The sequence below is a fragment of the Quercus robur genome, chromosome 11, assembly GCF_932294415.1.
Source record: "Quercus robur chromosome 11, dhQueRobu3.1, whole genome shotgun sequence".
In the NCBI taxonomy this organism is placed as follows: domain Eukaryota; kingdom Viridiplantae; phylum Streptophyta; class Magnoliopsida; order Fagales; family Fagaceae; genus Quercus; species Quercus robur.
The window spans coordinates 30,788,093-30,909,988 of NC_065544.1; the positions used below are offsets into that span (position 1 = coordinate 30,788,093).

The window sequence follows — 121,896 nt, forward strand, 5'->3', positions numbered from 1 at the left end:
TTTGAAGTCCATAAACATTGCGCATTATTTTTAATGATTAATAGTAAAAGAGAGTAGAGGAATAATGTAACTACTATTGAATTTGTAATTTCCTTTTAGAGCTTCTTGAACATGTATTCTTTTATATATGTTTTATACCTTATCCCCTTTGCTTCACTCATCTGTTTAAGTGAACGATTAACCACTTTTTCCAATTTGTTCCAGACCCAGCATAATTTTTGTCTTCTTATATTAAGTAAGAGAGGAAGACAAAGAATAATTCCCAGAGTTTTATTTGGAAACGGATCTCTAAAATTATTTTTGTAAATGATTGTGGATTGATTTGAATAAAAGTTTTCGAAATTTTTGTCCACGGTGAGATGTAGACGTTCTGCCGTATTGGCATGAATATGATTTTTTTTTTTTTTTTTGATGACCCACAAAGGAGAAAAACAAAAAATACGCCATCGAAGTGTGACAATTGACAAATTCCTACCATAACACGTCTTTCATGAGAACCCGAAATACATGGCTTTGAGTTTCCTAAATGAATTTAGCCTCCAATGACAAAGACAACTTTTTTATCGCTAATTGGGATGATAAACCATGAGAGGTGGATATTACTTTACAGGAACTCACCACATTAACATGAATTTTATTTTCGTTAAGAATTTTGTGTTGGTGTGGTGTGTGTTTCAAACACTTTTATTCTTATTTATTTTCTAGCCGTTGAAAATTTATGAGAAAAATAGCCGTTGGGCAATTATGAGAAAAATAGCCGTTAGACAATAATTGATAATATAGCCGTTGGGCTTTTAAGGGTTATTAGTAACCAATAACTATAGACTATTATCTTCATAAGTACCTTATATAATACTCATTATAACACACTTTCTAAATGGTCTTTTTTACTACTCTATATTTTAGAAATACACAAGTCTACTATCTTTCTCTCCCACATATTTTTTCTACAAGAATATTTGTTCTAAGGAAAGACAATAGAGGGTTGTTCTTAAACCTTTTGTGAGTGGAAGTGCTTACAACACAAAGGTTGACGCTATAGTCTAATTCTGGGGGGTTGTTTGGTCAAGAGAACCAATCGTATCAAATTTTACTTTTGGGTAGCATGAATCAACCTTTAAGGACAACGCTTTCATAGCGTGATTCTATAGCATTGTGAGATTGTTCTAAACTCCTTTTTATTTTATGTTCTTGCTAATTATTTGGGACATTATTTTTTGTATCAAAACTTGTTTATTCACTAAAATATTTCCAACATTTTGTAACTCAAAAGATACCTCATAGTATTTAAATAGTTATAGTTTAAAATACTCTCTTCCATTTTAACTATTGAATCAAAAAAAGAAAAAAAATTAATTTCTATAAGGTTGAATTTATTCAACCATGTGTTGGCTTTATTTGGTGTCAAATTTGTTTGTAATTCAGCAATTAGAAACCTGTATTTAGGTGGGAATTATGTAAGGGTTGTGTGTAAGAGAGTGTGAAGATTTGATCAAGTGCGTGCAATCAAAGAGCATTTTTGCGACTGGAACTCGCGATTGACTCGCGAGTGGTGACTCGCCAAAAGTGTCACACGTGTGAAGCATGCAAGAAGTTGAAGGGTTATGACAGCTGGATCACTATAGGACAAAAAGTACAGTCTGGCCTTTCTGTTAGTTGACGATTGGAACTCGTGACTCATCCCAGTCGCAAGTCACTTGCCAAAGCCCCCTGTTTTGCAAAAAATTGACTTTTCACATTCCTTCTCATACCCTACTATAAATAATCTTATACCCACGAAATGTAGAGAGTTTCTAGAGAGAATTTTGAGAGAGAAATCCCAGAGAACAACAAGATTAATTCATCTACAATCTTATACATTTGACTCTTTAAATTCCTCTACTCTCACCCTCTCCATTGACATACCCTTGAGAGGAGCTTTAGCCAAATCCTTAACTCACCATATTCATACCAGTGAGAAGGTTATTTGGTGCTTGGAAAGTAGTTTAGAGAGGACCAATTCTTTTGGTTGATGCAATGTGCTTATTACGGAATCCAGTAAGCTAGAGAAAACAAGGTTAGACCAAACCCTATTGGAGCAAGAAGCTTGAAGGGCTTATGTGCATCGAGTAGACTAGGCTTAGAGGGTTTATTGCTATTCATGTATCCCAATTGATTTTCTAGTAGGCCATTTTACTGCTTGGAGGGAGGCGGAGAGGTTTTTTGCCGAGTTCTTCAGTTTCCTCTTAGATAACACGTGCCGATGTTATCTTGTGTTTGCATCTCTTTAACACTTACTCTTTACTTTTAATTATTGCTGTGTTATGATTACATTATGGCTTAGAGTAGTTTGGTTGTTTGGGTATAGCTTGTACTTATCATTCTGCACATATATTGTTTGAATATAAGCTTGTGTTGGTAATTTTGAAATTGAGGGGTCTAATCATTCACTAGTGTTTTACACACCAAGTGAACTTTCATTTTCAACCACTCACAATTTACCACTTTAACAAGTGATTGAAAATTGTATTCTTAGACTTATTCTTCAATCACAATACTTGATAAAAATAATAACAATTATGGAAAAAGTTTGTGTACCGAAACATATAAGTTTTAGAAAAGAATTTCAATACATTTTTTCAAAAAGAGCTTTTGAGTTTTATTACTTTCCCCCTATTGCCCCTTCTAAATTATTCAATATTCTAAAAGCAATGCTTCATTCGCTCACCTAAATGGTAAATCCATTATAAACGTAATTAGTAAGATAAACTACTAGATATATAGGAAGGAGCATTTCTCTTAGAGATGGCAATTTTGAGCCCCCCCTCCCGCTTCCCCCCGCGCGGGTTTTCCCCGCCCCGCAAAGGTGGTGCGGCGAGGATGGGGCAAGATTTTAGCCTTGCACCAGGGGGCGGGGCGGGGATGGGTTTAGACTTTTTAAACCCGTCCCGTCCTACATTAAATTTTTCATATCCTAAAACCCTACTATTTAAACAAATATATTAATATTAGCTTATTTTATCCTACCTAATGTGGTTTTCTGCCTTTATTTTGTTATGTATTATAATATGAGTTTTTTTTTTTTTTTTTGGTAATTGTCTTATTAAACACTTGGATATGTTATTCAATATTTTCTAAAAAATTGATTTGATTGAATATGATAGATTTAGTTGTAATTTTAGGTATATTTTTATTAGTGAAATAGGTTTCATTAAAAAAATATACTTGTAGGACAAATTAACAAAAAGTAGAATTTTACGGGGTGGGGCGGGGCTTTGCAGGGCCCCAAGGGACGGGGATGGGGTGAGAAATTTTTCCCCGTCATGTGAGGTGGGGCAGGGATGGGGCAAGACAAAACTATTTGGGGCGGGGATGAAGACCCCATCCCTTGGCCTCGCCCTGCTCCATTGTCATCCCTTATTTTCTCTTTACTCTTCCTTTCTCCGCTCTTTCATACCCTTCACAAAAAGATTCAACCCTTTCAATTATTAGTTTGTCCCTACTCATTTTTCTAATCCTTAATGCATGCCCATCAAGGGTCAGGGTTCAAGTCTTTAGAAGAGTGTTTCATATACATATACATTTAGATTATGTTAGAGTATAATTTTTATCTGGTATAAAAAAAAATTTATTGGATTGATAGGAAATATCTAGAGTTTGAAACTATAAGAAAGCCAAGAGATGGAAGAGAAAAAAAGACAGTGATAGCTTTAAGGTTTTAGTGCCCCTACATTAAGTAGGTTCTTTCAATTATTATTTTGTATAAAATTTGTAAAAATTTGGGATAATTGGATTTGCTTTTCTTTGATAAGATAGTAAGATACACTCTTTTTTACTAAGATAATAATATATATTTTTTAAGTGTCGAAAAAAAGTCAAGAGAGCATCTGGTTAACACTATAGACAACTAAGGTAATGGCCTCAAGCCCCCAAATATTGAAAAAAGGCCCCCTCTTTTAAACAATAAAATATATTATATTTATCTCTCTCACATGATGTAAAACCCCTCTCACTTAGAAAAAATAATTTAAGGTTCCCCTATTGACCAATAAAATGCATTGTCTATTAAAATTAGTAGGTGAAAAAACAAAATTAAGGCTTAGTTTCCCAAAACAAATAAAGTGGATAAACATTTTCTACTTTATCTTAATTTTTTTTTTCTTGAGTACTTTTCCTCTTTTCCTGTTAGTATGATACATCAAATATTCATCATCATGTTAGTGTAGCCCTCCACGTGACATTTAATTTTATACTTTTCCTTTGTGTACCTTTTTCTTTTTTGTAATTTAACTTAATATTGTGCTTAATGCTATTGTTTGTTTGATATTAGTTTATTTAGTATTTTATTGAAAGTGTGCTAAAATATACTTGTACTTTGAAAAAGTTAAAAAAAAAAAATGAAATCTTAAAAAACGTGCATAAAAACTAAAAGATAAAAGCTAAAAAAACTAAACTGCAAGCAAATGAACACTTGTATAGTAAACAAAATCAATTTTAAAAAATAAAATAAATGTTTTAACAGTACGGTAGGCACACCCTTTTTATTTTGCTAAGCATCTCCTTTGACTTGTAGTTGATAAATTCTTATTTGTACAGTTTCGTTTTTTTATTTTATTTTATTTTATTTTTATTTTATAAATTAGGTTCTATTGCTATATATATACTTTAAAATTTATTTTATTCTAGTTGAATTAAAATTTTCTATTGTAGATCATGTTTCAATTATTCTTAAATATTTTCTAATATAAATGTTTACTAGAAAAAAAAAATCTATTTGGATATGAAAAACTTAAAATTAAAAAAAAAAAAAAAGAGAGAAAAAATTAAAAAGTACTTGAATCTCAAAAAATAACTTTGGATAAATTTTTACTAGTAATAAACAAAGTACAACTGAAAATCTTTCAAAATTAATATTGACAAAATCTTATTTGAGTGGATTAGTCACGTTATCAATTAAAAATAAAATGTTAGCAGAATTTGAATAATTTTTTTAAATAATTTTGCATATCAAAAGGCATGGAAAATATATTTTAAATGAAAAAAAAAAATTGACACCAAAAGTTAAATAATATGATTTAATTAAATTTAATTATAAAAAAAAGGTCATATTAAAATTGTCGGCTTGGGCTCCCAAGAAAATTGATTTGACCCAGTATCCATGGTTCAAGTACAGTGAAGTAATTTTGGAGTAAGGGGGCAGTTTTGACCTAAAAGGATAAGGGTAAGGGTGCACACGGTGTGGCGGTAGAATTTTGGGTCATATATATCACTACACCTCATCTTAATAGCTTGTTTGGATGGAGGGGGAGTAGAGGATAATAGAGTAGATGGAGGAGAGTAGGCTAAATTACCTTGTTTGGATATTTTTTAAGGGATTTGGAGGGGTTTGGAAGGATTCTAATTACTTCTAACCCCTCTTTTTTAATTCTCCCAAATTGGAGAGATTTGGAGGGAGAGTAGAGTATAGAAATACTTGACCAAATGAATTATTAAATTTACCCTAACCATATTAACAAAATTACAAACTATGAAAAGGCTAAATATTTCTCTCCCCCTTACTTAATTTTAATAACATCCAAAGAAGGTGGAGGATAATCATTCCTTTTTACTCTCCTCTCCACTACTCTCTTTCCCCCTACTCCCCTCTACTCTCCTCTCGCTCTAAACTTCCAAACATAGCATAATTGATTTGTCATCTTATCAGTCTAGTGTGGTTTTAGATTGTGCAATACATTGTGGTTTGGTCGGTTTCAATGATTTCTATATTGATAAAGAGGAAGAGTTTGTCATTTGCTTATGTTTTCTAGTGTATATAAATTGTCCTGAATAAAGTTTGGCTACAAATAGTTGTATCTAATAATTACAACTCTACTCAATATTTTTTTTATTGGATGTAAATTTTAACAAATCTATCATATTGAATTGCATTTTCTTTTTATATCCCCAATACTTACAAAATTTCAAGATGATCAAAGGCCGATAGCTATGTCATCAATGAAATGTTTAAATTTTAAGTTTTTGTAGTCTAAAAATTATGCACAAAAAATAAGTTTATGGACTTAATAGTAAATAAAATTTGATTGACACAAAATTTGACAAGTGTGTCAAAAACATAAAGAACATACAATCTAACAGTTATATTTTCAAAATATATAATCATGTTAATTTTTTTAGAGGAAGTTGTTACCATTAGTTACAACCAAGTTTGCAACCAAACTTTATCCTTATTTATATATAGCAATATGTGTAGGTAATTGCAAATTAGAAATTTTTTTTTTTTTTAATTAGTGAAATCCAATGCTTCATATTACATATATTAAATATATAAAAAGCTTACAGTACATCAACAGGTGTGGTGTGGTGTAGTCTTTTGCGGTTTTAAGAAAATACCACACCGGCACCTATGGATGTGTTTTTTGGACCTCCACCACGATAAATGGTGCGGTAACTATATTTATCAGTGGCGACTCCAGGAATTTTGTCCAGGGTGTTCCTATTCCACTTTGAAAAAATTTCGGGTAATTTCAGTCTGTTTTGGGACGTTTTGGTAAATATCAACCGAAATTCAAGATTTGGCCCGCATGAAGTTTATGCTTTAAAAAAAAAATGTTCTTAAAACCAAAACAAATTTGCATTCTGTACACCGAAAAATCTCAAAAGGAAAAAAAAAAAGAAAAGAAAAGAAAAGAAATGAACAAAGGTACCTATAGAATAAACTATAAGTTCATTTGAAATATTAATAAAATTATTAATTATTGTTGTTTAGTTGTTTTATAAATTTGTTTTTCTTTTATAAACTATAATTTGTTGTATTGTTGTTTCATTAATTATTAAATTATTAATTGATGTTTAGCCTAACATAATTTAATTCTTTTGTCTTTTATAATGTATTAGTTAATTAAATTATTAATTATTGATGTTTAGTTGCTTCGTTAAATTTTTTTACTAACTACTAACAGTCTAGCACACACCCCACTGTGCATTAGCACACACTAACACACACCTCATGTGTACACACATCCTTGCCTCTCCGATACTGTACCGGAGGTCGTTTTGGTTTAGTTAGAGAAACAAAATATTTTGATATCAATTAATATCGGTGTACTATTTTGAAATTACCACTAAATATATATATTTTCTTAAAAATTTTATATATTCTCTTAAAAATATATAAAATAATTTTAAAGTCTGACATAATAATTCCTTTAAATGTAGTAATAATTATGGTTGCAGTATAAATTTTTTTTTAGAAGAGTTGTAGTTTAATAATATTATCAAGTACATGTACTTACAACCTTTTTATTTCAAAAAAAAAAAAAAGTAAATGTACTTACTAAATGCAATAATGAAAAGACAAGAGAAATAAAAATTAATGTGCAAAAATTAAAGCTAGGCACGTGGGTGGTTGGAGATAAGGCTGAAAATTTTGAAAGCTGTTGACTCATTCAATGACTTCAGTATTCACGTGGGAAGTGGGACTCTATTGTACGGTGAGGGGATATGAAAATATGGTATATTATAATTAATATATAAGAAAAAAGCAGCTTACTGACTTGTTTGTCTTTTTTTTCTTTTTTCGTAAAGACTTTTTTGTCTTAAACTTTCGATATCATTATAATATTCTAATTAATTTTAGCGTTTGTTTAATGGCCTATAAACGTAAACGAAGAAGAAAGACAGAGCCCAACCAATTTTTGGCTTGTGGTGTGGTGTGTTTACTTAGGGAGATAGCCAAAGTCAAGCATGGCAACACCTCTGACACCAAACCCAGCTTACAAATGCATGACCAAGTTGTTCTCACATATACTTCTTATAGTGCTTTTCCTCACCATTGTTGAGTCCCAATCAATCATTGAGTCCTTACCAGGCTACTCTGGCAGTCTTCCTTTCAAACTTGAAACTGGGTAGGTGTTAAGACTTAAAAGAGTTTGTACTTCTCTTTCATATTTACTGCAAATTGGTCATGTGGTATCATGGAATATGTGACAGTGAAAGTCATGGATTTTGTAACCAACCAGGTACATAGGCGTGGGAGACTTAGATGATGTGCAGCTTTTCTATTACTTCATTGAGTCTGAGAGAAGTCCAAAAGATGATCCACTCGTGCTTTGGCTCACTGGAGGTCCGGGTTGTTCAGCTTTTTCTGGCCTAGTATTTGAAATAGGTACGTATGAATTATTCTGATTCTTAATTATTTTGTTTTATTTTTGGTCACCAAGTAACAAAAATAACTGAGGTATATAAAAGAAAAAGAAGAAAGCCTTAGCATTTCTAGTTGATTAATATTGCCAGATTAGCTTTTAAACGCTATCTGAAACTTTACAAATTTAACTTAGTTTTTTGCATGGTTTTAAAAACCAGTATAGTGAAAGAATCGAAAAAGAAACTGATTACCGGTTTTTTGGTCAAACCGAGATCCAATCGATGGTCGAATCGGTGATGTCATAAATAATTTAATTAATAAATTTTTAAATTATATAAATAAATAATAATTTTTTATAATAAAACTAATTAATAATTTATGAATACACTTGTAAACTAAAATGCTTTGTAAACTATAATGCTCTATAATTCATTAACTACTAATAATTGAAAGAATAATTGAATATAAAAGTTACCCGTAGAGTAGTGGACTGAATCTAATAATATATATATATATATATATTACTTGAATGTTTATAAAATTTAATTTTTGGTGAAAGTCTATATAATATATTATGCATCTTTATAAATGATAACAGTAACTAGTTAATTTAGATTCAACTAAAAAAAAAAAAAAAAGTAACTAATTAGTTTATACCTAAGTCTTTTTTTGAGCAAAGTTTATACCTAACTCAATGAACTTATAAGATATATATATATTATAAATAAATAAACTTGTGGATTTAGAAACCCAAAACTCAAAAAGCCAGCCTTTTGCCGTTGGAACTATAAAAAAAAGTCAGCCACTGTCAGTCATTTTTATGTTTCCCACGTCTTCCAATATTTTATTAAAAGAATTTTTTTTTTCTATATCACGTCTTCCTGGTTCCTATTACCCACTTCAGGTTTAAGTTTAACTCTTCATTTTTCAGATCTCTAAAGTCTAAATACACTCTCTCTATTCAAGCTTTCAAGTTTCACGCTTTCAGCCTCTTCCTCTCTATTCAAGCTTTCAAGTTTCAACATCTTCCTCTCTGTGTTCATGCCTTCAACCCCAGTTTGCAAATGTCAATGAATCAATGGTGCCACCCACCTACCAACGCTGTCCCAGTTAGGCTGAGAACCTAGCAACGCCATCCCAGTGTTAGGCTCTCGTCAGTGGCGTAAAGACAGAGTTGCCAATAACCGGTTCAACCACACCGGTTCCGGTTTTACGGTTCAACCGTCCGATTTTCAATACATTCCGATTTTTTGTTATTTTTCGGTTTTTAATCATAATCGGGCCGGATTAATAACCGATTCTCGATTGAACCGATCGGTTCGATCCCATTTTTAAAACCATGATTGTTTGCAAGGCGCATTACCGTTGTCACACATAGTGTCTATGGTGACCCGTGCCTTTAGTAAAAGGTACATTTTAAAAATGAATAAAAAAATTTAAATTTGTTTGTCCTCTATTCCATTTTGGGATGTCCCAAAATATTATCTTATTTCTAAAAATAAAAGTTATTAATTTACTAATGTTCTTATTATACTCTTATTTTATTAATAATTTAATATTTTAATAAATTTATTTAAGGGTAGTTTTGAAAATTTATACATTTTTAAAATGTAGACAAGATAATAAATGATGTTCCCTTAAAAAATTTGACTTTTCAATCGGGATAAACAAAGTGGGAAGGAGGGAGCAATCATTTTCTACTCCATTAATTTGTGGAAATTTTTCGCTATCGCCAATGCCACAGTTTCAATATTTCTTAAACAATAAGATAATATTATTGACTAAAAAAAAAAAAAAAAACCGCCAACCATTCCTAACCTAACCAGAGACTAGAAGTATTGTTGTTGATGATAACATCTTAGAAAACTTTTGCAAAATTTCAACATCTTAATGCCATCGTCATGTGAAGATGAAAGCTTGAGTGAGGTCAACATCAATTCGGGCTGGCTAAGAAAATAACGTATTGGAAGTAAGATCCTTTATAGTTCATAGATAAACTTCACTGATCTCTCGTTTATTAGGGGGAAAAAAATTCACTGATGCGATTTTTAAACGAGTATATTGTATTTTTTGGTATTATCAATAATTTTTAAATATATATGAAACCAGTGTTAATCAATGTTTATTTAAACGTTAAAAACGTGTCAAAAGCCAATCTAATTAATTTCCAATGAATATGTAGGATTTTAAGAAATTCATTAATGTATATTTAATTGCCAATATATCACAAGTTTCATTTGATGTCATTAATGACATCACAAGTTTCAACTGATAGCCAAATAGAACCAGACACCGACACCCTCCACTATATTCACCAAGCAAAAAAAAAAAAAAAAAAAAAAGATAAAAAAAGATAAAAAAAACTAAATGACAAATCAAATGAACTTATTTTTACAATAGATTAAACATTACAAATTTAAAGATGTACTTAATTAGAGTTTTACCATTTAAAATTTTAAACGATCAATGTGACACTATGTAAATTGTTAAATTCAGGAAATAAAATTTTAATCGTGAAATGAACTTTTTCCATTTTATGAATTTCACATATAGTTTACCTCGGGAATTTTGGAGAATTTTGACCCATAATTTGGAACTAGCTTGTTACCCTATGAACATGCATAAGATACCTTTACAAATAAGTATAACTAAATGCATTTTAAAATTTTACCAAGTTTATATATAATGTTTGTATATTTGTATTAAAAATAAGTTAAATTGCAATTCATTAAATTCTCAATTTTAGTTTGTCCAAACACTATAATAATAATAATAATAATAATAATAATCATTGATGGTGATTTATTTTAAGGTTTATTAATTTTGATTTTATGAATTTCACACTAAATAACTTGTTCAACACAAAAAATTAAGAAAATTACATGAAATACATGACATAAAATTAGACTCCAATTGGAGATCTAATGAATTTTCTCTTAGCTTTGACTTTATATATATATAGAGAGAGAGAGAGAGAGAGAGATGATTGGTCTTCTTATGATTTTCATATCATTATCAAAGCTAGCTTGTCCCAACCGAGTCTAAAAATTCAATCCATGGGAAACCAACCCAAATTTTTGGATTTATAGGTTTTGTTATATTGATGAGTTGGATGCACACCCTTAGACCTCCCAGTATCATTAAGCCAGGAGATGATTGTAAGTTCTTCATACACTCTCTCATTAATCAAAGATTTGATTGGTTCCATACTTTCTTGTAGGTCCACTGTCATTTGATTTTGACAATTCCAGCAGGGATTCACCCACATTTAAATTGAACCCATTCTCATGGACAAAGGTCTGAGATTTTGGCTTCCTTGTTTTCTATATTTTCAAGGCTAATTATGTGGTTGATATATGCTTTGAAAATTGATGACGATTCTCTTCTAGGTTGCGAACATAATATTTGTTGATGCACCCGTCGGCACTGGATTCTCATATGCGAGAAGTTGGGAAGGATACAGCATCACTGATACCATATCAGCAGCACAAACCTATTCTTTTCTCAGGAAGGTGAGTTTAACATTTGTTCACTTTGTTGTATGAGAGAACAAGCTCAGATTAGATATAGGGGAAAATATTTTGTTTCGGAAAAGAAAAAGAGCACTCACTGACTCAAGGGAAAATTATTTGGCAGAATACATAATATTATTAATTGTTTAATATATTTTGGTTGACTTTTGTATTTGTTTAGGTGGAACAATGTGAGTAATATTTTCAGAGAAACTCTTTATGATAATTCTTTATCATCAAATTAATATATCAATCGAGTTTTGGTGTAGATAGGGATTAAACGCTAAATTTTTTATTCAATGATTAGAGATTTTATCAGTTGAGCAAACTAAAACCAACTGTGTGAGTAATATTTTAAATATGCTAGAATGATTGGTAAGAGAGTCTTTGAATACAAGCATCAATCATACTCAAAAATAAAATAAAATAAAATAAAATACAAGCATCAATAATTCTATGACAGTAACTTAGTCATATTTTTTTAATACAACTGTCACGTCATAGTTGGCAAAAGTTATAGCATTTGGATTAGTTCATGCAATTTTTTTTTCCTCAAACACTTTTCAAAAATATCATCATATTATTTATTATACATTCAATTTTATTTAAATATTCATTTTATATTATTATTTTTTATTATCTTCATAGAGAGAGAATTTGATGAGGCAAAAGGTAAGAAAAAAAAAAATTATCATAATAATATACAAAGTTACAGTAACCTATTTATATGACTATTGTAACTTTGTAAATTTATATATTTTTAACTTGATTGATGTGAGTGATTTTGGAACTTAAATATATAAAATTGAGACATTTTTCTATTTTGCATTCTCTAGTGCAAATGCTCTTATAGTCCTAAAAAACAAAAATCACCCATAAAATTTGGGCTAATGTCATGAACAACCCAGTTTGGGTTTCGGTTTCTATTATGCATAATTAGAGTCTATGCATTAGTATTGCCAATTTTTTAAAACAAAATCCTAGTTTAAGAAGCTATTTTTTTCTATTTTGCTTACTCTGAAGTGGAACTCACATCAAACTATTAAATTATCAATATATATATGTATATAATAAAATCACATCTAATTCATCATTTCTTATTTTATTTTATTAAAATATTTTCTTCTTGATTTTTAAATTTCTTTTGGAGTCTCTCTCTTTCTCTCCGCCCTTCACCACACTTGGCATAGCCACCTCACAGTTTCTAATAAGTTCACCTTTCCCTTTGCCTTTGCGGCCATCCACCCACCACACCAGTGACATCATAGACGTGAATTTTTGGTCTGACACAACCATAGTTGTTGTAGGAGGGGAGGACGCCGATCATGACCGTGCTCGAGATTTTGGTTTGACCCAATAATACTACTGGAATGAATTTGTTTTCGTTATAATTGGATGAAAATTTGGACTTTTTGGTTATTCGGTGATTTGTGGATGTAGATTGGAGTGTTGTTTTCTCGTTGTTCTACTTCTGAGTATATATATAAATGAGCTTTGGAGAGAGAGAGAGAGAGAGGCAACAACAGAGGAGAGGAGTTTGGGTTCTTGTACAGAGGAGCCAAAAAGAAAAGATTACCTTTCCTAACCTATAAATGTTAGTCATTTTTAAATAGGCATACATAACTAGACATTTTTGTTGTTGTGTTGTTACTCGTAAATCTATGTCATTTTATTAGGGTAAGAGTTTTATAACTTGATTGACACATATTCATGCACACAATATTTTGAGGTTTAGGTAAGGAAAATTTCGCTTTAGGTTAAAAAATAAAAATAAAAATCATTTTATTGGGTTTGCTAGGCATATTTTAGTTGGACTAAATTATTGGGTTTAAGGTATCTTTAATACTCAACCTTGTGTAGTAATTCTGGACTTAATTCAAGGAATTTAAACATGCAAATGCTAATGCCAAAATTTGTTTAATCTTTTGGGTTGTGACACAGTGGCTTTTGGCTCATCCAGCATTCCACAAAAATCAACTCTACGTTGCTGGTGATTCTTATTCAGGCATACTTGTCCCAATTATTGTTCAGAAAATATCCGATGGTAACTTCTGTGAATGAAGATTCTTATCATTATTAATATCAGTATAATGATTGTTATATAAATTATATTTTTCACCTTATACTAATATCATCAATTTTAACGTCTCTCCTAAACTTTAAATTCGAGTATTTAATCCTCTAAGTTGGAAATTTGGAATTCAATTTACACATAATATGTGATTTGTAATAATTTATTGAAAAAATGGTTTAAATAATTGACGAAAACCCATTTTTGAACAAGAGATGAAATATTTAATCTCAACCAAACAATGAAACAATCAAATCCGACCCAACTCAACCTATGTGGGTTTGATTAACTTGGTTTCTACATTTGTGATGGTTTAAAACTATCTCAACCCGATGAGGTCAAGTCAAGTTGAAAAAATTGTCCAACCTAACTCAATCTAATCTTTGCACACCTCTACTTATTACATTATCATATGAAATATAATCAACCCATGTGGGTTGTTGTTGTTATTTATAATCAAGTAGTATGCAACTATCCCCTAAAAAAAAAAAAAAAAAGTAGACAGTAGTAGTATGCAACTATGCATGTGGAAGTTAAGATTAAATTTGATGGATATTTGTGAGACTTTGTAGTGAGACATCGCAATGTGATGATAAATATCAAATGTTGTGGTAAAAGGCTGTTTGATCGACAACTCAACAGGCCCTAAATCGAAACCTGGGCTTATACTTTTTCTTCGCTACAACAACCAAAACCGATCCAACTCGGAAAGGTCAATTTGGTTTCCTGTGCACGAGGATTAATTGTGTGCTGAATTTGTATTTTCCATTAAGTTCAAACCAATCCCTATTTCGCATATGTCACTACCAAAATTTGATGGCACAAATAAAGTTTAATAAGGACGTTGCAAATGACAAAATAATTTAAGGTGGAAAATTTTCCAATGTAATTGTAGTCACTAGTCATATAATTCCATATATATGATAAATTGAAAGGTTATGTGTATTACTTATATATTACTACGTTTGAAGTATGTATTTCCTCTTTTTCACTTATGAAGCATGGTTTTTCTATAGGTAACGAAGCTGGAGTTAAGCCAGCTATGAATCTCCAAGTAAGTACTTACATAAAATATTAATTGAGAAAATTTAAATTTATTTAAGATAATTCATGTTTATTAATGCCTCGTAGTTTTTGAGTTTTGTTGAAGTGAATTTTCATTGAATTTGGATACAGGGATATGTGCTTGGTAACCCAACCACAACCCCACATGATGACTACAACTACAGAATCCCCTTTGCTTACATGAAGGCACTTATATCACAGAAACAATATGAGGTGTTTTTGCTAGCTTATATATACTCTACTATGAAATTCAATTGAGCTCTCAATGAAAATGGGTTAACCGAATCAAATTCCTTGGTGTTTGTGTGTCTTTTTTTCTCTTAATATCAAGTCAATCAAAACGAATTGCAAGGGCGAGTATATAAATGTTGATCCAAACAATACACTATGCGTAAATGATCTTCACACAGTGACGGATGTGAGTGAGCTCTCAACCACTTCTAACTTCTAAGGCTTTATAATATAAGTTCTCTTTACCAATTTTCATACGAATTGAGAGTGATTTATCATTTGAATTTTCAGTGCACCCAAAAAATATATTCGGGACAAATATTGGAACCTACATGTAGTTTGACATCCCCAAAACCAGTGGGATCAAAGTTGGATGCAAGCCTTCTCGGAGAGGATGCTATTCATCTCCTTTCTCTTACTCAAGTTCCTGAACTATGGTGCCGGGTAAATATATGTTTGTGTGTGGGGATCATAATTGTAAGCATGTACAATTTTGGCTAATTTTTAGCAGCTTTCTGTTTTTGTAGAGTTATAACTATATATTCTCTTACATTTGGGCTAATAATGAAACTGTTCAAAGAGCTCTTCACATTAGGGAGGTATGACAATTCTACGAACAATAATAATAGGTATTAAGATTATGAATATTTTTACCAAAAATTTCAAGCATGACAACCAGGGGACCATAAGGGAGTGGATAAGGTGCAATGCAAGTTTATCTTACACAGATGATGTCTTTTCTACTCTTGAATACCATCGAAACCTCATCAAGAAAGGGTATCGTATTTTGATTTACAGGTAATTTCCTTATTTTATAACCTAATTTACATAAATGGAGACAGTTTATTTCATAGATAAGATTTTATTCTCTCTATCTAACAATGAACATACTGTTATTTAAAGGATTTAACATTGAATATATCTTTAGATTTATAATATCTAATCTAATAATGAAATGTATGCATTTCAAATGAAAAAGATTTTAATACTCATCGGTTCATGGAAAGAAACTTCACTAAAAAGTCATTTCCATTAACTACAAGAGGTAACACAATCAATTGGGAATCACATCTAATGAAATTAATTTGAATATCTCATACTTACCATTTTCATTCCTTTGAAATAAGACACTTCACTGATTTTTGTTTCTTTTGTTTGAACACAGCGGTGATCATGACATGGTTATCCCACACATTTCTACTTATGCATGGATAGAGTCTCTAAATTTGACAATTGCCACTGATTGGGGACCATGGTTTGTTGATGGACAAATTGCAGGGTTGGTTTCCACTTGAACCTTTTATAATCTCAGCCACCTACTTTTTTCCAAAGCCATAAGTTGAAGTAAATCAAGTTGTTTTCAATCCTGAACTTCATTATTATCTCATATCCATTATAATTTGTAGGTACACGATGGAATCTTATTATAAAAAAAGTCGGTTGACATATGCAACTGTAAAGGCAAGAATGATATTCCAATCAATATATACTTTTTCTCTAATGAAGTACCCAAGTAATTACAAATTACAAAAGCTAACTCCATTATATGCCTTGCTTTTGTGTAGGGAGCGGGCCACACTGCTCCAGAGTACAAGCCTAAGGAATGTTTTGCCATGGTTAATAGGTGGTTTGCTTACTATCCTCTCTAGTCAATAGTGTTCTTGCCCATTTATGTAAGAGAGATCGAGCACTTGTTCAATAAAATCGTTTTAGTATTATTGGTGTAATCAATAAAAGAGCAATGAAACTCGACAGCTTTAACATCTTTCATTTATGTTTCTTTTATAGATTTTCTTTCTCTTATTCTTGAAATGTAAATTTTGGTAATATCCTGCTATAGATTTAGTAAGAGTTACACTTTTAAGATGTTTGTGCTCTATTTGTTTCAACGTTAAAATTTTCTAAAAAATGAGTAATTTTTTAAAAAGTCAATTAATTTCTTTTTGTTATTACAAAATCTAGCGCAAACTACTGGCCTGAATATTTAGGCTATGTTTGGATACCGTTTATTTTGTTTGAATTGAAAAATTATTACTGAAAGTACTGTAGATAAATGTAAAAATTAGTTGAAATAGTACAGTAGGGCTCATGAATAGTGCCAAAAAGTGCAATGAGACCCATGAATAATAGCAAAAATAAACTGAATAGTAAAATAATTTTAATTTTTAGGATGTGTTTGGATACTGCTTATTTTGCTAAAAACTGAAAACTAAAAATACTGTAACAAAATAATTTTTAAATGTGTTAATAGTGCAGTGAGACCCATTTTTAATGAAAATTTTGTTGAAAAAAGTGGTTTGTGAGTCCCGTGAACAGTGGACTAGACCTACTAGAAAAGCAGAGTAGTTGTTGAAAGTTAAAATGCGCTTCTCAAAAAAAAAAAAAAAAAAAAAAACGCAAATGCTAGAGCAAATCATCTCTATCTAAAGTATCCAAATAAGTACTTAATCCTAACCCAATCCGCACACTTAGATCACCTCCTCATATGGCTCAAAAGAAAATATTAAGATATTTCAAAACAAAACACAGCACATTTGGTATTTTATTAATAATGAAGAAAAAACATCTATCAAGAATAAAATATTTATTTTTGTAGCTAAAGTAAGTGAGAGAGAGAAAGTTCTAGCCATCTGTCATAAACTCATAATAACGTTGCTATTAAAAAAATAAAAGTATTAGATCGAACAAAAACTGAGCGTGTTCCAAGCAGCAAGATATAGAAAACCATGTATAAGCCCAAGATTTGGAAAAAAAAAAAATTAAAACCCAATATGTATATCTGGGCTTTGGGTTCAAGAAATAGAATTTGGGCCCCCCTCTCTCCTATATCTTGGGCCCCCCCTCTCTTTAGTCTTGGCCCTTAACCAAAATCTAACACAAATAGCATCACAAATAAAACCGAAAAACCACGTGTAAGCCCAAACAAACCCACAAAATTTAATAAAAACTTTACAAAAAATTTATATTGTGCTGGTGGTGGGGTAACAGTGGGTGAGCGATGGAGTCAGTGAGTAGACCATGTGCTTGAATAATTTATATATTGTATTAATTCTAACTATTTCTAATTAATACAGTATTCCAACTATTTTTGAGATGGAAACAAAGACGTAATAAATTAAATATGTCACACGTTGCTAACTTATAATGCTATAACTAATAAATCTATAAATTGGGATCTATTCAATTTATAATTAAAATGTTATGCATATCATCTACATTCTGTATTTGTCTTTAATGACAACAATTAGTCCTTTTGTGAGATAATTCTTATTTGATTTATATCGTTGTATTTGTTAATGGATGATTGCATTGTAATGTATTAAAAAATAATGCTTTTGTTATGTATATTTGTTCATAGTTTGTTAATACTAAATGATTTTTTTTTTTTTTTAAATTGCTTATACTCCGGCCCTCTGAACTTGAAATCCTAGTTCTGTCTCTGGTAGTGATATGATATGTAAGCTAAGTATGTAAGATAAGTAATGCTATGGATATATACAGTAATTTTCAAAATATTGTTCACAACAACTTAATTGGTGGATTTTTATTAGTTCTTTTTTGGTTTATCATTAACAATAATTTATTATTTATTATCAATAAACTTGACACCTCAATAATTATGAAATGATTTATGAAATTTGCTTTGCATTATTAACATAAAACAATTTTTTCCTCCAACTCCACTTGCCTAATCAAATACTTTTCAACTCTTGTATAGACTTTTACTTTTTTTTTTTTTTTTTTTTTTTTTTTTTTTTTTTTTTTTAATTCGAACCATGTGCACCATGCAATGGTAAAAGGAAAAAGTTAAGAGCATCCGCATCAATGGATGCAAAAAATTTGTAAATTTGCACATCTAAAACTTACTTTTTTTATTTTACACTCCTGAAAGCTCGAATTTGTGTGAAAACACAAGAGCTGTTTAGGCCCCCAAATTAAAATTACGACTCGATTGATTTTACTTTAACATAAACTAAGTGCTAAATAAAGTAAATGCGAGTGAATAAACAATATAACTACTCTAAGTCATATTTATCAAAATATAGTACTAAAATGAAAGCTAAAAGAGTAGAGAAGAAGAATGCAAACACAAGATAACACGCCGATGTGTTATTGAAGAGGAAACCAAAGAACGCGGTGAAAAATCTCTCTGCCGCCCTCCAAGTGATAAATCGATCCATTAGAGAATGAAGTTGGAGTACACGATTAACAAAAGGCCCTTCAAGCCTAGTCTACCCAATGTATTTAAGCCCTCCAAGCTCCTGCTACCAACTGACTTAACAAAGCCTTGTCCTCTCTAGCTCTCTAGATCCCACAATACGCCCGATTGCATCCACCAAGCCTCACCGGCTTCTTTTGGCAAATTCCCAAAACTTCTGAAGTTCCAAAACACGCTCTACACTCTAAATAGGTGTGGGTTGTGTTTGGGTACAAATGATCTCCTCTCAAGGTATATCAATGGGAGAGGGAAGGAGAAGAGGCTAGAATGATTTATCACTAAGGATGAGTAGCTCTCTCTCTCTCTAAATGATGGGTGTGTGTGTTGTAGAAAACTTATCTAAGGTTTTTCTCTTTGAATGACCTCCTTATAATTTGAGTAATGAGGGTATATTTATAATTTGAGTAATGAGGTGTTTCGCGAGTACCTCACAGGAAGGCCTTACCTGCAAGACACTCGCGAAATTGATAGCCTGGCACGACTCTTCAGCTTTCAGTCATGTGCTTCTCACGTGGCTATTTTGCGGGTTAGCTTCTTGCAAACTTCTCGCAAAATCCACTTGATCTTCAATTAAGCTTGAGTCTTCACCAACTTAATATTAAACCCAATACAATAAAATCCCACAAAAATACAAGAAAACAAATTTATGCAATTACAACACTTTTTGTCATGGAATAAAACCAACACAAAACATAGTTGTAAATCACAACTTTACAATCTCCCCCTTTGGTTATCCTGTGACAAAACACCCTATAATAGACTCTAGACTTAAACATGGGTTTGGAAACAATGACAAAACTCACTCACACCTAAATCTAGAAGTTGTGATGAACTTGGAATATATATACTTGTAACTTGAAACACTTGCACAAAACGCATTAGACCCTCAAGGTAAATCAAGTAATAAAATGATAAGTATAATGTAACAAGTAAAATACAATCAAGTAAAATACAATCAAGTAAACATGATGTGAAGTATATGAGCAACTTGATCAAACACATAACAGTCATATGGAAATGACCTCAATGATCATATAGCAAAGCATATGATCATCCGAACATGCAACCAATAAAGCACAATGGCATAAGGATATATGCATGTCGAATACATAAACACGATGCGATGAGAGCAACAAAGCATAAATACTAAACATAACTCAAGGCACCATAAAACAACAAGAAAACAAGCATAAAGTAAAACAAGGTTTTCTCATAAAAATTGTCTTCTCCCTCTTGGTATATGCATCTCCTCTATGACTTTCTCCCCCTAGGAATGTGTATGAGGTAGAATTTCTCCCCTTAAGTGACGAAACACACAGGTATACTCTCCGATATACTCTCCTCCTTTTTGTCACGAATAGACAAATGAAGCAAGAGGAAGGAAGGAAAGAAAAGAAGATATGAACAAGGGTAAAAAATGATGCATGAGTGGTGCAAGATGAATGAGAAAATGAAACTCAAACGAAAGACAAAAACACCCCAAAAAAATGCTACAAAGCATAAAGTAAACATGACATGCTAAGGATGATGGAATAAAGTATAGACACAAGAACATGTTATAAGTACTAAAATGTCTAAAAAGATTTAACTAACATGAGTGAGTGCAAAACATGTCAAGTGTTAGAGTGTGTGCAGTAAGGATGCATCTAGTGTGCATGTGAGATGCATGCGTGATGCATGATCAATGCTTGACCAAACACACTTGGGTCAAAGTCTGTAACATACACAACCAATGATCAGAACATGATAAACATACATAATCATAGTAATCCAAAGTTTGGTACTCATCGGAGTCCAAAACAACAACAAAATGCCATTTGAGCATTTTATCAAACACTTAGAATGCATATACTACACATGTATGTTAAACAATGCATGAACATATGAAAATTTTGCCTAAATACATGTTATTATTGCCACAAGAGGCCAACATCCAGAACAAATCATCATTAAAAACAAAGCACAATCAAAATGATTGACAAAAAATAAGTTTTCCAACTCCCCATTTGAGAAAATTCCAACTATGAACATAAAACCCCCCAAAAACATAATCTAAGGATCAAAATCAATGAAAAGAGTTAAAAATTACCTTAGAGATGTTTATGAAATGTAAAACACTTGAAATTAGTTGGGTTTTGATGTTGAAGCATTAAAATAGAGGTTTGAGAGAAGTTTAAAATAAATGTCCCACGAAATACCTTTAAAAAAGCTAATATGGTAATTTTCGCAGAAAGCAGGGAATTTTCGCAGGTAAGTCTTACTCGCGAAATAGTTGTGAAACTCTCTATCCAAAGTTAAAAAACTTGAGAATTGGACCATTTAACTCCCAGTGGAGCTTACTCATAAAATGAGTCACGAATAACACCCAGAACACATGTTTTTCACACAAAAATAACTTGAAAAACTTTGAAAAACATGAGTGATACAAATCACTTCCATAAGCAAACAAAAAGAACTAAAATCTTTTTTGGTTTGATCCACATATGGTTGAGCACACACACATCACAATTGAACATGTACAAACACACAAATGAAATAGGCATTCATTGAACATTAAACTCGTGTATCGTGTGTGTGTATCAGATGTAGAATAGTCCTTAGTCTAGAGTGAAGCTTCAATGATCAATTCAATCAAGTCATACACAACTAGTACTAAGTCAAGTGGTCTATTTCAATTATAGAAACTAGTTGCTAACCTGTGCGATGCACGTGATAGTTTTTAAAAAACATATATATTTACTTTGCTTAAAGAAATAATCACTTGAAACAAATAAGACTTCACCTCTACTTACTATGGCTCAAAACATTCTATGTAAGCATAATTTTATTTGAAATGTAATCAAACATTAAAGGAAACTAAACAATTGTATATCAATATTGCAAAATATCTAGATGAACAAAAAATAAAGGCGAAAAACACATTTTGGTCCCTACATTTTGACCCGATTCCCGTTTTAGTCCCTAAGTTTTTTTTTTACCGCTTTTAGTCCCTCTCTAGAAAAATGGTTCCATTTTGGTCCCTACCGTTACTTCATAAACGGATATTGTTGATGTGGCAAACGACATTGGTAGTCAATAATAAAATAATGTCTACAGTGCCACTGTTAGTTACTCCCGCCCTTACTAGTCACTTGACACTCACGTGATGGTCCCTAACCAAACAAAACCCCAAATCAGTCAGATGAGATCTAACGGCGAACTTGCTGAAAATCCCTAATCTCTTACCTTACCTTACCCGTTGCTCATCACAAGACCGATCAAAGAACCCACAAATCGGCAAGCACAAAAATCCCACAAATCGGCAAGCTTCAGTGTGTTTGTGCTGAGCAGATTGCGAAGGTTGTATTTCTCTCCAACTCTCTCTCTCTCTTTGGTTATGTTATGAATGCCATTTTAAGTGCTGGGTAATCATTCTGGGTTTGAATCTCAGTTGTTGGGTTTTGAGAATTTGGGAATTTTGAGATGTTGTGTTTTGTTATTGCTCTGGAATTTCAATCTATCTCTGTTTCTCTCTTGTTGTGTCTCACTTTCACTCTCTCTCTTCCTCTCTCCCTTTATAGCTTTTGTAGTGGACATAATATTGACCGTGATAGTGGAATATTGTTTGGCTGTTGTGTGTTGCTTTTGTTATTTGCGTCTCCCTTTATAGCTTTTGTTTTACTTTTGTTTATTAGGGACCACATTATTGACTGTATTTTTGTTGGCAATTGCATTGTTTGTCTGTATTATGTGTCACTATTGTTTATCAGGGACCACTATATTGACCTTTGATAAACCATGGAATCTTTGTGTTGGTATTTGCACTGATTGTCTGTATTGTGTCTTGCTTTTTAAGAAGTGGTTGGGTCCATGTGATCCCTTTGTCGGTATTATATGCTTTTTTATTTGTTTATTAGCCTAACAAAGTATTATTAATATCTGTTTTCATTTTCATTCTGTTTTCTTCCCGTGACTTGCATTCAGGATGAATGAGCTTTTTACTCTGCATGTCCACCATGGTGGGCATTTCATGTGGAACCCTCAAGCGTATGTGGGAGGGACAGTTGATATAGTGGATAACTGTGACCCAGATAGGTGGTCAAAAGTAGAGATTGAGAGTATATGTAGGGATTTTGGCTACTCTGAAGTAGATAAGCTATGGTATAAAATGCCTGATGTGGACCCAGAGCGGTCAAATTTCCATCAGGTGGTTGATGATGATGATGCTATGTTCATGACTGACTTGGTGAAGGGATATGAGGAGATTCATGTCTTTGTGGAGCATCCAGTGCATGAACCAGTTGAGTTACCAATGGAGGATTTTGATCCCTTAGCTGTTGGAGTACCTGGTAGTGAAGTAGAAGGTGTAGGTGTAGAGGTTTTTGCTAGTGACAGAGTGCTTCAAAATGATAATGAAGAGTACAGACCTGATTTTTCACAATTTGGAGGCCATGATGATGCTGAATTTGTTAATGTTGACCATGGTGAGCGACATAAGGTAGATGATGAGGAAGTTTGTGCTAGGAGGGCTGGCAAAGCACCAGTTGTTGATGACCAAGTTGAGGAGAGTAGTGAGGGCAGTGAGGGCAGTAAGGGTAGTGAGGATGAGAGGAGTGACTTAGAAGAAGAGCCAAAGCCAGAACCAGAAGTGCAACCAATGAATATTGGTGAAGATAGTCCTGATAGTTGGGACAATCAAGCTGAAAATGCTAAGGTTGAAGCAGGACAAATGGGTGGTGGTGTGATGAATTCTGACTATAAGAGTGAGGAGTTGCTTAGCCTTGATGAATCATCATCAAGCAGTGAGGGTGGTGATGATTCAAGTGATGATGACATTCCTGTTGCTGAGGTTGACAATTCTATTAGGAGCAGCAAATATCCAATCTTTAGGCCAATAGCCAAAGCTGAGAACCTTAGGTTTGAAAAGGATATGTTGTTCATCTTAGCTAAACAATTTAAAGATGCTATAACTGATTATGCAGTCCATGGTGGGTGGGGTATAAAATTTGTGAAAAATGACTTGGTGAGAGTGAGAGCCCGATGCCAGCCAGGGTGCAATTTTGTTGTCTACCTTGCAAAGGTGCCAAGGGAGAAGAGTTTTAGATTGAAAACACTGAACATGGAACACACATGTAGCAGAAGCTATAGAAATCTAAGGTGCACAGCATCATACATTGGGAAGAAGTTAGTGAAGAGGGTTAGGAGACAGCCTGGCATAAGGCTTAAGGATATTCAGGAGGCTGTGCATGAGAAGTATGTGGTTGACATAAGTGCAGGCAAGGCAAGTAGGGCTAGAGAGAGAGCTCAAGATGCTGTTGATGGGACCCACACTGCACAGTTCAACCAACTATGGGAGTACTGTGATGAGTTGAGAAGGTGCAGTCTTGGGAGCACAATATTGATGAAGGTGCATACTTATGAGGATGGTGATTTGGCAGCTGAGCATGGATTGGCAACCGGGCTGCCATATTTTGAAAGAATCTACATCTGCCTTGAAGGTTGCAAGAAGGGCTTCTTGGCAGGGTGCAGGCCAATCATTGGTCTAGATGCATGCCATCTGAAGACCAAGACAGGTGGTCAGCTGATGTGTGCTGTTGGCAGAGATCCCAATGATGAATACTTCCCATTCGCATATGCAGTAGTAGAGGCTGAACAAAGGACAGTTGGACCTGGTTTCTTAATTTATTGCTTGCTGACATAGGAGATGACAAGCAATGGGTGTTCATATCTGACCAGCAGAAGGTATGATGGTAGCTTTATTGCTTGTTGAATTATTTGTAGTTAATGGTAGCTTCATTGCTTGCTGAATTAAATGATTGTGCTTTGCAGGGGTTGGTGAACACCTTTGTTGACAATTGGCCACAATACGAGCACAGGATCTGCTGCAGACATTTATACCAAAATTTGAGGAAAAATCATCCTGGTGTCATTATTAGAAACCTTTTTTGGAAAGCAGCCAAGGCTACTTATCGGCAAGCATTTGAGAGGGCAATGAATGAGCTAAAGGAGGTGGATGAAGATGCATTCAAATGGCTACAATCTTAGTCAACAACTATCTGGGCTAGGCACATGTTCAAAAGTGATGGGCAGAGTGACACGGTCTTGAACAACATGTGTGAAAGCTTCAACAGCACGATAGTTAAGTTCAGGAGCAAACCTATAATCACCATGGTATGCATAATTCTCCATTTCATATGCATTATGATCCATAGACCTATGTAATTCATGAATGATTAATTCTCCCTTTCTCTTTATGTGCTTGCAGCTTGAGTGTATTAGGCTATATCTGATAACTAGATTTCAAACAAACAAAGAAATGATTACGAAGGTGGAATCTGAGTTGTGTCCTAAGATAAGGAAGAGGCTGTATAAGGAGAAGTTGGCATGCAGCAAGTGGATAGCATGTTTGGCTGGTCGTATGAAGTTTGAAGTGAAGAATGGGCTTGAGAGTTTCATTGTGGACTTGGAAGAGAAGAAATGCAGCTGTAGGAAGTGAGACATAGTTGGCACACCATGTTACCATGCCATTTCTTGCATATTTTTCAATAGAGAAGATGCTGAAAAGTATGTCAATGCTTGCTACAAAAGGATTACCTACATTGATTGCTATGAACCCATTATAGAGCCCATCAATGGCCAGAATATGTGGGGTCCTAGTGGTCTGCCACCTGTGCAACCCCCTATCAAGAGGAGACCTCTTGGCAGGCCTAAGAAGAAGAGGGCACTGGAGCCTGATGAACCTATAAGTCACAGAAAAAAAAGAGGCCTAGGCATCTCAAAACAATGCAAGTTATGTGGGAAATTAGGACACAACAAGAGGAGCTGCAAGGGAGAAGTAGGAGGGAACTCCTCCTTGCCTGGGAGTGCATCCCAAGCCAGTAGGACCACTAGAAGGGTAAGTATACACTTTGACTTAGATATCCTCATTGTTTTGTTTTTCAGTTGGCAAACTATTAATTGTTATTGTGCTTATGCTTGCAGGCAGCCAAGGATGCTCAGCTAATAGTACACAGGGCACAACCAAGCTCTAATGATGATGTGACCACAAGTGCACCTCCACCCCCCACTGATAACCAGTCCAATTGAAGACCAAAAAAACAGAGGAAGAGAAGTGCAGTCACTACTGAAACCTTGAATGCAACTGGGAATGCAGCAAGATATATGGCAGGAATGAGATCTGCTAAAAGATAGCAAACTGAAGCAGGACCTTTTTTTGTTGTTGTGCTATGTGTTGAAGCACTCTTCATATATTTATGTAATTGCTAGAACAATTGGCATATGTTTATGGGCTGACCAAACACTCTTCATATATTTATGTAACTGCTAGAACAATTGGCATATGTTTATGGGCTGACCAAATCCTTTTTTGTATGAATGTGCTTTGTCCCATATTTTGTAATTATTGTGGTACACCAAAAACTACCATTGGTGTTAAATATTTTGTAATTATTCTCCCATTGTTATGATGATTCAGCTTCCATTATTCAGATTTGCTTTGCTGGTTTTTAGCTTTGGTTTTTAAAATGCTTAAACTCAAATTTGCTGATTTTCAGCTTTGCTGGGCAGTTTGGTGATTATGCAGATTTGGTGAGCATTGGAGTTTAATGTGCTGGGAGTAGCCACTTTAATGTGTAATGATGTATGATGTATGAATAAATGTATAATGATGTATGAATAAAGAGCTGCTGGTTTGGTAAGTTATGCAGAAACTATGCAGGTTTGGTAAATTATGCAGGCTGCTGGTGATGCATGCAGGTTTGGTAAATTTTGCAGCCAGCTCCTTTAATACATAAAGAGCTGCCTCTTTTATTTTGCAACCAGTTGCTCTCTAAATTGCAGTATCAAATTGCTTTGTCAAATTGCTGTTTCCATTCAGAATTGCAGTGTCAAATTGCTGTGTCAAATTGCTGTTTCCATTCAAAATTGCAGTGTCAAATTGACAGTTGATGCACAGTTAATATCACAAACTGCTTTGGCACAAACACTTAACAATAATGTAATAAATTGGTACATAAATCATAGATTAATTAAAAAGACCATATTCCATTGCTAAAGTTTTGGATTGCAAAGAGAATTACACCAAAAAATCAGGCCTTTTCCCACTACCAACACATTCCAACACAAATTATGGCCTTTTTCCACTAATACATACACCAAAATTCAGGTCTTTTGCCACTAATACATACAACAAAATTCAGGCCTTTTTCCACTAACACCTACCCACCTAATGATCCATTCCCCCCCACCTATTTAGCCAACCAGAAGAAGTATCAAACAAAGTAGCATCCCACTTATCACCAGAGACAGCCCCAGGTAAATGAGCAGCCTCTTCTCTCTCTTCCTGTAGCTTACAATGGCAGCTTCAAGGGTCAAAATCCATTGCCTCTGCTCCGGAATCAGCACCTTCCCACGCTCGCAAATTTCATCATCAAGCCACTGAAAAAATTTACACTTGCGTCCAACCTGACACCCAAGGACCAGATAAATGATGTTAAATGAACAACCAAAATCATGAAAAACAGTAACAAATAGTATTAGCAAATACTACCTTACCAGAAACTAAAATAGTATTAGCACAATGTTCTTGTATTAGCACAATTTATATTGTCAGCAACAAGCTGAGTTTTTTTTTTTTTTTTTTTTTTTTCCTTAAATTTTTTAAAATTTTTATTTATTTAAGAAAAGAAATTCTGGGTTAGACTTAGACTAAAGGGGATTGCAAGATTGAAGCAAGATTGAAACAAAAATGAACCTGAAGTGCTTCCAAAGTTAAAAACCCAGAAATTTAAAAACATTACAAAGAGAGATACTACCTTTCCCAGTAATTTGGACAACCGTAGAACCTTCTTCCAGGGTTGTCAGATGTCCACGAAACGACCACAACGGGTCTCTCCAAGCAGAAGCATCGGGCTGGGCCCCTTTTCCTCAAGCTTCCACTCGATGACATCGAGCTTGAATCCATGGAAAGCAGTTGATTTGAAGATGGTTTTCGGCTGTGTGGTGAGCAAGGAGCAATTGATTTGAAGGTGTTTTTGAGTTCGTGACTGGTGAGGGACTTCAATCTGTGTGGTGACTGATGAGCGAGGAGCTGAGGAAATTTGGGGGTTAGGGATTTCTATTTGGGTGATTTGGGGTTTTGCTTGGTTAGGGACCGTCACGTGAGTGGCAAGTGACTAGTAAGGGCGGGAGTAACTAACAGTGGTACTGTAGACATTATTTTATTATTGACTACCAATGCCATTTGCCACATCAGCAATATCCGTTTATGAAGTAACGGTAGGGACCAAAATGGAACTGTTTTTCTGGAGAGGGACTAAAAGCGGTAAAAAAAAAACTTAGGGACTAAAATGGGAATCGGGTCAAAATGTAGGGACCAAAATGTGTTTTTCGCCAAAAAATATAATATATGAATGCTTAGGCAAATATTCCATTTAATATTTTTTGTTTATTCATCTTTTGACTTATTTAAAAAATATATTCCATATACTTTGTAATCTAGAAGAGTAGATGATATTCATATTCTAAATAAACACAATATAAAGGAAGAAACTCATAACAAACTTTAGGGATAATAATTTTAATGATTTAACTATTTTTAGAGATAATTTTATAATTAAATTCGTGCAAATAAGTTCTAAACACTCCCTCTCTCGCAAATTTAAAAACTACTATTCAAGCATAAGTAAATAAAGATACAACAACTACCAAAATAGCTTTCACAGAAATATTTCAAAATTCCCAAAGTCTTTATACACAAAGGCAAAACAAATCTCTAGTGTACGACTCCTAATCTCCACTTGAAAATATTATCTGCAAAATAAGAGAATTCATGCCTAAAAAATAATTAATTTAGAAGGAAATAAAAGGAATCAATATATATTTTCACCTGTTAATGGAGGCTTGCAATTAGTATGTACTTCCCTCCCTTTACCACCCGTCTGAAACAATGGGAAAAATACTTTACAATCCATGAATTGCATATACTCGGGAGATAAAGCAATTATGAAAGATACCATTTATTTATAATAATAAAAAAAAAAGAATAATCATAATGAATCGAAAAGCAATTAAAATGGATGGCTTAGGGATGATGATCCAATATGTTTTGACAATATTGAACATCAATGCAAGAACCTATACATGACTTTCATTAAACATTACATTTATCATGAATTCTATCCAACACATGCTAGAAACTTTTAATTCTAACACTTTTCACAACTAAAGAAAATCAAATATGACTACAAACGATGTGAATTTTTTTTTTTTTAAACTTTATTAGCAAAATATATTAAAAAAAAAAAAAAAAACATAGACCAAATACAATAGAAACTGATAAGGAACTTCATTAGCACAACTTTCCAATCAAAGCATAGAAGTGTATGAAAATAAAGAAAATGCTAAATGTACTACTAATTTTGCAACAAAAGGATTAGAAAACTTACTTCAATGAAAAATTGAAGGAGTGACATTTCATAACTTTGTACAAATAAGTCATTCTATCTACTACAATGACAACTTCAAATTCTAAAGCATCATTAAAGATATTGGATTTGTGAATGTAGTATTATAAAAAATATGAATGATTCCAACTCATAGGCAACTAAACAGGCCTAATAGATGCGTCTAATGAGGGAAACATAAGAAAAATCCTTTGTCAGCTCGAATTTTATTTGCCTTAGTCAAATGAGTCTCAATGTTGTTCTAGACAGAGAGACTTTCAAAGGATGTTACAAACCCAGAGAAATTGCATGTTGGAGATGGTGAATTTAAAAAAAAAACAATGTAATGGTTAGTAAAGCCTATCCAACTACTGGTTAAATAGAGACAAATAGAAATGCATATCATTAGTTAATATAGAGACATAATACATAAGCTAAGACATAGGCAGCAAGAACATTAAAAAATCTTATCAGATTAATATGAAATTGAAGTATTCTAAACATAATATACAAAGTTTGAGAAAGTGATTTGGCAATTTTTCTGTTATATGAATCTTAAAACTTTCTTTTGTGTTAAAGCCAAAAACAGTTCTAATTATAAGATATCACATTAAGGAATCATGAAGGAAAAGAAAAGACCAAGTGTCAAATTTGAAGATAAATATTATAAAAATAAAAAATAAAAACAAAAAACAAAGAGTCAGCAGTGAAGTTGGATAGAGACAATTAAACATCTTACACTTATAAAGTGATCAAGCAGAGGAGGCATCCAATTCATATTCATTTGCAGGCCCAAAATGTCCTAACTTAAATGAAGCAAGGTGAAGGTGATTGTTGCTACCATTTTGAAATAAAAAAAGGTAATAATTTCAGTTGCTCAAGTCTTTGCAAACAATTGAATGTTATTGTTCATGAGAGAGGGCCGTAGATCATACTAATTTTATGAAGATTTTAAAAGGGGAAGATGAAAGAAAAAAAAATCAGAAAAATTCAAAGAAAAGACAAAAGAAAAGAACCAATTTATCTTAACTAGATACATATTCAACCACAATTCTTCCAACATATAATCTAAACACATAAATATAGAGAATCAGGACATGTTGGAAGTAGTTTAACATAGAAACAACTTCGAAATACAAAATAATTTCAACTTAAAAGACATAATGCTATGATGTTACCTGTTTCACTTTGTCATAATTGGCTGGGTTGACAGCATTTACTATATCATTTTGTGTTACATTAGGGCCAAAGCTAGTCCAATAATTTTCTTAATAGATTTGTGAAGGACATAATAGCTTACACTCATTACTCTTGTATTTGAATTCAATCAGTTGTTTAACTCAAAGCTTTGTTCATCTGGGTAAAAAGTGACTTAGAGTAATTAATAATATGTACAATTCCTCTACAACATAGCTAATTTGTCTTTAACTTGCACATGCTTAAATATCTAAAGCATTTAAAGAATGTAGATGTTGGTGGTACTGAACTCATAACTTCCAAGGATTTGTTCACAAACGATGGACATATTATACCTAAGCACTTGTTATCTCTAACTAATGCATAAATCATTATTTTGTAATTCTCATGCCTATAGTGGTTTTTTTTTAATTTTTTTATTATTTTATTTTTAAAAGAGAACCATCTATAGCTCACAATATCGATGGAATAAGAATAACAAATTCTAAAAAGATATAAATTATGCAGTAAACAAAGAAGGCACCGAATTACCAATCAAAGTGAGAATTGGCTTTACAATGCCCCAATTTATACTATCTTCCCTTTGCCCTTCTCTTCGTCATTTATTGGCCAACAGTCTCTTCTTTTTTTCTATATCAATTAACACATGTCAGAACAAAGAAAAAACAACAAAATCAAACTTTATGTGATATCCCAGAACATTAATAGTGAAACTAAAACAAATCCAAATATTTTATTAATAGTGAAACCAAAACAAATCCAAACATTTAATTAAATTGTAAATGTTAGGATTGGTGTCCTTAAATCCTATTGTATCATGCTATGTATGATATTATGTGTGACATTATGTATGACATGATATATGACTTAATATTGTAATTAATAAATTTGTTTTATTATTATCTGAAATAATGGTAACATGAATATTTGGACATTATCATATAGTCCATGAGATGCATAGTATGTGATTTATGTGAAAAGTCACAGAAGATATAAATTATAAGTTCTTTGTAAACTCAGAATTTAGTTCGTAGTTGGTGATGAAATTGGGCGTTTCATCTGCGAAGACTATAACGTATCAACTAAGATGATTTGTCTTGATCATGGAAGTGGTGACTTCTAGTTGATATGTTGATATGTTTTAAAAGTTAAAACATATTGAACTGGACCGCTGTAATATTTATTATTCTTGTAAAGACTGTCAATTGAATAATAAATCTCACGACTTATATTTGCATGAACTCTTAATCCTGAGAGAATAATGGACTTGATCATGAAGTGTAGGTTGCTTTGATATATCAGGAGTGAGATCTAAAGTAACGGTCAAAACCTCATTATATTGGGCAGCTACATTTAGTGTTGATGGAACATATATTCTCAAGATGGAATTCATAGTCTCTTAATGGAGATATAAAATATTCCCTTGAGATAAGTTTAATGGGTTTAGTTATTCAGAGAGTTAGGCCTAACCACTTTAGTAAGAAATTACTAAAGTATATATTTATGAAATTGGATTTCATAAATATATGGTGAATAACTTAAAAGGATTAAACCGGGTACTCAAGGATTAAGATGTAGTAATTTACAAAGTGATAGTCTACATTAATGACTTTGTATTACTACGAATATTTTATGAAGGGGTTGCATGTACAATAAAGTCTTGGGATATAATTTATAGATAAGGCCTAGAGTGCAACTATATTTATATAGTGGTATTAAATATAGTTAATGGTAACTTTGGACTTGTCAAGAGTTGACAGAAAAGCCCAAGGCCCATTGGAGCTAGTGTCTTATTGGTCCCTTTTGATCCCACTCCAAGCCACACACTTAAGCCCAATTGGAAAGGCCCAAAAGGTCAGCCCAATTAGATAATTGGTTAGGTACAAAGGGAAAAACGTACAGAATTTTGGGTATGAAAAACATCATTGTAAAATTGTGTAGATGAGTGTATGTCACTCTCAAATTCATCCTTTGTAACCAATTGAGAGTCTACACTTCTCGGGCGTTAGTGGAATTGGAGTGAAGATTAAAAGTATTCCCAAGTGCTTCGATCTTAGTTTTTGAAATTCACCGCTTCAAGGTATGCTCTCTTATACTTGAATTCTTAAATTTACATAGTGCATGTTATAGATTGAGAATGAAGTAGATCCGTTTAACTTTTCGCTACGTATATGCATATTTCCAACAATAAAAAGGGGAAACTCAATATAGATCAAACCAAAAAAAGAATCAAACAAAACCCATAAAAAAAAAAAAAATCCATCTAAGGTTCTCATAAAAGACCTTAAAACACAACAATTTTTTTCTAACATACTCAAAATATGTCTTTACCTGCACATCACAGGGTCCAATTGTACCCTTATGGCCTACAGAATCTTCATGAGGAATGCCTCCCTAAAATCCAAAAAACCCAATTTTAATTTCTTTACAATTAAACCTAATAATAATCAAGTAATTGAATAGCTTTGTGACAAAGTGTATTTGTAACATGTATGTGATAGTCTCAAAAATTGTAAAACAAAATTCATATAAGAAAATATTGAAATGATCAAATACAATGAGTCAAGAATAATGAATGCACATAATATCAAAATCAACAATGAGTGTAGAACCTCTATGTGGATGATCTAGAAATCCACCAAGAGGAATCACTGCAATCCATATCAATCAAAGAAAATTGAAACTTGAAAAAGATCAGAATGAAAATTTTCATACATTAAAAATAGTCAAACGTCAGAAGAATCCAAATTCTTCAAGTCAATCCTAAAAATCTAATACTTAGATGATAAAAACTCAAGAAAAGAAAATAACCATGAATCAAAATTGACACAAACTAGACTTTAAGGAGTGAAAGGAGTGAGACCTCACTAAAACACCAACCAAACTTAAGGAGTGAGAGAACTATGGTTGGAGAGGGAATTGAGGGCGACCTTGGAGGTAGAATGGTCGATATGTTCAGTGGAATGAGAAATTTCAAAGTGAATGAAAGCCCATCCTTCAAGACTTGTAGTGTCCAATCTTCTAAATCTGGGTTGCTTCAATAGATTTTCTTTTGAAATAGAGCAATGTGAGTATTATCGACAACTATAATAAAACACGTTGTAGACAATCCATTAAATGATGAAAACAAAATCAAACAGTGATATAGATGTGTATATTACAAATTAACAATTGAAATTGAATATAACTCCAACTATCGAACGAATTTGGTTTATCAAATAGAGTAATAAATAAACTTTAATACAATCAATCACCCCACTAAAAATATGGTGTAGTACTCTTTATTGGTTTAAACAGATCATTGGTTTTTTTTTTTTGGTGTGGTATTCAAAAAAAAAAAAAAAATTAAAATGAGACACACGTGTTCAGCAATCTTGAACAACCATACCAACCAACCCCAAACGTTTAAAACATAAATAAAATTGCCACAAAATGCAAAATAGCAACAGCCCCAACATAACATTCCATAGTCTAGCATATAAAAACCAAAAGATTATATTACCCATTAAAATTGTTTACTGTTTCTTAATGTACAAAACTAACTTACGCTTACAATGCCCATATAATAAATTATAGAAAGGGAAAACCAATGTAAGATAAATACAACAAAAAACACCGTACATCAAACCAAAACAAACCCATAATCAAAACCAAATTAAAGAATCCCAAGAAAATAAAAATCCAACAAAAATTGCATAAAAAAAATTCAATTCCAGAATTTTAATGATTCTTCTTTGCCATAATTGATAACAAAGGAAGAAGATGCAAAAACTCTGCAAAAAACAAAAAATCAATTAAGAGGAAAGAGAAAGATGAAAAGAAGCACACCACAAAGCAGCGATTGGGTTTTCTGAAGGACGGATCATTCAGCTGGATCGGACTAATGGATGGGCTAGGAGGTGATCATGGAGGCCTTTTTCGCCTTCAACGACGGCAATGTCAACAACCCCAGTTTAGTTTAAGCCCACTTCTTTATTGTTGTTAGATTCATGGTGCAGCAAGAAAGTATTTAACTAAATCCAACAAAGGCGATTGTATTGTCCAAACATTCAGATTTTAAACCATCCATGTTAGAAATAAGGGTTGTTTCCATTTGAAAGGTAATTAACAGTTCAATGTTTTTGTTTTTTCTCTTAACAACGATTCAACAAAACATAGATCTGTACAAAGCATAAATTAATTCAAATTTTAGGGGTGGACCAAAAAAAGCACAAACATAACAAAAAACTGCCAAACAAAATACAACAATCGAACAAACAAAACTCAAGGAATTGTAAAAAAAGATTGAAAATTAAGGAAAAAGGTAGCCTTTTCAAAACCCTATAAATAGTAATTGAATAGAAAACAAAAAAAAAAAAAAAAGGAAAAAAATCCCTACCTTCTGAATTATTTTCTAAATCGCTTCTGAATCGCCTATTGTTGCAGAGGACAAACAAAGTTTCTCAGTTTTCACTGTTGCAGAAGATGAATAGAATTCTTTTTTTTTTCGCTTCCTTTTGGGTTTCCTTTTTTCGTATGCTTGTTGGTCTGGAACATGGTTTTTGATCTGTGTGTCTATGGAGTTGCAGTGAAGAAGTGGAAGTTAGAGTGAGTCTGAAATTTCAATAAGGAAATATGGTGTTTGCATTTTAGGGTTTGTGTTTTTTTATTTTTATTTTAATTTAATTTTATTTATTTTGTGGATAAGGGGCTTGGTGTTTTTATAGAAATAGGGTTTGCCTTTTTTTTTTATTTTTTTTTTTATTTTTGTGTGTTTGTGTGGGTAAGCAGCTTGGTTTTTATTTTTTTATTTTTTTTTATAGAAATACCTTTGATGAAAGTGACTCTTTCAAACACACTGTACGGTATTTTAAAGAATAAATTGTAGACGTGCCTATTTTTTAAGTGGAATTTTTTCCTAACATGGTAGCACCTCCTTAATTGCTAGAAAGATTTCTGCTTTTATATATAGTATTAGATTAGATGAACATATATGATCTCCCACAAGAAAATGATTACATAATTTTGAAGCATTTCTTTTGGCTTCAATTAACTCATAATTTTTGATCGTTTATGAACAATACATCTCATTTTGAGATCGATGCCTGAAATTTTTGATATTTCATTTTTGAGAATAAGCCTTTGGCTTTTTGGGCATCATACCTTTCAATATTAGTCACTTTCCCTTTTTTTCTAGTCAAATACTAGTGTGTGCAATGGCTTTTATAGCTCATTATCTCTTTTCGAGATTTGACATTTGTTGAGCTATATAAAGCAAAAACATAAAGGAGTGGGAAGATATATAGGCACAAGTCTATGCAAGTATCAAAACCATCAAGACTCTTAACTAATTATTCATGACAAACTTGAAGATCGATTTACAATAGTCACACATAGATGTCAAGATTTTTCCCACAAAGATAGATGTATATACATAACAAGCTAAGCTCATAAATGCACTACACCATTAGTACGCCAAACTCACATGTGATATACACAACACAAGAGATCAAACACTTATAGAGATTTTTCAAGTTTTATGGGTTTTTGAATTTTTCAACACACTCAAAAATAGAACATGTAAAGTAAGATCAACAAAAACAACAAGTACAAAACAAACTTGAAAAAAAACATGCCAAAATGTGAAACATAAGCAAACAACCAATCAAATTCACATCATGTGGGAAGTATTGATGCATGGACATGGTTTAATGCTTATGCATGTGTACCATTCTTCACCAACATGGCACATGCGTTTGGGGTGATATCCCTAGAGGATTGGGTACTAGAGCTGTGATTCTCAAACCTTTGGCTGAAGCTTGCCAAACAGGAAGTGATGGTATCTATTATCTTTATCACATCACCAAAGCCGGGATAAGATTCTCGCCCTTTTGATTGCTTGGCGTTCCAATTCCCCTTTCCTTGTTCTTTTAGCCTTTGAGAATCCACTTTTTTTAATGCTTGAAGTTTATAACAGTTTGGTCTTGTGTGTCCCCAAACTCCACAGTGGTGGCAGAAGTGTTGAACTTGGGGACCTCTTTGAGACTTTGTGAGAGACTTCCCTTTAGCCTTGGGTTTGGCCACAAATGGATTTTGAGGTTTTGTTAAAACCTTTTTAGCAGTTCCATTTGACTTCTTCTCCACTTTTACATTCTCAACACTTGGAGTTGCTACCATTGGTCCCTTAGCTTTAACAAATTTCATCTCCTTGAACACATTGGCACTTGAACTACTCTCTCCAAAATATCCTCATCCACTTTTGTCAGAAAAAAGCTTTCGATATGCAAGCACTTCGTCAAGTTTCTTGGAGGCAACATGCTCCACTTTGGCATTAGCTTGAATCACTTCAAGCTCAAGAAACTTGATCTTGGAGTAGGCCTCGGTTAGTTCTCCATTTAGTGCCTTAACTTCACACTTTGTTTCCTTGTACCTTACAAGTATGCTCTTGTAGTCTTGTTCAACTTTCTTTATTTTTCTGATGGCTGCCTTAGCCACTCTAGCATACTCTCCGGTTTTCTCAAGAAGAGAATTATAAGATTCTTGCAATTCCTTGGTTCCTTCATCTATCAGATTCTTCCCCAATTGACATAGACTCTACTTCGGTGTGCTCACCAATTTCTTCCACTAGAAGGCTCAAATCTTCTGATGAGTCCACAGGTGCAATGGCCATAAATGCGAAGTAATTTCCTTCTCCGTCACAACTTTCTTCCGAGTCAGAGTTTGAACCATCTGAGTCATTGAGGGTAGTTGCAAAGACTTTACCCTTTGCCTTCAAATAGGTGGGGCATTCTTTCTTCACATGCCCATGCCCTTTGCACTTAAAGCATGTGACCATTTTAGACGGTGAGGAATCTCTTGAATCCTTCTTCTTGAAGCCTTTCTTGTCCTTCTTGAACTTTGAGAATTTTCCCTTCTCAAAAGACTTTCCATCTCTCTTGAACTTTAGGAACTTACGGAAGTTCTTGGCAAGGTACGCCACATCCTTTTCAACCTCATCCTCATCTGAGGAGTCTTGAGCTTCCAATCTCTCATTGACTATTTTGAGAGCAAGAGATTTGCTCTTCCTTTGAGATGGTAAAGATAGTTCATAGGTTTAAAGGGAACCGATGAGTTCTTGAATTTTAATCTCATAAAGGTCTTTGCTCTCTTTGATGGTAGTGACCTTTGCATGAAAACTCTTCGACAACGATCATAGAATCTTCCTCACAATCTTGGAGTCATTTGTCTTTTCCTCCAAGTTGAATTTCCCAATTACCACTTCATTTTGCTTCTCATAAAATGAGTCAAATGACTCATCTTTACTCATCTTCAGCTCCTTGAAGCGTGTGGTAAGCATTTACAACTTGGTGTCCTTCACCTTTTTGGTGCCTTCATAGGTAGTCTCCAAGATTTGCTATGCCTCATTGGAAATTGTAACATGAGAGATCCTGTGAAATTCGTCAAGAGAAATACCACAGAAAATAGCATTTAAAGCCTTGCTATTAGTATTAGTTGCCGCAAGAGTTGCCTTATCCCATATGGATTTGGCGGCCTCCGATCTAGTCCATCCAATCTCAATAGCATCCCAAATACTATCATCAATAGAACATAGAAATGTCCTTATACGGACTTTCCAAAAAGCATAATTTCTCCTATCAAAGTATGGAGGAGCATTAAGCGATTGAGATCGATCCATCTCAAAAAAGGTCTAGGATCACACTTAGGTAATAAAACCACAGCAAGTGTACCCGCTTTGATACCAATTGAAAGCTCAAATTTGTGTGAAAATACAAGAGCTGTTTAGACCCTCAAATTAAAATTTCGGCTCGCTTGATTTTACTCTAACTTAAACTAAGTGCGGAATAAAGTAAATGTGAGCGAACAAACAATATAACTACTTTAAGCCATATTCATCAAAACACAGCAGTAAAATGAAAACTAAAAGAGTAAGAAAGAAGAATGCAAACACAAGATAACACGCCGATGTGTTATCGAAGAGGAAACCAAAGAACTCGGTGAAAAACCTCTCTGCCACCCTCCAAGCGGTAAATCGATCCACTAGAAAATGACATTGAAGTACACGAATAACAAGACCCTCCAAGCCTAGTCTACCCAATGTACTTGAGCCCTCCAAGCTCTTGCTACCAACTAACTTAACGAAGCCTTGTCTTTTCTAACTCTCCAGATCCCGCAATATGCTTGATTGCATCCGCCAAGCCTTACCGGCTTCTTTTGGCAAATCCCCAAAACTTCCCAAGCTCCAAAACACTCTCTGAACTTTGAATAGGTGTGGATTGTGTTTGGGTACAAATCCCCTCTCAAGGTATGACAATGGGAGAGGGAAGGAGAAAAGGCTAGAATGATTTATCACTAAGGATGCGTAGCTCTCTCTCTAAAAGATGGGTGTGTGTGTTGTAGAAAACCTATCTAGGGTTTTTCTCTCTAAATGACCTCCTTACAATTTGTGGGTAATGAGGGTATATTTATAGTATAGGTGAAGGGTAAGAAAGTCACACTTAAAAATCCTCCAGGCAGAATGTTTCGCAAGTACCTTGTGGGAAGGCCTTACTTGCAAGACACTCGTGAAACTAACAACTTGGCACAACTCTTCAGCTTCCAGTCATGTGCTTCTCACGTGGCTACTTCGTGGGTTAGCTTCTCGCGAAATCCACTTGATATTCAATTAAACTTTGAGCCTTTAAATAAAATATTCTAAACCCAGCCACCATCAACCTGATCAATACCTAGCCACCATCAACCCGATCAATACCCACGGATCAATACCCATCAAAACCCACTCATCAAAATCATCAACTGTGTCACCATCGAGTCTAACTCGTCTTCCTTGTATCAAGTTAAGGGAGAACCTCAAGCTTCTGCCTTTGCTGTTACTATTGCTTCCACCAGACCCACACATCATGTCCTTGAGAGCTTCAACAAGGCATTGTTTCTGGGTCTCGTGCGTTGTGGTTTGCTTGTTGATCTCAATGAGCCTTCTCCTTTATGGTTTGCTTGGTGATCTCAACAAGCCTCCTCATTATTATAATTATTATTTTTTCTTACTTTTAGTTTTGTTATTCTAGAAAGTTCTAAGCTTTTACAATGATCACCGTAGGTGGGATATCGGTGATCGGTGGACTGAGGGTGAGGCTGGACTGATCGGTGGAACGAGGGAGAGATAAAACGGGAGAGAGGTGAGAGTGAGAAGTTGAGAGAGTGAGGTGAAGGAGAGAGAGAAAAATGTAAAATATTAAATACACAAGGTATAGTAGCCATGCATATATGCACGGTTACTGTAGCACTTGTGCATAAATGCACAATTTTACACCCACTGATGTAGGTGTTTTTTAGGTCAAAATATGTAAAATGTGGTGTTTTTTCTATTATGCAAAACTTTGCATCCACTGATGTGGATGCTCTAAGAAAGTAAAATGATAAAAAAGTTAAAAGTTTGATCCAAGCAGTGAGATTAATACTAAGTTTTTTAACTTTCAATCTTAGCCATTAAAAAAAGTGCAATTCTCTTTCTTCGGACAAATACAATGGTGACTAAAAAAATATGAGAATTGTAATATTCACAACATTTTTAACAAATTCTAGACAATAGATTGTTAATTACTGTTACTAGTAGGCAATAAAGTAATTTTTGTAGATAGGTTCACATTAAAACTAGGAATAACCTGTAACCTATGATTCAACGTGAAATAGTAGTAAAAATGCTGTTTATGTAAAACTAATAAAAAAATATACCTAAAATTAATAAACAAACCGTGGACTAAGAGCATTCACAATGAGAAATGATATTCTATTCTATTTTATCATTTCAAAAAGTTACTTTATCAATTATACCATACCATTTTTACAATATTCCCAATATCCCAACTTTTATTTTACCATACTACACATTAAAATAATATAAATTATATAATAAAAAAATAATATAAAATTATCTCCCTCATTCCTTTATCCATAATTTTCTATCACTTTTCCTCACTACCTCTCTCTCTCTCTCTCTCTCTGCCACACCGCCACCAACAACAAGCACCACCACACCAAAACCCATTATTTAACCACCAAGAACCCAGCAAAGATTTTTCTCAAAAGTCAAAAAAAAAAAAAAAAAACAAAACGGTAAGTGAGTGTTTGGATCCAACTTATTTACACGTTTGCGTTTTACATCACGTTTCGTTCTTTTTTTTTTTTTCTCAAGTCACAACTTTTGACTATTCACGGGTCCTACAAACTTCACTTTTCAGCCACTTTTTCATTAAAAATGGGTCCCACGACATTATTTACACATTTAAAAATTATTTTGCTATAGTGTTTTTAGATTTAGTTTTTAGCAAAAATAAGTTGTATCCAAACGGATCTTAAATCTATCAAATCACCCAAAAATAATCACTGCCACTGCCTTCAATCCAAACATAAACACTACTTAGTGGGTTCGGCCATGGGTGGCTCTGGTGATTGTGTTCATGTGCATGGGTTTTGGGTTTGAAGAAAATAAGTTTGAAGAGAAGATATGAGAGAGAGGAAGCTGATCCACTAAGCAAACCCAGCCATGGCACCGAGCAGACCTAGCCACAGCACCAAGCGAAAAAACCCAACCACCACCACACAAACCCCACACGACACCGACTAGCAACCACCACCATAATCACAATACCCACCAGCATGCCACCACCATTCCAACCACCAAAACCCATTAAAAAAACCACCAAACCCACTACCAACAACCACAAAAGTTTCTCCAAAAAAAAAAAAAAAAACAAAAAAAAAACTAAAAACAAAAAACAAAACAACCACAAAAAAGCAACCACCACAAGAATCACCAAGAGAAACCCACACCGACAACCTTAGATGAAACCCATGCCGATAACCACCAAGAGAAACCCACCGTAAGAACCACAAAAAAACCACCACCAATCTCATTGACAACCATGCCACCACGTCGATCTAAAAACCCATCACTCCAATCTCGCTGACAACCACGCCACCACACTGATCAATAAACCCATTACCCATGGCAGCAAACCCATCATGCCGATCTCGACAACAACCATGCCACCACACCGACAAGTAAACCCATGCCAGCACATCGATAAATCTTGGACTTTATAGCCAGCAAGATTTACCACGCCATGCCAACAGACATAGAAGAATGGAGAGAAAATAGAAGAGGGAGAAACAGAGAGAAAATAGAGAAGATGAAGAAGAGAGAGGAATGAGTACAAGACAAAGAGAGAAGTGTGTCAATGAGAGCTTCAACTAATTAAAATATTATTATTTTGTTTTGGCATAGTGCTATAGTACCATCATACATTTACGATGGTACTATAGCACTATGCCAAAAAAAATTTACATTTTCCCATATTTAGCCTTCCGGTTGTTGAGACAAATTGGGACTGAATGCTAAATTTTGGTTACATTTGGAATATCCCTGACCCATTGTGAATGCTCTAACAAACGGGGAGAGCAATGATAGGTAAGTGGAGGAGGAGACATCTCAAAATTGACTTTCAAGTGTAACTAATAAAATAAGTTGAACAAGTTGGGTAGAATTCAAAGGCCCTTTTTGACTCATTGGTAGTTCTGATACCATCTACTAGAGAAGAGACCACAACCAGATAGAGTCATAGAGATTGAGCCTAATAACACTACAAATATTCACAAACAAACGATTAAAAGAAACCCAGTTAAGTTAAACATTTCCAGGACCGGAAGTGAAGAAGCATGAGCACAATTACGTGGTTTTTCATAGTTTATTTCTTGGCTTTTGCCAACGCAGTTGCATCACAGTCGTCGATCATCAATAGGCTTCCTGGCTTTTTGGGTGATCTTCCTTTCAAACTTGAAACTGGGTGTGAGCTTTTAGTTTAGTTAATTCTGATCAGTTGTGTGATCACTGTGTAGAGAGGGAAAATTCCCGACCTATCACAAGCTGACACATCACATTACCAAGTCCACAAAATACAGCCAATTACAGAATGCCATGTATTGCTGCTAGGTTTTGCTATCACTATTCAGAAGCCAACAGAAATTTGCCAAGTGTCATGCAAGAGCCAATCACGCATCAGCGCATGTGTAAGCGATGACTCAAGCAGCCTTGCACGTGTAAGCGATGACTCAAGCAGCCTCGCACGTGTAAGCGATGACTCAAGCAACCTCGCACGTGTAAGCGATGACTTAAGCGGACCAATCAAGCTGTGACATGTGTCACTAATCAAGCTCCGCCACATGTCGCTCACCCACCCCAAAACTCCTATAAATAGAAGCCTTCCTGAGACATTTAGGAGGACCAGAATTCAGAAGTAAATAAGCTCTGCGAAGATCAAGCCTCAAAGCCTTCAAGAACTTCGAGAACTTCAACCCCAAAATCGAAGAACATTCGAAGCAGAATCATCCAGATCATCTGCCTAGATCCTAAAGTTCACGGGAATCAAGCCAGAAGTGTTCGAAAACATCAACAAATCACAAATCAGTGAAGCTCAACGGATTCAAGCCTCTAAAGCTCCGAAGAACTTCCACCACAAACCTTCGAAGACGAAGAACGCACGAAGAACACGAAGAACGCGAAGAACAAAGGATTTCTAAACAAGCTCATAGCCAGAGATTCATTGTAATTCTGTTTCAGTAATCTTCGATCCATCTCTCAACCAAATTGAAGGATATTTTGTGTTCAAGTCAAAACCACATTACCACAAATCCAATCAATAAGTCTTGCAAGGAGATCGAATCAGAGGATCACTCTTTTGTAATTTCAGAGAATTGTACCACACAATCATAAATACAAATTCACATTTGTGAAACTATTTTACTTGTTTGATTTATTTCAAACTAGAAATTTAGTCGCTTACAAATTCTGGCACGCCCAGTGGGACCTCTCTGCCTCTCATCTCTTTCTCCTTCAAAAGAAAAGAAATTCGACATCATTTTGCTACTAGCTTCAATGGCCTCTAGCAAGAATGTACGAAAATCAGTGGTTGATGATTCCGGTGCTGATGAGTATGTCGGCCCAATCACTCGCAGTCGGTCCAAAGCTTTTAATCGACTCCAACCTCAACCAACCCAAGAAAGGCAACCTCCTGCTGTCACCTCTCTGGACTTTCTTGCAAATAGGAAAGCTACCACTAAAGATTTATCTGCCTCGAAAGATTTGGAGACCAGTAATGAATCATCCCCAACAAAGACCTTTTCTATCAACTCTTCACCCGTGATGAGAAACTTAAGGAGTGAAGTACCACTGACTCATCCTGTTTCATCATTTTCCCCGTCATCTATAGAGGTCATGCCAGTAATGATGACTAACACCTCTACCATGGAAGAAAAGATGGTTGAAATGGAACAAAGGGTCATCCTTCTCACAAAGGCACTTGAAGAAAAGGACGTCAAAATTGCAACCTTAATGAACAAGTTGGAGGTACAAGATTCGGGTGAATCAAGTGTTGGCCCTGAGCAGCCACCTGGCTTTACCTTCAAAGGAGGAAACGCCAAGGGTGATAAAGGAAAAGGAGGTGAAGGCACTTCTCAACATGGACATTCCACCTCAATGGCCTCAATATCTGTCTAACAACTGCAGGATATGATTACAAATACCATTCGAGCACAATATGGAGGTTCTTCCACAAGTTCTCTCATATATTCCAAACCCTATACAAAGCACATTGATTACATGAGAATGCCAAATGGGTATCAACCTCCCAAGTTCTTGCAATTCGATGGCAAAGGAAACCCTAAACAACACATTGCTCACTTTGTAGAAACTTGTGAGAACGCAGGGACTCAAGGAGGCCTCTTTGTAAAGCAGTTTGTCCGTTCACTAAAGGGGAATGCCTTTGATTGGTATACAGACTTAGAGCCCGAGTCAATCGATAGCTGGGAACAACTTGAAAGGGAGTTTCTCAATCGATTCTACAGCACACGATGCACAGTAAGCATGATGGAGCTTACCAATACTAAACAGTGGAAGGATGAGCCCGTCGTTGATTATATCAATCGGTGGCATTCTTTGAGTCTAGACTGCAAGGATAGACTTACTGAAATATCTGCTATAGAGATGTGCATCCAAGGCATGCATTGGGGACTTCTTTACATTCTTCAAGGAGTAAAGCCCCGAACATTTGAAGAGTTGGCAACTCGTGCACATGACATGGAATTAAGTATTTCCAGCCATGGAAATACGAAACCTCCCGTACCTGAAGAAAGGAAAGAAAGACGGGAAATAAGGAAAAATGATAGGAATACAAAAAGCAATATCAAAGACTCAATGAATGTCAATCCTGCCCCAGTCAAAATTTCAACAAGAAATGTGAAGGCCAATGAAAAGAGGCCCGAAGGAGGTCAACAGCGTGAGACGCGTCGCTCATCACTTAAGGAGTGGGAACAAAAAGTCTATCCTTTCCTAGACGCTGATATGCCTGAAATGCTAGAACAACTGCTCAAGTTGAAATTAATTGAATTGCCAGAATGCAAACGACCGGAAGAGATGAGAAAAGTTGATGACTCGAACTATTGTAAGTATCATCGCATCATAAGTCATCCAATCCAAAAATGCTTTGTTCTTAAAGAACTCATCATGAAGCTAGCCAAGGAAAGGAAAATCGACTTGGATTTTAATGATGTTGCTCAATCAAACCTTGTCACATTTTCTTGTGGGTTACCTAGTTCCATGTCTCCAACTACCAGGCAAGGGGCAAATACCACGCTCATCCATTTTGGTTCTTTGGAACCGGTTCAAGTTCAGCTCTCACAAAAAGCACCTGATTATAATTCAAATGATGATAAAAGGTCAACGATGGATGAAGAAGAAGGCTAGACGATAGTTACGCGCAAGAGATGGAAGAAGAAACGAGCATTCCCTCTTCATTTGATCACCCGAGAGTCCAGAAGAGCACAAAACCAGATTCAGCCTTGGTAAAAAAGAATGAGTGATAAGAGGCAAAGGAGACTGGAAACAAAAGTGTATGAAGATTCAGCACAAACCCGAAAATCTCGAAAGCTCATCACATTGGAAGAATTCTTCCCCAAAAAATTCTTTCAAAATGACTTAGCCGAGGCTGTCCACACAGTTTCTCGTTGCGAAATCCAGGACGAAAAGGAGGACGTTAACCATGGTGATCCAAAAGAGACCTTGTCATCTTTGGAGGAACTCCAATCTCAGGTCGATGAAGTTGAACCCTTGCAATCCTGCACATCACCAAAAGAAATGCTCAACCAAGCTCTTGAGGAGCCAGAGATATACGCCCCTCATACCAATACGCTTCAACAAACACAGGGATGTTACGCATGCTCTCTAGATTTAACTTTCACTAATGAGGATCTATTGTTAGGCTCTAAGCCCCACAATCGCCCACTCTATGTCTCTGGTTATGCTCGTGAACAAAGGATCGAGCGTATCCTTGTTGATGGAGGTTCAGCCGTTAACATACTTCCAAAAATGACCATGAAACGACTGGGTTTTACTATGGAAGAATTATCACACAGTCGTTTGGTCATCCAAGGTTTTAATCAAGGAGGACAATGTGCAATCGGCGTGATCCACCTAGAATTATCCATTGGGGAATTGAAAAGCAACGTCTTGTTCCACATCATTGACGCTAAGACGACCTACAACATGTTGTTAGGACGTCCTTGGATCCATGAAAATGGAATAGTGCCATCAACTTTGCATCAATGCTTCAAGTTCTTTCAAAATGGAATAAAAAAGGTCGATGCCGATTTAAAGCCTTTTGCAGAAACCGAAGCTCATTTTGCTGATGCAAAATTTTATGCAAAAGAAGACATTTCTAGCGAGGTTCTTCCAGTTGAGATCCCGTCTATGAAAAGTAAACAGGATGAAAAGGAGCATGTTAAATTCATCGCCAAAAAGGACATTTCTTCCCCAAAGAAAGGCCCAGAACCCTTCCTCCGATATATACCATTATCACATCGTAAAAATGGACAATCACCATTCGCGGAATGCCTTCAACCTACAAAAGACATGGGGAGACCTGCAAAGCTCACGATGGAGGATGTAGCCATATTGAAAGAAAATCATGTCATGCCTTTAACTTCATCCACAAACCCTTTGCCCTCGAAGCCGTTAAATGGATTCGTGAGGTCTTTGCAAAGTCCGATAGAGCATGGTATTCTACCAAGTGAGCGAACGAAAGAATGGTTCGACCCAAAGGCATATAGGCTGTTAGCCAAAGCAGGCTACGATTTCTCAAAACAAGAAGACTTAGGGAAGCTAATTCCAGAAGCCACCGGAGAAAAGATGCATGGCCTTAGCAAAACACAAAGGAAAATGCGGCTTGAAGGGCATGAAATTCATATCCCAAAGGCCGGATTAGGTTATACTCCCGAATAACCAGCTCAGATATGGATCAAGAAAAGAAGCGATCCTTCGAGTTCCCAATACATAACGGTGGAGGTCGGCGAAAGTTCAAATCAAAGAGAAGACCATTCTTCACCCCATGTCTCAGTGTTTGATCGCATCGAGGCCTCGTCATCATGAATCACAGTGTTCGACAGGTTAAATACAACTTGTTTAACACCAAATCGGGACACTCTTGCTTGTAAATCAGTCTTTGATCGACTGGGGGCAACGAAAAGGCCTATTGATAGTCATTCTCAAAGTTCAATAAACTTTGACGTTCAAGGGGAGAAGAAAGCCAATGATGAGATCCGCAGTAGCATTCCTTCACGCATGAAATGTAACTTTACCTTGGAGATCAACACTGAAGGATCACTCAAAGTCAAAAGACGAACGATTGTACATACAAGTCAGTCACCCGTCCATGATGAGGAAATTGAAGAGGTATCATCCTCGTTTCATATTACAATAGAAGAGGGTACACTGTTAGATGCTGAAGCAACCAATGAAGAGGTCGATGAAGCTCCTCCAGCCTTGGAAGATGGAGGACAAGCTACAGTTGATGAACTTAAAGAGATCAATTTAGGAACTGTTGAAGAACCCCGGCCAACTTTCATCAGTGCGCTTCTTACCCTTGAAGAAGAAGAAGGATACCTCAAGCTCCTAGTAGAGTACAAAGATGTGTTCACTTGGACTTACAAGGAAATGCCTGGGCTCAATCCGAGTATTGCTCTACACCATTTGGCAGTAAAGAAAGGCGTGCGCCCAATCAAACAAGCTCAAAGACGCTTTCGGCCGGAGCTTATCCCTCAAATAGAAACCGAGGTCAATAAGCTCATTGAAGCAGGCTTCATTCGTGAAGTGCAGTACCCGGAATGGATTGCTAACATCGTCCCTGTCAAGAAGAAGAATGGACAAATCCGAGTGTGCGTTGACTTCCGTGATTTGAACAATGCATGTCCCAAAGATGATTTTCCATTACCCATCACTGAGGTCATGGTTGATGCCACTACCGGTCATGAAGCTTTATCTTTCATGGATGGATCTTTGGGTTACAACCAAATTCGAATGAATCCTAAGGATGAGCAGCTTACAGCTTTTCGTACCCCTAAGGGAATTTACTGTTACAAAGTGATGCCTTTTGGACTAAAGAATGCTGGTGCTACTTATCAACGGGCCATGCAGAAGATCTTTAATAATGTACTTCATAAATACGTGGAGTGTTATGTCGATGATTTGGTGGTTAAAACAAAAAGGAGGGAAGACCATCTGGCAGATCTACGATCCGTGTTCACCCGCTTGAGAAAGTATCAGCTTAAGATGAACCCCTGCAAATGCGCTTTTGGTGTAACATCTGGAAAATTTCTTGGTTTCATTATGAGGCACCGCAGTATTGAAATTGACCAGTCCAAAATTGAAGCAATCCAGAAAATGCCAGAGCCCAAGAATCTGCGAGAACTTAGAGGCTTGCAGGGAAAACTGGCCTACATACGACGATTTATCTCGAATTTGGCTGGTCGATGTCAACCTTTCAATAGATTGATGAAGAAGGATGTGCACTTTGAATGGGATGAGGCTTGCAGCAATGCTTTTGCACGCATCAAAAGATACTTACTTAATCCTCCAGTTTTAGGTGCTCCTATCCCAGGAAAGCCTTTGGTGCTGTATATTGCGGCCCAAGAAAAGTCTCTAGGTGCTCTTATGGCGCAGGAAAATAAAGAGGGGAAAGAAAGAGCCCTTTATTATCTAAGTCGAACTCTCAATGGGGCTGAATTAAATTATTCTCCTATCGAAAAGATGTGCCTCGCTCTTTTCTTTGCCATAGACAAATTGGAGCACTACATGCAAGCATATACAGTCCGTTTGATAGCAAAGGCGGATCCGATCAAATATGTCCTCTCCAGGCCAGTGGTTTCGGGTCGTATAGCTCGATGGGCAGTCTTGCTACAACAATATGACCTTGCATACATTCCACAAAAAGCTGTCAAAGGACAAGCATTGGCAGATTTCTTAGCTGATCACCCAGTTCCATCTGATTGGGAGTTCTCCGATGATTTCCCGGATGAAGATGTGTTTTACATTGAAGAAATGCCACCATGGATTATGCTTTTCGATGGGGTTGCACGTCGAGAAGGAGCAGGGGCAGGTGTAGTGTTTGTTTCTCCACAAAGACAAATACTTCTGTACTCGTTCTTATTAAGCAAACTTTGCTCTAACAATGTAGCTGAATATCAAGCATTGATTATTGGTCTACAAATGGCCATTGAGATGGGCATAGCTCAGCTTGAGATCTTTGGGGATTCCAAATTAATTATCAACCAAACCTTGGAGCAATATGACGTCAAGAAAGAAGACCTCATCCCCTATTGCAAATATGCGAAGAAATTACTAGCAAACTTTGAGGCCACCACATTGGAGCATATACCAAGGAAGGAGAATAGACAGGCCGATGCTTTAGCTAATTTGGCTACTGCCTTAGCATTATCCCAAGAAGAGACAACCAAAGTCGCTATTTCCCAAAGGTGGGTGGTACCTCTCGTGGTTGAAGAAGAAGAAGAAGAGCAAGCCAACATCATTTTTGTATGCCTTGTCGAAAAAGAAGATTGGCGACAAGTGATCATTGAATACCTTCAACATGGAAGACTCCTGGATGATAAACGCCACAGGACTGAAATTCGGCGGAGGGCTGCTCGATTCATTTACTATAAAGACACTCTCTTCCGCCGTTCATTTGATGGATTGTTTCTCCGTTGCTTAGGAGAGGAGGAGGCTAAACAAGCCTTAGAGGAGGCTCATTCTGGCATATGCGGCGCACATCAATCAGGTCCTAAGTTACACTATAGGATCAAACGAATGGGTTACTATTGGCCTACGATGGTACAAGATTCTATGGAGTGCGCTAAGAAGTGCGAAGCTTGTCAATATCACGCGAACTTCATCCATCAGCCGCCAGAACCTCTACACCCAACTGTAGCCTCTTGGCCTTTTGATGCATGGGGTCTTGATGCAATAGGGCCATTACCAAAGTCATCTGGTGGCCACTTGTACATCTTGGCCGCAACTGACTACTTCTCAAAATGGGTGGAAGCTGTACCCCTTAGGGAAGTGAAGAAAGAAACGGTGGTCAATTTCATTCGAACTCACTTGATCTATCGGTATGGTGTCCCTCGATATATCATCACTGATAATGGCAAACCATTCTACAATAGGCTGATGACAGAGCTATGCGAGAAGTTTGAATTTAAACAATACAACTCCTCCATGTACAATGCCCCGGCAAATGGACTAGCTGAAGCGTTTAACAAAACACTTGGCAGTTTGTTGAAAAAAGTGGTATCCAAGACAAAGCGAGACTGGCATGAAAGAATCGGAGAAGCATTATGGGCATATCGAACAACATTTCGAACGCCTACTTAAGCAACGCCATATTCTCTTGTCTACGGAGTGGAAGCCGTCCTTCTTTTAGAATGCCAAATCCCATCATTACAGATTGCCATTCAAGAAGGATTGACTGGAGAAGAAAATGCCAAGCTCAGGTTGCAAGAATTAAAGGCACTTGATGAAAAAAGGCTTGAGGCCCAACAACGCCTTGAATGCTATCAAGCTCGTCTTTCAAGCGCATTCAATAAAAGGGTCAAACCACGATCATTCCAAGTTGGTGACTTAGTCCTCGCCGTTCGAAGACCTATCATCACAACTCATTGTACAGGCAATAAGTTCACTTCAAAATGGGATGGACCTTATGTTGTGCAAGAAGTCTACACCAATGGAGCTTACAAGTTGATTGATAATGATGGTGTAAGGATCGGCCCCATCAATGAGAAGTTCCTCAAACGCTTCTATGCTTGAAAATCAAGAATTGCTCCTCGGTAAGAGCTTAAACTACCCACTGTAGCGCTGCAAGAGTACATGATGTCTTCCCATTACCCTTCAAAGCGTACCAATAAGGAGAAATTAATCTCACTCCATGTCAACAATTGCGAGTGTGGCGTAGCGGTTGGACGCCCGTGTCACCCTTGAGGCCATCTCGGGTTCGATCAGTGGTGATACCCACTATTACACACTGCGCCCCCCTTTTTGCAAAAAAAAAAAAAAAAAAAAAAAAAAAAAAAAATCTTTTGAACTACGTGATAACTTGATCCCTCTTCGGGGTACGTAGGCAACTTAGTATCTTTTGCTAAGTTCAGTCACGCACTAAAAAAAAATTAATTATTGAAAAAAAAAAAAAAACAAAAACAAAAATCTTTTGAACTACGTGATGACTTGATCCCTTTCTAGGGTACGTAGGCAACTTAGTATCTTTTGCTGAGTTCAGTCATGCACTAAAAAAGAAATGAAGGAACAGATAATAAAGTCTCCTTTATTGATTGACGAAAGGAAAATAGTACAAGAGGAAAGCATGATGACATGTATGAAGGGAATTAAAACGAAAGAAATTATGACATCCATTTCAAATCTTTCAAGCTAGAACGATTATCTTCCAGAAGGACTCGTATCTTCTCTAAAGCCTCCATATCCTGGTCTTCAAGAACGGGGGCAGATTTGACTTCTTCAAGTTGTTCTTCTAAGTCTTCCACAACATTGTCTTGTTCAACTTGATGAGTCTCAATTTGAGAAAGCGATTGCTCTAGTTGGATGAGCTCGGTTTTCAGGTCAACCATCCTCAATCTAACAGCGTCAAGTTCGGTCTTCAAAGATGCTTTCTTCTGCGATGCTTCAGAAAGGAGGAATTCAACTTTATTCTGGCGTTGAGTTAAGATAACAGGACTTGGTCGTTTATTCAGAAATTCCTTCATCTTCAAATAGTCTGCGATACCCTCACAATATTTGTCAACATTCTCACGCAAGTGTTGAGGGTCCACTCCAAAACTTTCAACCCCACTATAAATTTCATGTATTTCAGCTTGTGGGAGGATGGTGTCTACAGAAAGATTTGAAAGCCTATTTAGAAGAACATCTCCTAGCATAGAAGCCCCTTTCCTACGCACGGAAGAAATATGCGCCTTGGCTTGAAACACAGAGACTTCCGGAGGTTTAGTCGGTTGCAGGGACGGGAAAGGTGCCCTTTCTGTCTCAATTGGAAATTTGGACGACGTACCAACATCAGCAAACTTACACCTCTTGAGATCTGAACTCTTCGCAGATGGCTTTGAAATAGAAGACTCACTGTTTGCAAGAAGATGCGCATGATTAATAGAATTCTCTGCATCAACACCCTCCATTGGACTCTTCGAATGTCTCCAATTGGAGCCTAGGTCATTACACACCTCCTCTTCAGAAATTTTACTGGCGTCCCTAACTAGTACAACAAATGGACCTTTGGTGCCTTGACTGCAAGTGACTTCATTATGTTGAGATGAGTCCTTTGAATGATTACCATCTTCAAGATGACGTCGTGCAAACTTTGACAAAGGCTGTGGAATGTATGGGTCTTGTAGTTCCCTCTTCCCCTTCTGAGGTTTGTTAGATGTTACTAACTTAACAGGGAAGGAGGCAATGTCAGCAAGAAGATCTGTTCCTTTGGTAAAATCATTTCCACAAACCCTTTCCCACCATTGTCTGTAGCTATGTCTGACTCAACTTCCAAAGTCGGTGGCAAAAGCTGAAATGAGTATCTTAGAATCTGTGTTGCATCGAGTGAAAGATTGGTAGAATTGGCATAGGTCTTTTAAAGAACCTGTATGAATTTCTTCCTTCAAATCACCTGGAATGTCTTGGTGAAATCCAAAACGCCGACTAAATCTGTGAGGACTATATGGCTCTACAATGTGTTGATCTTCACATCGAAGTGACAAGTACCCCGAGCGAAGGCTCATAAAGTAGTCAAACTTCTGAATGGATAAATGATCATTGTCAATAAAAGTCTGGTCGTAATTTTTCTTGAAAGCAGTTCGGTGCCAAAGAAAGTTGGTGGCGTTTTGTATGTGCTTGCGTGCAGAGAATTCATTGAACGGAGAGGCATAGCCCACACCAGAATATTTAGTCATCAAAGCATCAGATGGTTTATCATGGGTAAGGCGATTGCTTCGGAAGAAATGACCTACCCAGGCATAAACGTAGTGGATGGCAAAACTAGCTCCAGACTTGCTCGGGGTAGGAGAGGAAGAAATAGTGTTAAGTCCACGATAAATGCTAGCCAATACTAGGGAAGCAAGGCCGAATGAACGACCATTAGCTATGGAACTAGCAATCTTGAAAGTGCCTGGACGGATACTATTCTGATCCTTGATAGGAAAGACAAATATGCACAGCCAACAGGAAAGAAGCGCCGATAAGTAGGTCTCCTCCTTTAAATCACCTTCAACTTGAAGATCCGCAAAGACCCCGTGTTCTTTATCAAGCCATGGTCCATGCTCCTTTATCTCACCTGAGGGATTCTGACTACACTTGGGAATGGTTGTCCGTCTCCCTGGTTTTCTAGGAGCTGGGTACTTGCTATTTCCTCTATACCAAAAAGTAATCCAGTCGCGAACACTTACTTTCCCTTGTCTCTTCAACCGGTTTTGAAGATGATGATACGCTAGGAATAGGTAGCGACAGCTGTACGACAGATAAGGTCGTCCCTGGTCATTGATTCCATCCAGCTCTTGCGCATTGGGTACTACTTCGTCATAAAATGCACCGGTGCAAGGAAGTCCACCGAGAACGAAGAGATCCCATGGGGTGATGGAAATTTCCCCAACTGAGGTATGAAGGGTATTGGTTGACGAACTCCAACACTCACAAAATGCTTTCATAAGATTCTCATCATAATCATATGTGAACAAAGAAGCAAAGACAGCATTGTAGAGGTGGGTTACATCAAGGAGGCGTTTACACCGACTGAGCACATCTTCTAGCCAATCCCAATAAAGGGAGAAGTAGGAAAACCCTCCATTCACGCTAAAGGAAAAATCCCAATCCGCACGTTTTGCAATTATTTCTCGTCCTAAAGTGTTATACGGCTTTGATCTAGCAACATTTTTGTGATGTGAAGCAAGAAGGATAGTTGTTTCCAAGTTAGAGCCGCCATCAGAAGGAACGATATGTGACCATTTCAGCAAATTGAGAGGATAAGAGTTACGGCCCCATTTTTCTGAAAATCTTCCAATTATGGGTGGACGAACAATCAAAGTCGTAGCCTTCGCATCCTTGCCATCTTTTTTCTTGTAAATAAACAAAGCTGATTCTTCGCCAATCTTCGAATCTTTAAAAAACAGCGTCATGATAGCTGTGTAAAAAAAAAAAAAAATTATTATTATCAAATAATAGAAAATGAATAAATAAATAAATAAATAAAAAGGAGGGTGTGCATGGTTTCTCCATACAGAGTATTATGTATTCTGTTTTTAGAGATTATGTTTGTACAAAGTGCATGCCTGAGTGGCTTTATATAGGGAACCATGGAACCACTCCCTGCCTGGATTGTCAAGCATTGTCAGAACGGCCACCGCCAATGTAGACCAAAGTGCCAACAAGTCCAGCAATCCTTGCAGTCTCCCATTCCAGGCCAGTGAAGGGAAGCTTCCTGTTTTACTGTGTCACCAACTCCTTGAAACACAGAGACACTCAGTGCTTGCTCTGGAACCATGGAACCACTCCCTGCCTGGATTGTCAAGCGTTGTCAGAACGGCCACCGCCCATGTAGACCAAGGTGACAGCAAAACCAACAATGGCTGCGGACTTAGTTCTGGATTTCTAAAGTTTCTGACACAATTTCACAAAGAAATCAACCCACAAAAGTCTTCTAAGGACTTTGGTGTACAAAACCCAGAAAAATCTTCAGCAACGGAGCCGCCACGCACCGCCACGAGCAGCCACAAACTCCTAAACGACCCGCGGCTCTCACACTCGAATCTGTGCAAATCCAGACATCGTTTCAGGAAACTAAGCGTACCACTTGATCCAGCGTGCCCCGATATGTAAAACCCAAAAATTTCAAGCCCAGAAACGGCCGCATCCGCCTCCACGAACCGCCACAATCTCTTAAAGGAACCGCGACCTAAGCCTTCAGATTTGTGCAAACCTGCTCAGAGATTTACAAAACTGACCATACAGGGGTCTTATACGGCCTTCGACCAACAAAACCCAAAAATTTTAGGTCCAAAAGCCCAAGCACGCGCCGCGAAAAGATTCGGCGGCGCGGCCTTCAAATCCCATGCGCCGATCAAGGTCCGCCAGAAGTCGCACATGCCACACGAGTCCTATGACGTCATGGATGACATCATCCTCCACACGTGCCACACGCGTCCAGAGCAGTGACGTCATCCGTGACGTCACCACCCACTACGGTCTGACCCGGTTTGACCCGGATCCGAACCGCCAAAAAAAAAAAAAAAAGGGGAGAGAGAAAATGCTTGGACCAAGCAGACTTTTGACCTTGACCAGAAACTCAAAATTTTCAAAACGGACTTGTCCCACTCAATTTTCGAGTACATTCCGATTTTGGGACCCGTTTCTTCATTCGAAGTTCAGAAATTGTGCAAACGTCCAATTTTCAAAAAAGTTGACTTTTGTGCAAATGTTGACCAAAAAGTCAAAATTTTCAAAACGGACCTGTCCCACTCAATTTTTCGAGTACATTCCGATTTTGGGACCCGTTTCTTCATTCGAAGCTCAGAAATTGTGCAAACGTCCAATTTCCAAAAAAGGTTGACTTTTGTGCAAATGTTGACCAAATGTCAAAATTTTTGAAATGGACCTATCTTGCTCAATTTTTCGAATACATTCCGATTTTGGAGTCCGTTCTGTCATTTGAGACTTGAAAATTGCAAAAATGACTCAATTCCAAGTGTTCTAAACTTAGGTCCTCAAGAACAAAATTTGAGATTCATTCATTTAATTGGGATCCCCGCAGGGTTATTCTCCAGATTTCATCAAGGCTTGCCTTTCAAAGTTCAAATGAACTCTCACAAGCGTGTCTTAAAATTACACTAGGTCATTGGTTCAATCTGCTATTCCCGTTCGGTGCCTACCAGTCTCCAACTTACCATTCCCGTTCGGTGCCTACCATTCCCACCTACCGTTCCCACCTACTATTTCCACCTACCGTTCCCACCTACCATTCCCACCTACCATTCTCACCAAAAATTCTCAACTACCATTCTTAACCACCTACCTACCATTCTTCATCTCTCTACTATAAATAGGAAGGCCGGGTTCATCAAAAACTCATCCAAAAAAAAAAAAAAAAGAAAGAGAAAAAAAAAATACACTGAATCATGAAATAAAGAATTGCTTCTTTCAGATTTTCAAGTCCTCCTTTTGACAGCCATTTCTCACTATGACCACATCATTCTCAACACCTAGCAACTGATTTTGCTTCATAATCGGTTTGAGATCAACCCTCCCATGGTTCGATCGAAACCCTACTTACAACATCATTGTAGTTTTGAGATCCAAACAAACTTTGTTTCTCCACTTAACAACCACCTTTGTCCATAAAATTACTCGTAACAAGGTCTGCATTGCGGTTCCATGTTTCCTTGGACTTGGTTGGCAAGGAAATCCAAGTCCGGCAGACACACCTGTTCCTAACCTTAGGGCTCCTGTAGTCTCTTTCCAATTGCTTGGTCTTCCAGCAGAAGCAGTGGTTCGGAACAAACAACAACTTGGCTGGTTTCTAAGACCAGAATCACAAGTTGGTTCCATCTTTCATTTTTCTGTGCTTTTCCAACAAGTGGCAGTAGATGAAGATGGTAAAAAGTGTTGGGGTATCCTACAAATTGTTTTCCATCCAACACTTAAAACAACCTCCAAGGCGCCAGCTCATCAGAATTCAGCCTTTGGTGCCGGTAAATGGTCACCAAAGCCTTATTCCATGTTCCCACTACTATGGGACCCAAAGGTCATCGTTGCTGGTACCTCAAAACTCACTTTCTGGAATTACTCCAACTTAAAATCAGCTTGAAGGATTTCAGAAGATACTCTTCTGAAATTACTTCAACTTAACGTCCGTCAGCATGGTCCCATTACACAGGCGCATTCGATTACTTGCTGCCGGACCCCATGCAACACACAGTCAGTCCCATATTCAAAGTTGTACTTCCCATAAACATCTACACCAGAAGATCCCAGCATACAGGGCCAGCACCATGGTGGTGTATGCTTTGCTCATTTGCTTTGCTTCATCTCCATCTTCTTCGTTGCCACTACCAGCATACCCAGAATACATAAGCTTCTGGAATTACTTCAACTTAACTTGAGTGATACAATTATGCAGGCACATTCAACCACTTTCCCACCTGTCCTTGTTGTAATCCAAAGCGTGATCTTCTGAAATAACTTCACCAGAAGTTCTTAAGAACACGAGGTTAGTTCCATGACCTTGCATGCTGTATCCAGCCACCATTCTCTCATCTTCCCCATCTTCAACATCTTGTGATCGCCGCCAACGATCCAAAATACTCTTTTGAAAGTACTTCAACTTAATCTTATCCTTCTGAAAGCTCCACCACCTTCAACAGCTCCACTACCTTCAACTACTTCACTTAAAGAGTCAAGTACCAAAAATCCATTTTTTTTTCGAAACTCATTCCCACACCACACTCCGAGACCGTATGTGTGAACGAGTCTCGAGGGGGCATTTGTAGAGAGGGAAAATTCCCGACCTATCACAAGCTGACACATCACATTACCAAGTCCACAAAATACAGCCAATTACAGAACGCCATGTATTGCTGCTAGGTTTTGCTATCACTATTCAGAAGCCAACAGAAATTTGCCAAGTGTCATGCAAGAGCCAATCACGCATCAGCGCATGTGTAAGCGATGACTCAAGCAGCCTCGCACGTGTAAGCGATGACTCAAGCAGCCTCGCATGTGTAAGCGATGACTCAAGCAACCTCGCACGTGTAAGCGATGACTTAAGCGGACCAATCAAGCTGTGACATGTGTCACCAATCAAGCTCCGCCACGTGTCGCTCACCCACCCCAAAACTCCTATAAATAGAAGCCTTCCTGAGACATTTAGGAGGACCAGAATTCAGAAGTAAAGAAGCTCTGCGAAGATCAAGCCTCAAAGCCTTCAAGAACTTCGAGAACTTCAACCCCAAAATCGAAGAACATTCAAAGCAGAATCATCCAGATCATCTGCCTAGATCCTAAAGTTCATGGGAATCAAGCCAGAAGTGTCCGAAAACATCAACAAATCACAAATCAGTGAAGCTCAACGGATTCAAGCCTCTAAAGCTCCGAAGAACTTCCACCACAAACCTTCAAAGACGAAGAACGCACGAAGAACACGAAGAACGCGAAGAACAAAGGATTTCTAAACAAGCTCATAGCCAGAGATTCATTGTAATTCTGTTTCAGTAATCTTCGATCCATCCCTCAACCAAATTGAAGGATATTTTGTGTTCAAGTCAAAACCACATTACCACAAATCCAATCAATAAGTCTTGCAAGGAGATCGAATCAGAGGATCACTCTTTTGTAATTTCAGAGAATTGTACCACACAATCATAAATACAAATTCGCATTTGTGAAACTATTTTACTTGTTTGATTTATTTCGAACTAGAAATTTAGTCGCTTACACACTGATCACAGTTTCATTCAATCTTATTATTAATTAAGAACCACTAACTTGTTAAGGGTTTTTTGTATTTTATTTATTTTTAGGTACGTTGGGGTAGGCTAATCTGATGAGGTGCAACTATTCTACTATTTCATTGAGTCTGAGAGAAGTCCAAAAGATGACCCTCTTGTGCTTTGGCTCACTGGAGGTCCTGGTTGTTCCGCATTTTCTGGCCTTGCATATGAAATGGGTATGTGCTTGAAAAGAATAATACTGCAGCTACTAACTATTTTACAATATTTTTATAAAATGTTAATGTGGTTAATCACTTATTAGTTTTCATCTAGACCTATCATTAATATCATTTTTTTCATTTACCAATAATCACTCACTACATTAACAGTTTATAAAATTTTTTATAAAATAATTTGTATCTCTAAAGCAAAACAAAGGAAATTTTGCATTATCTCTGACTTTTATATTCCTTTCTGTAAGGAGAAACTAATAATGTCAGTCAGTCTGTCACCGCCATTAATTTCCTTTTTTTTTTTTTAAGAAACAAATCCACGTGAACACAAAAAGAGAGAACGATGTTTTAATATAAAGGCACAATTCCATTGACTAAAATTCATTATAGTTCTTTAACTTTATTTTGGTTCAATTGAGTTCTTAAGTTTCAAATCAATTCAAGTCTTTCAACCATTTCAAAAAAAAAAAAAAAATGTCATTAAGTATACAATTAATTGATTAACTAATGGAAAAAGATTTAAATATATATATATATATATATATTCTCATATTAGAAATATAAAAATATTTTTTATTGATTTTAAAGATTTTTTTATGTGATAAAAATTATTTTTTAATGGCAATTTTTTAAGGAACTAATTCAAGCTAGCTGTATAAGCTTACATTAATTTAAAAGATAGAACATGAACCAATTCACACTCAAAAATATGCTTTCAGTTCACATTATTATTTTTTTTTCTTCTGCCAATTAATAAAAAATAAAAAATAAAAAGTTTGGTTTACCTTCATTACATTTTAAAAATGAATCTCCTTTTATTTTAATGAGGATTGTCACATCACTCACTAACAAGGGTGGAGCCAGGGGGGGTTAAGGGAGGCAGTTACCCCCCTACCCTCCTAAAAAATACCCTTAATTATTATTAAATAACCTTGCTTACTCTTTGTTTTTGGGTTTATTAAATGCCACTTTGTTTCTTTGGTCTTGAAACAGAGCACAACTTCTAAACGAACCATTTAGGAACCTAAAGTCCTCCACTAGCATGCTTTATACTGAATTTTTTAGTTTGTCCCTACCATGTTATAATTTGAACATTTTATGGGTCCACATTAACCAAAGTAATAGAAATCCACATATATTGCACTTAGTATTTATCTAACTACTAATAGTTTCATTCATTATTTGAGTTTTGGCTCTTAAAAAAATTAAAAAATAGATCACTCATGTGAGAAATTTCTCAATAGAATAAATACAATATTATGAATAAGCTTTTTTCTGTAGAGTTTTTTTTGGGGGGGGGGGGGTATAATTACATTAAATATAACTTTTTTTTTTTTTTTGAGAAAAGTTAAATATAACTTTAAATATCACTTCGTATTTAAATAAATAGCTTTTAATTTTTCAAATTGGTCTCAAATATTATATATTCACATAATATGTTTACATGCATGTATTATATATAAATTCCCCCCTCCCCTCCCCTCCCCCCCCAATTCAAATCCTGGCTCTGCCATTGCCCACTAACTAAATAAAAAGTGGGAATTAAAATTCACTACCTTTTACCATTATATATTTAAAATAAAAGGACATGTTCAATTAAAAATATAGTAGAAGTAAGCCAAACTCTTTATTAACTATGATTTTTGTTATTTTGATAACTACAACCGAGGAGTGGGTATTTGAAATTTTTTTTTTTGAGAGATTTTCAACTACTCCTGATGATACTTTTTTATCATCAGACCAAGACATCAATTAGTTTTTGGTGTAGACGGGGATTGAATCTCAGATCTTTTATACAACTATCAAAGACTTTACTAGTTGAACTAATTGAAACCCACTCCAAGAAATGCTTGCTGAGTAATAAGACTCTTAGCAACAGAATTAATATATATATATATATATATATTAATTGTAGGTTTTTCTTTTGTTTAGGTCCATTATCATTTGACTATGAAAGGTCCAAAAGCAACTCACCAAAATTGAAGTTGAACCCATACTCCTGGACAAAGGTACGAAACTTTAGCAGCCTCCAACAATAAGGTTTTCATGAAAATTACGTTGTCAATTTGATGGTTAATTAGGTGTTTATGTAAACCGAAAGAAATGGCCTTCATTTTTTTTTCAGGTTGCTAATATAATATTTGTGGATGAACCGGTTGGCACTGGATTCTCTTATGCAAAAAGTTCGGAAGGATACAATATCAGTGATACATTGGCCGCAGCAGAACTCTATGAATTTCTACTGAAGGTGATCAAAAACTATATAATAACATGATTTAATTTAGTACATGGGAATTATAGTGATGATACAAATATATAAGGATTACAGCCAGAAATTTTCTGCTCAAGTGGCCTATTCATTTTAATTTTTGATTTGTGATGCAGTGGCTTAAGCTTCACCCCAAGTTCCTCACAAATTCATTGTACATCATGGGAGATTCTTACTCGGGCATAATCATCCCAATCCTTGTTCAAAAAATATCAGATGGTAACTTACATAAATGAAAACCGGCTATGTTTTTTTTCTTCTTAATTCATACTTAATTTTGCTACAAAACAATACAAAGAACCAAAAAAAAAAAATCATTTTGATATCACATGAAAAGATTTTAGGATGGTAATTGGCTATGTCATTTTGTTGCAGGTAATGAAGTTGGTCAGGAGCCGCGAATGAATCTTAAGGTACAAGTTCAAGCACATTAAAATTTGAATAACTTCAATTACTTTAATTTCGCTCTTATTCATCAAGGCCATCTAGTTTTGGAGTTTTTACTTCATATGGAAATCTAATTTTGCTTTAAATTGGGGCCAGGGATATGCGATTGGAAACCCAGTAACAAATACACATGATGACTTGAATGCAAGAATTCCATTTGCTCACCTAAAGACGCTTATATCAGAAGAACTATATGAGGTGATTTTCTGCTTTTTTTAATTTTAATTTATTTTATTATTTCTGAATCTTTAGAGTCACAGATTGCAATCATAAGATGTCCTTAAAACTCATTCTCAAACGATTGACCCAATTGTGCCAAATAACCTGCTACATGATTGTCCTTCAAATAGACTTGTAAGCAATTTTGCAGGAAAGACTTTCTTTGACATTTTTGAACTGGTTTAGACTAGGAAAAGTTGATCATAATTAAAAAAAAAAAATGCTCATGTTAATTGCTTTGAGACCCAGGTTAGAGATTTTGGCTTAGATTGCAGGCCATGGGAATTCTTTTGCAGTTTCACTAATGTGGCAAGTGATTTAAATATAGTAATTAGTGTCCACGATTTCCCTATTGAGGATGCTACACCTGCTGGAATATATGTTACTTTCTTACATGTTCAACTCTCTCTTTCAAAAATATCCTACTAAACTTGATACTTTGTTCTTTTCTAGTCAGCTAAAAACAACTGCAAGGGCGAGTATAGGAATGTAGATCCTAGCAATGCAGCATGTGTGGACGATCTTAATATCTTCACTGAGGTGAGTGCAAAAACCAATTGTGGTTCTAATAAGAAATATCATTTTTTTTTTCTAAATATAATTTTGCTTCAATCTTTACAAGAGGAGAGTATGTGAAGTGCTAAGAAATGTGTAGTTGGACTTTCATGTATCATATCGCATGTACATTGATATATCTCTTGCATTTGCAGTGTACTGTGAAAATATATACTGCACAAATATTGGAGCCTGACTGTCAGAAATTATCCCCAAAACCTAGACCAAGTGTGTCAAATTGGGATCCAGATACTCTTATGGAAGATCCTGTAGACCTTCTCCAATCTATTACTCATCTTCCGGAACCAAGAAGATGGTGTCGGGTAAAATTTTTCTCTCTCTTTCACATACATTGTCATGAATCAAGCTGGTCTTGGGCCTTTCTGCTCATGTAGTTGTTTGACAAGGTTATGCTGCACTCTTTGAAAATATAGCTAACTATATACTAACAAGGTTACTCCTTTTTGTAGAATTATAACTATCTGTACTCCTACATTTGGGCAAATGATAAAACTGTTCAACAGGCTCTTCACATTCGGGAGGTATGTTGATCCATAGAGTGTTAACTTTAATATCTCAAATTCAGTAGTTTTTTTAAGTTCTTTCAAAATGACAAGCAGGGAAGCATCAGTGAGTGGGTGAGATGCAATGAGAGCTTAGTATACACATACGACGTCTCAAGTAGCCTAAACTATCACCGGAACCTTATCAAGAAAGGCTACCAGGTCCTCATATACAGGTAATATAACAATTTCTTTTACCATGCTTCAGTCCCTAGAATTAACTATTAGTCACATATCCAATGCAAAGATAGAAAAGTTTAAGTCGCTTTAACCCTCTCTTTCTAGTGGCTGTTGTCAAAAAACTCACTTAAATCAACTTAAAAAGAGTGAAAAATAGAAGTTCATTTTCTGCAGAAACACGCACACACAGAAGCAAAACAGAGCAAATGAGAGGAGGAATAGATAATTTTCAGATTCAATTGCTGCTATCCACTTTTTCAGTATTACATCTGCTTTATAGACTTCAATGTACAACCATTTTCAACCTTATAAAGGGCCATAAAATCCAAGATTTACAAGATATTACTCGAATAGAAACTAACCGAACTTTTAGCACTGTAGAACAATAACAGATTGAAGTAGTTATATTTTACAGCAAATTCTTCTTAACATTCTCCCATCTAATATGCTGTCCTAAAACTCCTAAGGCTTTTCAAAGTTGATGAAATTTCTTCCTTGGAAGTGCTTCCGTAATATATTATCCAATTGCTCCTCTTATACAAAATTTCAGCTCAAATTTTGGCTGGCTTCAATTGCATCTCTAATAAAGTGATGCTTGATGCTTAATGTCTTGGATTAACTATGGCAGATTAGGTTAGCTATTGCTAGTTTATTGTCATAATACATATCACAAGCTGCTTCTTGGCCATACAATTCAATTAACACTAACCATGGTTTACAAGATATTACTTTAATTAAAAAAACTACCCATAGAAACATAAATCTGTGAACAATAACAAGTTGGTTCAAAATGTTTACATAGGACATTACTATTAACACCTTCACTAGATTCCATTTTTCATTGCTGGGAATTAAAAATTTGATATAATCAGTTCAAATTTCATCTTATGTTTTATTGAAATTCTTATTGAACAATGGTTTTCTTGTTTTGTTCCAAATAACACAGCGGTGATCATGACATGGTCATTCCATACATAGCTACGCATGCATGGATAGTATCGCTAAACCTTACTATTGCCCATGATTGGAGGCCATGGTTTGTTGATGGGCAAGTCGCAGTGTAAGTTTCTACCTCAACTTTCATGTTTCAGCAACCCTATAGCCTCTTCCACCATTCCCCTAACTTTTTAAATTTTAAATACAAGTTGTATTCTAATATAAAGCTTATAATTGTTTTATGGATTATTTTTAATTGTATTGTGCAGATTCACAATGCAGTATACATCTAAAAAGTACTGCTTGTCATTTGCAACAGTAAAGGCAAGAATAAGTAACTAGTTAATTGTTCCATATAAAAATATTTTCCAAGTAATAGCCACAAGTTAACTCTAGCATTTGCTTCTTTGTAGGGAGGGGGGCATACAGCTCCGGAGTACAAGCCCAATGAATGTCTTGCCATGATTGATAGGTGGCTATCTTACTATCCCCTCTAGTGAATAGTGGATTTTACCAATCCATTCAATTAAGTAGGCTTGTAGTGCATCTAACATTTCAAGTAATTTTAGTTGTCTACTCAATATAAAATGATAAAAAAACTTCTTCACTTTTTTATTTCCATTCTTTGATTCCCGTTCATGAATAAATTTAAATATAAGTTCCTTCCGTTGAGCCTTTAAATATAATGTATGCAAATCTTCTTGCTATAATATACATTGTGTTCTTGATAGATTTATCCCCTAAACTCAAAAAATATGCATGAGGTGAGTATTGGAACCAACAAAGATAGAATGATAGGCAAGCCAAGTTCAACATAGCTTGGTTGTTGGGCCTTAATTTTAATTCTAACATCAATCATACATACAACTTTCAATTTCAAGGATGATGTGATTTGACCTAACTTGCTATGTTTTCTCTTATAATATTATTTTTATTTATTTATTTAGCCCACTATTGGAAATTATAATACATATTTTAAGCGATTGCTTGGAACTTGTAAAATCCATAACTAAATTAGCATTAAAAAAAAAAAAATTCAAAATGGACAAGATTTCTTGTGGATATTCTTCAAATTATTAGATGTCAATTACAACTATTCAACCTCATGAGCACATATATATACACATGATGAGTTATATTGTATTTGATTATAAAATGGATTCACGGGTCTTTCCATGTTGGATCCACATGAAGGAATGGGGGTTTGTAATTTAAGATTTCTTGTCATCAATGAATTCAAATGTTTAATGCAACTCTCAAGTGGATTTTGGTCGATCTTTAATGAGACAATGTGGTGTCGATGGGTTTTTTTTTTTTGGAACCAACAGGCTATTCATGGTTTGTAATTGTAAAGGGTTATTGAATTCAGAATAAACTTGGTTCTTGCATACTTATGGTTGAAATTGGTGTTTATGTTGGATGTGTGATAAGGTATACATATATAGTACATTTTCCAAATCTATGACAATAAATGATGACGCACAAAATTGTCAGTGTATAAGAAAGTACAGAAACTTTGAAGGAGAAATGGAGAAATGATATGCGAGAGAGAGAATGAAAAATTCTGATTTCAATTTGATAAATGAATCTATACAAGCTCTGCGTCTAAATACCAAAAACAGAGACCTGGAAAAATCCCAAAACAGTTACATCCCAAATCAGTTACAGCATGTGTGTCATTCTGTTATTCCACGTGTGAGACTCTTCCAACTTAAATACATGGAAAGCTACAAGTAGTTTTACATACAGAAAATACAAAACTACAACAACTAAACTACACTAATGTCGTTTAGACAGAAATATTATTTCTTTGTTGCTTTCTTCTTTTGCTTCATTTCTTTTCTATCTTTCTGATGTGAGCTGCAATCTTGATACTCCCCCTCAAGATGAGAATTGGGATTATGGATATCCACAATACACATCTTGGATAGTAATGCTTGCAACTGCTGCCCACTAAGAGCCTTTGTGAGGAGATCAGCTAGCTGAGAATGAGTGGGAGTAAAAAACAAACGAATGACCTTATCTTCAACTTTGTCCCGAACCAAGTGGCAATCTATTTCTATGTGCTTGGTTCTTTCATGAAACACAGGATTCTCACCTATGTATATGGCTGCTTGATTGTCACAAAAAAGCATAGCAGGTTTAGGATGAAAAACCTCCAAATCCTTTAGCAAAGCCAGAAGCCAAGTTATTTCACATGTAGTGACTGCCATGGCTCTATATTCTGCCTCAGCAGAGGAACGAGAGACTATAGATTGCTTTTTGGTCTTCCATGAAATGAGTGAATCACCTAAGAAAATGCAAAATCCAGTAGTAGATCTTCTAGTGTCAATGCATGAAGCCCAGTTTGCATCTGTGTATGCCTTTAAATGTAAATCTGATTTGGATGAGAAAAGGATGCCCTGACCAGGAGTTCCTTTAAGATATTGCAGCACTTTATAAGCTGCATCCAGATGAGGTTTGCGTGGCTTGGACATAAATTGGCTCAATTTTTGTACTGAGTAAGCAATGTCTGGTCTAGTTATGGTGAGATACAACAATCTCCCTACTAGCCTTCTGTAAACACTAGGATCAGGCAGTAACTCCCCACAAAACTTGCTTAACTTCAGATTTTGTTCCATAGGAACCTTACTTGGTTTGCAGCCTGACATCCCAGCATCTTTAAGTATCTCCAAGGTGTATTTCCTTTGGCATAAACAAATGCCTTGTTCTGATCTGGCCACTTCAAGACCAAGGAAAAATTTCAGGTTTCCAAGGTCTTTCAACTTGAATTCTTGATCCAAAAACACCTTAAGTTCTTCAATAGCATGAGCATCATTGCTGGCAATAAGGATGTCATCAACATACACCAAGAGAGCTATAAAAGACTGATTAAACTTCTTGGTTAATAGAGAGTAATCTGACTTAGATTGTTTGAAACCACATTTCAAAATGGTAGCTGAGAATTTTGAGTACCATTGTCTTGAAGCCTGCTTAAGTCCATACAATGACTTATTTAGCTTGCACACCAAATGCTCCCCCTTGCTGTGAAAGCCTGGAGGCATATGCATATAAACTTCCTCATGGAGATCACCATGAAGGAAAGCATTGTTCACATCAATTTGAACAAGGTGCCAGCCCTTCACAGCAACAATAGCAAGGATAGTCTTCACTGAAGTCATCTTTGCCACAGGAGAGAAAGTGTCTGTGAAGTCTAAACCCTCCTGCTGAGTGAACCCTTTGGCCACAAGTCTGGCCTTGTACCTCTCTACTGTACCATCAGCCTTATATTTGATTCTATATACCCATTTGCACCCAATGGCCTTTTTGTGAGAGGGGAGAGAAGTAAGAGACCAAGTTTGGTTGGATTCCAAGGCTGCAATCTCATCAGCCATAGCATTCTGCCACTTAGGATCCTTGATAGCCTCAGAATAGGATTTTGGCTCAGAAATAGCAGTGATTAAGGAACAAAAATGGGCATAGGAAGGTGAAAGACCAGAAGGATCAATATAATCAGAGAGAGGATACTTAATACCTGACATAGAGGAGCTGGAACCAGACTTGATGGTTGAATTTGAGTGATCAAACTTAGCATGAACAACAGTACTGCATTTAAAATCTTGCAAATAAGCAGGAGCTTTACTGATTCTTGTAGACTTCCTTAAGGGTGGAATGGAATCAGAAATAGAAGTAGGGACTGAAGCAGGAATAGAATGAGATATAGGATCAGGTATGGGGTCTACAGAAGGAGGAAGAACAGAATCAAAGGAAGGGGCAGAGGTAGTATTTGGAATGGTAAAGGGTGAAGTAGGGGAAGGTGAGATAGGATTGGATAAAACAGATGTAGAATCTGTAATGGGAGCTGGTGGGGTATGTGAATCAACAATAGGAGTGGCAACAAAAGGTAAAGGGTCAAGGTAAGGGTCTGGGGAAGGAAAAATGTGAGGTAAGGTGATTGTGGAATGAGGGGAAGAAGAGTATGTGGAAGAGATAAAGGGAAAAACAGTCTCATGGAAAAGAACATCCCTAGAGACAAAAATTTTCTTGGTTGCCAAATCAAGCACCTTGAAACCTTTAACCCCATAAGGATAACCCAGAAAAACACATGGTAAGGATCTAGGATCAAATTTTGACCTATTGTGAGACAAAGTAGATGCAAAACAAAGGCATCCAAACACCTTTAGATGATCATAGGAAGGGGTTGTGTTGTATAGTTTCTCAAAAGGAGTTTTGTTGCCAAGAGTAGAAGAAGGCAGCCTATTTATAATATACACAGCAGTTAAGACACATTCACCCCAAAAGGTAAGAGGCATATTGGACTGAAATTTTAAGGCCCTTGCAATGCTTAATATATGTTGGTGTTTCCTCTCCACAACTGAATTTTGTTGTGGAGTGGCTACACATGAATGCTGATGCAAAATGCCATGCTTAGCATAAAATTCTTTTAGAATGAATTCCTGAGCATTATCAGTCCTAATAGCCTTGATTTTAGTGCTAAACTGTGTGAATATCATATTGAAAAATGAAATCAGCAAGGGTCTGGTTTCAGATTTGGTTTTCATGAGGTACACCCATGTGGATCTAGTGGCATCATCAACAATGGTAAGGAAATATCTAAAACCATCATGAGTGGACTTAGCAAAAGGGCCCCATACATCACAGTGAATAAGATCAAAAGGAGTTGCAGACAGATGATTAAAGAAAGGAAATGGAAAACGTTTCTGTTTAGCAATGGGGCAAAGAGTACAAGTTTTATTGCTATGAACATTGCTTACATCAGGAATACAATCATGTAAGGCATGAAGTTTAGCATCTGAAGCATGTCCTAGTCTAAGGTGCCAAAGAAATGGCTTGGTTATGACAGGAACATTTGAAATGTTATTGACAAAAGTACCCAAAACAGAATCCAAAATAGAAGAAGCTGCAGAATCAGATTTGCAAGGAGTTGTAGATAGCAAGTATAGGTTGTTATGTAGTTTACCCACTCCAATCGTTTTCCAACAAGAAAGGTCCTGTATAAAACACAAATTGGACAAGAAAATGAAACAACATGACAATCTTTTAGTCAATTGACTCACAGAGATCAGATTGAAAGTGAAGGCAGGAACACATAATACATTTTCAAGTATAAGGCTGGCTGTCACTTGAATGGTGCCAATGTGTGTGACAAGAACTCTTTCACCATTAGGTAATTGGACAAAAGATGAGACAAATTTGGTGATTTTAGTGAACAAATTGACAGAATGAACAATGTGATTTGTTGCCCCAGTATCAAGGACCCAAGTTTGTCTATCAAATGTTGTTTTACTAGCTGGATTATTTGCAAAAATGGAATGTTGCATACTTAGGCAGAAAGAATCATGAAAAGAGTCACAAAGATTACCTGAAATGGTAGAATTGGCTGTGGCTATGGCATCATTTGAATTACCAGAGGTAGATGCATGAGAATTCAGTAGAGAGAGCAACTGTTGGTACTGCTCTGAAGTGAAAGGAAAGGGATTATTCTACTGCACAAGTTCAAATTGTCCTTGGTTATCATTTACCATAACCTGATTAGCCTTGGCCACCCGTCCATTTTGCTTGTAGCTTGGAGGAAATCCAACAAGTTTATAGCATTTTTCCATAATGTGACCAAGTTTTCCACAGTGGCTGCATACAGGTCTTCCTTTGGTAGCATTACCCTTGAAATTTCTACCATTGCTGTTGTTTGAATGAGAACCTTGATTGAAGACTTGGTTCTTAACAGCAAGTGCAGCTGATTCAATAGAAGGAGCACCATTAGAGGTTGAAAACCTTTGCCTTTCTTCCTGAATTACCAATGAGAAAGCCTTATCTATTGACGGGACAGGCTCCATCATAAGGATTTGAGTCTTGACTTGTGAATAACAATCACTCAATCCATTGAGAAACTGCATTATTGAATCTTGATGATAAAGCTGCGTAATCTTATCATTTACTCCACAAGTGCATTTGCCACATGAACAGCTTGGCAAAGGCCTGAGATTCAACAGTTGATCCCAAGTAGCTTGAAGATCAGTGAAAAATGTTGTTACTGTAGAATCTCCTTGCATTATAGAGGAAATCTGTTTCTGGAGCTGAGAGATTCTTGGTCCATTTGCTTGTTGGAAATGGATCTTTAGTGCATTCCACACTGCACGAGCTGTGTCTCTGTAAATAACACTAGCTTTGATGTGAGGTGAAATAGAATTTAAGATCCAAGATGAGATCATCGAGTTGCATTTTGACCAAGCTTGCTTCTCAAGCGGTGTAATCGCCATTGCAACAGTGATGGAACCATCAACAAAGCCAAGTTTGCTCTTAGCATCTAAAGCCATTATCATTGCTCTAGCCCACGTTGGATAATTATCCTCAGTCAGGTGTGGAGCAACGAGGATCGCACCAGGAGATTCACCATAATGCAAAAAGAATGGACTGCGAGGATCTTCCATTGGAGAAAGCTCGCGATGCGAAGAAGTAGATGAGGAAGTTTCTGTGTTTGACGCCATTGATAAAGGCTCAAGCTCTGATACCATATAAGAAAGTACAGAAACTTTGAAGGAGAAATGGAGAAATGATATGCGAGAGAGAGAATGAAAAATTTTGATTTCAATTTGATAAATGAATCTATACAAGCTCTGCGTCTAAATACCAAAAACAGAGACCTGGAAAAATCCCAAAACAATTACATCCCAAATCAGTTACAGCATGTGTGTCATTCTGTTATTCCACGTGTGAGACTCTTCCAACTTAAATACATGGAAAGCTACAAGTAGTTTTACATACAGAAAATACAAAACTACAACAACTAAACTACACTAATGTCGTTTAGATAGAAATATTATTTCTTTGCTGCTTTCTTCTTTTGCTTCATTTCTTTTCTATCTTTCTGATGTGAGCTACAATCTTGATACAGTGAGCTGATCGTCCACACACGTGTCGAATGAGGTACCTGAAGAACAAAGAAGATGAATAACCTACAGAGAGTATCAGTGAGGTGCTGGCCAAAAACCCTTCGAAGATTAAGTTAGTAATAGAAGAATCTCCAATAACTCAAAAGTGTAAGAGTTAAGAAATTGTACGTATCTTGAGATAATTAAGGTTTGATGTTTATATAATTGCGGAGAGCCAACCAGAATCCCTTGATTTTTGGTTTGGGGGGGGGGGGGGTGTTCCTTGTAGAGAAGGCATGGAATCATTACTCCAAGATCCTAGGGCTTTCCTTCCCATATTGAGAAGATACGTGTGTGGAGAGGAGTCTTTGGACATGGTGTACAAGCTATTTCCATAGAAGGATGTATAAGTAGAGAACACATAAGTGCTCGTGGGACCCATCGTATCCATCTGTTGCCCCGTTCTCTCACCCATCAGTATGCTTTTGATCCTTTAGTCCATCCTTCAGCCCATTGGGCTCAGTCATGGACCAGCGGTATTTCGATCTTTGCAAGTTGCCCGACAGGTCCAGATACATCGTTGGTCAAGAGGGAAGGGTTGTGACTACAGATGGATCAAAGAGAGCTCATTAATCTTGTCGTCCCCCCTCAAGGGGATACTTGATGGATCCAAGAACTTAAATATCAAAAATGCCCTTATCAATAAGATTGGCATAAACTTACGCTGCAACCCAAAAAATAAAAATAAAAGTAAAGAAGGTTGGCATGAGTTTCGTTTTCATAATTAAAAATTTAAAACCCATTTGACAAATCTGTTGGTTTGTTGCTTGTCAAATGGTGGACCCGCCCGACCCAACCTACTCATGGGAAATGGTGACTCGGAGCAATAGCAAAGCTTGGACTTAATTACTTAATTGCCCCTCCTAGCCCACAAAATTTTTTGAAGGCCCTTTATGGTGGAATGGTGACACTCTTGTCTTTGCGCATACCTGATTTCTCAGAAGTCAGAAAGGACCACAAAAAGAGCGGGGTAGGCCCCACAAAAAATTGTCTTTATCGATCAAAATTGTTTTTTTTTTTTTTTTTCATTTAATTTTATTATGAATTTTTTTATGAAATTTTTACTTATATAAGTAATAGATTTTTTTTATTTTTATTTTATTTTAATGTCAAACATCATTTGAAAAAGGAAATAAAATATTTTCTATTTTATCTTTTTTTATTAGGTTTAAAATCTATAAAATTGTAATTAGAGATTTGAAACAAAAAAGTAAGTGGTTTAATCATTAAAGGAAATAAAAAAAAAATTATTAAAGGTGATATAAAATTATCAAAGAACCCAAGTTCTTAACAAAATAATTTATAATATTAAATGTAAGTGTCAAAAATAAAAGATAATTATAATTACATAATAAACTCTAAAGTTCAAGATTACATTTAAGTTAAATTTTGAAGTTTTTAGGTGCATATACGTTTATAGTGAAACTCTTAAAATGTTAAAATTTGGTCATTAAACTAGTATTAACCGAAATATCATATTTCACATGAGTTATACTTTTTCTAGCTACTGAAAATCCTTTCATGCATAAGCTGGAATTTGACTGAAAAAAAAAGAAAGGCACAAAATTACTCATTCATGTGTAAGAGAACCCCTTACAAATAAATGCAATATAATGACTTTTTTTGGACCTTCTTAAAGTAAAATTGCTCAATATTCATAATGGTTATTTATTATTAAAATTGGTCTTAGGTACTTGTGTGTGTGTTGCTTATAATTTTTCTCCTAAAATAATCCGATCATGGCTCCACCATTAATTTGGATGGTCTCTATCTCTATTTCTTTTGAGGATTTGGTTCCTTTATTTGTAAAAGTGTAAACCCTGATTTGCTTCCACCACACGATAAGTGCGGGTGTGTGTGGCGTATAAATTGTATAAAGTCATCACTGATCAATCAAATTTCTTTAGGTGTAATTGGTCACTTAAACTTAAATTGGACTTTCATAACTCCAGTTGTATTGAGTGATTCTATTATAAGTGAAGTTGTAATACTAAATTTGATAAACTAGTTTCTCTACGTTGATATATGAAATTATTAATTAAAATTTAAAAATACCTCACTTAGAGTTGAATTTAGATCTGAACTATATATAGCCCGTTCGGACCTAAACGCAATCACAGTGGTCTCAAAGAATAGTTTCAAACACGATCGTTGTCATGGAAAGATTAGACCTTCAAACTTTTCGCATCTCAGACCATTCAAATGTTTTAATTTAATTTTTATTTTTTGGGATTTGGGTGTAGCATTAACCTTAACAAACCTTTCAGGTATGATTGTTGGTGGCAAATTGTATTTCCAAGGTCAAACAAACAAATGAATGGTAGCTAGAGAGAGAAGTATTGTTAACCTTTGATCTTTCCTGCTATTTCGTCTACCTAACCTATCAAAATAAAACAATAAAAAATGAAGTTGAAAGGCTGTTATCGGCTTATTACTTTATTTTGTCCCCTTCTCCGTATGATTACAACAAAACAAATTACAAGACTGTAGTACTAACAATAACAACAGCAGTCTTTATTCTCAAATTGTGAGGACTTTATCAATTCTCATTCTCAATAAACAAGCAAAATTAATTCATTCATAAAAAAAAAGTACAAAATTTTACGATAATCGTCGACCTGTTGAAATATTTCTCTTCATTTAAATAGCTGTAGGAGTAGGACTAACTATATGCAAACAATATGACACTAATCGCTCACACAAACAAAGTTATATGACTTACTATGCCCTGCCTAAATTTACTTTTTAAAACTATATATATGTGTTCAAAAAAGAAAAAAAGAAAAAAAACCTTTAAAAGAACCACGGACAAAATGGGGAGCAGAGCAGAGCAATGGTAGTGTGAGTGGGTATCTCAAAATTGACCTTGATTCCTTGAAGCGCAACTACTAATAAATTAGGCCCCTACTCCTGCATGATTCGCTCATGGTCTATAAATAAACTAAGCACAAGTTGCATAGAGGACGAGTGCTCTTTCACACATTGGTACGATCTGCTAGGTAATTATACTAAATTACTAATAAACATGGATAACGATATAATTGATAGACCATATCATTTAGTTATGAAAAATTATATATAAATTAGGGTTGAAACTTGAAAGAACATGCAGCATCAGTTAACCGTTCTTTTTTTTTTTTTTTTTTCTTTTTTTTTTTTTAATTAATTAATTTTTTTTTATTTTTTTATTTTATAAGTATTAATTGGGTTTGAATTAGATACCCAATTAGATCCAAGTATCGTTTATACAAAATACCTTTGGAACATTTACTATTTTTTTTTTTTTTTTGTCATTTGTCTAGTTAATTATTATGGATTTTGGATCCCGAATCCTCATTCTTTTTACGCTTATGTTATAATCAGCAAAATAAGATACAAAAGGCAACGGCTACAAAAATAAATACAAACTTAATAATTGTCGAAAATCTGTTTCCCAAGATTGTTTATTAGGGATGGCAATTTTGCCCCGTCCCGTCCTGCTTGATCGACCCCTCCCTACTTCACCCCACGCAAGCTTTCCCGGCCTCGAAAAGGTAGTGGGGTAGGGATGAGGTGAGATTTTAGCTTTGCACCACGGGGTGGGGCAAGATTTTAGCCCTGCACCACGGGGTGGGGCGGGGATGGGTTTAGATTTTTTAGAACCAACATGTCCCACCCCGCCCCATCCCCGCCTTATCCTGCATTGATAAGGGTTAAATTGTAATTTTTTCATATTTTAAAATTCTACTATTTAAACAAATATATCATTAGCTTATTTTATTCTACCAAACATGGATTTCTACCTTTTTTTTTTTCTCTCTCTCTCTCTAGCAAGGTTGGAAATAAGGTACCAATTTATATATATATATATATATATTGTCTTTCTTATAAAGAACTTTATATACTATTGAATCATTGATTTTGTATTATGAGATTTTTGTTTTTGTTGTGATATTATCTTATTAAACACTTTAATAATATTAGGGAAATTCTATCGTACCCCCCCCCCCCCCTTTTTTAGGGGGGTATGATACCCACTCGTAGGCAACTTGCTATATTAGGTTAGCTATTGCTAGTTTATTGTCATAATACATATCTGTCATATCACAAGCTGCTTCTTGGCCATACAATTCAATTAACACTAACCAAGGTTTACAAGGTATTACTTTAATTAAAAAAACTACCCATAGAAACACAAATCTGTGAACAATAACAAGTTGGTTCAAAATGTTTACATAGGACATTACTATTAACACCTTCACTAGATTCCATTTTTCATTGCTGGGAATTAAAAATTTGATATAATCAGTTCAAATTTCATCTTATGTTTTATTGAAATTCTTATTGAACAATGGTTTTCTTGTTTTGTTCCAAATAACACAGCGGTGATCATGACATGGTTATTCCATACATAGCTACGCATGCATGGATAGTATCGCTAAACCTTACTATTGCCCATGATTGGAGGCCATGGTTTGTTGATGGGCAAGTCGCAGGGTAAGTTTCTACCTCAACTTTCATGTTTCAGCAACCCTATAGCCTCTTCCACCATCCCCCTAACTTTTTAAATTTTAAATACAAGTTATATTCTAATATAAAGCTTATAATTGTTTTATGGATTATTTTTAATTGTATTGTGCAGATTCACAATGCAGTATACATCTAAAAAGTACTGCTTGACATTTGCAACAGTAAAGGCAAGAATAAGTAACTAGTTAATTGTTCCATATAAAAATATTTTCCAAGTAATAGCCACAAGTTAACTCTAGCATTTGCTTCTTTGTAGGGAGGGGGGCATACAGCTCCAGAGTACAAGCCCAATGAATGTCTTGCCATGATTGATAGGTGGCTATCTTACTATCCCCTCTAGTGAATAGTGGATTTTACCAATCCATTCAATTAAGTAGGCTTTTAGTGCATCTCACATTTCAAGTAATTTTAGTTGTCTACTCAATATAAAATGATAAAAAAACTTCTTCACTTTTTTATTTCCATTCTTTGATTCCCGTTCATGAATAAATTTAAATATAAGTTCCTTCCGTTGAGCCTTTAAATATAATGTATCCAAATCTTCTTGCTATAATATACATTGTATTCTTGATAGATTTATCCCCTAAACTCAAAAAATATGCATGAGATGAGTATTGGAACCAACAAAGATAGAATGATATGCAAACCAAGTTCAACATAGCTTGGTTGTTGGGCCTTAATTTTAATTCTAACATCAATCATACATACAACTTTCAATTTCAAGGATGATGTGATTTGACCTAACTTGCTATGTTTTCTCTTATAATATTGTTTTTATTTATTTATTTAGCCCACTATTGGAAATTATAATACATATTTTAAGCGATTGCTTGGAACTTGTAAAATCCATAACTAAATTACCATTAAAAAAAAAAAAAATTCAAAATGGACAAGATTTCTTGTGGATATTCTTCAAATTATTATATGTCAATTACAACTATTCAACCTCATGAGCACATAGATATACACGTGATGACTTACATTGTATTTGATTATAAAATGGATTCATGGGTCTTTCCATGTTGGATCCACATGAAGGAATGGGGGTTTGTAATTTAAGATTTCTTGTCATCAATGAGTTCAAAATGTTTAATGCAACTCTCAAGTGGATTTTGGTCGATCTTTAATGAGACAATGTGTGTCGATGGTTTTTTTTTTTTTTTTTTTTTTTTTTAACCAACAGACTATTCATGGTTTGTAATTGTAAAGGGTTATTGAATTCAGAATAAACTTGGTTCTTGCATACTTATGGTTGAAATTGGTGTTTATGTTGGATGTGTGATAAGGTATACATATATAGTACATTTGGAAAATCTATGACAATAAATGATGGTGCACAAAATTGTCAGTGAGCTGATCGTCCACACACGTGTTGAATGAGGTACCTGAAGAACAAAGAAGATGAATAACCTACAGAGAGTATCAGTGGGGTGTTGGCCAAAGACCCTCCGAAGGTTAAGTTAGTAATAGAAGAATCTCCAATAACTCAAAAGTGTAAGAGTTAGAAAATTGTACGTACCTTGAGATAGTTAAGGTTTGATGTTTATATAATTGTAGAGAGCCAACCAGAATCCCTTGATTTTTGGTGGGTGGGGGGGGGGGGGGGGGGTGTGTTTCCTTATAGAGAAGGCATGGAATCATTACTCCAACATCCTAGGGCTTTCCTTCCCATATTGAGAAGATACATGTGTGGAGAGGAGTCTTTGGACGTGGTGTACAAGCTTTTTCCATATAAGGATGTATAAGTAGAGAACACGTAAGTGCCTGTGGGACCCACCGTATTCATCTGTTACCCCGTTCTCTCACCCATTAGTATGCTTTTGATCTATTAGTCCATCCTTCAGCCCGTCGGGCTCGGTCATGGACAAGCGGTATTTCGATCTTTGCAAGTTGCCCGACGGGTCCAGATACGTCGTTGGTCAAGAGGGAAGGGTGGTGACTACCAATGGATCAAAGAGAGCTCATTAATCTTGTCATCCCCCCTCAAGGGGATACCTAATGGATCCAAGAACTTAAAATGTTAAAAATGCCCTTATCAATAAGATTGGCATAAACTTACGCAGCAACCCAAAAAATAAAAATAAAAGTAAAGAAGGTTGGCATGAGTTCTGTTTTCATAATTAAAAGTTTAAAACCCATTTGACAAGTCTGTTGGTTGTTGCTTGTCAAATGGTGGACCCGCCCGACCCGACCTACTCATGGGAAATGGTGACTCGGAGCAATAGCAAAGCTTGGAGTTAATTACTTAATTGCCCCCCCTAGCCCACAAAATTTTTTGAAGGCCCTTAATGGTGGAATGGTGACACTCTTGTCTTTGCGCATACCTGATTTCTCAGAAGCAGGACCACAAAAAGAGCGGGGGTAGGCCCCACAAAAAATTGTCTTTATCGATCAAAATTGTTTTTATTTATTTATTATTTTTTAATGTCAAACATCATTTGAAAAAGGAAATAAAATATTTTCTATTTTATCTTTTTTTATTAGGTTTAAAATCTATAAAATTGTAATTAGAGATTTGAAACAAAAAAGTAAGAGGTTTAATCATTAAAAGGAAAAAAAAATTATTGAAGGTGATATAAAATTATCAAAGAACCCAAGTTCTTAACAAAATAATTTATTATATTAAATGTGAGTGTCAAAAATAAAAGATAATTATAATTACATAATAAACTCTAAAGTTCAAGATTGCATTTAAGTTAAATTTCGAAGTTTAGGTGCATATACGCTTGTAGTGAAACTCTTAAAATGTTAAAATTTGGTCATTAAACTAGTATTAACCGAAATATCATATTTCACATGAGTTATACTTTTTCTAGCTACTGAAAATCCTTTCATGCATAAGCTGGAATTTGACTGAAAAAAAAAAAAGAAAAAGAAAAAGAAAAAGAAAAAGAAAGGCACAAAATTACTCATTCATGTGTAAGAGAACCCCTTACAAATAAATGCAATATAATGACTTTTTTTGGACTTTCTTAAAGTAAAATTGCTCAATATTCATAATGGTTATTTATTATTCAAATTGGCCTTAGGTACTTGTGTGTGTGTTGCTTATAATTTTTCTCCTAAAATAATCCGATCATGGCTCCACCATTAACTTGGATGGTCTCAATCTCTATTTCTTTTGAGGATTTGGTCCCTTTGTTTGTAAAAGTGTAAACCCTGATTTGCTTCCACCACACGTTAAGTGCGGGTGTGTCTGGTGTATAAATTGTATAAAGTCATCACTGATCAATCAAATTTCTTTAGGTGTAATTGGTCACTTAAACTTAAATTGGACTTTTATAAGTCCAGTTGTATTGAGTGATTCTATTATAAGGGAAGTTGTAATACTAAATTTGATAAACTAGTTTCTCTACGTTGATATATGAAATTATTAATTAAAATTTAAAAATACCTCACTTAGAGTTAAATTTAGCTCTAAACTATATATAGCCCGTTCGGACCTAAACGCAATTACAATGGTCTCAAAGAATAGTTTCAAACACGATCGTTGTCATGGAAAGATTAGACCTTCAAACTTTTCGCATCTCAGACCATTCAAATTTTTTAATTTTAATTTTAATTTTATTTTTTGGGATTTGGGTGTAGCATTAACCTTAACAAACCTTTCAGGTATGATTGTTGGTGGCAAATTGTAATTCCAAGGTCAAACAAACAAATGAATGGTAGCTAGAGAGAGAAGTATTGTTAACCTTTGATCTTTCCTGCTATTACGTCTACTTCACCTATCAAAATAAAACAATAAAAAATGAAAGTTGAAAGGCTTATTACTTTATTTTGTTCCCTTCTCCGTATGATTACAACAAAACAAATTACAAGACTGTATTACTAACAATAACAACAGCAGTCTTTATTCTCAAATTTTGAGGACCTTATCAATTCTCATTCTCAATAAACAAGCAAAATTAATTCATTCATAAAAAAAAGTACAAAATTTTACGTTAATCGTCGACCTGTTGAAATATTCTCTTCATTTAAATAGCTGTAGGAGTAGGACTAACCATATGCAAACAATATGACACTAATCGCTCACACAAACAAAGTTATATGACTTACTATGCCCTGCCTAAATTAACTTTTTAAAACTATATATATGTGTTCAAAAAAGAAAAAAAGAAAAAAAACCTTTAAAAGAACGACGGACAAAATGGGGAGCAGAGAAGAGCAATGGTAGTGTGAGTGGGTATCTCAAAATTGACCTTGATTCCTTGAAGCGCAACTACTAATAAATTAGGCCCCTACTCCTGCATGATTCGCTCATGGTCTATAAATAAACTAAGCACAAGTTGCATAGAGGACGAGTGCTCTTTCACACATTGGTACGATCTGCTAGGTAATTATACTAAATTACTAATAAACATGGATAACGATATAATTGATAGACCATATCATTTAGTTATGAAAAATTATATATAAATTAGGGTTGAAACTTGAAAGAACATGCAGCATCAGTTAACCGTTCTTTTTTTTTTTTTTTTTTTTAATTTATTTTTTTTAATTTTTTTTTATAAGTATTAATTGGGTTTGAATTAGATACCCAATTAGATCCAAGTATCGTTTATACAAAATACCTTTGGAACATTTACTATTTTTTTTTTTTTTTTTGTCATTTGTCTAGTTAATTATTATGGATTTTGGATCCCGAATCCTCATTCTTTTTACGCTTATGTTATAATCAGCAAAATAAGATACAAAAGGCAACGGCTACAAAAATAAATACAAACTTAATAATTGTCGAAAATCTGTTTCCCAAGACTGTTTATTAGGGATGGCAATTTTGCCCTGTCCCGCCCTGCTTGACCGAGCCCTCCCTACTTCACCCCACGCAAGCTTTCCCGGCCTCGAAAAGGTAGTGGGGTAGGGATGAGGTGAGATTTTAGCTTTGCACCACGGGGTGGGGCAAGATTTTAGCCCTGCACCACGGGGTGGGGCGGGGATGGGTTTAGATTTTTTAGAACCAACATGTCCCACCCCGCCCCATCCCCGCCTTATCCTGCATTGATAAGGGTTAAATTGTAAATTTTTCATATTTTAAAATTCTACTATTTAAACAAATATATCATTAGCTTATTTTATTCTACCAAACAAGGATTTCTACCTTTTTTTTTTTTTTTTTTTTTTTTTTTTTTTTTTTTTTTTTTCTCTCTCTCTCTCTCTAGCAAGGTTGGAAATAAGGTACCAATTTATATATATATATATATATATATTCTTTCTTATAAAGAACTTTATATACTATTGAATCATTGATTTTGTATTATGAGATTTTTGTTTTTGTTGTGATATTATCTTATTAAACACTTTAATAATATTAGGGAAATTCTATTGTACCCCCCCCCCTCCTTTTTTAGGGGGGTATGATACCCACTAGTAGGCAACTTGCTATATTAAGTTACCATTTTCTCACATTTGATGGTATTATCCTCACATTGTGTGGTACTAATATCACATGTGACTGTACTTTTGTCATATTTTGTAGTTCCCTTATTTTTTCTCATATTTGATTGTACCATCCTCACATTGTGCGGTACCAACATCACATGTGACTATACTTTTGTCACATTTGATGGTTTCCTAATTTTTTTTTTCTCACATTTGATTGTACCATTCTCACATTGTGCAGTACCAACTTCACTTGTGACTAAACTTTTGTCACATTTGATGGTTCCCTTATTTTTTTCTCACATTTGATGGTACTATCCTCACATTGTGTAGTACCAACATCACATGTGACTGTACTTTTGTTACATTCAACAGTTTTTTTTTTCCCGACATTTGATTGTATCATCCTTACATTGTGCAGTACCAACATCACATATGACTATACTTTTGTCACATTCAATGGTTCCCTTATTTTTTTTCTCACATTTAATTGTACGATTCTCATATTGTGCAATACCAAAATCACATGTGACTGTACTTTTGTCACATTCGGTGGTTCCCTTATTTTTTTTTTCTTACATTTGATTGTACCATCTTCACATTGTGCAGTACCAACATCACATGTGATTGTGCTTTGGTCATATTCGGTGGTTCCTTTATTTTTTTTTTCTCACATTTGATTGTACCATCTTCACATTGTGCAGTACCAAAATCACATGTGATTGTACTTTTGTTACATTCGGTGGTCTAGTACCACAAATTTTTTTTTTTGGGTTGTTAAAGTCTTAATTTCCTTTTCTGTTAGTGACCCTGGAGTCAGGCTAAGGTAGAAAATTCAACTTAAGACCTATTGGAAGCAAAGATAGTGTCTAGTACCATAGGGTTTGTTTTTCCGTACCATGATCCCAATGCCATGGCTTGGGCCTCTTCGATATCCTTCGTTACTCTCTAGATTTAATAGTAGTAAACATGGATAATGTACAGACTTCTATACATACCAATTAAAAGTAATACTTTTTTAAGTTAGATACATTCCATGGCCTAGCTATTGGTCTTTCATCTAGGTCCTCCAGCTAATATGCCCCTGTCCTCGCAATAGATGTGGCTCAATATGGCCTCTACCAATTAGGTCCTAGATTTTTCATGGTAGGATCTCTGGTGTTCTCCAAGACTTTCCTCAACACTAAATCTCTTGGTATAAACTCCATGCACTTAATGCTCTTGTTGTATCTGCGTCTAATCTTTTGTTGATAATTAGCCAATTTCGCCGAGGCCATTTCACAATTTTCTTCCATGAGGTCCAAGTGCTTGCTAAGTAGTTGATTTTTGCTATCCTCAGTGAATCCGTCAGTTCGAGAAGTGGGTAATCTCGTCTCCACAGGGATTATTGCTTCAGCACCATCGGTCATTGAGAATGGAGTTTTCCTGGTTGACCTCTTAAGAGTGGTTTGGTATGCCCACAGCATGCTAGGTAGCTCCTCAACTCATGTTCCTTTAGAATTATCCAATATTTTCTTTTAACCATTCATGATAGACTTATTTGTTGCCTTAGTTTGACCATTACCTTGGGGGTAAAATGGAGTGGAATACTTGTTCGTGATGCCCAACTCCGAGTAGTATCGTCGGAATGCTTTACTATCAAACTGTAGCTCGTTGTCTGATATCAAAATCTTTGGTACGCTGAATCGAGTCACTAGGTTCCTCCACAGAAACCTTTTGACATCGGTGTCCCATATGTTAGCTAGGGGCTTGGCTTTGACCCACTTGCTGAAGTAGTCCACTCCAACTAAGATCCACCTTCTATTGCCAGTCACCTTAGGGAAAGGGCCCACTATATCTAGTCCCCATTGGGCAAATGGCCAAGAACTAGATATTGGATTAAGAACTCCTCCGGGCTAATGGATGCTTGAAGCAAATCTTTGGTATTAGTCACACTTCTTAGAAAACTCTTACGCTTGCTTTTGCATGCTCGGCCACCAATATCCTTGGGTCAGTGCTCTACGTGTAAGGGACCTCCCTCCTGTGTGACTCCCACATATCCCCTTGTGTAACTCCCCCAGGATTATATAGACCGCCTCAGGATGGAGTTATAGCAAGTAAAGTCTTGAGTATGACCTTTTGTGCAGCTTTCCTTCTTCGGATACCCAATATCTAGGTGACTTTCATTTGATTTTCTCGACCTCATGTCTATCGTCAGGAAGATTTCCTTCCTAAAGGTATACCACAAGGGGGTACATCCAGCTGGGAGATGGACGTATACTTAAGATCATGGCCTCTTTAGGGGGTAAAGTGCTAGGAAAGGGAAAGAACTCTACCGATACAATCTCGGGAGTGGATTTGCCACTGACGAAGCCAAAGTAGCCAAAGAATCAGTGTGACTGTTACTTCCCTTGGAGATTTGCAAAATACCCACTTTTTCAAATTGACCCCTCAAGATCCTGACTTCTTTCAGGTAGCTCACCATTCTTTAATCTTTAGCCTCAAATTCTCCATTAACCTAGCTGACAATAAGCCGAGAGTCACAATGAAATTGCATTTTAACTGCTCCTACTTGCTTAGACATCCGAAGGGGAGCTTCACATTCTGTTTCATTGGTTGATGCTTGAAAACCCAACCTAAACGACTTTTCTAACCTGACATCCTTTAGGGAGATTGGAACTGTGCCAACTCCTACTCCTCGACAGTTTGAGGCTCTGTCCACATATACTTGCCATGTCGAGTCCCATTTTGGATTTTCTTGCTTACTTCCTCCGACCCATAACACTTCGGGTGCCTTGGGGTGAATTCCACGATGAAATCTGCCAAGACCGATCCTTTAATAGAGGTTTTAGGTTCGTACTAAATGTCAAAGGCCCCTAAAAATGCCCCTCACTTTGCTATTCTATTCGAGAATTATACTCTCCTAAGCAAGGCCTGCAAAGGGTAAGACTATCACCGTATGAGCTTGGAAAAATGGGGCAATTTCTGAGTAGCATGGATTAGTGCTAAAGTAGCCTTCTTGAGGGGGAGATAGCGCATTTCCACTTCCATGAGAGTTTTGCTCACATAGAAGATTGGCTTTTGAATATCTTGATCTAATTGGATTAGTACGACACTTAACGCGTGGTCTGTCACAAGTAAGTACATGTACAACATTTCTCCTACTACCGGTCAGGACAGGATTAGAGCTTGAGATAAATACAGCTTTAATTCGTCGAATGCCACTTGACACTCGTCTGTCCACCAGAAGTCCTTCCACTTCTTCAACAACTGAAAGAAAAGTTTACACTTGTTCATGGATCTAGAGATTAATCGATTTAGAGTTGTAGTCATACCTGTCAAGCGTTAGACCTCCTTTGGGTTCCTCGGGGGTTTTAGGTTTTGCAAAGCTATAATCTGATTCGGATTCACTTCAATACCCCTATTCGTTACTAGATATCCGAGGAACTTCCTCGAGCTTACTCCGAAGGCACATTTGGAGGCGTTTAGCTTTAAACAGTGTTTATGAAGAGTCTCAAATGTTTCCACAAGATTAGAGAGATGTTCTCCCTTGGCTTTACTTTTCACCACCATGTCATCTATATAAGCTACCATATTTCTCCCTAATTGTTTCTTGAACATTTTAGTAACCATCCTCTGATATCTCGATCCCACGTTCTTTAACTCGAATGGCATAACTTTATAATGGTAGTTGCTCGTGGAAGTGATAAATGAGGTTTTTTCTTGGTCTTCGGGAGCTAGGGCTATCTGATGGTAACCCTAAAAGGCATCAAGGAAACTCATTCTCGGATGTTCGAAGGTGGCATCCACAAGTTGGTCAATTTTCAGCACTGGGAAGAGGTCTTTTGGACAAGCTTTGTTTAGATCCATGAAGTCCACACACATATGCCATTTTCCAATTTTCTTTTTCACTACCACCATATTGGCTAACCATTTGGGGTAGAAAATTTCCTTGATAGCCCCAACCTCTTTAAGCTTGTCCACTTCTTCTTTTATTGCTTTGGCATGGATAGTCGAGGATCGGTGCAGCTTTTGTTTCTTTAGTAGGTGGTTGGAATTTACATTAAGCCAATGACATATAAACTCTGGATCTATCCCTAGGACTTTATACGGGCTCCAAGCAAACACGTCCACATTGTTTATCAAGAAAAGTATAAGTTCCACTTTCTCCACGATCGGGAGGCTTTTTCCCACTTGAAAATATCTATCTCTGAGATCTATGGACATCTTCTCTAACTGCTCTCACAAATCCTTTGAGGGAGACTGTAGATGCTATAATGACTTGGCCAGTTCGATCTCTTTCATTTGTTTACACCTAATGGTAGCTATTTGGCATTGTTGAGTAACATTTTGATCTCCTCGAAGTTGAAAGATCCCCTAATTAGTTGGAAATTTCACCTTCTGATGTAGGGAGGAAGGCATAGCACCCACTGAATGAATCCACAGGCGACTAAGAATGGCAGTGTAAGGGGAGTAATAATGAACAAATATAAAGTCCACTTGGCCAGTTTGACCTCTTTCATTTGTTTACACCTAATGGTAGCTATTTGGCATTGTTGAGTAACATTTTGATCTCCTCGAAGTTGAAAGATCCCCTAATTAGTTGGAAATTTCACCTTCTGATGTAGGGAGGAAGGCATAGCACCCACTGAATGAATCCACAGGCGACTAAGAATGGCAGTGTAAGGGGAGTAATAATGAACAAATATAAAGTCCACAAATATAAAGTCCACTTGGCCAGTTTGACCTCTTTCATTTGTTTACACCTAATGGTAGCTATTTGGCATTGTTGAGTAACATTTTGATCTCCTCGAAGTTGAAAGATCCCCTAATTAGTTGGAAATTTCACCTTCTGATGTAGGGAGGAAGGCATAGCACCCACTGAATGAATCCACAGGCGACTAAGAATGGCAGTGTAAGGGGAGTAATAATGAACAAATATAAAGTCCACTAACTCCTTTCTTCCTCCTACCTCTACGGCTATCCTTATTTGTTCAGTTGATGTGACTACGGTGTCGTCAAAGGCTACTAGGGGAATGTCATATCGAGTTAGGTCTTCATGAGTCAGGCCCAATCCTTTATACAAATATGGATACACCACTTTAACCCCATTTCCTTGGTCTATCATTACCCTCCTTATGTTGGAACTTGTGATCCGTAACGTTACTACTAGTGCATCATTGTAGGGTTGAATAATGCCTTGTCCTTTCCTGTAAACCCTAAACATTCCTCCTCCCATTGCCACTTTTTAGGAGGGGATGCTTCCAACTCTAGGTCCAAAACTGGGGCCACAGTCAAGACCCGAGAAGCCACTTGCCCTAGTTTGGCTAAGTGCTTAACAACATGAATCACCTATATGAGCCCCCGAGAAGGAGCCAAGGCTCGTGAGGTGCTTGGCCCCTTGGTGTCTTGTATAGTACACCGACCAAGGCATGGGAGAATGTTGACATGGATGGATTTGGACCCTACACATGGAATGGTTGTGACAAGGAAAATGAATGTTGGCTGGGATAAGGGATCTTTGGTCCATGCCAATGGTGTGATCATCTTGGAGAGAGTGAGATTTGCACCTGACATGGACACCCAACATTCACAAAAGAGGATAGTGACTCTCTTTGGTTAGAGGTTGTGAAATCCTTCCCTCCAATTAGCTATGCTTGTGCTGGACCACTATTGGGGACACATGCATTGCTCCCAAGATCCCTAATGTGCTTTTCCTTGTCTAAGGATTGCTCCCCAAGTAGTGGCAGGATTACTTTTCATGCTGCTATACTGACCTCGGCATGCTCTTTCTCTCTCCTCCAGCCACTACATAGTACAGCAGCTGTATTAGGGTTCAAATAGGGGAATCATAATGTGACATTTGTCTTGTACCTAGCAACATTCCTTGGACTATAAGAGGAACAAGTTACTAGACTATTAGGGTAAGAACTAGGATAGTATAATAGAAAAAAGGGTAGAGAGTTTGTAAGGAGGTGAGGTAGAGAAAAGGTCCCTCCTTTAGTGAGAATATCACCACTGTACAAGGGAAACCTCCATTTTTATGAAATACAAAGCTTGACAGATCAAGGGATATTCATCCTTGGTCACCCATGGTTTTTCCACATTTCAAAGGGTTTTTCACATACATCCTATTGTCATCTTTACTTTCCTTGCATTACTTTCTTTTTCTCTCAACATTATGGTGTTAAAGCTTCCATTTTTATTGTTTTAAGCTTTTTCATCAAAATGTACTGTTAGATATCTCACATGCTTTCCACACAAGTCTTACAAATCTAACTTGCACGTACATTTTTGGCGACTCCACTAGGGATAATCTCTAGTTATCCTTCCTTTTTGTTGTATTCCATCTGTTCTCCTACATTCTTGTTTTCAGTCATCTTCTCTCTGAGCTATCTGATGCCTCCTACACACCTCTCCTTTTCCCCAAGTATGATGGTGTGGTGGGGAATGCCAAAGAGCATATCAGGAGGCACGTGGATGCCTTGACAGCTCATTCCCATAACCATGAGCTGAGGCTCAAGGGGTTTTCTAAATCTCTAGAAGGTCGTGCTTTCACTTGGTACACTAGCCTTTCACCAAGGTTAGTTATGAGTTGGAATGACATGACCACCTAGTTCATGAAGAAGTTCTTCACCTTAGATGAGAAGCTTATCTTATCAGATCTACAGTACGAAAGGCAGAGGATATCTAAAGGGCTACTAGACTATATCCGTAGGTTCAAAGACCTCTCCTTGATGTGCTACGATCTTGTGGAGGAAGAAATATTGGTGGACATTTGCATTGCTAGTATGTTGTATGAATATCATTACTACTTGGAGAACCTACAGATCACAAGCTTTATGCGGCTGGTAGAGGCATCCAGGAGAACCAACATTTCAGTTAAGAAACCATCCAAAGACTCGACTTCACAAACCACAAGTGTCCTTAGACAACCTTGGAAGTGGGAGAGAAAAAATGTCGAGGTGGCTATGATGGATGAGCCAAAAAAGACCACAAAAGACCATTAAAGGCAGAAAGAAAGAGAGAGAAATGGTATTCCTCCTCCCTTTTCTGTCTTAGCAGAGGAGTTATACAGTATCCTTGAAGCCTGGGTAAAGGATGGCATGATGGTCTTGCTTGAGTGAAAGCGTGAACCAACAGAAGAGGAAAAGCGAGGAGCGCTTTACTGTCGGTATCACAAGAGTGACCACCACACCATAGACTATTATGCTCTGAGAAACATATTCCATGAGAATATGGCCAAGGGTGACTTGGTCATCAAGAATGGAAAGTGCACAGATCAAAGAATGCGTAGGCTGAAGTGGCAATGACTTCCTTCATAGGATGTGATAACCCCTTAGAGGAAGAAGCTGAGAATATGGCCAGTAGTAGTGTTGCACCTGTGCCATTGTAGGATGAAGAAATGACATTGTGAATTCAAAAGGATGAAAAAGTGTATGCCTTCTTGAAGGGATGGGTCTTAGGCCATTAGTCAGAAGAGAGGCAACTTAGGCCCTGACTTAAGTAATGGAGAAGAGCCAAGGAATAGTTGCCTCCTAAGGAAGTGAGTTGTAGGTGGCATACCAAGAAACCAGGAACTCAATGACCTTCTCTCCCAAAGATTTAGCCAACAGGGTCGTGGATAGCAAAAGGCCCTTCTATGTTACTGCTTTCTTGGGAGCTTCTCGGATTAAGAGGGTCTTAGTAGACACTGGTGCTTCCAACAACATTCTGCCCCTCCCAACATTGGATGCATTAGGTATTCCATGAGAAAGGATTATTCGAGAGCCACTCCAGGTAACATACCCTGGGACATGTGTCTTTGGACTTGAGGGTAGGACTTATTAGTGCTTGCACTCTCATGCATGTGATGGATGGTGATACCTCATATCATGTTATTTTGGGTCACCCTTGGCTCAATGCACATAAAGCAGTAGCTTTCATGTATCACCAATATGTAAAGGCCCTTTGGAGAGGAAGGCCAATGACTATTGAAGCCACTAGAATGCCTTTTGATAGGGAAGAGCTCCACTATGTTGAGGCAGCCTTATATCAGGAATTTGAACTTGAAGGAGAAAACAAGGTTTTTCCTTTCAATGCTACTGTTTTGGAGTAGAAGGAAGACAGCGTTGGAGAAGTCACAGAATCTGAGAGACCCCCTAAGATTAAGAGGATCACTAAGCCTGATGGCAAGGTGATTTATGAATTCTGTAGGTTAAAGGAAGGGGGTTGGGAGAATGGCAGGCCTAACGCCTTTTGCCTTGCTCAACAGCTAGCAAGGAAGTGCATGGTCGAAGAACCTATCAAGGAAGCCCCTGACTTTATGAATGATGTCGTAAAGAATGTTCAGGAGGATCTCGTTGAAGTCAATCTCAATGAGGGAGGAAAGGAGAGGATGGTCAAGATAAGCAAAGGTTTACCAGAAAAGGAGAAGAGAAGATTGATAACTTTGTTGAAAGAGTACAAAGATGTTTTTGCTTGGGACTATGAAGAAATGCCTGGATTGGATCCAAAGGTGGTTACACATAAGCTAAATGTTGACGCCAAGGCTAGGCCTATAAAGCAACCACCTAGAAAGTATCATTTAGATGTTGTAGAGAAGATCAAAGATGAAGTGAACAAGCTTTTGAAAGCAAGGTTCATAGAAGAGATCAAATGCCCAAAATGGCTGGCTAACACAGTTCCTGTGAAGAAGAAAGGTGGGCAGATAAGGATTTGCGTGGATTTTAGGGATCTCAATAAGGCACACCCTAAAGATGAATCCCCACTAACCAATGTTAATATTCTGGTAGATGAAGCTGCTAGACACAAGTGTTTTTCTTTTCTGGATGGCTACAGTGGTTATAACCAAATTTTCATGGTGCTATAAGATACTTATAAAATTGCTTTTAGAACACTTTTTGGGAATTTCTACTATAAGATGATGCCTTTTGAATTGAAGAATGCTAGTGCAACATATCAGAGGACCATGACTCTGACCTTTGGTGACATGTTGCACAAGCAAGTGAAGGATTATGTTGATGATCTGGTGGTAAGGCAAAGAGCCTAGTTGAGCATCTATTACACCTAAGGCAGGTTTTTGAAAGGTGTAGAGAGTACAATTTAAGAATGAATCCTTCCTAGTGTGCCTTTGGGGTATCCTCAAGGAAGTTCCTAGGATTCCTTGTCCATCAAATGGGGGGATTGATTTTGTAAGGGACATATTTTTATGTAATTGGCATATCCTTTGACAAAACGCACTTTACTTGTATTTGGGTAAATCTAAGTAGGTTCAAGATGATCATTACAAGTGGTTACATTGAAGACATGAAGATTACTCAAGAACTGCTCAAGAAAAGTGCAATCTCCAGGTCTCGATACCTCCTCGACAAAAGCTCAATCTGCCGAGATTCATTAAAGCTCAACACATGTCTTTATCTATCGAGCTTACGAGATTCAGACTATAGCCAGCAACGTGTTTATTCTAAAAGGCTGTTTGTTTATAGGTTTGTATAATCTTTATTGGACTAAGAAAGCCTAAAGTTTGTGTATACCTATTTGGAATAGGAGAGCCTATTGAGAATAGGAGAGCCTATTGAGCTCTTATTTAAACAAGGAGGTGGAAAAAGAAAAACCTAACCCTAGAGAGCTTCATAAGGTTTTCTTTTTGAAACCCTAGCCATCTCCTACATAAGAAAGAGTTCTTGCTACGTTTCTTGTACACCTTTGGGCTCTGTAACCAAGCAAAGTCTCTCACATCATCATTGAAGATCTTATTGGTGTTTCTATGTGAAGCTGTTGCAAATCAACTACATCAATCAAAGGGTTGTTGTGGAGTTAGTCATATACTGGGATTTGTGCAGAGGAGTTAGTCACGCACTAAGATCCGTGCATCATTTGGTGATTTATTTGTGCTGCCATGCTATTGCAAGAAATTTGATCTAATTAATTAACTTACGTAATTAATTAATCAATTGCAAGGGGTCAATTCATTTTTGCCCTATCAGATTTGGATCCCACAAAAGCTAAGGCAATAGCTGCTCTTACTTTACTAGCAATTTGAAAGAGCTGAGAAGCATTGTGAGAAATTTATCTTATTTGAGAAGATTTATCCTCGACTTAGCTGAGATCTTGAAGCCTTTGGTTGAACAAACCAAAAAGGGAGTGGCCTTTGTGTGGTGTGACCAATGTGAGAGGCATTTAAGAAAATACAAGCAATTTTGGCAAATCCTTATACCATGGTGGCTTCATTGCCTGGGAAGCCTCTTTTATTGTTTATAGCAAACACAGAGCAATTAGTGGGAGCTATATTGGCTCAGGATTAAGAAGGCGTGGAAAAGCTAGTATACTACATTAGCAGGCTCATGAAGGGGCCAGAGCTGAGGTATTCCATAGCTGAAACGGTATACCTTTCCTTAGCTTTTGTAGTTTCAAAGTTTAATCACTACTTTCTGGGGCATTGTGTACAGTTCGTAGTCAAGAGCAATGCTGTGAAGTATCTCTTGACCCACCCTTAGTTATTTAGGAGAATGTCTTAGTTGGCCATCCTGACAACGTAACATGATATCAAATGCATAAGGCCATCCACCATTAAGGGGCAAGCAGTTGTTGACTTGTTAGCCAACTTCCCAAGGACCAGTGATTTCTCAGTTCCCCAACAGGAATTTTTGGTAACAGAGGAAAAAGAATGGTCTATGCACTTCGATGGCTCATCTACATCTCAGGGAGGTGGGATAGGAGTAGTGTTGTAGTCACTATGGGAGGAACACGTTTGCCTACAAAATAAGTTTCCCCTATTCAAAAAATGAAGCAGAATATGAAGCCCAAGTGGTGGGATTAAAGGCTGCTAAGAGACTTGGCATCAAACGATTAAAGGTATTTGGGGATTTTAAGTTAGTCATTAAGTAGGTAGAGGGAACCTATGGAGTGAAGAGTCCTACCTTGGTTGCTTACACGGCCATAGTTCAGGATCTTATGAAGTACTTCACATCCATAAAATGCAAGGTGGTTAACTAGAATGAAAACAACTTGGTAGATTCACTAGCCACCCTAGCCACCAAGTTTGTATTAAAGAAAGAGAAAATGACCCTCAAGGTGGAGAAATAACTTGGCCTAATTATAGGCAGATTGTGTCCTCTAGAAGATTGGCGAGAACCCTTGTTGAAAGTAATTGTCTGGGAAAGTGATACTGGATCAAATCTACCATCAAACATGAAGGACTTCCTCAAGATTAATGGGAGTTTATTTTTCAGAGGAGGAAAAGGGTTGCTAATGAGGTGTGTCTCAAGGCAGTAAGGTTGACACGATTACACAAGTTACACCATGAGATGTGTGGAGTGAACCTTGATGTCGACTTATATAGAAGATTACAAAGGCTAGGGGTCTTTTAGCTAGAAATGGCCAGTAATGCAAAGGAAGAGCAAAGAGATTGCAAGACTTGTTCCATCGTTCCTCCAAACCAGGCAGAAGTACTGAACATTAAGGTACAAGAAGAAGATTGGAAGGATCCGTACATAAAATACATGTCACAAGGTGTACAACCTGCTAATCGTTTGAAAAGAGAAAAGTTGACGAGATATGCAATAGGGTTCAAGATGGTGGATGGGAAGCTATTAAAAAGAAGTTTCCAAGGGAAGTGGTTAATGTGTATTCCTAGCAAAGAAGTGAAGGGTATTCTATCTAATTTGCATGAGGGAGAGCCAATAGGACACCCTGGTGGCAGAAAGCTATGTCAAATGTCTTTGGACTAGGGATACTACTGGCCCACCATGCAAAGAGATGCCCAAGATTTCACCAAGAAGTGCCAAGAACGTCAAAGGCAAGGGGATGAAATACACACCAGCCATCAAAGCTTACACCTAACTATGGCACTATATCCATTCCACAGTTAGGGGCTGGACTTCATAGGTCCTATAAATCTCCCTTTTGAAGAATGTGAATGGATACTGGTAGCCACTGAGCTATTTACAAAACAGATAGAAACTGTGGTCATGAAGAAAGCAACAGGCAGCGCAGTGGCTAATTTGTTAAGAGAAAATATAATATGTCATTCTGGGTACCAAGTAGATTCATTTCTGATAATGGCACACCATTCTTGAATAAGGATGTGCACTGTTTAACAGAATGGTACTCCATAATTCACACGACATCAACACCTTATTATCCCAAAGGAAATGGTTAAGCTGAGGCTTCCAACAAGAGATTGCTGAAGATATTGGGGAAAATGAACAAGGAGAACGGAAAAGGATGAAGAAAGGAACTTCCTACAGCTCACTAGGCTCATAAAACAACCAAATCACAAGCTATAGGAGCCTTACCATTTCCCTAGTCTGTGACATAGAGACCATTATCCCAAAAATTTAGTGAGGCTAGTGGTGAAGCTATTGAAAATAGCAAGGATACCCAAGGAAGACATCTTAGAGATCATTGAAGAAAAACAAGACAATGCTACCTCTCACAACCACCTTTACCAGGCTAGTATGAAGGCAAGGCATGGAGGTCAAGTCAAAGAAAGGAAGTTTCAAGTGGGAGAACTTGTTTTGAAGATAGCCCTTCATGTACGAGGTGTGGCTGGAGCAGTTAAACACAATTTTTCGCCAAAATGGGAAGGACCTTATATTGTGGAAGAAGCACACCACATAGGACACTATTGGCTGAAAGATCAGAAAGGTACGAAGGCATAGAGCCCTATTAGTGGAGCTCATCTTAAGAAGTATTATGCTTAGCTTTGTAATCTAATACTTGCCATTCCACAATTTTAACTCTATTAAAAAAAACCCTTTCCATTCAATTATATATTACATTTTACTATTCATGAGATGCATGCAAAGTTCAATATCCTAATTGAATAGTAAACATAATAGAGTTTACAAATAAACAGGTCTTCCATGACCATAAAATATTACAAATTGAAAACTAAATAATGTTTGTTAGAGAATTAATTTTTTCAAAAGAGAAGTCTAGATGGCTCAGAGTTCCCAACTTACTTTCCAACTTTTCAATTTCTTTATCAAAAGAACCTTGTTCTGCTTTGACACCTTCTGTGTGAGTCAGAAGGGCAAAATAATTTTCTTGTGCGGATGACAAATGCCCCTGAAATTTGGTTATGGACTCCTAGAGCTTAGCAATCGAAGTAATGCGTGCCTCCATGGCCGACTTTGTCTCATCTGCTTTGTTGATTGAAGAGTCTCTTTTAGCTCTCAACTATTGAAGCGAGGACAGAGAAGCATGAATAGTAGGCCCTGCCTTCTGGAGGTCTCTCAATGTTGTGACACGGCTCACCAGCCACCCGACATGGAAACCCATGCCATTAGCTTCGGCCAATGCAGAAAGGATGTCCTTAAAGGGAAGAATGTGATGGTTTTCTTTACCTTTAGACTGCAATTGAGACACAACAAGCCCAATGTGTTCTAACATGAAATCCAAGTCTTTTATGAACCTCCTATAAATTCCAGCATGTCGTACGAATGATCTCACCTCTTTTACAGTCTTAGGTTTAGGCAAATTAGCAATTAGCTCATTTTTTGCTTTATCCACCTCTATGCCTTTTGAAGAAACAATGTGGCCTAATACAATCCTTTTTGTAACCATGAAATGACACTTCTCCCAATTTAATAGTAAATTCTTTTCTTCACACCTAATTAAGACTTTTTACAAATTAGAAAGGCATTCATGAAAAGAGTTACCAAACACAAAAAAATCATCCATGAAAACCTCTAAACAATGCACTGCCATGTCACTAAAAATACTTAGCATGCATCTTTGAAAAGTGGCAAGTAACCAAATGGCATCCTCCTAAATGCAAAAGTACCAAAAGGTCAAGTAAATGTGGTTTTCTCTTGATCTTCAAGTGCAATTTCAATTTGATAGTATCCAGAATACCCATCTAAAAAGCAATAGTACTTATGACCCGCTACTCTCTCTAAAACTTGATCCAAGAAAGGTAAAGGGAAGTGATCTTTCCTAGTGACGGCATTCAATTTTTTATAATCAATACACATGCGCCAACTTGTGGTGACATGAGCTGGAATTAACTCATTATTCTCATTTTTTACCATAGTTATTCCAGATTTCTTAGGCACCACTTGAGTAGGACTTACCCATTTACTATCTACGATGGGGTATATGATACCCACATCTAACAATTTAAGAACTTCAATCCTAACTACCTCTTTCATTGTAGGGTTCAACCTACGTGGCATCTCCCTAGATGGTTTAGCATTGTCCTCTAAATATATTCTATGAGTACAAATCAATGGGTTAATTCCTTTAATGTCGGCTATGTTCCATCCTATGGCACCCTTATGTTTTCTCAAAACATTTAATAACTTAAAATCTTGCAAAGAGTCAAGTTTAGAAGATATTACCACAGGAAAAGTCTCATCGGTTCCTAGAAAAGCATACTTGAGCTCAACGTGCAAGGGTTTCAACTTCAATTTTTGGTACTTGCTCACTAGATGGCAACAACTTTATTTCACGAGGTGGCAACTCCTCATATTTCACTTTCCAATTGCTCGCTTCCAATTCTTGTGCAGATTCCAAAAGACTATGAATGTATGCAATTTTGAAATTCTCAACAAAATTAAAATCACATGAGTTGACTAGTCAAGCTTCTAATGGATTTGAAAAACATATTTTGTTGAATTGTTCTTGAACAAGTGTTTCAATTAAGTTAACTTCATGCACATCCTCTTCATCCCTAGGTTGCTTACAAGTATTAAAAATATTAAGCCACATTCCCAAAAGATAATTTTAAGACTCCACTTCTACAATTTACCAATGCATTAAAAGTTGCAAGAAATGGGTGTCCTAAAATCACAGATATTTGAGAATTAGCATCAGAAACAGGATGCATGTCCAAAATAATAAAGCCAATAGGAAAATAAAATTTGTCCACTTGAACCAAAACATCCTCAACAACACCCTTAGGAACAATCACAGATTGATCGGCAAGTTGTAAAATTATGGAAGTGGGTTTTAACTCACCTAAACCTAATTGCTCATACAATGAATATGGAAAAAGATTCACACTTGCCTCAAGATCAAGCAAAACTTTCTCTATTTTTGAATTACCAATCACACATGAAATAATGGGACAACCTGGATCTTTGACCTTAGGAGGTTTATTGTTTTGAATGATTGCACTAACTTGTTCAGTAAAAAATGCCTTCTTATGTACATTAAGCTTATGCTTAACAGTACACAAATCTTTCAAAATTTAGCATATGATGGAATTTGCTGTATGGCATCCAAAAGAGGAATGTTCACTTTAACTTATCTAAGCACTTCAAGGATTTCGAAATTTTGATTCACTTTTTGAGGGGAAATCAACCTTTGGGGAAAAGGAGCAGGTATAGGACACCTTTCAATTTCATTAGATTTAGGCCCAAGGACTTCATCACTACTCTTTATTTTGGAAGATTCATCATGTGTACTGCTTTTAGGATATCTTTTTCAATGATTTTTCCACTACGAAGAGTAGTTACAGATTTAACTTGACTCATTTTATTTTTAGAGGAACTACAATCATCAACACAAAATTGACCTTGAGGGTTTGACTGTGGTTGAGATGGAAACTTACCCTTTTCTATTGTGCTTATGGATGTGATTAATTTAGTGAGAGTGCTCCTAATGTCATTTATGGCTTTTGAGTTCTGATTATTAATGGTGGATTGAATTTTCATGAATGGCAAAGTGTCCTTAAGACTCTTCTTTGGAGGGGGATTGTAAGGAAAAAAATTTAAAGAACCATGTGTAGGAGGTGCAACCACATTATCATTCCTCCAACTAAAATTTGGGTGATTCCTCCACCCTGAATTGTATGTCTTTGAATAGGTGGAAGGGTATGATTTTTTCACCATGTTCATAGCATTTGCTCGATCATGCAACACCTCTTTAAATGCTGGATTTGTAGGAAATTCATTGGTAGGGTGTTCCATGGTCTCACAAATTCTACAAACCTCATCAATTTTGACTTTCCTTAATTCCATGGCTTCAAGCTTCCTAGTTAGACTAGCCACCCTAGCACTAAGGTCATCATCTTCCCTAAGTTGGTATTTACCACACTTAGTGGGGTTGGTGGATGCTCTAGACCTATCTAAGGTATTAGTGGTATCCTAAGATTGGGCATTCTCAGCTAAGAGATCAAAATAATCAAAATCCTCATTAGGAAATTATTCAAAAACTCTCTATTGCACATCATCTCTACAAATTAGCACATCTTTGGAGTTAAACTTTCATAGAAAAAACTAATTATAGTCCAAGTTTCATAGCGATGATGTGGACAAGCATCAAGAAAATCTTTAAATCTTCCCCAACATTCATAAAATGTCTCATTATCTATTTGTGAAAAATTCATTATTTGTCTTTTAAGTGCATTAGTCCTATGAATTAGAAAAAATTTCTTTAAAAACTCAGTTTGCATCTCTTGCCAAGTACCAATTGACCTAGGTCTCAAAGAATTAAGGCAAGTTTTTGCCTTGTCTTTAAGAGAAAAAGGAAACAACTTCAACCTAATGGTCTCTTCATTACATGATTGGTCATGGAAGGTAGCACATACCTCAAATTCCTTAAAGGGTAGGTAAAGATTTTCAAAATCAAAGCCATGAAATTTAGGAAGTAATGAAATCATACCGGGCTTAAAATTAAAATTATTTGCATTAGTTGGAAAAATGATGCATGATGGTGCACTACTCCTAGCAAGTTGCAAATAATCCCTGAGAATTCTAATGGGTTGGTGATTACGAAAGTCTTCATTATTTTGATTATTCTTATTACCATGATTACTCACTAAGTCTACCATGATATCAAGTGTGTGAGAATGTGTGAAAGAATCAGATAAATTGCCAAACAAATTATTAGACTCAATTCTAACTAAGCGATTATCACTATCATGACACCAAACACACATGCAATAGTACAACAAGAAAGAAAGAAAGAAAAATAAAATAAAATAAAATAAAACAAATACCTTTAACAATAAAAAGAAGTAAAAAAGAAAAAGAAAAGAAAAACTCTAAAAGAAAACTAAACTACTTAAAAAGAAAAGAGTTGGAGAGATATTACCAAATATGTGAAGATATTTAATGCCAAAAACCTCTTCAAACAAAGTGGAACACTTCTTTAATCGCCTCATCCCTAGCAACGGTGCCAAAAACTTATTGCGACTTAAATAATACTCCAAAGTGTAGGATTATCGCGAAGTAATAACTCGGTAAGTCCGAGGTCGAATCCACAAGGAAAAGGGAATTGATTAGCAAACTGCAAGAGAATAAAACTAAAATAATAAATTTTAATTGAAGAGATTTTGATGGTTTAGTAAAGGTAATTTTGAATGAGAAGAAATAACAATATATTAATGCGCTAAGGTTTAGGGATCCACACACAACACATCTATTGGTAATCTTATCAATATTTATTTTATAACTCAACTAAAATTCATATGAATGATGATCTTAGTCAGATGATTTAACAATAAAAACTCAAGAATTAATTGTCTAAGGTAGTTTCATGAAATTAATTGATTTTAGGCAAAACAAAACTAGTGAATTTAATGTGCCTGAAGTCTACAATAAATCAAAGAATTATACACAACTAAACACTTTTCTAGATGAGTAAATCAATCAAAAACATAAAAACATAAGCATTAAAACCAATAAATAATTGTTAAGAACATACCAATAAATTGTTGGGTTTCACCCCTTGCCTTAGCAAGGCTTCTAGCAAGCCATAATACAAATAAAACTCAAAAAATTGTAAAAAAAAAAAAAAAAAAAAACCTAAATTATGTTCCAAAGCAGCTCTCCTCTGAATTTTGCCCAAAAGAGGCTTTAAATAGATCAAGGAATCCAATTACAAGTTGAATTCCCGTTTGGAGAAAATTCTAGGTTTTTAGGCTTCCATTAACCGACATTTTAAGCCCATCTAACTTTAGAATTAGGACCTTTGGTAAACTACAAAGTTGTAGCCCTTTAAGTTAAATTGTTTATCCGCTCACATTTACTCTATTCCGCACTTAGTTTAAGTTAGAGTAAAATCAACCGAGCCATAATTTTAATTTGGGGGTCTAAACAGCTCTTGTGTTTTCACACATTTTTGAGCTTTTAATTTTATTAATTCATTATAGGTTTTTTTTTTAAAAACTTAGAAAAGAGATTTAAATCAAGCAATGAAGAATTGCTATTTCTTTTAGAGATCTATTAACTAATATTTGATAAATATCCAAATTTAAAAAAATTGAGTCCTTATAATTTTTCAAAGATTCTCATCATAATATTTTATAAATGAATTGTCCGTTTTTGTTCTTCTATTACTGTGGAGATCAACATTGACTTGCTTACTAAATCTTCAGGGAATCAAAGGGATATAGCAATGTAGGATGAATCTTAGCATTTGGTGTTGCGTAGTTCAATTTGAAAGCAAACCAGCTTTGTTCGTACCTCTGCAAATGGCCACCGATTTTTTAGTTCTCACTACAAGAAATTTGGGTTTAGGCGACGTTTTTAAAACGTCGCTAAAAACCCAAAAAACGTCGCTACAAACTACAGCGACGTTTTTTTTGTGACGTTCAAAAATGTCGCAATAGGCTGGTCGCTATAGGTCTATTGCGACGTTTCCAAAAACGTCGCCATATGTGAATCTTTAATGGCGTTCAAAAACTTTTGGTGACGTTTTCTAAAACGTCACTATATAATATAACATTTGTATATAATTTAGGAAAATACACTTAGTGACGCTTTGAAAACGCCGCAAATAAGTAGTCCTATAGCGACGTTTTTAGAAAACGTCACTAAAAAGAATTTTCTCCCAGCTTTAGCGACGTTTTACAAACGTCGCTAAAACTTGCTCATTATTTTTTTACATTAAAAATGCTACTATATAAACTTGCTCAAACTAACAAATGTCCAAACTGATGATTTGCCTAATACACAATATTCCACAATAACAACCTGATCATCAATATTGCACAATATGTACAAACTATTGTTTTGCTCAAACTAACCTAATCATCAATATTCCACAATAAATGTCCAAAAATAAGAAATGTCCAAACTAACACAGTAACGCATTAACCATAGATTCAAATAGATATATAACACTATATATATATATATATATATAATTCCAATACACTTGTCTACCTACACACACACACACACACACACACACACACACAAAACCACCACCTAAACTATGACAATATTATAAACAAAGTACAATACTTCTAAAATAAATGTGGTTGTAACAAGACACTTGTCTACCTACACAAAAAGAACCACCACCCAAACTATGACAATATTATAAACAAAGTAGAATACTTCCAAAATAAATGTGGTTATTCAAAACAACTAGAGATGGAGTCCTTATAAAACACTACAACATTGCGTTTACCGCTATGTGCTAGTTTCTTGATTAGATGAAGCTTGCGATCTATGAGGAGTTGGAGATTGATGATCTAAATTGAAACCACCCTGAATACAAATTAAAAGTATCTAATAAATTCATAAAGAAATCATTTTGAGTAACAAAATAATAGTTGCCATACTTAAAAAATTTAAACACCCAATACATTCTTAAAACATTAAAATCTAACACTCGTCTAGCTTCTGAAGAATGATTTAGCCTATTTTGCATTAGCTGCATCATTTGGGTTACTTGCTCCTCCAAGTTATCATAACGATTCACTTTCTACAAACTTAAGCAAAAACCATGAAAGTAGAATTACACATATACTTAAATATTGTACACAATATATTCGAAACCACTTAGTTTCATAAACATGCAAATAGGATTACATATGATTTTAAATATAATAAACAAACCATATCAAGTCTATCAATATCCTCATTCACACAAACGGATTAAGCATTTAACCTCTTAAGAAATAAGCAAAAACCATCTATAGAGGATTACACATAAACTTGTCCTATAGTATACAACAACTTCATAACCACTTATTTTCATAAACATGCAAATAGGATTACACAAGACAACTTTAAAACTCTTCACAAACAAAGCAAATAGGAATACACATGAAAATTTCCATCCAGATTTTCAAAAAATAATAAACACTTCCAATATGAATGTAAACAGCCTTATAGCACCATGCAAGCCATCCGCTTGCTCCAACTCAATAATCCACCCCAAGACAATTATCAATATCTCAAGTACAAAGTTTTAAGCAAAAATTACTTACTATGCTCAGGCCAAGCAAACACCTTTCCCAAAAAAATCCAAACTTATCACAATAAATGAGTGCTTAACCTGCAAGATAAAAGAGGACATTTAAATGATGTTTAAGGCAAATAAGGGTGCCATTGCAGAAAATTTTAATGAGTCGTGGTGCATGAAAATTTAGTAACAATATATATATATATATATATATATAAAGAAAAAAGAGCATTTAGTTGAGATTATATACTCATGACAAAAGTGAAACCCCAACACCTAGGCCAATAACACCAAATGAACCTGCAAAAAAAAAAAAAAAAAAAGCCACAACCTTTTTAATTTTCTAAGATTATAAAGAAATTACTATAATTTCATATAAAGTAATAATTGCAATTTCTAATATAATAACAAACACACACAAACATAGCTCAATACCACTGATTAAGTAATAATTGTAATCCCATAACATAATTGTTAAAGAAAAAAAAAAGCTTAGTTTTAGAACTTTTAAATGAAATCATGAATGCAGGGAGCTCATTATCAAAATTTTATTCCAATGGCTGCCATTGTGAATGTCATGGATAATACCTAGGTAGATAAGTCCAATTTTGAACATCCTAAGCAAATTAATTGTATAGGACTATATTAATTTCATAAACCATTCTATAGACATTAAAAAAAAAAAAAAAAAAAAAAAAAAAGACGGCAAAGTTAATACTAAAATTTTAAGGTGCAAATAGAACACAATCCTTACATACCTCCAATGGATTGTTAGGTTGTAAATAATGCCTGAAGAAATGGTATTGAAAATTAAGTCTCAGATCCTTTTGCTAAACCACAAAACCAATAACCAATAACCAAAAAAAAAAAAAAAAAATTCGAAATCTACAATCTATAGAAAAATTAAGTAGAAAAAAAAATACAAGATGTACAAACTTGTAGATAAACTTACAATCATTCAGCCCTTGATTCTCAGGTCCTTTTGCTCAAATAGCCAAATCTGAATAAGAGCTTCCTGTACCAATTTCCAACAAAAAAAAAAAAAAAAAAAAAAAAAAAAGAGCAAAAATTAGCACTAAAACTCTATGACCCATTAAAGAAAAACCAAATCAAAAGCAAACTCATAAGCCAAAAACAAAAACTTACACTTTAAAGAAACTTGAACAACAAAAACTTTCCAACCAAAACAGAAAAAGAGCAAAAATTAGTACAAAAGCTCCATACCCATTAAAGAAAAACCAAATCAAAGTAAACCCATAAGTCAAAAACAAAGACTTACACTTTGAAGAAATGGTGGGTCAGCAGTGGCTTGGGGTGGCAAGGGAGGAGAGAAAATGTGTGGAGGCTTGAGGGAGAAGAAGTGTGGCTACTTTGGAGATTAGAGACGTGGGAGAAGAGAGACAGAAGAACCAAGAGAACTGAGAGTGTGGGACACGAAGTGAGCAAAAGAAAAATAAAGTGGAGGAAAAAAAAAAAAACAAGAAGAAGTGAACTGGGAGTGTGGGACACGGTGAACAAAAGAAAAGAAAGAAAAACAAAGTGAAAAAAAAAAAAAAAAAAAGAAGAGGGAAAAAAGTGTGGGAAATGAAATTTTTCCAAAAGTTTGTGGAAAAGTCAAAAATGGGGGGCAAGATTTTTTCTTTTGCACTTTGTTGGCAATAGTTTATGCGGAAAAGTCAAAAATGTGGGGCAAGAGTTTTTTTCTTTTGCACTTTGCTGGCAGTGTTCTTTAAAACCTACAGCGACGTTTTCTTAAAACGTCGCTATAAACCAGAAAAACGCTACTAAAACTATACTTATTGAGGCGTTTTCAAAAACGTCACTATTGTTTGAGTTATAATGACGTTTTTTAGAAAACGTCACTAAACACTTACTCTTTAGCGGCGTTTTTCAGAAACGTCACAGTATATCACTTATAGCGACGAATTAAAAAACGTCACTAAAAAAAACGCCGCCTAAACCCAGATTTCTTGTAGTGTCTGAAACCTAAAAAACCATAATTTACAAAACTTGACTGTCTTCTCCTCTATTCTCATTGCCATGACATCACCAACCAACCTCTGCATATGTTTACACATCAACCCTTGCTCTCCTCCTTTGTTCTCACTGCTGGCGAAAATCTCTAGAAACCTTCTCATAGAAAGTGGAACTCCACATTTAGCAATTTTTTTTCCCAATGATAGTTTTTGTTTTAATATATACTTCTTATGTGAAACAGTGAGTAAATATTGAAGCTTAATGGGAAAAAATGAAAAGACACAATTATTTGGTGTTTTTAAATGTATATGTGGCATAAATTTATGTAACCACGTGACGTAAGAAGGAGCGATTAACAAAAAGTCAAAAAAAGGTACCTATTGACCGAAAATGTGCCTATTGGTCGAAAAAGTGTCCATTGGATGAAAATGTGCGTATTAACTGAAAGGGTGCTTATTGAAAAATGAAAAGTCACATCGGTTTGTGTTTTTAAATGTATACTTGGCATTAATTTATGTAACCATGTGGTGCAATGAGAAGTGGTCAATAAAAAGTCAAACATTTCGGCTATTAGTTATTACTAGTCGCAAACCCACGCGGTGCATGGAAATATATGATTAATTTTAATATAATATAATCCATAATTTATTCTCTCTAAAATTTATTGAAGATAATTTGTTCTCCTAAAAAATTGAACTATTTTTAAATGATTTTTTTTTTCTACAAATATATCATTTTATTATTTTTTTTTTGTTTTTTTTTAGATTTGATATTTATAACCCAATAATAATGGAGGGACATGCCAATACAATGCATGTTAGATTTCCGCTTTTTCTTCATGTGATGAGATTGTATCATATTTTAATTCTTTTGAATTTTTAGGTGCACCCTTTGTACCAGCTACATGCATCCTTAATTCCTAAAAGTGATGTCTAGTTAGTTGCCAACAGAAAAGGATAAAACCAAAAAATAAAAATAACAATAAAGTAAGGTTTAATAGGTTAGTGATAGGCCAAGAATGTATTGGCTCCTTTGTGATGGATTAACCAATTAATTAGCAAAGTTAATTAATTAATTCAATTAGCATGCAATACGTGTGGTAGCACAAACAAATCAACAACTAAGTTAATATGCTGCAGAAAATAAAGTTGACACAGTGATTTGTTTACGAATGGGGAAAACCTCTAAGGCTAAAACTCCACCGGGTGATTTTAAAGTTAGTACTCCCGAGAATCCACTATTATCACAACAAGCGGTTACAGGTAAAGGAATCCCAGTACCTTATACCAACCTACAGTTGAACCTGTACCCCAATATCCAATTGGACTTGTTTTGTAGTGACAATCTCTCCTTTTAATGCACGGCTCCCAGTACGTGACTAACTAATTAATGCATGAATCCGAGTATGTGACTAACTACTAACTTGAGAAGGATTTTGGCTGCAAAGTTCTTCAGTTCATCAACACGATGAAGATCACAAAACTCCTTAGTTACAAAACCCTACGACATACAAACACAGTAGCTTCTTGAAGAGAAAGATGAACTAAGGCAAATTGTCTCCGGTCACAATATGCCTTTGAAAGACCTTTGCATCAAATTGCACTCACTTGCATCAGCCGTGACGGCCCTTAAAATAATCCTTATATATGTGTTAGGGTTGTGAGAAAAGAAAGTCTAAACATGTATACACGGATTGGAGTGAAATCAAAACTGAAAATCTGATTTTCTTAAATCTTGATAGATAGGGTATCTATCGAGTAGCTGTTAAGTATTGGGTAAAAGCTGCCTTTTAAACCTCGACAGATGCTATCTGTCGAGCTAGTTGTCAAGCTTTAAAATCTAGCACTTCTTCACTTGATTCTTGGATAGATTTGCATGGCTTTAACACTTGGACTTAAACTCTTGTTCCTTGAAGTATTAAACACATCCTAGATCTATCCAATTACAAGTAAAGTGCGTTTTGTCAAAGGATTAGCCAATTCTACATTGACATATGTTCCTTACATGATTCACATATGTCCTAACAGTTAAAATCATTATTTAGAAAATAAATATAATATGTTTTAAACAAACCTTACTTCAGCAAAATGATCAAATTTAGTAGACCCTCACTTATACCAATTTCCATCAAAAACCAAATTTTCAAACAGTAATGTGCCATTGATTCCACCCATGTCCATGACACACATTCATCAATGTGTCCATATACAAATCACCCACTTGTCATTACATTCATTTTATCAATGTTCTGATTTTCCATAGAAAATCAAAATAGTGAGTATACAAATTATAACTAAGTGAGTCACTTGTATTGCCATGACATTGTGGTCAAAGTTGGTGGCAAACTTGTTGAACTCAACCAATTGTTTTTGCCTCGAAGAAGATGGCTATTAGCATTATGGGTCATGAACTTTAAAGGGCTATGGGAAATTATCAGATTGTATTAGCTGCTATGCCCTATCAACACTTAGATGGTAGAAAATGCCACATCAACTTTTAAAAATATTTTTTTTTATGTACCAATTTTTTTTTCCTTTCTATTTTCTTACATTTTCTTTAATCAAACATAATTTCATTTTTCTTTCTCCCAGTGTTCTTCCCAAACCCAGAATATGTAGTTACTTGAGGAGCTTTAGGAAGATACATATAAACTTAACAATTAAGACATATGTAGAATGAGATCACCAACACTCATTATTTTATCTCTAAAAGCATCCTTCAGCTCATTAGCAAGTAAATATCTAAGTACAAGCACAATATGTGCACAAAATTGAATCATTTGAGAATCTCCATGAGGCCTTGACAGAAACCACAATACCAATCGAACAACTAAATTATTCTAAACAGGCAAATTGCTCTACTAATATTTCCAAGCACAATACCCATAACAAAATAGGACCCATATTTAAACACCAAAATCACTACACCTACAAAGAAATATACAACAAGAGAACCCCAAAAATTGAAACCCATTTCTAGTCCATGTACCCATTTTGCAAATATTTGCCCAAAACAAAATCCATTTCGCAAATTGGTGGAGGTAGTAGATAGTCATTTATTTACCATAGTCCCAACAAAGTTCATTCGAATCAAACTTGAGATCCTCGAATCATTGATAAAAAGATTTTTTTTACTTGTTTCTCTAACTCAATTCTTAGAGAAAAACATAAACCGAAATGAAAACATCACATTGAAGTTAATTATCAATTAGAAAAACATAATAGCAAACATATTGAGAGTAACATTCATGCAGTCTTGAGAAGGGCAACTACAAAGCAATTTATAACAAATATGATCAAATACCCAATTGAAATCAATTTTGAAAAAGCTAAAAATAAATTTGAATATTTTTGAGACCATGAAAACTCAAACTCGTTCATCATAAAATCCCAAAACTGAATTACATTTTTTTTTCTAGTTATGAGATGGAAATAAAAAAAATAAAAAAAAGAATAATAAAAATAACAAAACTCAGTTTGAGTTCATACCCTTTGGTCATGAGCTACTAATGTTTGCCTCTCATGTGCTTCAGCTTTGTTCACAAGCTCTAGAGTCACTCTCTTCTCTTGCACTCATTTGATTGGGTTTTGGCAATGGACTTGGGCCATAACCAAAAGAATGGGAAAAACACTCAAGAAACTATCCCATTGTAGGCCATACCAATCAATTTTTGGAGAGAAAACAATTGAAAATTTATAAAGAAAAAAAAAAAGGAGGTAAGGAGTTGAGGAGGATGTAATCTACCAATGACTATCAGAATTTCATATAATAATAGAAAACAATTGAAAATTTGTAAAGAAAAAGAAAAAAAAAAGTGAGGAGGTGAGAAGGTTGCAATCTACTAGTGACTATTAGAATTCCATATAATAATGGCATTTGAAGAATCTGTGCTAATAGAGAGACACATAGTAAAGTTGGAAATAAAGTAAAACCTAAATTTAAAGAGATGCTCAATAAATGTCAATTGGTAAATTAAAAAAAGAAAATAAATGATGATGTAGTGCTGATGTGGCTTAACTGGAGCGTAGCAACAATAAATGCTACGCTTTAGCTTTTAGATATATATAGATATAGATATAGATATAGACTACTTGCAGCTGCTTAGTGTAGGGAATTTCACCAAAATTCCCAATCTATGAGAATAAAAAAAAAAAAAAAAAAAAACACACGTCAAAGAAAAACAATTACACGCACAAGACAGTATTTATGTGGTTCAGCAATTTGCCTACGTCCACAGAGTTGCAGGGATATCACTATTATCAGGGAAGAATACAGAGTACAACTTGTGGCAACAATATTTTCTCTCTCTATAAAACACGGTAACAGAAAATTTATAGACTAAGCCTCAGAAAATTTCCCATTAAAAACCATGCAACATTATTCGGGTTGGGTCAGGTCGTCAAACCAGATCAATCAAAACTAGGCTCCACAAAGCCCAACACTTAGCATATCTACTCAAGACTCATCTACTCAGTTACAAGATCAGCAACCACATCGTCATCTTGATTTGCAATGGCAAACCAGCACAGCAATGTAGACAGTCAACAATAGCATGATGGTAGCACTTTAGTAGGATTTCACCCTAACTGCGGACATCAAAGTCAAGACTCCAGAATGCAGATAAAACCGGACCCAGATCATAGCCTTTTCGATGTGGAATTTGGGATGTTTAGTTTCGCTTTAATCTTTGTTCTGGACTCTGTTATTTTATTTCTGGCACTCTTCACACCTGCCACCAAGTTCAAACAACAAAAGAAATTAAAGAACGGATTGTTAGGTAGAGAAAGTATCGTTAATATTTGATCTTTTCTATCACTTTTCAAGGTCCACTTAAACGTTGATACCTACCAAACTAAAATAATTAGAAATGAGAGTTGAAAGACTGTTGTTCTACTAAGGATAACAGCAAAGTATGAATCCTCAATTTTTAGGATTTTATGAAATATCAATAAACTAATAGAGGGTATTCATATGTGATCCATTTATAAAAAATTATTAAATTTTAAGCAGAAGTTGAGGCCTTGAGGGTCTGTGAGTGTATGTTTCTCAAATTAATTAATTAAGCACAAGTTGAATAGAGGCTGCAGGACCTTTGACCCATTGGTAACTTCTGCTATGTTATCATAAAACACCGCTAATCACAAACGATTAAGAAATCCAACCATTCCAGTAGCAGCATGAGCCCAATGTGGTTGTACATAGTTTCTTTCTTGGCTGTTGCCAACTTGGTTGCATCACAATCGATCATCAAAAACCTCCCGGGCTTTTCAGGAGATCTTCCTTTCAAACTTGAAACTGGGTGAGCATATTCTTGGTTCTGTGATCATATATATATAGTTTTATTTAATCGATCTTATTATTATGAAATACGGCCGCATTTAGTTTTTTTTTTTTTTTTTTTTTTTTGGTTTAAGGTATGTGGGTGTAGGTGACTTGGATGAGGTGCAGCTATTCTACTACTTCATTGAGTCTGAAAGGAGCCCAGAAGACGACCCTCTTGTGCTTTGGCTCAATGGTGGCCCTGGTTGTTCTGCTTTGTCTGGCCTCATGTATGAAATAGGTACGTAACGCTGACCATTATTATGCAGAAGAAATCATTACCTATGATACCATACTGTATTGATAAAAAACGAGAAAAACATACATTTTAGAATTTCCTTTGCGTTAGAAATTGGACTTGAAAAAGTAGTCTTTGAAGGGGACTCAGAAACAATTACAATAGCCATCAATGTGGACTCACACGGCCTAGCATCGTTTGGCCATATTGTTGTTGATGTAAAAGATCTTGCAATGAATCTTGTAGCATCATCTTTCTCCCATGTAAAACGAAAAGGTAATGCAGTAGCTGATAGATTGGCTAAGCTTGCAAGGCATTTCTTGAGCTCACATTTTTTGCCAGGTGACATCCGTAGTGATGTTCTCCATCTTGTAATCGCTGACAGACTTTCTGTTATTTAATAATACTCATTGTCTGGATTCTCCCAAAAAAAAAATTAAAAAATTAAAATGTTCTTATACACACTCTCTTATACGCTCAAAACCTACAAAAATTGTGACTTGATTTTCAGTTGAGGGATTATTTTTGTGCATTTTGAGAGTAAGTGTAAGGGGTTATTATTGGGTAGTCTAGGTGTATATTTTTTCTCTCTCACATAGGAGTGGGTCCCACCCATCATGGGGCCCACCCTCATGTGAGAGGAAGAAAGTATACTCTCATACCACCTAATGAATTCTAGTGTGTGAGAGTGTATATAAAAGGATGTGCATAATAAATACCTCCATTTTTAAAACAAATAAAATAATAAAGAAAGCATTCAAAAATAAAAGTTTAATAATACTTAAATCTTAAATTTATGGTCCAATAATAAATTATTATAATATGCTAGTCCAGGAATTTTATAAAATAAAATGCGTACACCTATTATAGGCGAAACATAAAATAGAGTCATATCACTTGTAAAAGTAATTAAATATATACGTGGAATTTTAAGAGTAAAATATAAAGTGTTAGCTAAAAAATTACAAATAAAATCTATAATGAACTTTATAAGTAGATCAAACATTAAAAAATGTTTATATATGAGAATTGAACGTTAAGTTGATGAAAATACTAGATTATCTATAGAACTTTAGCATATAATATATATTGAAAATGGGGCAATATGAAATAAAATTTCAATTTTTATAGTAGAGATTTAGCAAACAAGTTCAGGGCGGGTGTTGGGTCTAGGTTTGTTTTCATTAGGTCAGATCATATCATGCAGGCAAAAACCGATTTAAATTAAAATAAATCTCTAATACTAAGCAAATTTGTTATTTTAAAGGACAGATACTAGTCTAATTTTTCCAAATCTAACAAGCCACCAAAGAAACTTGCAAGAAAGAAAAATAAATAAATGCATAAGCTTCAGAAATTTTTTATTTTTATTTTTTGATACAAGACAGAAATTCTACTCTAACCTAATTTAAATGTATATGCGTGTGAAACTCCCTCATGGAAACTTGAACTCCGGCCTTTCCCCCCCCCCTCACACTCTACAAACACTTATACTTATGGAATGACCATCGTGCCAAGGGTGCACGATAGTAAACTTCAGAAAGTTAATCATTCGTTGATAATCTGTTAAATTATCTATGCAAGTCATATGTAGAGATTAAAAGTATCAATAAGTTTTAAAACATAACTTCCTTCAAAACTTTATTGACAAGATTTGTTGTAATTGATGCATGGTAAAAGGGGTGTCATTGATAGAACATATCATTTAGTTGTGAAAAATTTAGGGAAACAATATTACTCAAAAATTATATATAAGGACAAAGTTTAGCTAAAAAATTAGTTATAACTTTAGGCTACAACTTTACTCAATATCTTTTTATGGAGGTGAATTTTCATAAATCCACCATTGGATTACATCTTCTTTTGATTTCCTCCATGCTTGCAAAATTTCTAGAAAATCAAATATCAATAGTTATATCGTCAATAAATGGTTTAAATTGCAAGTTTTTACAGTTTAAAATTATGCATAAAATATAAGCTTATAGATTATATAGTAAATAATATCTTATTTACACAAAATTTGATATATGTATCAAGAGCGTAAAAAATATGCAATTTGATAGAATCCCAAATTCTTATAGGTAAAAGTAGTTCTTTCGAGGGAACTAGGTCTCCTTAGAGAAAGAAAGAGAGAAAGAGAGAGATAGATTGAGTTAAGAGATAGAGAAGAAGAGCATATTTGCATTCACCATTTTTCATGTCCTTTTACAATTGAGTACTGCCCTCTTATAGGAAGTACTGTACAAATTCTGTTACAAGTAACTAACTAACTAACTATCTTCTCATCCTCAAGTACCCAATTAGCAACTGAACTAACTACCAAACTAACTACCATAGCTATACATGTACACAATTGCTGTACTTATCAGTCACAACTCTTTTCAATTCCTACCCTCTTAAAATAAAAAATAAAAAACCTTGTCCTCAAGGTTACTATACCCCCCCCCCCCCACTTTCAAAGCACCTTGCCCACAATGTGGGGAAACTGATGTTGCAACTTGTAAAGGGACTCCCAAGTGGCATTTTCCACAGATTAGCCTTGCCATTGCACCAATACCTCAGTAATGCACCTCTTTTGAAGTTGCTTAGATCTATGCTGTAGAATTGTAATTGGTTTTGGATGAAGGAGACTAGCAAAATCAACAGGGGGAAGTGTAGGTAAAGGCAAAACATTATCGCCTAGCTTCTACCTTAAGGAAGAAATATGAAACACAGGGTGGAGAGAGCTTAGTAAAGCCTTTGACTCATAAAGAATACTGCCTATAAGGTTGGAGTTTGAGGTAAGCCAATCACCAACTGCTAAAGACGTATCAGATCTGTGTTGATTAGCCTGCACTTTCATTTTGGCCTAAGCTAAGACCAAATTCTACTTCAACAATGTAATGAGATCTAGTCTAGCATGCAATAATTGATCCACTGTAGCTACCTAAGTTGTTCTTGGAATGTAGTCCAAAAGTTTAGGAGGGTGATATCCATACAAAGCTACGAAAGGAGTCATCTTAGTTGAGGTGTGGTAATTAGTTTTAAACCAAAACTCAGATAAATGTAGCCAAGTAGCATAGGTATAGGGTCTATCGTGAACAAAAGCTCATAAATAATGCTCCAAACTTCAATTGACCACCTCAGTATGCCCATCAGTTTAAGGATGATAGGCTAAGGACATGGCCAGGTTAGTACCTTGAACTTTAAAAAACTCCTATAAAAAATTAGCAGTGAATACAGCACCCCTGTCGCTAACAATGGATTTAGGCATTCCATGTAGTTTAAATACACCCTGCATGAAGGCAACAGCTACTTTAGCAGCAGTGAAAGGATGAGATAAAGGCAAGAAATGAACATATTTGGTAAGCCTATAACAACCACAAAATGACCTCAAACCCTTGAGACTTAGGCAAACCCTCTATAAAATCCATAATAACGTCCAGCCAAGGCTTCTAACGAATAGGCAAAGGCTGCAACAATCCAGCAAGCCTGCTTGTATCCATCTTAATCCTCTGGCAAACTTCACATCACTTGATATGGTTCTTAACATCAATCTTCATACCCTTCCAAAAGAAATCCTGCTTAACTCGATGGAGAGTTTTCAAATACCCAGAATGACCTCCAATGGGGCTATTATGAACATGTTGTAGGACTAATGGCTTCAAAAGAAGAAGCATTGAGGAAAATCTTGTCCTTATACAAAAGAAGCCCATTTTGCAAGGAAAAACCAATAGGAGATGTACTGGAATCTTCCCGTCTAGATAAAAGGGTTTGATACTCACTCCTAACCTCCTTATAACTATCCTTAAGAATATCTAACCATGTAGGGAAAAGAGATAAGGAAAAGGGAAGCACCTTGATTAATGCTATCTAAACCACAGTCCCTTTGAGAAAGGGCATCATGAGCTTTATTCTCCTTCCCTTTATTGTACTCCACAACAAAGGCATATCACAACAATTTGGTGACCCATTTCTACTGAGCAGGAGTACCCACTCTTTGCTCAAGAAGAAACAAGAGACTCTGCTGATCTGTTCGAATCAAGAAAGGTCTCCCAACCAAATATGGCCTCCAACATTTTACAAGTTCCTTCTCATAAGTAGACAAGTGTAAACACCTTCCATTAAGAGCTTCATTATGAAAAGGTAGTGGCTTATTCTCTTGCATCAGAACAACACCTAAGCCAAACCAAGAGGCATCACATTCCACCACAAATGGTTTGGAAAAATCAGGAAAAGCAAGGACTAGAGGACTAGAGATAGCTTGTTTAAGAGCATCAAAAGCCTCCTTAGCCCGATGAGACCAATGGAAGGAATCCTTCTTGAGAAAGGCAATCAATGGGGCTGCAATTAGACCATAATCCATAATGAAGTTTCTATAATAGCCAGTTAACCCCAAGAAGCCCCTCAAAGCCTTGATTGAAGTAGGAATAGGCCATTGTTGCGTTGCTTCAGTTTTTTTAGGATCTATCCTAACACCATGGCCAAAAATCAAATGGCCCAAATACTCCACCTCTTGACACCCCAAAACACACTTGCTTTGATTAGGAAACAACTTGTTCTCAAGCAACATAGTCAATACAGTTCTTAGATGAGAAACATGGGCATCAAAAGTATGACTAGACACCAAAATATCATCAAAGAATACCAAGACAAACTTCCTTAGAAAGGGCTTAAAAATATGGTTCATCAATGATTGAAAAGTGGAAGGAGCATTAGTCATACCAAAGGACACAACAAGAAACTCATAATGCCATTCATGAGTCCTAAATGCAGTCTATGGAATATCAAAATCTTTCATTTCAATCTAATGGTACCCTGATCTAAGATCCAACTTAAGAAAAATAGTGGCACCAGACAACTCATCCAAGAGCTCATCCACCACTAGAATGGGGTATTTGTCTTTAACTGTAGCCTTATTTAAAGACTTATAGTCAATACACATCCTCCAGCTACCATTTACCTTCCTAACTAATAACACATGTGATTAGAAAGGACTTTGACTAGGTCTAATAGATCCAACTTTTAATAATTCATAACTATCTTTTCTATTTCAGATTTTTGATAGTAAGGATACTTGTATGGCCTTTCGCAGATTAGAAGAGCACCCTCCTTTAAAAAAAATTTGGTGTTCATAATTTTTGAGAGGAGGTAAGCCAATGGGAACTTCAAAGGCTTGCTGTACTCCAAGAATAGTTGATACAAAACAGAATGCTGTTGCACTAGTTGCTTGATAGAGCTGCTACAAGTAATTTGTAATAGCAAGCCTTTATTCACAACAGGCTTAAAGAACTCTGAAGCTTCTTGAAAAACAGATTGGAAGGTTGAAGGCCTCTTAACAACACAACTTGTCCTTCAAACCAGAATTACATAGTAAGTAACTTGAAATCCCATTGGATTAGCCCTAAAGAGTATAACCACTAGGTTCCCAGTACTACAACACAATCACCAAGAGGTAATACATTCAAGTCCACCTTGAGTCTTAATGAAAACTCCATAACTAACACCTCTAGTCTTGAGCACTGCTCCATTAGCAACCTTAACTTCAAAGGTATCCTCTATAAATAAGGGAAGAGCCAAAGCTAACCAAGTAGACACAACCAGAAAATTATGTGTACTACCACTATCAATCAAGATTCCATATCTTTATGTTTAATATGACCCAATACTCTCATAGTACCAAGGGAGGGGCTGCCTAATAAGGCATAAAATGTGATTTCAGCAAAATTGTTCTTTACAACTGCTGTACCTTCCACAGTGTCTACATGCACCTCCAACTAATCTTCACCCTCTACTGACATATTAGTCACCTAAAACTTTGAATCATACCCAACTAATCCTTCCATAAGAAAGATCCTAGAGGTCTTGCATTGATGCCTAGCATAATACTTTTTCTTCACAATGGAAGCAGAGGCCTTTCTTCCTTCTTTCCTCAATTTAAGAAGCAAGAAGCTTTTGGACTAGAAACTTAGCAATCTTTGGACCAATCTTGTCATTATTGAATGCAGGTGGGGGGCCAAGAATAGAGGGTTTTGGAGTATCAATCCATGGTTTATTAATTTTCTTACTAGTGAGAAGATATTCTTCTTGAATCTTGGCAAGGCCAAAGGCAAAACAAAGATTCGGTGGATTAAGCATTCTAACAGGTATACGAATTTCATCCTTCAACCCACTCAGAAAACAACTAAGTTTATGCCTTTTAGATAACTCCTTAATCCTATTTAATAGAGCTTCAAATTGAGTTTTATAAGTGAATACATAACCAACTTGCCTTAGTTTTGTCAAAGTCTCCATGGGATCATCATATGCTAAAGCTCCAAACTTGATATGCAAAGCTCATACAAAAGCGTCCTAGCTTGTAAATTGACCTACTTCCTCAGCATCTTGAAACCAAAACAGGGCTTTATCCTCCATGTGATATGTAGCCAAAAGAATTTTTTGATTGGTGGGGGTATTGTACAAATGAAAAAATTGATTGGCTTTATAGACCCACCCTGAGGGATTGTCACCTCCAAACCTTGGAAATTCTAGCTTCATAGCTTTTGGGATGGCTAACATTGAATCTAATTGAACTCCTCCAATAGGGGAAAAAGGTCTTGTTGTTTAAAAATTTATCAGTTGCCATTGATTCGCAACATCCGTCAAACCTTGCACAGTCTTTGTTAATGTTTGTAGCACCGAAGTCACAGCATCCAGCTTTTGATGGATTTCTCATATTTTCTATTTGTGTTGATCTATTGCCGAAGAAAGAATGTTTATCTTGTCATTGAGAGAGGAAAAGGATCGAGTTTCTGTCATGGTGATAGAATTTAGCTCTAATACCAATTCGATAGAATCCCAAATTCTTATAGGTAAAAGTAGTTCTTTCGAGGGAACTAGACCTCCTTAGAGAAAGAGGGAGAGAGAAAGAGAGAGATAGACTAAGTTAAGAGATAGAGAAGAAGAGTATATTTGCATTCACCATTTTTCATGTCCTTTCACAATTGAGTACTGCCTTCTTATAGGAAGTACTATACAAATTTTGTTACAGGTAACTAACTAACTACCTTCTCATCCCCAAGTACCCAGTCAACAACTGAACTAACTACCAAAGTAATTGCCACAGCTATACATTTACACAATTGTTGTACTTATCAACCACAACTCCTATCACAATTCAATGGTTAAATTTTCAAAATATGTAGTAATGTTTATTTTATAGATTAAGGTTGAAGCCTTATATTACAACCAATTTTATAGCTAAACTTTGTCCTATATATAAATTACAGTTGAATGGACATGAAGCATCCATTAAACTTTTATTTTTTTTTTGGTTGCTAAACAAGGCATTAGCTTTGTTATCTTCCTTACAAAGCAGACTAGTAGTTGGGGATGTTGTTTACTAAACTCTAGACAAATCATTTACTATGGATAAATCTATCTAAACCCATTTTCCCACTCAAATAGGTATTGACCCAATTAAACCCAATTAACGTAAATATTAATCGGGTTTGAACTAGTTACCCAATTAGACCAAGTATCATTTATTTTATCCAAATCACCCAACTCTAAAATTCTTGTATGAACCTCAAATATGGTTAGAAGACGTCCACTGTGATGTAACCAATTTTGTATTACTTGACAGAAGTTTAGTATCCACGTAATAAAAATGCCGTACGGTTTCTCAAAAAAAAAAAAAAAAAAAAAAACTCCAAAATTCCCAAAACCATTAAAAAGACCAAAATACCCATAGAACATTTTTATTATTTTTTGTCATTTGTTTATTTTTATTTTTTTGTTTTTATTTTTATTTTTTTTATACAAAATAGAATTTCTATTTTAACCTAATCTAAGTGTATATATATATGTGTGAAACTCCCTTCTGAAAACTTAAACCCCGGTCCTTGCCTCCCACACCCCATAAGCATTTATACTTGTGGAGTGACTACCGCACCGAGGGTGCACGGTGGTGTCATTTGTTTAGTTAATTATTATGGAATTTGGACCCAAATCCTCATTCTTTTTACGCTCTTAATATAATCAGCAAAACACGATACAAAAGGAAGGCAAAAGCTACAAAAATAAATACAGACTGAATAATTGTCAAAAATCTGTTCCCCAAGACTGTTTGTATATACAGACTTCTGTTAAAGAGAACTGTACTAAAAAATTAGAGAATTACAGAACTAGTGGACATAGGTTTTCATGGCTGATCCACTTTAAATTTGTTGTGTTGCTCTCTCTTTTTCCTTTTTGTTTTTATTTATTTATTTTGTTTTTATGAGTAAATGCCTTATTTGATACTGTCTTTTAGGTCCATTTACATTTGACTACGCAAATTCCAAAACTTACTCACCCAAATTGAAGTTGAACCCATACTCATGGACAAAGGTACAAAACTTAAGCCGCCCCCATTATTTGGTTTCCATGAAAACTACGTGGTCAATTTGATGGTTGGTTAGGTGTTTATGTACGCTAAAAGAAGTGGCCTTCATTTTTATCAGGTTGCTAATATAATATTTGTGGATACACCGGTTGGCTCTGGATTCTCTTATGCAAAAACTTCGGAAGGATACTATATTAGTGATACATTGGCCGCAGCAGAACTCTATGAATTTCTAAGGAAGGTGATCAAAAATTATATAATAACATGACATAATTTGGGATTTGGGATTTATATATAAGGTGATACAAATATAAAAAGCCTAATCCACATTCAATCGGGACAAAGGGTGATTGAGTAACTAGGAATTGTTACAGCCAGAAATTTTTTGCTAAAGTGCCCAGTGCAGGCTAAATGGCAATTCATTTTAATTTTTGAGTTGTGATGCAGTGGCTTAAGGTTCACCCCAAGTTCCTCACAAATACATTGTACGTCATGGGAGATTCTTACTCAGGCATAATCATCCCTATCCTTGTTCAAGAAATATCTGATGGTAACTTTTACATATATAAAACCTTATTTCTTAATTCATACTAATAGTCCATTCTGGGACACGAGTAATTTTTAAATACTCCTAGAGCATGGAGGGGTCCATTCATTAATTCATTGTAGGTTTCACCATAAATGTGAGAGGAGGAAGTACCATTTCTCTGTACTCTGAGAGTACCTATGAATTTTCCCTAGGACCCTTGGGCAGCAATCGTATTAGATGGTAGGTAAGGCTGAAAAAGAATGGCAAAAAGGTCTCTGAAATAGATTCCGACATTCCTCTTGCTCATTTGTTTGAAACTGAATCTCGGCGAACGTGAGCAAGGGTGAGGTTGGAAAAACAAGGCCAAGGATTTTGTGTCATAAGCAAACTTGAAAGACATCTTGTAAACCAAGAGGTCCCAAGTTCCATCCACTACACTATGGCTTCATGAGTTTTTCAAGATCTCTCATGAACAGGAAGTGGAGTAGATTAACCAACAATTGGGACACCATTTCTTTGCCAAAAAAAAAAAAAAAAAAAATTCTTCATTTTTGTACAAAACATGACAAAGAAAAAGAGAGAAAAATCATATAATGACGGGTTAATTTCAGTCAACCTGATAATCTCAACTTTCATTTTATTGCAGGTAATGAAGCTGGTAGGGAGCCGCGAATGAATCTCAAGGTATATGTTCAAGCATTAAAATTTGAATAGATTAGTTGGCTCTTGCTCATCAACGCCATTTAGTTTTGGACTTTTTAGCTCGTATAGAAATCAATTTGATTTGCTTTAAATTGGGTTCAGGGATATGTGATCGGAAACCCAGTGACAAATACGAATGTTGATTTGAATGAAAGAATTCCATTTGCTCACCTAAAGGCACTTATATCAGATGAACTATATGAGGTGAATCTCCCTTTGGTAATATTCAGTAGCTAGAGGTTAAGGCTTTTAATTAGAGTCTACTGGCAGTTTTGTTTTTGTTTTTGTTCGATAAGAAGTTAATCACAACAAAAATAGAAAGATCTAACAATTATATCTTCAAGGTCTTGAAAACTCATGTACAAATTATCTAACCTTCAGTATTTTTACCCAAATGTGCCCAAATAATGTGATTCATGAATGTCCTCTAACATTTCAATTTTTCTTAATTACTTTGAGACACAGGTTAGAGATTTTGGCTTGGATTGCACGCCATGGATATTCTTTTGCAGTTTACAATAATGTGGCAAACGATTTAATTCTAGTTTTCAGGGTCCATGATTCCCTTGTTGAGGATAATTTTTCGGTTTTTCCTTACATGTTCAATCATCTCTTCCAAAATATCTAACTTAATAAATGTGATGCTTTATTTTTCAGTCAACTAAAAAGGATTGCAAGGGCGAGTATATGATTGTAGACCCAAGCAATGCAGCATGTGTGGATGATCTTAAAGTCTACACTGAGGTGAGTGAAAAAACCACTTGAGGTTCTTATTAGACATATCATTTTCTTTCTAAAGCTGATTTTGTTTCCTTCCCAACATAGAGGAGAGTATTCAAAGCAGTAAAACAATTTATATTTGAACTTTTATGTATCACAGCACATGTACATTGATTTAACTCTTGGATTTCCAGTGTATTGAGAAAATCGTTACTCAACATATATTGGAGCCTACATGTCAACTTTTATACCCAAAGCCTAGGCCTAGGGTATCAAAGTGGGATCCAGATACTCCTATTGAAGATTCCGCATACCTCCTGCAATCGATTACTCATCTTCCTGAACCTAGAAGATGGTGCCGGGTAAAAAATGTCCCTCTCTCTTTCACACACAATGTCATTAGCCAAGCTGGTCCAAGCCCTTGTGCTCATATAATTGTTTGACTAGGTTATGCTGCAGTCTATTAAAGTTTAACTAACTAGATACTAACAAGGTTACTCCTTTTGTAGGAATATAATTATCTGTACTCGTACATTTGGGCAAATGATAAAACGGTTCAAAAGGCTCTTCACGTTCGGGAGGTATGTTGATCCTTAGAATTTTAACGTTGATATCTCGAATTCATTAGTTTTATTAATTGATTTCAAAATGGCAATCAGGGAAGCATCAACGAGTGGGTGAGATGCAATGAGAGTTTAGTCTACACATATGACGTCACAAGTAGTCTGAATTATCACCGAAACCTTATCAAGAAAGGCTATGAGGTTCTCATTTACAGGTAATATAACAAACTTGTTACGGTGCTGCAGTCCCTAGACTTAGCCTTTAGTCACATATCCAAGTAATGGTCGCATTCTCTTTCATTTTCATATTTTCTAAACTCTTCTAAGATTCTGAACTTTAACAGCCTCTACCTTTAGGTTGCCTTGATTCTAGTAGGAGAATGTCTTATGCTCACTTGCACATGTTCCCATGATTCTTGAGAAAATAGCGTTTGAAACTCCTCGATGGAATTTTCAAGGAGTTAGCTCTACCATTCTTTTCCCTTTTTTCCTTCAATTTCTTTTGTTGTGCTTCAATCAAGTTTGCATATGTTTATAGTTCGGTGTAGCCATTTCATTAACTCCCACAAATCAAAAGATATGGTCTCCAAGTTTACATACCAAAATTATAATTTTCTCCACCAAAATTGAGAGCATAGACTTGTTAGATACCAATGCCTGAGCTTCTTGTGCCGAGGAAAGGATTTTCGCCCTCAAATTCCTTTTCTTCAACATTTCATCCTAAGAACTTCTCTGGATTTGGCTCTAATATTATGATAGCTGGCTGTTATTTCAGCCTTATGACTAGTGAAATAACCCCAATCAACTTGAATAGTAAAAAACATAAGTTTACTTTCTGCAGAAAAGACAAGTGAAACAGAGCAGGGAAGAGAAGAAAAATAAAATTTTCTTATATAATTTTTCTATCTATAGTTCCAATATTACATCAACTTTATATACTTTAAAAATTTACAACCATTTTAGGCCATACAGATTGATATGTTCTTCCTTCTCAAAAAAAAAAAAAAAAGATTGATATGTTCTTCAACATACAATTCACTTAATCTAACTAAGGTACTGGATATTACAACCAAATTTTGACATACAATTTAGTGAACAATAACAAGTTACTTCAATTTGTTTTATAGCACGTTACTTTTAACACCTTCACTAGATTCCATTCTCAGCTTTAGGAATTAAAATTTTGATATAATCTATTCAGTTTATTATCTCATGTTTTATCAAACTTCTTTTTGAAGAAATGTTTTCTTATCTTGTTTCGAATAACACAGTGGAGATCATGACATGGTTATTCCATACATATCAACGCATGCATGGATTGAATCGCTAAACCTTACTATTGCCCATGATTGGAGGCCGTGGTTTGTAGATGGTCAAGTTGCAGGGTAATTTTCCACCACTACTTTCATATTTCAGCAACCCTCTTGCCGCCTCCACCTTTTAAAGCTTAAATACAAGTTATATTCAATTCAAAAGCTTATAATTTTCTCACGGGTCACTTTTAATTGTACTGTGCAGATTCACAATGCAGTATACATTTAAAAAGTACTGCTTGACATTTGCAACAGTTAAGGCAAGTATAAGTAACTAGTTATTTGTTCTAAAAAATATATTTTCCAAGTAGTAGCCACAAGCTAACTCTAGGATTTGCTTCTTTGTAGGGAGGTGGGCACACAGCTCCAGAGTACAAGCCCAATGAATGTCTTGCCATGGTTGATAGGTGGTTATCTTACTATCCCCTTTAGAGGATTTATCAATTCATTCAATTGAGTAGGCTTGTTGTACATTAAACATTTCTGAGTAATTTTTGTTGTGTATTCAATTTCTAATAATAAAATTCAACAAAATCAACTTCTCCACCTTTTTCTTTCCATTCTTTGATTCTTGTTCATGAATAATTTAAAATGAGTTCCTAAAAAGTTGTTGCAATATTTTTTTACTAATCTATATAATATCTAGAAATTGATGTGTAACGTTTATTGTTATTACACTTTTGTTGAGTCACATTAGCGCAACATTTCAGTCCATTTAGATTCACTTTCGTACATTTTGAGGCAACAATCTTCTAGATTGAATTCCACGTAATATAATTGATATAAAATAAAATAAAAACGATAAGAACCAATGAATCTAATTAAAATCAACAAGGTTACAAGATGAGCTTAACAAAAACACCATTCAATCATATAGAAATGCACCCACTAATCCCATATTCTAGCACTCAGCATTGAAACCCAAACCAAAGGTTAGCTAAGTGATTAGTTTGCACAAAACCCAAGCCCCTGAATTCTCACTTAAATACTCTTGAATCACAGACAAAAATATCAGTTTGGTCGTTGGAATCAAAGAAGATGGGATAAAACAATTGAAGTATGGAATAAAGGGTAAAGTGTTCCACAAATATGTAGGAGAAAAAAAGCTTAAAAGTGTTTGATTTGATTGATGTCATAGTCAAGGACTAACCGCATTATCACCTAGACAACTCTAAAGTGCAAAGGGTTTGCTTTTATCCCTTC

At 35.6% G+C, this 121,896-nt stretch overlaps 4 protein-coding genes, 1 long non-coding RNA gene and 1 other non-coding gene across 10 annotated transcripts; 5 read left to right on the forward strand and 1 right to left on the reverse strand.

Annotated features, from left to right (window-relative positions):
• The first annotated feature begins 7,635 nt into the window (after positions 1-7,635).
• On the forward strand, positions 7,636-16,771 carry LOC126706701 (serine carboxypeptidase-like 1). Of its 4 annotated transcripts, XM_050406235.1 has the most exons (15): positions 7,637-7,883; positions 7,998-8,143; positions 11,212-11,280; positions 11,343-11,419; positions 11,512-11,634; positions 13,576-13,678; positions 14,722-14,759; positions 14,882-14,983; positions 15,102-15,188; positions 15,293-15,445; positions 15,529-15,600; positions 15,681-15,799; positions 16,167-16,280; positions 16,408-16,462; positions 16,567-16,771. In XM_050406235.1, the coding sequence occupies exons 1-15, from the start codon at positions 7,723-7,725 to the stop codon at positions 16,648-16,650; spliced, it is 1,503 nt and encodes a 500-aa protein (XP_050262192.1). In that variant the 5' UTR covers positions 7,637-7,722; the 3' UTR covers positions 16,651-16,771. The 4 variants fall into 4 exon arrangements, with proteins under 4 accessions (XP_050262193.1, XP_050262195.1, XP_050262192.1 ...); XM_050406236.1 differs by lacking the exon at positions 15,529-15,600 and having other exon boundaries at positions 7,636-7,883; positions 15,293-15,478; XM_050406238.1 differs by lacking the exon at positions 15,529-15,600 and having other exon boundaries at positions 7,636-7,883.
• An 8,539-nt stretch (positions 16,772-25,310) lies between these two features.
• On the forward strand, positions 25,311-26,285 carry LOC126704948 (uncharacterized). The gene is made up of 4 exons (XM_050403925.1): positions 25,311-25,370; positions 25,465-25,691; positions 25,749-26,094; positions 26,181-26,285. Exons 1-4 carry the CDS (start codon positions 25,311-25,313, stop codon positions 26,283-26,285), a joined length of 738 nt encoding a protein of 245 aa, XP_050259882.1.
• Positions 26,286-42,482: 16,197 nt separating this feature from the next.
• Positions 42,483-76,895, forward strand: LOC126706704 (serine carboxypeptidase-like 18). The gene is made up of 15 exons (XM_050406241.1): positions 42,483-42,629; positions 58,751-58,896; positions 60,826-60,902; positions 61,019-61,141; positions 61,279-61,381; positions 61,538-61,575; positions 61,706-61,807; positions 62,282-62,368; positions 62,539-62,706; positions 62,854-62,925; positions 63,001-63,122; positions 75,354-75,467; positions 75,613-75,667; positions 75,757-75,815; positions 76,850-76,895. Exons 2-15 carry the CDS (start codon positions 58,893-58,895, stop codon positions 76,878-76,880), a joined length of 1,155 nt encoding a protein of 384 aa, XP_050262198.1. The 5' UTR covers positions 42,483-42,629; positions 58,751-58,892; the 3' UTR covers positions 76,881-76,895.
• On the forward strand, positions 42,530-121,239 carry LOC126706703 (serine carboxypeptidase-like 13). Of its 2 annotated transcripts, none has more exons than XM_050406239.1 (14): positions 42,530-42,657; positions 108,380-108,525; positions 116,795-116,871; positions 116,985-117,107; positions 117,314-117,416; positions 118,042-118,079; positions 118,200-118,301; positions 118,755-118,841; positions 119,012-119,179; positions 119,327-119,398; positions 119,477-119,595; positions 120,652-120,765; positions 120,899-120,957; positions 121,046-121,239. In XM_050406239.1, exons 1-14 carry the CDS (start codon positions 42,530-42,532, stop codon positions 121,123-121,125), a joined length of 1,416 nt encoding a protein of 471 aa, XP_050262196.1. In that variant the 3' UTR covers positions 121,126-121,239. The 2 variants fall into 2 exon arrangements, with proteins under 2 accessions (XP_050262196.1, XP_050262197.1); XM_050406240.1 differs by lacking the exon at positions 42,530-42,657 and adding an exon at positions 107,962-108,264.
• On the forward strand, positions 97,088-97,194 carry LOC126707757 (small nucleolar RNA R71). Its single transcript, XR_007649064.1, has one exon. It is a non-coding gene; the product is annotated as a small nucleolar RNA R71 (small nucleolar RNA).
• On the reverse strand, positions 99,977-102,458 carry LOC126706705 (uncharacterized). Its single transcript, XR_007648690.1, has 7 exons — positions 102,268-102,458; positions 102,135-102,161; positions 101,941-102,003; positions 101,747-101,777; positions 101,239-101,288; positions 101,014-101,081; positions 99,977-100,288 (listed from the first exon to the last, which is right to left on the reverse strand). It is a non-coding gene; the product is annotated as an uncharacterized LOC126706705 (long non-coding RNA).
• Positions 121,240-121,896: the final 657 nt, after the last annotated feature.

Excerpts from the sequence above, each read along its gene's own strand:
- LOC126706701 (XM_050406235.1), top strand. The coding sequence starts at position 7,723 with ATGGCAACACCTCTGACACCAAACCCAGCTTACAAATGCATGACCAAG. Across the intron at positions 11,635-13,575 it reads CCTATTCTTTTCTCAGGAAG|TGGCTTTTGGCTCATCCAGC; the intron begins GTGAGTTTAACA and ends GTTGTGACACAG. Across the intron at positions 14,984-15,101 it reads TATCACAGAAACAATATGAG|TCAATCAAAACGAATTGCAA; the intron begins GTGTTTTTGCTA and ends CTTAATATCAAG.
- LOC126704948 (XM_050403925.1), top strand. The coding sequence starts at position 25,311 with ATGTGTGAAAGCTTCAACAGCACGATAGTTAAGTTCAGGAGCAAACCT. Across the intron at positions 25,371-25,464 it reads GCAAACCTATAATCACCATG|CTTGAGTGTATTAGGCTATA; the intron begins GTATGCATAATT and ends ATGTGCTTGCAG. Across the intron at positions 25,692-25,748 it reads AAGAAATGCAGCTGTAGGAA|AGAAGATGCTGAAAAGTATG; the intron begins GTGAGACATAGT and ends ATTTTTCAATAG.
- LOC126706703 (XM_050406239.1), top strand. The coding sequence starts at position 42,530 with ATGAGCACAATTACGTGGTTTTTCATAGTTTATTTCTTGGCTTTTGCC. Across the intron at positions 117,417-118,041 it reads TGTTCAAGAAATATCTGATG|GTAATGAAGCTGGTAGGGAG; the intron begins GTAACTTTTACA and ends ATTTTATTGCAG. Across the intron at positions 119,399-119,476 it reads AGGCTCTTCACGTTCGGGAG|GGAAGCATCAACGAGTGGGT; the intron begins GTATGTTGATCC and ends AATGGCAATCAG.
- LOC126706704 (XM_050406241.1), top strand. Across the intron at positions 60,903-61,018 it reads ACCCATACTCCTGGACAAAG|GTTGCTAATATAATATTTGT; the intron begins GTACGAAACTTT and ends TTTTTTTTTCAG. Across the intron at positions 61,142-61,278 it reads TCTATGAATTTCTACTGAAG|TGGCTTAAGCTTCACCCCAA; the intron begins GTGATCAAAAAC and ends TTTGTGATGCAG.